Raw genomic sequence first — 144,179 nt, 5'->3', positions numbered from 1 at the left:
TCTTGTAGTCAGTAGAAATACCCTTTTCCAATCTGCGAGATCAGGTACATTTTTTCGTACATTTTGTACATCTGTCATCCCCCATTATTAATAGTTAAACAAGTTGAATCAATGCAGGCTGAAAATCATTGCCCTCACTAGTTGAAAGTGGCAGGAAAAAAAAAGAAAATGTCTCTCTTTACACCTGTAGCTAAAAAAAGGCTTTCAAGGTATAGAGGTGATCTTAGGGGCCTAAAAGTTTGAAAACATCCCTTACCATACTTTGCTTCCAAATTTAACAATGCTCCTCATTACTTTTTCCTGTAGGCCAATGTCTGATTATTTGGTACACTATGGATCTACTCTTCCAAAAGTCCTACCCTCCACTTCAAAATCTTAACAGAGGTTCCTGCCTGTTCCTTATTTCACATGCTGAAATAAGACACTGCAGGCAGACTGTGAGGTATCTTCCAAACACTCCAATCTGAATATCCCATTCCCTGTTATACTAAAAAGAGATCTCACAGTCCACAAAAGGACCAAGTATGCATGCTAAGTATGCCTTGCAAGAAAGCAGAGTCTAAAGCTCAGACCCTGTAAACTAAAACTCAGAGGGATCTTCTTTCAAATAAATGGGAGAGACTGAATCTTTATGGATTAAATGACATACTGTTGGGTTTTCGTTCTCTAGAAAATTCTAATTTCCTCTCAGGCATTGGTTAAACTCTTACAGCAATAGGAAATTCCGACTCAGAGCCAACTCTCCCCTGGATCTACCCTCTCTAAGACATAAGTCTGCATAGTTAGTAATGAACTATCATTGCACAAATCTTTATGCAGTGCTATTTTCCTATTCCAAGCCACAGCACGATCTATAAACACACTGCAAAGTCAAAGCTGCTGCCCAGGGTATATAAGGAACAAATATGTAGCCTTTTCTACCTCAAAGTAAGCTGCTGGGAAAGGCAATTATGCCCTTCTTGTCTGTGATTGGCCAGCTTCCTGTGTATGGATGTGTGAGCTTTCATTTATTACCTCCTGGGTTACCGGCACAAGGCTGCAAAGGAAAAGGGTTTTCTAATGGGATTTTTTTTTTCTGGAAAAGGAATTAAAATAGCAATGAGACAATTTAAATCACAAACAGTGGCACTTCCCAATCTTCCTCTCTATCTAAGACAAAAACTAATACAGCTAAAAGTTCCAGAGGAATAGTCTGGGGTGGATTTCAACCCCTCTCTGTTGTCTACTCCCTTCTAAATAATATGTGCAAAGGGCAGAAGTCTGTGCAATCAAGGCAGAGTAAGACTTTAAGTAACATGATTTTAATATTCATAAGGTTTTAACTTCTTAGACACTACTTATGAAATCTTCTATTACATCATAATAACAGTCTTAAAAGAAAGTCACATAATCTGAAACCTACCATTTTTACACCAGTAGAAATACTTTAGAGCTATATTCAGAACCTCTTTCCATAGCTGGGTCAAAATGACCTGCCAGTCCCTAAAAAGTATCAAAAAAACAATGAAATCCAGAGTTTGTGGAGGACAGTTGCAAAGAGAGTAAATTTGTTGCAGAAATAACAATCATACACTAAAGCTTTAGCCTAAAATGCATTTTTCATCACAATACCTTGCATAGGCCCTTACTAAGTCATATCAGAATTATCAAAAACTCTTACCTATTTCATTGGCCTAAAGACTGCTACACAGGCTTTATATTGTTAGCTCATATGTGAAGAAGTTTATAGCAGGAGAGAAGGAAAAGGGTTACTCCAGTTCTTTCAGACACCACCGCATGTCCCAGATGACCTGATCTCTCCCTTTCTTCTTTACTGGAAAGGAATTTTTTCTTTGTCACACTTTGTTGTACAAGGGAGGGATATTCCCCAAGAAAAGGAACATGACAAACTAATTAAAACAAGGTTATATTGTACAAACAACTATAGATCAGTGTCTGCTGAAGGTATCTCTCAACTGGTTCTTTCTATAAAGAACTTCCAGTTAATTTAACTTGTTTACAATATAAATATATTGGAAAATAAGTGCTCTTGAACATCAATTATAAAACATTTCCTTATTTGGATAAATTAAATTGTACATGATTCTGAACCATTGAGCATGTTGTATTTGAGCCCAATTGGGAAGACAAGAGGGTGTAGGGGCTGCAAGATACTGTCAAGTGCTTGTGTGCACCACTGTCCTCTGCTGGAGGAAGTCAGCCTCACCCACGTGTTTGTGACTGATCAACTCCTGTTGGCAGTAGACGACATAGAGCAAAGATGACATAAGCAACAGCTTATGTTCATTCCCATTTAAGCTCCACAGGCCCGTGTCTTAAGATGGAAGGTCATTAATTTTATTGTCTGTGACACGTAGCTGTGTAAACATTTAAGGTGTTTGCATCTGCCCTGGACAGCGTTCTCTATTACCGTGGACCTGCAGAGACTGGACCTTGCAGTTCACAAGAAGATCCAAGACTTCAACCGTATGGTACCTTATCATTCGATGCCCAAGGATTGCAAACTACCGCCTATAAAACAGCGGCTGGTTTTGTACCAGCGCGAACCCAGAGGAAAACCACACACAGGCATCTGTGAGGACCTGAGCCGCCTAAGACATTTCAAAAAACAGCTACAAGAGAGTCACGAACGCAGCGCCTGCCTCCAGCTTCAGCATTCCCGGGACAGGCGTTCCCAGACGAGGCACACAATCCGCATTCCCAGTTATCTTTGGCGGCGCCAGGGCGAGCGGCCTGATGGGAGTTGTAGTCCGCCCTCTCCGCTCCGCGCCGCCATCCCGGACTGCATTTCCCAGGGGGCGCTGCGGGAGCCTCTGTGCCGTCAGCAGGGCCGTGGCGGCCATGGCGGCGCGGGCTTGCGGCGGGGCCTGGCGCCGGGGCTGGCAGCACGGCGGGGGGGTGCCCGGGCCCGTTCTGAGTCCTTTTCCCCGCGGGCAGCGGGCTGTCGCCTGTAATGCGAGAGTCGGGGCGGTGCCGCCGGGGAAGAGCGGGTACGGTGCCGGGAGAGGGGCGGGTGGAGGTGGATCCCCCCTAGGGCATCCCGCCCTCCGGGTGGAGCCGCAGGGTGGGGGCACGGGAGCGGCGGTGACAGGGACAGGTCCCGGGCTAGGTGCTCTTCTGAGCAGAGTAATGCGTGTACAGCTTGCAGGTGGCTGGCAGCACCTTGTGAACGCGTGTTTGTGTCGCATCCCTCCCCAGAGCCCACACAGTGGTTGCCGCGGCAGCGGGGCCGTGGCTCTTGGCACGTTCGGCTGCGATAAGAGCCCGCGCCTGCGATAAGAGCCCGCGGGAGCACCCGCGTGTGCGGAGTGTGAGCAGCGAGAGCTGCACCAGCGCTCCCGAGCGTGGTTTCAGGGGTCGTGCTGGTCCAGAGGAGGCTGTCTCTCCCAGTGCAGGATTGTGAGACTTTGGGCAGCGTGCCTTTCATTCCTGGTGCAACTGAAAGTTACGGCATGAACAAGTTCTGCTGTTCTTTGGTGAGCCAGAGGTTTTTCTCTGCACAGCTGATCACCTCATGAAAGTTGCGCAGACACCGGCATAAGCGTGCTGCTGATTGTTTACAGACACACAGAAACATAATCCTGGAACAAACATGGGTGAAGCTTCACGCTTCTTATCAGCGTTGTTAGCAGGACTCGAGGGCTGACTGCAGCACCTGCCTTTTCCTCTGAGTGTAAGCCAAGACACTGATTAAGCGAAGCCTGGTGTAATTTTTAATGTCAAGATATGATGGAGATGCATTTCTAAAGAATGCTTGAAACGATAAAATGAATTTGTCTCCAAAATTTGAAAAAACCCTACATTTTTCTCTAGACCTTAAAGCACTTTTATAGATAGTTGAAAACACCAAAGAAAATGCTGTGTTTTGGTGAAAGAAAATGTATTAGCTCCTTTAGGCACCTGAACCTTAATCTTTTATGATAATATTATTATACTTAAAGCAGTGATATAAGTGACACCTGCATCACTAGTTTGGTGTTTGTAGGGATGTCCTCTGCTGTTGAAGGGCAGATGGAGAACTAAAATCCTGGCAACGTATTATGTTCACCTTTGGAAGGAACACTGTACTTGATGTATTCGTTTGATGTTTTTTCATAGCTTGCTTATCTCCTGTAGCTATCTGGGTACTCGTGCTGCTGAAGTATTCTGCCATAGAAATGTGATTTCATCACTGAAATATTATTTGTGCCACTTCATTTGTACAAGGCCAGATAATTACTTAGAAAAACTGTCAAGCAATTCATACTGTAAAGGTGACCTTTTCCTCTTGTCCATATAAAGGTTATGGATGTGAGAATTGCAATTACTTTTTAGATAATATGGAGAAGCTTTATTCTGTGGAATACGCTCAGAGAATAGTAGCTCTCTAGTTGAAATGATGATTTCTCTATTACCAGATTACTAATGTTTATGCTAATATACTGCTAACGCTGCTCTGGAGAGCCACCTTTCCCAGCATGCAAGTGACTAGCTGGCAAAGAATACATAATTTATTATGCCACCTGTCTGTTGGAGATTTATCAAACTACCTGAGAAGTAATTCATATTTATGATGATTTTGTGATTTTCATGAGGCACCAAATTAGGGTTCATCCAGCATGCAAGTGTGCCTCATTAATTTCTCTAAGATTCCTCATGTAAGGAAAAATTAAAAGTTTCAAACCATTACATTTCCTTTTTTTATTACATTCTTTTTTGCGTATAATGAAGACACTTTGCCATATAGTCCCCCCATATATTGTCAAGTAGTCTCTTTTCTGCAGTATTGCAGCACAACTTTTTCCATTACACTGTAGATGTATTTGCAACATCATTTACAATATTTTTACAATTACATTTTAATTTTTGTTAATAAATGAGGAGTTTTTAATTCTTGTATTTCTAGGTGTTTGTGGGTTTTAATGTCATCTATATTTAAACTGGTTTTCCCTCCTTTTCTTTCCTTTTCAGTCTTGCTCCATGGGTACCAGTCGTGGGTCTGGAAATTCATGCACAGATCAGTTCCAACTCAAAACTTTTCTCTGGTTCCCAAGTCCAGTTTGCAGCACCTCCTAACTCTTTGGTGTCTTTCTTTGATGCTTCTTTACCAGGAACTTTACCAGTAAGTTAAGCTACAGTTTAATTTATGTCAGGATTAATGTCAGACAACTTTGCATATGTTTCTAATATTTTATTCTTCCCAAGATTTGACTATGGAGCTGCTTTCACCTAGTTGTCTAATTTCTGGTTGTTTGATAACCTGAGATGCCTAGTAAAGTTTCTTTTCAATTTCCTCATTCCCTGGTTATTGCCCCAGATACTTGATATCCTCTGCAAGGGAAAAAAATTAGGAGTGTCTTCAACATGCTGAATGAATCGCAGTATTTCTCTGAGGCCAGAGGGGGTGTGTTTGGTTAGTATGCCACACAGGAAATTCCTTAAATATGAGAGATGCTTAAAGCCCTATGAGAGAAGAATATCTTAGATTTCTGAGTGGCCATTTGATGTTACTTTGCCATATGTTTGTTTATGTAGCTGTCATTCGCCGTTTGGAATGTCTCACTATGGAGGTACTTTGCTTCCTAAGTAGAAAGTCTCTGACTTAGGAAAGTGTAAACCATTGATATTTCCAGAGCAAAGCAATTATTAAAAAAAAAAGTAATCTCTGTGAGACATTGTGGAATAATAGGTCAGAATAGCTAGCTAGCACTTAGCAATGAGGTTTATTAGTGCAAACATAATAAGTGTTTGAATTCACAGCTTAATTATAACCGTGATGGCTATGACAGTACTGCTCTAGAATTCTCTGAGAATTTAACAAGTTTAATAAAAAATTAATGGTTAAAAAATTATAACATAAGCTCTTGCTATACAGTGAAAATAAATATTGAATAGACTTACTATTGCCACATGCAACAAGCATGCAGAGACTATAATGGGGTCTAATTATTTAATGCAGAAGCATTTCACTGAGTATATGCATTAGAGTGGAGGTGTGAATTCCAGTTGCAGATATGTATTTTTTTAATCCAGTGAAAGCTTTTCATCTGCATAAAACAGCCTTAAATAATATTCTGAAACCAAGGATTAACTTATGGCTGAATTTCTAGGGTCTCAGTATATATCATGTGATCCTTAAAAAGGGAAATTATTTGGTATCTTCATTCCGTATTTGCAAAGGTATTGAAAACTAAGGAAGTGAAGTTTAGATGTCGATAAAATTTAGGCTTCAGTCTGGTCACAGTGGCAATTCAGGGCTGAGTTTCAGACCTAACTATATGAAAATTCTGGAAACTTTGCAGAGATAGTGTGAATCTTACGCAATCATTTGGTTTTAAAAGAATCTAGTTAGACTTAAAGACAGAAAATGAGTTCCTTTCATTTGGGGCAGAGCTAGGTTAGGTAGTCACAAAATATAAAAGAGTTCAAGATTGTGGTTTTAGACCATCTACTTAACCTTCTGTTAATGCACAGAAATCCTCTTAAATTGTCTAATGCTTATCTTTAGTCAAGTAGAAAAGCTGTTCTTGAGTGAAGAAAAATTAGTGTTTATGAAGAGTTTAATTTTTCTGTATGTTACTATTAAGGGTGGTGTGTATGTGTGTGTCTTTTTCCTTTATTAAAGTGCTTTAAAATGAGGCTTGTTATGACCTTTGCGAGAAACCCCCAGTACGTGGGGGCTTCGGTAGAGAATATAACTACACCTGAAAAGCAAAAGGCCAGGACGGTTAGGTTCATTTAAAAGTGGTGATGCTGCGTTTAAGTTCTACCAGCTGCTTTTATCTATACAAAGAGAAGAAATATTTTTATTAGTGTAGTGTTAGTGAACATAGAGTTGAAAGTGAATGTTACGAAATACACGTTCCTGCATGTTGGAATGTGATGCAAAATCCAGTCAGTAGTCGTAGCTTTATTTTCCCATTGTACTTGCACTGGTCAGAGACCAGTGTTTGTTCTGGGATCAGTTGGGCTTGTTTTCCATGTGTAAACTTTTATATGTCAGTAGTATCTAAAGAAGAATTGGATTTTGAGGAATTTTGAGAGATGGAGGGTCATTTTTGAAAATTCGAAGTATTTGTAAAAAAAAAAAGCAAACAAACAAAAATCGTTTTAACAAATGTTACTAGGTTACTGCCTAACAAGACTACTTAGAAGGTAAATATTCGGCCTTTCCTTTGGACTCTGTTTTGTTGAGAAATGGAAAAAATAGGAGGGAAGTTTTTATACAGTAATTGTGCTGTCCCTAGCAGAGAATAATTGCTGTTTTAAACTGAGAACTGTAGGGACAGTTTTCATTGTCACAGGGATTAAATTTACTGTGTGACCACAAGATGGTTTTGATAGACAGTTGTGCTAGTATTTGCCACTTCTCAGTGGCACCAGAAATGATGGTGCTATTAGCACAGGGGAGCTTTTCTGGTTGCCATACATTACTGGGTCACTAATGAGTGTAGGCGTGAGCCTTTGCTGTGCTCTACTCAGGAGGGGTGAAATTAGAAGAATGTATTTAGCTCTCCTCCATCTTTCCTCTTCATATTTTCTTCCCGTAATATTAATACAGCTTATTTTATGCTCCTGCTGCAAGTAGGCCTTAGGAGGACCATCACAGTGTTAGTGTCATGACCATTTCACTGTGCTGTGCTCATGAAGTGCCTCTGAGATACAGCTATAAGCAAGAAAAGCTATGCAGGTGCACTCCTATTTGGCGTGGGACAGAAAATAATTATTATAGAATCACAGAATCATGGAAAGGACCATGATTGAGTGGAAAGAACCTTAAAGATCATCTAGTTCCAGCTCCCCTGCCATGGACAGGGATACCTTTCACTAGACCAGGTTGCTCAAAGCCCCATCCAACGTGGCCTTTAACAATTCCAGGGATGGGGCATCCACAGCTGCTCTGGGTAACCTGTGCCAGTGCCTCAACACCACCCTCACAGTAAAGAATTTCTTCCCAACATCTAATCTAAACCTGCCCTCTATCAGTTTAAAGCCATGCTCTATCATTACAGGGCCTTGTAAAAAGTCCCTCTCCAGCTCTCTTGTAGGCCCCCTTTAGGTACTGGAAGGCTACTGTGAGGTCTCACTGGAGCCTTCTCTTCTCCAGGCTGAACACTCCCAACTCTCTCAGCCTGTCTTCTTAGGAGAGCTGCTCCAGCCCTTTGGTCACCTTCATGGCCCTTCTCTGGACTTGCTCCAGCAGGTCCACATCTTTGTTGTGTTGCAGGCCCTGGAGCCTGACACAGTGCTCCAGGTAGAGTCTCACAAGAGTGGAGTAGTGTGGGAGAATCAACTCTCTTGACCTGCTGGCCACACTGCTTTTGATGGAGCCCAGAACATGGTTGGCTTTCTGGGCTACAGATGAGCATTGCTTGCTCATGTTGAGCTTCATCAGTCAACACCCCCAAGTCCTTCTTCTCCAGGCTGCTCTTAATCCATTCTCGGCCCTCAATCCATTCTCTGCCCAGCCTGTTTTGGTGCTTGGGATTGCCCTGACCCAAGTGCAGGACCTTGCACTTGGCCTTGTTGAACTTCATGAGGTTTGAGCAGCCCCACCTCTCAGGCCTCTGGATGGCATCCCTTCTCTCCAGCCTGTTGACCACACCACACAGCTTGATGTTGTCAGTGAACTTGCTGAGGGAGCACTCGATCCCACTGTCCATGTCACTGACAAAGACTTTAAACAGCACTTGTCCCAGTACCAACCCCTGAAGAACCACCACTCTTTACTGGTCTCCACTTGGACAGCAAACTGTTGACTGCAACTTTTTGAGTGTGACTACCCAGCCAATTCCTTTTACATTGAGTGGTCCATCTGCTGAATCCATGTTTTTCAAGTTTAGAGACTAGATGTCATGTGAGACAGTGTCAGATGCTTTGCACAAGTCCACCAATGCTGTAACCCTTTTGTAGAAGGCCACCAAATTTATCAGGCACAATTTGTCCTTAGTGAAGTCTTGTTGTCTGTCACCAATCACCTCATTATTTTCCATGTGCCTTAGCATCATTTCTGTTGGCTCCATGGTCTTACTGGGCACTAAAGTAAGACTGACCAACTGAAACTGACTGATGTGGCACATCTTTGATTAAAAAAGTAGATTTGGAAGTAGTGAGACTGAATGGCAAATCCCATGCTACTGAGCACACTTTTTGTGCCCTGTGATGATGAAGCCCCTCACCACCAGACCAGACAGCATCTTACTCAAATTACTATAAGGCTGTCCCTTCTTTGGGCCTACATCAGACTACAAACATTACATTTCATGTAATGAAATGTGCAAAGGCCTGGTTTTTTACCTTGTGAATGGACTCGGCAGTGATCTCAGCTTGGTGTCTTCAGAGGAAGTATTATGCTATATGTGGTAGCAAGTAGTGCATCACACCTGCAGACTGAACTAAAATTCTTCTGTGGATCCATGAAGATGGTTGCACTCCCAGTCTGATTCAGCCTTTTTGAAAATTCTAAGGGTCTTTATAAAGGTTTTTAAAACTAAGATTAGGCTCACAGAAAGGGAATCCATGGTTATCTATTGTCATGATTGAGGTAGCTGACTAAAGGTTAATTGTAGCTCAGACACAGAAATAAGGTAGTAGATCTGGTAGCTAAAGGCTGAAACCTTTTTGTCTGCATTTAGTCTTTGTTGCATGTTTTACTTATGTCTCTTGCATGACAGTAGTGAAAGCATGATCCTATTGTAGGCAGTCTTTTGTAGGCAAGTGTACAAAGAAATAATCTAGGATTTACATAACCAAGGTTTAAATTAATAAGATTTGAATGAATATTAGCCGCACAGTCTTAAGTATTTTGAATTTTTTAATACCTTCTCATGCATTTGAATTTCATTTTCTTCACAGTGTGAACAGCATCTGTTTTATCCTTTTTTGCGAGTTTTCAGAAACACCCGGTAATGAACAATCTCTTTTTTTAATGAAGAAAAGATAAATACCCTCTGACCTTGGAAGAAACAGAGTAAGGTCTGTGTTAAACACTCCTGTAGAGTATCATGAGATGCATGGCTTTATCTGAATATATAATTTTTTCCTGTTCCACTGGACATCAAGGGCTTGACAACTCGCTCATTGCTGCTGTCTTGTACTCAGATTTTCATATCTTCTTGTTTTTAACTCGTTTAATTTCCCCTCTGTAAACAGTATAGAGGGACGCATTTTGGCCCTGCTTTGTCTTCTCTCACTTGTATAATGACAGTCAGGCAACTGGATATGCCTTTTCATGGAAGAGAGTGGTGCTAGAGCAGCTTGATATCAGCCCGTGTTCCTTCTGGCATTGCACCACTGGCAACCTAAACTCCAAACTCGGGCTTCTCCAAAGGTGAGGAATGTCAGCGCAGCTCTGCGCAGTAGCTGAGAGCACGCGTGTTTTACTGTTGCCTTCCACACCTTGTGATGCTGTACTGCTGAGATGGCTGCCCAGGGATGGGACAGGGCTAGTACCCAGTTTGGGATTGTAAAGGGTGTTTCCTATAATGACACTGCATCCATCTGTTCTTGTCAGTGGCAGATACCCAGCGTTTTTCCAGATGTTTTGGGTGACAGATTATCAGACTTTAAAAACATGTACAATTCATCACAATATATGGGATTTATCTGATGCATTTGCTTTCAAAAGCACTCAGAGGTTTGTGTGAGATTTTGGTGGATCTGTCAGCTATTCATATGGGAACAGAAACAGCATTTTAGACCAGAATCTATACTTTACAGCTTGAAACTAGATTTTTTTGATATCCTGTGCCTGTTAAATCTGGAGGTTGCAGCAACTACTTTACCAACATGTGCTTGCAGTTTTGTTTTGACATTCCTGCTGGCATGCATGTGAATTTACTCCCTTCTTATACTACTTTGTTTTGAAAAAAACTTTGCTTCTTAGCGTGACTTTTGATGACTAGAGTTTAAATTGTATGCCCTTTTGATGGGGAACTGCCCAATCTTCTGATTGTTGTATGCACGTTGGTTTAGCTTCCGCTATATAAATTTTCTTCTATTCTTTGAAACCACGTGATGCCTGGGTTGTTGCTCTCCTCTAAAAATAAGTTAGTGGCACTGCCTGAAGAGAAAAGTGAATTCATACTTTTTTTAAACCATTTACTTACGTCTAGGTTCACTTAAACTGTTTGTTGTTTATTTCAATAAAACTGCAGTAACTGTATTTAGGGAAAAGGAGATATTTTCTTAGAAATTGATGGTACCTTTCTGTTGCAGTCCTTTCTTTACTGATAATATTTGGGTTTACGATGCATTGTGACTCTTAATCAGCGATTCAGAGTCTTTTGTTGTTCACACAGTTCCGGCTTGCTGGACTTGCAGTTTCAGAAAGCCTCTGTAAAGGAAATCCCACATAATTTAGAAAAAAAACGAGGGAAGTGAAATAGGCTTTCAAGTCGTTGCTCCCTGAGGATGCCTTTGCAGTTCATAGATCCTGAAATTTCTGAGTTCATGATAGATTAAAGCCTACCTACCTGATTTCAAGCTATTAATCAGTTCAAAGCTGTTGTGCTGGTCAGAAGAGGTCTTTGAAAGATTAGGCAGGCTGGCTTCAGGTGCCTTTCAGGATTGCATTATGGTGTGGGTTGTTCCTCATTCTATTTCTTTGCCTTTCATAGGATCATTCACAGCCCCGGGTTTACCTGTGGAACTCACCTCCTTCACTGCCCTCTGAGAAGTGGTTTCCTCAGTCACTGCCGTTGCTTAGCTCAACTTTATTTCGTGCTTAACTGTAGGCCATTTTTCCTGGAGATGTCTCTGCTCTTGTGCTTTGAAGTGTTTGATGACAGTTGTTGCTCTTCTCTCAAGCTTTGAAAGAGTCCCCTGTAACGTTTTCTCTTGCTTTTTGCTGTGTCTCATGTATTCGTGTGTATTTCTGAGACTCATTCTGTGTATTTTAATCTTTACATCAAGGTTTACAATTCATATAGTCCTTTGTCTCCTTAGCACCTTGGTAACTGTTGAGCTCTCTCCCAGTTTCTTATTCTTGTGGGCTCTCCTGTTCACCCTTAACAGGTCCCTCTGGCTGATGTAAACTTGCCAGTTAAAATGGCATTGAGCTGATAAAACATCTTGCTATCACTTATTTCAGTAGATCCTTCAGTGCTGTTATCTATATATTTTCTCTTACCTTGTTTTGTGGGGGTTTTTTGTTGCTTTACCTTTTGCTTTACATAGGTATTTTTCTACTTCGTAGTGGGGAGCAGGAGTTTGCAGTATCTTGTTTTCTTCCTTTCACACAGTTCTGTTACTGCAGTTATTGTGCCATCTTTGATACTTTTGGACAGCACAACCATTACATGACAACTGGACATATCGGTGTCCCCTCCTTCTGAATTCAGTTGGAAATTGCTGCTGAAATGCACACCAGCTTTTTGCAGTAGCTTTTCTCGGTGGGCTGGGAATTTCTCAAAGTTGGACCTGTGAGGGGATTTATTGGTACAAATTTCTGTTGCTTCTGTTATGAGTCACTACACATGCTCTAGCTTCCTTAAATGTTTGATTTTATTTAATTTTTTCACAGTATGTAGACAGTCTAGTTCCAGGTGACCCCCTTTCAGGAAATCCAAGGTGGTATACTGTGTATATGTGTATGTAAGCAGTGCTCTCTTAATCAAAAGTTTCATGATTCCACTAATTTCTTAGCGTCTTAACTTTGCAAACTGACATCTTGCTGCTTCATTCTTCTTCTTAACAATTTTTTTCAAGATTTTTTTCATTGAAAGGTATTTAAGGAAGTGTTGTCCAACAATAATAACAGATAATGGTAGACTGGGTCTTTGTTCTCTTCATGATTAGCTGTCTTGAGTATAATGTTGCATAGCTGTCAGGTTTATGTATTTTCTTTAAAACTTATCTTGGTGCAATTAGGCTGTAATTGGTTCCTGGGGTAAAATTAACTTCTTCGTGTTCTCTCTGATTATCAGTCACCTTGCCACCTTAAACATGACTGTATTTGATTTTGAGAGGATTGTGTAAACTTCTGCAAGTGGTGTTTATTAGTTACATGTGTGGATTTTGCCACTTGGACCATTGTTTTCTATACAGAAACACTAATTTTGCAATTTTGCTGCCAAGTTCAGCCAAATTTGCCTCCAAAAAGATTTAGGCTTGTAGACGTTTTTTGTGAATGTATTAGCAAGCATATGAAGAGGAAATTATTGATTGAATCTCCCCATTGATGTCAGCTTTATTTGGCCTGCTGCTCTTCAGATATTTATGACACATGATACTCATTTTGGGATGTTTGATGAAATGACAAGAAGATGGGGAAATCATGGAGGAGAGAGTTTTGGGGTCACTGCTTATGTAAAACAAACTAGGGATGTTATTCAGAGATTATTCTCTGTTGATTCTGCTGTTCCAGAACAACTTTGTTAATTTGCTTTCTTAATAGCTCTTTGCAAGACTTGTCACATATTGTTTTCCTGAATCAATGAATTCTTGTATCAACGTGTGAAAGACCACTTCTGGTTTACTCCCATTTGTATGTTGTGCTCGCTTAAGAGACCTAAGTCAGCCTGCAGGGAAAGGTGGCTACCTTTCTGAGGAACAAATAAGCATATTTCAGGAGACAGCAGTTGGAGAAAAAAAGGAACGAGGGAGTTGGAGGAAAGGCTGGGAGTTCAGCATGTATCTAGTGTGAGCTCACAGATACACAAAGATTGCAAGAAGGAGCAGTGGGCAGATAGCCAAAACTGAGAAATAATAGAAAATGACAGTTAATGTGTATCAAAGGTCAGAATTTGTTACAACTGGAAAACCAGAGAGCTGACTTCCACCAAGACTACAAGCAAAGGCTCTGCAAGGATAAACAGGGCAGGGTAGGGGTTGGTTTATAACCTGTTCGGTCCTAAATGCTCTGAATTGTCTCCATTTAAGAAGTTAAACATTATCTCTGTTATGTTGAAGAGGGCAGATGTTGTTCTTGTTTAAAAGCCTTTTTTGGCCTTCTTTCGTGGAGCTCAGTGTAGGAAAAAAAAGATCTGAGAAGGTTCACTTCAGGGCTCCTGTTGACTTTGTATTTGATCACGTTCTGTAACTTAGAGTTTAGCCATTGCTCAGTCCACTTCCTCCAGCAGCAGTGAAATGTTTTCACTGGATCTTCCTGTATTTAACTTGTCCTGGATCAGATAGCATTAGTAAAGGTTTAAATTTCAGCTGGCATAAAAGAAGGAGTATCCTTACGGCAGGTCAAAAAAAGCCATGTGGCAGATGCAGAAGACTACTGTCAACAGGGAGGGCTTGGATGTTCAAGAGATACTGGACTTCTTTATGGTAACATCATATAAGCACAATTTTTGGTTATGGATATCATGAACCATTGTATCACCATTGCATTGTCCTGTCTTCCCTGTGGGTTGTCCTGCTTGGAACTGGTCCTGAATGGTAGAACTTTGTTTTTAGCTGCTGCTGCTGGGATCTGACATACAAAGATCAGTGGTTTGGGGCAATGCCACTGGATTGGCTGCTTTCCTATGACCCCAGAGAACAGATTTATTCTATTGAGACCATTGAGCACTTTGCCCACACAGTGGTCTGAATGGATTTTTCCTCTTGTGTTTCTTTTAGCAACTCCCTGTGGGTTGAGAAACCCGTAAGTGTGTCATTATTTAAATAGCTTTGTATCTGGTATTACCTTCCTGTTTTTCTTGCTCCTGGGGGTCAGCATTTCTCCCTACTGCTGCTGAATTTTTCTGGTCATCACTGACACTAGAAGGTGCTTCCTCCAGTTCTAAGCCTTGTGATGCAAGCTTTCAGGCTAGCTCTTCAGCTTTGAGAAAGTGTGCCCTCTTATTCTTTTGAGTACACATGAAGTAATGTGTTTGGGAGCTGGGTACTTCTTAATGTCAGAACTGCCTGGTTTTAAGATATAACTTGAATCAATGCGTGCTGCATCACCACAAGCCAACTTTGCCATCAGAGAAGGTCAGCAATAATAATAATAATGTTTGTATAACAGCATATAGCTTTGGTACCAGACTGGAAAGGTGAAGTAAAAAAAGGTAAAGTTAAAAAATGCATTAAATGCCCCTCCCCCCATCTTCTTTGCTCTTTCAGATTCTCAGTTGCCATTTTGTTCTCTGAAGCTGGAATCTCTTTCTGCTAACCTAAGATCTCAATTTGAAGCGTTTGGTGCTTTGTCCTCTACTGTCTTGCCTTTTTCCTTTGGGGTAAGAACATAGTGTTCATATTGGGACAGGAAACATGCTGTAAAGTAGATGATGGACTGACATGCAGAAGACCCTAAACTGAAGTTGGCCTCTTTAAATTCCACCTGCAGTTTGAGATCTCAGGTTTTGGAACGTGAGTTCTTTGCAGACCTTACAATGACAAGATTTAGTTGGCTTGGTTTTTTTAACTTTTCACTGTATTCTTAGAGGGATGGAGTCTCATTGTAACCTATTGAAATAAATGGCTCATTTGGGAAATGGTCAGGTCTTCATTTATATTATGTACATTCTGTACATGCATATCTACAAGGCAGTCAGTCCCTTCTCTGTGTGTGGGAGGATGCCAAGGCAGAATGCTGCAGTGAAGTACTCATCTACAGTGTCAGACTGAACAGCCACAATTACATTTGGACTAAGTACATATAAGAGTAGCTTATTTTGAAGTTTAACTTATGATTGCACTTCAAAGAACCATGTATTGCAGCAAACTGGTACTTTTAACACAGCAAGAATAGTAAGACTGAATATTTCCATTAGTGGAAGCAAATAAAAATCAGAGTGATATGAAATGGGAGTACTGGGAAATACGATTAGATATATCTGATGAGGTTTCTAAAGATTACTGCCTGGTCTACAGAGAGCTGTCTGAGTACATTGCACTACCTCCTTCTTTCTGCTGTTACTTTGAATGAAAAGGAGCTAAGATTTAAGTGTTTTTTTAGGTAAACAGTCCTGTAGTTAATCTGATTAATGCTGATTTTTTTCATGATTGTAAGTAGGACTGAAGGTCTTAAGATAGTCAATTAATATTAAATCTACTTTATTAAAATGTGTGACCTAGAATCAAAACCTTTAAAAATTTCTGGGGAATTACTTTGATTTTACTGGTTTTAGTACAAGCAGTACTTCGTTCTGTAATATAGGCTACCTGAGTGCAAACATTATTGCAAAAATAATTTTTTTTTGGTAGAAGATAACAAAAATAAACTTTTTCCAGGAGAGACATCTAGATGTTTCTTCTTTTTTTCCTCCCAATTATATATTCTATATAATACTCATTAGCAAAATAAGAAGATGCATACCTACCCTCTTTAAAATGTAAAAATGGTAATTTACTAAATATAGAAATGTATATCTTCACCTAAAAGGATGCCATCTTTCTTTAATGTATTAATATAAGGAGTAAACCTGTTGTTAAAGAAAGAGCTGTTTAGCACTCAGTTACCATGGTGCTCTAGCAGAATAGGTAGCTACAAGGGAAATGGTGCTGCTGTTGTGATGCCATTGGTAAGGTTTTTCATGAGTTTCCAATACAATTTACATTGCTTTTTGTGATAGCTCTCTAGGATTTTTTTAAATATTAGGAGGCATGCTTCCATTTTAGAGGACCAGAAATACTGAAGAAGCCTTTATAGACTCTTGTGTTTTGTCCATAGCTATTGCAGGAAGTACACAGCCTGCTTTCAAGGCCAACACTTTGCTAACATACCAGACATGCAGCTTGTCAGTTCAAGCCAGTAATTTAAATCTTTGGTGCTAGTCAAAGCTGTCAACTTAATAACAGCCTACTGCATAAACAAGCTGGAGGACTTATTCTAGGTCATTAGTATGGGAAATTTCACATACTGAATTGATGTTTATCACCGCAGATTATTTGAAAAGCCAGGCTTGTTTGAAGGAAAAGTAGTAGTTTGCTTAAACAATTCTGCTTTGTTCTCACAGCCTTGATCACTGGGATGGGTAGTAGTAGTCACTTCAGAAATGAAGCAGTATTAAACAGATAAGTTTTCATTTTTGAGGAAGTAGAGAGTCGTCTCGTTGGGGTTTTTTCCCTTTTAAAGTGACACTGGACAGAGGAAGCAGATTGGCATGGTAGACATTTCAGTATGCCATAGTGGGAAAGATCTGCTTTGCAATGCCTTCTATCACCACAGAGATTGATAAAGGAGTAGCATAGGAAGTTGAATGAGTAGTGGTGCATATACAGTGATTTGGCTAGTATTGGCCAGTACGCTGGGGGCACATACACATTAGAGTCATCTAAATGCTTAGTAATACTACATAAAAAATAATCAATACGTCACATTTTCGTGCCTGTTTTTCCCTAGAGCCACCAAAATGATTCATCAGCAGTAGTGCAAAAGGTTCTCTCTGGTATGAGTAGTATGTGTGTGGGAATTATTTCCTTCACCTCACAACAGTGTTATCCCTTATGACAATGAGTAAGATACACTCAACCCTCTCTGAAACAAAAATGGAAGAGCAAGTGGTCAAAGGCAGTATTTGTAGTGTAATCATTAGCTAATCTTGACCTGTGTTTGAACAATGTGCTAAGAAGCTCTGACTGATTATGACTCTTTGGGATTTGTCTTGTTTGCTGATTGCAGTCAGTCATAACCCCTGCACCATCAGGAATTGTAGCAAGATACTGGTTCACTGCTTCGTTGCAGTGGTGTTCTGAGTTTACCAGTTCTTATGGAACCTTAATGGGTTTCCAGTGACCAGTTTTTAAGGGACTGACTGGCATGGTCCTCACTAATTTGTAAAGCTGAGCAGGACTGTGCCATAAGGCTTTAGTAGGAGGAAATTTGCCTGTGTATTTAGAACTATGATGATATTTTAAACGATGATCACTTTGACTAGCATGATTACAGAATTCCTTAAACAATAAAAAAAAAAGAAAAATATCTTTACTGTCTGGAAGCATTTAATTGTTGACAAGAGGAGTGCTTACTATATAATGAGCTGCAGCTATGCTACTAAAATAAATTAATGTTTCGTAGTCACCAATTTTGCTTTAGATTACAAGTCAGGACTAATTGTGTTCATTTTGTCATGGATCAGTATTTCAAAGGGAGATTGTTCTTTTTTTCTCGTTTAGAATTTGCTTTATGTATCTTTTAAATTTTTTAATAAATAAAATATGCCTGAACAGATGATGTATTCTGGTTAGCCATATATAGCTACACTAAAGATCTGAAAGTTCCCTTGTTAAATGTCTTAAATATTTAATTTCTTTTCTGTATAAGCAATTTTTAAGTTTCTGTTACAGTAACAGTTTCCCATATTCTCTCTTATTATTTTGATTTTTTAAATACTAAATGAATAAAGCAAAGAGAGTAATTTTCCAGCTGAAGATGTGGGATCATGGGAAATGTACAGCTGCTTAATATGTTTTCAGAATTCAGGTTGGAGAATTTTAAAAAGTAAATACTGTCAGAAACGTGGAATAAAACATTATTTATTTTATGTTCTGGTCAATGCAGATGAAGTCATGTACATTCTTTTGCATAATGTGCCCCTTTAATGGTCCTGCTGGAAGTAGACTTCTTGGCAGCTGTACAGTGCAGAACAGGATGGATAAAGTTCTGTTCCTGTTTCAAAATGCTGGAAGTGTGAGCATGTCAGAGTTGTACTAAAACAAATTCAGTCTTTTTTTCCTTTTCAGTTTCATCTATTTGATGTTAGTTAAACAAGCTGTTAAATTAATGAGAGCACATCTGAAAACAATGTAACTTGTCAGTACTTTTTGGAGTGAAATTTTCTTTCTCATCTGGATCCTGACCCTGCTGAGGAGGTACAAGGATGTAGTGCTGATAGTGATGGGTCCCTGGTGAGAAACCACATTTAACTCCTTTGTTTCTTGGTGAAGGCCTTTGTGGGTCTTCAGATCACGTGACATTCTGCAAGAACCTTAATCCCATGGATTACCTGGGTACTGGAAACATGTATACTTGCCATGGAATCAATTGATGTCTTTTGGATTCTGTTTAGCAAAGCATGTAAGTGTGCTTCATTTCATCCTAGTCAAGCAAAGTGTTAAAATCTATGGTATATGTAAATACTCATGAATTCACTGTAGTTCTGTGGTTACGGTTTTTCTGAAGTGTTTTACTGAAATGGCACTGCAGTCCCTAGTGCAAATCCCCTGTGTTTCCAATTCCCAGTATGAGCTGACAGCTAGTTACAAGTCAGTTATCATTGACTGTGATTTGTCTCTTGTACCCTCAAAGATTCAAAAGCACTGGAACATTTGCAAAAGTAGCAAGCCAGAACAGTGTACATCTCCTTATGTAGTATGACAAAATGACTGAACAGCTTGTTTTTTCATCTTAAAGCTTTGCAGATTTATAGCTACCACAACTTTAATGATGAGTAAGAACTACCCACACAAGGAAAGAGATCTAATGGTGACTGAAGGCAAGCAAAATTGAATATGTGCTCCTTATAAGGCAGTGTGTGGGAGACACATTTGTTACATACTGAATATCTGAGCAAATCCATGTGTCATGTTTCCTTAGGTTCTCAACAGGAGATGTGTAGAAGCAGCAGTGATGACAGGCCTGGCACTCAAGTGCAGCATAAACAAGAAGTCCTTGTTTGACAGAAAACACTACTTCTATGCAGATCTGCCTGTAAGTATGCATGTAGCTGGTCCCTCTGCAGCTGTAGGAAAGGACAAGTCTGGAGCATGGATGGCAGTGGGGCATGAGTGAAGAGATGCTTTTTCTGTTTTCAGTCAGTGCTCTGCTCACCCCAGATGCTGTGCCCTGATGAAATAGGCAGCTGTACCCTGCTGCTCACTGATTGAATATGATTGCTCTGATTGCTGACTCCTTGCTTAGCTGCACAATTCCAGTAGCTTAATGTAATTGAATTGGGAGCTGGAGCTGCTTTGTCCCTTAAGTTGTCCATTCCTGGTGGTTAGTACTAATTGTCTGTTAGGGTAAAAGCACTCTGATAATAGTCCTTCATTTAAAGTGAATGTATAACAAACACAGGTTCAGTGGGATAAACACAGTAGTCCCTTTTTTGCCCAGGCTTAAGGACCTAAAAATATTTAATTTCCCTTCAAAACTTCCTCAGCCATGGTTCCAATAAATGGAAAAAAAAACAAACCAAAACAAAAAACAACTGAGAAATTAAGTCTTTGCAATATGTTTTATTGGTAGCTTTCGTATTGGGTAGAAGATGTCACTGGAAGTCAAATGTGTTTGCTGCACTTATATGGATGTATTGAAATATTGATATCATTTAAGAACCTGACTTCGGTCATTGCAACAGGATCCAGCAGTGTTTGAGCCTTTTTTTCTATTTTAATGAAATTAAACCTTTCTAATTTTAAACTTTTTTTATCTGTCAGCTTATTTGTACTGAATGTTCAGTTTATCACTCTGTCAAAGGGAGGACACTAGTTTTGCTTTCTCTGTTTTTGGGGTGAAGATCTGATGATTGCAGTAAAAAAAAACAAAATTGGTTTTATTTTATCTGAGAAAAATCAGGCATGTTAGCTGATTCTCTCTTTAGAGGTGTCTTAGACATCCAGAGAAGCAGAGTGGGAGATTTCTCAGGTCCCAAATTAATGTGTAGGGATGCTGTATTATTAACCAAATTACGTTCTTTCCCACTCTTGTTCAGACATTTGAAATATTTTGAAGTTACACAAAATGTTTCCAAATACAATTTCTCCCCACTTTTGAAGGAGAATTATATTATAGTTGTCCAGTGGAGACCTGGATCTAAGATGAGATTTCTGTTCTGTTCTCTTCTACATTGGAAACTTGTGGCTTGTAGTTCTGATTTGGTTTCTTGAGATAAGTTTGCTAATATTTGTGAGCTCTTTGTTGGGGGCTCTGTAGTGATCTGCTCGGACTGTGAAATGCAAACTTAGCAGTTTGAATTGCCAGTACTTTTTTTTTAACTTGTAGAACTATCTTAATGCCCATTTCAAGACCTGAAGGAGAAAAAAGTGAATAGCAGGAAATAAACATGACTTTCAAAATTCCTCTACACATCATAAGGAAACACCAAAACCATAACAGATTTGTTTGCAGGCTACCTTTAGTGCCTGTGCTGTTAAACTGAAAACAATCTCTTATATTCTTGTGATGTCTTCTATCAGTCTGCTGCATAGAAACTATAAGGGATGAATGCTCTCACAGGTGAGAATCCGTGTCCATGTGCTTAAGAGGAGAACAGTGAGGTGGAAGAGGGTGTGAGCACCAAGTGGGCTGCCATTGTCTGCAGACATGAGTTACAGGATCCTCTGGTCATATAAGCATGGAAATTTGGTCAGGGAGATGCTGGCACATTTTATTGTCTTGAAACATATAATTCTGGCTTTCTGCTGGCTGACTTCTGTAGTTTAAGTACTGACAATAAACTGCCAGACCTGCGTTTCATAGTGAACAGTCTAGTCAGGAACCCTTTAATAAGATGCAGAGTTTAGGCTAACGAGCTGTATAGAACAAATAAATCCAGCTCTTAGGGTCATTTGACAATGGGATTATTGTTACTCCTGAAAATGAGGCTTTTGATGGGAAATGGGATTCATGTTATTTGTTGTCACTCACTATTTCAAGCTTTAAAAAATCATTTTAATGAGAAGAGCTGTGTGATTAGCACAGGCTGCATAGAGTCAGTTATTTTATCTTTCTTATAGTCATTATGACCAGAAGGTCATGCACTTTGTTGCATATATAAATTCAGCTGTTCACAGGGCCAGACAATTGTTCTCCATTCCAGTGCCCTGTCACCATCTCTGCATTTCAGAGTAAGTTTGTCATCCCTGCAAAATATGCAGATGCTCCTCCCAGTTCATTTGCGTCCGGCAGACTTTTTTTAATTCTCACCACTAGTGCCGTGAGCAGGTGAGGAGAAGTGATGGGGACCCCACCTCAGCTGTCAGTGATTCACTCCTGTATTTTTACATTGTTGCAGTTAAACCAATACCTTGTCACTGGCAGCCCCTTTTCTGGCCGGCAGCTTCCCCTTTGAGTGGAGTCCCAGGCATGAGCGGGCATTTGTCAGCTGTGTGCCCTATGTGGGGTCGCAGTATCTGTCTTTTAAATTGCTACATTAATGACATTGAGTTTTCTCATTTTCTTGATTTCCATGGCCCCACCCCTTCCCTCTAATGATGCAGTTCAGAACAGAGACGGATATTCAGCCTGTTGGGAGGATGAGTGATAGTCCCAGCTTGGGGATGGAAGTACAGTAACTGGCTTCAAACAAGATTTAACATGGTCACGGAACCACAGGCATGGAAGAACCTCTTCCAGTCCATTTCCTGCTCCAGGGCAGTATCTGAGAAGTTTGTCATCCTTGGCAAGAGATTGTGCAGTTGATTATTTATTATTTCAGTGTTAGTATGGTGTGTATGCTTACCTGAATTGAGGAGTGCTCTTATTTCTTCAGACTTACAGCTTTTTACAGTTATGTTGAATTCTAGACCCATCTTCTAGCTTGCTTCCTTTCCATCTAAGGAAAATAACTTCTGAATTTACATGTGCATGTGTTCTGTCCTGTGGAAGATGTTGCATTTTCAGCTTTGTTCTTAGTCAATAATATCTGCACTTGGCCATGACGCTGCTTTGTGAAAACTGAATGTTTCATTTGAATATAAAGCTAATATTGTTGACAGGCTGGCTATCAAATCACTCAGCAAAGAGTTCCTATTGCGGTGAATGGAAGTCTGTCGTACAGTCTCTGCACAGACAGCAAGATGAGCCAGATGGTGACAAAAACTGTGAGGATTAAACAAATTCAGTTGGAGCAAGACAGTGGAAAAAGTCTCCATGATGACACAAGAAGCCAGACTCTCGTGGACTTGAACAGGGCTGGTAGGCTTGGATTATTTTCCTTTTTTTTCCCCCTTTTGGTGTAAGATGAGTCTTTAAAGGTAAATGGGTAACAGGAAACAGGCAAAAAATAAAAACAGCCTTATGTCTCTCTCTTTTCAAGTAAAAATTCACCAAAATGACTGTTACATTAGAACCAGATGAATACTTGATTTTTTTAATGGCCAGTGGACCTTTCCCATTGCTGTTGGTTGATGGCAACTGGCAATAGCAAGTTGGAAATCTCTTGGCTCCAGTTTGCTCAAAACTATATGTGTCGCTCACATAGATCCACTGAGCTATTTAAGCTCTTGCACTGTATGTCTTGTTTAAAAAAAAGAGTAAAATATCACAGACCTAGGGAATCAAGTTTGTATATAGAAGGAGCAGCTGTGGGAATTTGTCATTGAATGAGTCAGACATTTCTTTTAATTATTAGCTTTGAAAAAAATGTAAATTTTCTCTTTTAACTCGGAAATTGTAAATGAAGAGATACAAATTAGCACACAACATGGGCAGCAACCTGACTGGCCTGGCTAACTGAGACACAGTGCTTGGGTGTCCACTGAAGTTAAGGGCTGTGCCTGCTCATATTCTTTGAAAGCTAGGTTCTGAAGCTAAAAATTAGACTACATCTGTTTACAGCTCTGTCATTTCCAAAATTAGTTTAAGATAAATAAATCTGAATCTGGAATTCGATTGGCTTTAAATGTTCTTCTAGAGAAAGAAGAGGAATGGGTCCTTCTGATCTGCATGTGATCAAAGGATGGAGGATTGTCTATGGTTTGTTACTTTAAAAAAAAGGAGGAAAAGTTTTTATAGTAGTCTGCAGCTAGGCCCATAGTGACAGTTACTAAATAATACATGGGGGTATATGGTTGTTTGGTTGTTTTGAAAAAAGCCCAAGTTCTCTCCCGTGTTTATCCAGTTGCCAAGATCAAAAGCTGTTGTTGAAAATCTCCTGTCTCTTTCCCCGATAGGAGTTGGTCTCATGGAAGTTGTCATGGAGCCTGATATGTGCTGTGGGGAGGAAGCAGCTGCAGCAGTCAGAGAGCTTCAGCTCATTCTTCAAACACTTGGGAGCAGCCAGGCAGTCATGGCAGGTACTGAAGGGGGAAGGGCATGTTTCTTTGTCACCAGTAATTCTCTGCATTTGCAGGAGTTTTGCAGGTTCTGGTTATTTTGCTCTGTGGTTGTTTATAGTGCATAGCCTTTTGTAGCTGTTGTTTTTACAGTCCTCAGAGTCTGTCCTAGTGTCTGCCGTGCTTCAGGTCTCCTTATAGGCCTGCCTTTGTCTGCAGAGCTTTGCTGTGCTAGATGTTATATTTCCTCACACAGTAATTTTACAGAATAAACCTAGGCAGGAAGAAGTGTCTCCAGGGTTCTTGTGGTGCTTCTCCCTGTCTGTCTCCATCTTGATTGCCACAGCACTGCAGCATAGAAGATCCATAGTAGGGATTAATTGTAGAGTATGGAAGTTAAGGGACAAAGTAGTGGGACCATGGATCATCTTCTAAGCTGTCTTTTAGGTCTCAGCTAGTCATAAAATCAGTGTAGAAAGTAAACTTGGGCTGCTGTTGTGGATGGGATGGAATAAATGACAGCATGATGCAGACATGGTGCTGGGGTTAATTTTAGACAAGATTACCTACCTTTCTGAGACCTGCTTCCTCTTGTAGGAACCCCGGTTTCTGGCACCGGCTCTTTCTGAAACTTTAAGGCCCCAATTCTGCTTTTGCAGAAGCACAGCCTGTGTTCAGCCTCCTAGCTGGTGATTCTGTCTCATGTGTTTCTATTAACTGGAAAATTCAGGTCATGCCATTTTTCCTCAGTCCTAATGTTACCAAAATTTACAACCAGCCCATGGTTACAGCTGGCATACAGCAGGCTTCTGCTCGAGAGTCCAAAACTATGGTTTTAGGCATTCATCCTCTCCACACATACACATAATTATCAGCTGCTTATTAGTGTTCACAGTGTAAGCTATATTTTTGCCTGTGACAGTTGGCCTCACTGTCTGGCAACAAATTCAGTCCATTACACAAGTGGATGTCTCCTAGAGAACTGAGTCAGAGTGGCCCATGTATCACCCAATAAATGGGATCCAGTAAATGTTGGCTAGTGATGCAAATTTAATTTAGTGTAGGCGGAAATAATAATTGCTAGACATTATCTGTTTCTCTGAATCTTTTCTCATAGTAGTGTCTCTCATATCAAATGAGGCATGGTTGTCAATATTAAGCAGACAGTTTGCATGCTTCTTCAAGGGCCTTTGTGGGCATAAATATATACCATGATTTATAACTATTGAATTTGGCCCTGAGATTGCCATTGGAAATTGCATGATGATACCTTTTATCACAGAGAGATTTCTGACTTTATAGGAGTATTGGAAATATTTTTCTTCCAGGATAGATGGCTTTAAAAGTATTTGGATTTTTTTTCAAGGTGAAGGTTTTAGGGTCTTTCTGCTGTGGTTTTCCCTCATTGTAATTACTTTTTTTTCAAATAAAGGCTTTACATCCTCATAATTTACCTTCATTCTACTTACATGTACAGGGAAGACAAGTGCCCAGTTTTATCAGTTTTTATTTCATTAAAAACAAGCAGATGAAAAGATTATTTCATTGCAAAGTGAAAGGAAAATAAGCTGGGCTTAAAGGAAAAAAAAGATTATTTTTTTTAAGAACGTTGGCTCTCCTTTTGCTTATGCCTGATAACTTTATTGTCTACAATACATCCAATATACAATCAAATACATTGTCTGCGTACATCCAAGTAGAAACAGGTTGTGTCTCAAAATAAAACAAGGGCAGGACAAGACTGTTCCTCTTTTGGAACAAGTACTTGTTTCACCCCAAAAAGGGAGCACATGCACAACACTTTTCTTGAGAGAGATGTTGGGTCATTCCAACACCTTTGTTCTTCATTTGCATGTCAGGCAAGACTCTATGAAGACAGAGGAAATTAGTGTGCCATCCTCCAGCCTGCTCTTACAAATTGTACCCAGGCCTCTCTAGTCAATTTAAATCTATTGACTGGAATGGATTCTGAAGCCATAGCTGTCTTCACAGGTTTAACTGAGCTATTTTGCACTCTCATTAATAATGCTACTGTATCTACATAGTAGGTGTTTGTTTCTTTTTATCTGTATTTGAAATAAAAAAATAAATTAAAAAAAACCACAGGAAAAGGCTACAGGTGTGTAATGTGGGAAAAATAATGTTTCTTAACATTCCAGAATGTAATACAACCTCCACTGTTTGTTTATTCACAGCAGTTGATAACTGTGGCAAGCCTTTTCTTCTCAGAAGGGATGTTGTTAGAGGGGCAATACTTAGAAAGATAGAATTACAAGTTAGTTGTGGTTGAGTCACTAAAGATCTCTAAGGACATTAGTCCATTTTGGACTAAAACTGCAGGATGCTTTATATAAAACTTTTTATTCAGTTTCAGCTTTTGGCAGCCTGGGGCATTCTGGGGGGTAAGATTGCAGTTTCTTGAAGGAGAAGGAGAAAATTACCAAAAAATCCACTGCTTCTCACATTTTGTCCTTGAGCTGTAAATTTCCAAGAACACCTTAGTAAATATGTTCAACATAACCTTAAGTTCTTGTGTACCATGCCAGCATAGTATATATCCATCAAATTGTAATTCTAAAAGGTATTTTTGTGCTGCTTTGAGAGGAATGGAAGCTCACAATCCACCACTTTGCTTGTCTAATTCTGCCCTTTATTTAAGAGCTGTGATTCAGAAGCTCTTTTCACTGTATGGCTTAGAGGATCTGTGCTGCACTGCACCATGCAGTTTTCTGAGAGGATTTATGAACCATGATTTTAAAAAAAAATTTAAAAAAAGCACAAGCATTATTCTCAGAAATATTTTGAATTATTCAAGGCAATGCCTTGAAGTAGAATCAGAAGCAGAAAGCTATGATGAAATGGTTGTTGCTCCTTTCTGAACATAGAGAAGTCTGCTATTAATACTTTGCACATAACATGCAGTTTTTAATGCCAGTGTACCGGGCAGACGGTTCTGTTGATAAAATTTCCTTTTACAGAGGGTCAGCTGAGAGTGGATGCCAATGTTTCTGTGCATCACCCTGGAGAGCCTTATGGAGTGAGGACTGAAGTGAAGAATATCAATAGCATACGATTTCTGGCAAAAGCAGTAGGTAAATGGTGGTTGCTTAATTACAAGAGCATTGTAGATATTTTATGGGGTCTGAGATGAAATATGTCAGCTCCTGAATGCAGGAATTTGCTTTAAATGCCCTGACTGGCTTCACCTGTGAGTCTGTTCCGTGCACCTTGCCCGTGGGTACAGGAGTCCCATTTAAGCTTAGGCTGTGCCTGAGCTGCCACATCATAGGTGTGCCAGTTTTCAGTCCTGTCTTCTAAAGAACCTTGGACCTATTCTGTAGTCCCGTTCCCAGTCCTGTATCAGGACTTAACTCCTGCTGCTTTTGACTGAACTCCCTGAATGGACCCTGGACAAGGCTCACCCCCTCACCTTGACTGAGACTGTCAGTGGCCCTGTGTTAGTAGGACACACCCCTGCCCACACTGTTCAGATGGGACTGGGACTGTATCAGACCGTGAGGGCGCTGCCTGGGCTCTGGTCACTCTTGACTCCTGGTTTATCCCTCTTTATGGAGCAGCCCCACTCTTGCTGCTCCCTGATAGAACAGATCTTAGTACAGGGTACTCTGGAAATAGCAACCATGTTAGTGTGCAGGTTTTGTGGAGGTAAACTCTCTTCGTAGCATGTTTAGTACCGATATATGGTAACAGTGGTTTCGTGTCCTCCAATGGAGAGAATTGCTTTCCACCGAGGATGGTACATGGTGTGTGTGAAGTTCAGATGCAGCTTGGGTATGAGCAAGAAAAGATGATTGTTACATCTCCAAAAGAAAACTGAACTGAGTGACTGCAAGGTCACTAGGAACGTATGGTTTGGCTGCAAAGCCTGGGAGAAAATGGTTTCCATTTAAAGGAAATGAAAGAAGATGAGGAAAACACACAAAGAAAGAAACAGTGCTGGAGAGAGACAGTGACTGATAATTCTGCCTATAACTACTGCTGTTGATTTCATTGAGGTTAAAACAACAAACTGTTTCATTATTGTGTAGCAGTGAAAAATGAATTAGTGGAGTGCATGAAAGCTATTAGTGTAGTCTAACAAGCTTACTCTTTTTTCTTTTTTTACTGTCAGACTATGAAATACAGAGGCAAATTGAAGAACTTGAAAATGGGGGAACAATTCTGAATGAAACAAGAGCCTTTGATTCCAAGCTTGGGTGAGTTTTTATTTTGGAGGAACATGGGAATAGCCACTTTAGAGTGCCCCAGATACTTAGTGACATGATCAGGAGACGTAATACAGTATTGCTCAGCTTTTGTTTTCTAAAGCTAATGTTCACAAGCATAGTCTCCTCACAGGTAGTAATTTAAAGCTGAGGCTTTTTCACAAAGATTGTGTGCTGCATTACAGCAGTGTCTGTGTGACAGTGACTGCCCTCTTCAATGACTTGCACACATTCTTTGAAGTGGTTTTAAGAGGTTCTCCTGATCTTCATGAGGCAGAGTTTTTGTTTTGTGTTTTTGCCATAAAACTAATCCTGTGGTACCTCTTACCATACCTGTTTTCTTTTTATTTTAGGTGCACGGTACCAATGAGAGACAAAGAAGGAAAACAGGATTATCGGTATTTTTTTTAAATAAAGTTAATATTTCATGAACTGAGAATTCATTAAATTTCTTAAGTGTAGTCATTGTAATAAGGATATGTAAAGTTAGTCAGTATAGTAAGCATGTATTGGAAGTTTACATTCCACTGGAAGGGGCAGAGACCTATCAAAGTAAGTGCTAGTCTGAGCAGTCCAGATCTAGAACTGTGTCTCATCTCTGCTAAAACCCCTAGACATTTCCCAAAGACTAAGTTGGAGTACTTGAGCTCAAAGTAGGTAAATTGAAGGTTTACTTTGTGGACAGTACAAGTATGCTTAAGAATGCCTGACATAAAACATAAGAATATTCTGAGTTCAGCATTGCTCCCGCTTTAAGTAAATACTGAGGGAAATGGTTTTCAGATGGCAGGCCCTGTCTCTCTGTACTTACATTCTGTGATCATAGATCACAATCGCTGCTTGAAAGTCCTAACTGCTACTGAAAGGTGTCAGCATTCATAAGCAGATTTCTACCTTGAAGATCTTTGTAGAGATAATGACGATGTTACCTTGCTAAGTACTTTGCCTTCCACGAGAGTGAGATGGCAGCCATCAAGCCATAAACAGTCACCTAAGAGGGATTTAGCTGTAGGGCAAGGGGGCAAGGCATGAGTCCTGTTGGAAAGCAGTGCTGCTGGGAACAAGTGCTGAGGCAACACTGCAAGGCAGCAGCACACCTGCTTAGGGTCATCTTGGTGTTCATCCTTCTAGTAGTTCCCTAGCTTTGCATCACAGAGTTGGTCTTCCTGTTACTCCCAGAGTTCACTTCCCACATGAGGAGTTGTAGTTCTGCAGGAGAACTTTCAAAGCCTCTTAGCTTTGGCATCTCTGTGTTCCTGTTAGATCCGCGTATATTCTACCACTGGTCTTGCTACAGCAGAGCAATGACTTTGAAGACATCCCACAAACTTTGATTTCAAATCTGCTTTTTAAATGGAGTTTTTGTAGAAATGCAGCAGTGATGATTTTGTGAATTCCTTGTTATGGTAGGGGCTGGCATGAGGCTTATTTAAAAAGACGAATTTGAATAAATGCAAAAGAAAATTCATTAAAACCTAGGCAAAACTGATGAGCCTAAGATATTTCAAATAAAGACCATAAAACTTATTGCTAATGTTATGATCAGTATTAAACTGTAAACTGTGGTTTTCAGGGGTTTTTATGTAACTTACTGCTGCACATTATACATGAAACTTAAAATCTATGTTTAGGCAGATTTAAAATAGAAAATATTATAGTAAATGTAGAGGGTGCCCAATGCCCTTTATTCCGATGGTTTTGAACCTCTCATTTGATCACATAATTGTGAAGTTTCTGCTTCAATCGGAGTTATCTGAGTAGTTTGAATTGGCCTTCTCTTTAAGGGAGCCTTTTGTTCTGTGATGGCACTCTGCTGAGCACAGTGACTTTGCTTTTAGCACAGCATGAGGTTTCATCAAGAGTTTTGAAGTTTGTCTGGAAAAGGTTACAACCTGCCCAGATCACTCCTGGCAGTTGGCTGTCAATCTGAGTTCTTCCTGCCAGTCCACTCCCATTTTTGTCCAGGTCCACAGTTAATACTGGATGCCAAAAGGAGTGTCTTATTTCTATATCTATTATTAGTGGTGTTATTGGCGGTTTTTATTATTTTGGGTGCAGAAGAGTTTTAATTACCCCTTTTCTATTATGAACTCTTTGACAATTGATGGCAAATACTCAAAGAAAGAAAACAGACACTTTGCAGCAGTTCAGGGCCTATTTCCTTTCTACTTACCAGTGATATACCAAGTCATGAATTTTTAATATTTTGTTTAGTTGAAAGAGTGATACAACTTTCAGGAAAGTATAAACTTGTGATGTAAATTTTATTCCTTGTTGTTTAGCTTCTGAGTGAAAATAATTATAAAGGAGTTTTTCTTCATTTTTACTAGGTTCATGCCAGAGCCAAACCTTCCTCCATTGATTCTGTACGATGCAAAATCTTTGCCAGCTAATATGAACCACCAGCAAGTGATAAATATTGATTGGATTCATGAGAGACTTCCTGACCTTCCCAGTGTGAAGAGGGAAAAGCTTGTTGAACAGTATGGGATTCTTCCTGAACACAGCTTTGCCTTATTGGTAGGTCTATTGATCAAGTGCTGAAAGAAGCTTAGAAGCTTCAAAGTTGCACAGTTCTTGAAAAGATTTACAAATGTTGTATTAACCAGCTGTCAGCTCTCGTGGATGTTTTTATTTGGAAGTACGTCTGATGCATACTTTGTACCAAGGAGCCATATACATAGAATGGTGGAGAAATTAAAGCAGACACCACGAGCCTAGAAGTGTTTCTCACGCAAAGTGCAGTCAAATAACTATTATTTAATATTGATCTTGACTGTCTACACATCGACGCACCCGTGACTGACTGCAACAAATGTACAACTTCTGGTTACAGACCCTTGGCTGCAAGTGCCTTCTCCTCGTCTTTGGGCCTGGTACAAGGCTGGGCACATTGACCATATGTAAGGAATACAAACCAAAATCCAAAATCTAAATCTTCCAGCTTCACAGGCCCATTGATCTACCGTTCAGCTTTATTTATTCTTTCTTTATTTATTCTTTGGGAAATACACCAGAGGGTTGCACAGCATCAACTTTGACCTCACAGTGCAGTTTACCAAGGGTAGGTTCAGAAGAGGGGATGAGAAGGAAAAGGATGTGACAAATACAGTTATAAAGACAGAAGTGACAGCAAAATCTCATAACCTCCAAAATTATTGTAAAGGACTTTGAGGTTCTTAAATACAAAACTGTGACATCTCTCTTTGCCAGTGATAACTCTGGGGAGGGGGCTAGTATACTCACCAAAGATTAGACACTTCACATAGCCAGCTAAACTAGGAGAGTGTCCTGCTTTGGTTACCTCCATGATTAGTGGAGACAGAAGGAAAAGGACTTTTTCAGAGTGAGACTCAGAGCAGAACCGTAAGTACTTTAAATTGTCCTCTGGAGGAGTTCCTTTCCTTTGACTGTAAATGGAGGGAGAGCAGTGCACATAACTCCCTCATATCCCTTCTTTGTGTGTCTGTAATTTAACACACTTGTACAGAAGCTGATTCTACAGAAAGAAAATGGTTCTTTATTCTGAAGGAAGCTGTTAAGAAAACTGCCTTTGTGGTGCTGTGCCATTTTAGTGAGTTGCAGATGTTTCACTGTTTGGTGGGCAGGTGAGTCATAAGTCTTATCAGAGTCATGAGACTGCAGTGATAGTATCGAGAGGTGTTAGTAGTTCTTACCTTTCTATTTCATTGTATAAGCTGTAAAATGTGATTCCTGTTCATGTATGCATTTTTTCATGTCAACATATTTCTCACATATTAAAATAGAAATAGGGGTAGACGGGATAGATAGGTCCTGCACCTTTTTTTTCTGATTTCTCCCTTCTGTGGTGAGTTGACCTGTGCCAGCTGCTAAGCACCACAACTGCTTGCTCATTTTCCCTGCCAGTTGGACAGGGAAGAGAGTAGGAAAAGCAAAAGTGAGAAGACTCATTATTTGAGATAAAGACACTTCAGTGAGGGAATGGGTAAGGGAAAAACCCAAAAGTGATGCAAATGCAATCACTTACCACATCCCACAAATGGACTGATGCACAGCCAGTCTGCAGCCAATAACACTGATTACCTCCCCCAGTATCCCCTTCCCTCAGTTTTCCTTGTTGAGCAGGGCATTACATGGCATGGAATATAACCTTGGTCATTTTGGGTTAGCTGGCTAGACTGTGTCCCTGCCTAACTTTGTGCCCATCGTTGGTCCACTCACTGTGGGGAACAGAATGGAAAAAGAAAGTACTGCTCAGCAGTAGCCAAAACACCAGTGTGTTGTCAGCACTGCATTAGTCACAAATCCAAAACGCAGCACTCTCTGTAGAAAATGAACTCCATCCCAACTGGGCCCAGTACACCCACTCCTTTCACTTGGCATCAACCCACTTTTTGTGGGTTTCAGTTTGCTAGTATGGATGGCTTCTGCTGTGTGGCTTCTGTCATCTCTCTCAACTAGCCCTATATATTTGCCTCATCCTGCCCTTTCTTTCAGCTGTTCTCTGAAATCCATTATTGCCTTTGCTTTTTCCCTTTTATCTTTTTTTCCTTTCTGCAACGTGTAAGACAATTAATGAGCTCCAAGCTGAAATTTGGGATTCAGCTTGTAATAAGATAATGCATCCATTTGAATGCATGAAGTGAACGCGTTCTTCGTTGCGGGTCTCCTTTTATTGTGCATTAGAGTGTCAGCACGTATCCTCTCCATAAAAGTTGCTTGCCTGTTCACTGGGAGACTAGTTAACCTTATTCATGGGAAAGCGGTGTGTGCGTTGCTGCGTTCAGCTTGCATCAGAAGTTGCAGGAGATTGCTGATAGGGCCAGATGCACAAATCTAATGAGCATCCGTTCAGGTTAGAGCGCCCAGGAGTGCTCATTAAATAAATGGCTGTTGTGGAGGGATGGCTCTAAAATGCAAAGTCTGTTCTGCACCAACTTGTTAGAGAAAGCGTTATGCGCCAAAGTTACAGTGAAACAACACCCTCCAACAAACTCCAGCGTGCAGGTTGGCTTCCGAGCTTGCTTCCTGAGCTTTGTTCTCGGACACAGTAGCTGCCTGGACATACTGTGGTGTTGAGAAACTGAGACTCCTCCTTTGCCTAATTACACGGTGGAAGGAGTAGCCTATTAATATCTTTATATCTGAAATGTCTTAAGTGTAAACTGCTGAATTTTTGACAGTTTTGTATAAATTGCAAAAATAAATGATGTTTCTGATTTTTCTTCATGCAGAGCTATTCTTATTCATAAGGATACAATTCTTTGAGCCATGTACACTGCATAGTATTTGGGTACTCAATTTCTGCATGCAAGTTCTGCTTTGATGTGTAAACTGGTAAGCTGGCAAATACATCAGTCAAGAAGGATCTTTGACAGCTTTGCCAGTTATGGTATTATAACATTTTTGTCTTGCTTCTTATTGAGTAAAAAATAAGATATATTTGCGTAGACATTACTGTATTAATGTGACATTTTGTTTTCTAAATGCATGCTGAGGTCCAAACAGAAAATAGCTCAGTTGTCACAGTACAGCATGAGAAAAAACCGGTATGATCACTTTCTTTCTCATGTGAATTCCAAGTCTTCCTGTGCATTTACCACTCCTCTGCTCACTCAGATAGAAGTGACTGTTCTGCTTGGGCTAGTTGCTTTGGTGGAACAATTATGTTGGGACTCCTTCAAACAGTCAGAAGTGGGCTGCTGTAGCAGTTGGTTTTGACCATTTTGTTTTATGACATGCCATTCTCATACATGTTGGCATGCAGGTGAACTTTCTTTAACTGCTCTGCTTATCTGCTACGTGTTCTGGTTTGGGTTTTTTTCCCCTGACAATCTTGCACATTTTTGCAGCAGTTATTACCTCACAGTTGTTTATTGTTGGAACTGTGATGGTGAAAATGGGAATAACAAAGCAACAAATGACATTTTATTTGTGAACATTGAGGTAGTTTTCTTTTTCAGTTCTTTGGGAAACACTACTGATCTTTAAAAGCATAAGTTTGCATTACAGTCCCAGTGTCCCCAAAGATTGTACCCATGGTATTTGGTAAAATAAAGTATTATTTCAGGCTGTTTAAAAGGTGTCTGAAATCACTCTACCCACTAGGGGTTTTGACATCTCAGTGCTATGAAATGATCATTTTAAACCATGTTTAAAAACAAATTTGCATCTGGTTGAAATACTGGTATGTCAGATTTCATGCCAGTGAGACTGTTAAGTTACAGCATATTTGGTGTGTAATGGGAGCACTGAGGGGGCCTGGATCACATACATGGTGCTGCTTTTCCAGATTTCTGGTTTTCTTTCTATGAAGATTAAAATAGAGTATTCAGAATTAAGAGAGATCAGGCAGTTAGCGCTCCTGTAATCCAGCATGTTCGAGTGTGCTGCAGTGGTTTTCAGAGCAGATCTACTGCAAGGGACAGGGGTGTCTATGTGTTGGTAGTTGGAGTGAATTTGGCATGAAGAAAGTTGACCAAAATATAAAATTAAAGTTAAGTTCACATAGTACAGTATCTAGAAATGGAAGCTAATCAAGTTATGCCTACATTTTTTCTAATATGACAAGAAAATAAGGAAAATGTTTCATTTCTGTCAGTCATTCTGATGTTTTGACATTCTGCCTTATTCATTTCAGTCTAACACTGCTGGGTTTTCCTACTCCTTGGCTATAGAAAATGACAAGTCACTTTAAAAAACCTAAAACAAAATGCAAGGGAATTTTGGGAAATGTGTCTGGTTTTGTGTGTGCAAGTAGTGAGTATGGGGTTCCTAGACCTGGTAGCATATGTAAGTCTGCCTCTCTTGAGTTTTTCTGGGCTTTTCTGTGCTTGCTGCCTGGAAAACATCTGATTAAAATGCGAAGACTGGGTATGTTTGTCCTCAGTTTTCAAAGGTCTGGCAGCAGGGTCAGAGCTGTAACTCCAGCCAGGCTGTAGGTATCCAGAAATCTGAATGTGCCCACTTGTAGGGATCCGCTCTCTAGCCTGTACATGATGGAAGTGTTGGACATGCTGCATCTGAGCTCCGTAGCTGCATTCAGACATCTGGCAGCTGCAGACATTCTTTGCCTGTGCATAATGTTGTAGCTAGAGTTGCTCTGCCTGGAGTGTTTGTAAAGCCTTCTGCAGCATGTGTAAAGAAACCAGCATTTATACTAGCTAACTTTTTCCTATCTAAATTGGACAGGTGTTTCTGTGTAAGGGAACCCACTGTTTAAATAATCAGTGTTTGTTTGTGCTATTGAATCCTGAGGTGAATTAGAAAGAGTACAGTACTTGGCAATGCATCATTCTAGTAATTCCACTTAACACACTCACAGTTTTTAATCAAGTTTACTGTACTTTGGTAATTCCTTTACTTTTTTTTTTTAAAAGCCAAATTTGTTCCTCTAGTCTGTTTAGCCTTAGTTTTGCGTAATTTGATTACAAAGTAACTGCTAGTTAAATTAGTAAGAGCACTGGAGAAGAGAATTACATCTGTATGTCTTATATAGATATAGGTTTACCTTGGTTCACAAAAGACCTCAGTGGTTTCCTAAGCTGAGAACTTAGTTTCTTTCCTCATGGTCTCAAGGTAAAGGGGGTGGGTCTGATTTTTGTCACACCAGTTTTACAGCATATCAGACATTAATCTAAGTACATTTTGTTCTGTTTCAGAGAACAGAGAGCAGTAGTTTGTAGTCTTCTCAAAAGCCATACATCATTACCAATGAAAAATGTGGTATCCAGAGCTGTTGGAAGTTTGTGTTGTGAAAGTTTGGAGAGGGAAAGTCTAAAATTCTGTATTGTTGTGGCAATAAATGGCCTTTAAAAACAAGGGCATATGAGACTGATGGGATGTGTGTGGATGGAGAACTCAGGCTTTGGTTTAGTGTGTACCCTGCACTCTTTTTGCTCATAACCATTCCAAGATCTGGCTGCAGTCAGTATGTGCTTGGGAAATGTTTTTGCTGTGATGACTATACTTAAAATAGCTCCTTGGCTGTCTCTAAACTGTTACCTCTCAACTTCTGAGAGCTGGCTTGTCCTCCTTTGTGTTTATGCCACACACTGCAGAAGGCCAGTGGCATGCTGGATTTGGATTTCTCCTTGAAAAGGTAGGAGCTGCCACTTCATACTTCTTCAGCCTTCAGTAAACCTAATGAGTTCTGTGCTGCAGTTAAAGATCCATCAATAGCTTGATGACAAACACCACAGCATTCAACAGACTGTGCAGTATCTGCTCTTCTAAAAACAATCTCGGATTTCACTTAGGCTATAAATTGAATCCCCTACTGTCATATCTTCTGAGCATTTAAGGGTGCTGTGGAAAAGCTTACATAGCTTCTCTGAAAAAAAATGGTAGAATAAAACCCTGCTTCTTACAGGATGACCTTTCCATATCATTGAAGGGTAAATGCAAGCTACACTTACTCCTTCCATCCAAAACAAATAGAAGTGATTGCAACATCAAGAGTGAAGTATCTGTAGACAGTTTCAGGAAAAATCTGTTTGTGGTAAAAGGTAGCATGACAGCATGTGAGAAGGCAGCATTGTATTTTCTAGCATTATACATACTTAAAACACAGGAGAAGATGAGAAAGGTTCTCCCCAAATGCTGATTTTAGGGAGGTGTTAAGAGAAAAGTGATCACTCATTTGTTGGAAGTTCCACTGAAGCAGACAGGCTGACAGATAAGCTCTGTGTATCTGTTCTAGGCATAAGATAGTTCATTTGCTGTTATGTTAATAAAATTACTGCAAAGTTTTGTGCCTTTGCAGTGAATTCACAACTGAAGTTTACTTTAGGATTGAGCATTTATACGCCGAGTGTAATTGTATAATTAGTTGTAATCTGTAACCTGTGTCACCTGCTCCAGGTGACCTTGCCCTGGCAGAGGGGTTGGACTGGATGATCTCCAGAGGTCCCTTCCAACCCTAATGATTCTGTGATTCTCTGATTTTGTAATCATGTTTGCACTCTGGTATCTCTCATGCATTTAACTTTTCTTAAACAGAATGAAGATGGATTAGCAGAATTCTATGAAAATGTGGTGAAACAGACCCGAATGAAGCCAAAGAGAGTGATCGGCTGGGTTCTGAATAACCTTCTCAGTTACTTGAAACAACATTCCCTTACAGTAAAGGAAAGGTCAGTCTTTGTGATTCATACACTGGTGAAACAGAAGTGATCCTTTTCTCAAGTGCCATGAATAATACCATGTCACTCCTTTGCCCACTGCTGCTTTAGTTGTTACCTGTGAAGTTTGTTACACCAGGCAATGCTGTGCAGGCCTTGGCACTGCCATCCTGAATGGAGTCAAACAAGTGTGTTGCAGAGAAGAGGACCATGTAGTTAAGAGTTGTAATCAGTCTTCAGTCTTTAGAATATGATGATGGTAAGGCATAGTAGGCCATCTCAAATACCAAACTTGAACATAGAGTAACATGAGGAAAAATACCAGCCTGTATGATTTTTAGGCAAGCAACAGTACCATAGATATATTACATCACCTTATTCTCTGAGGTAACTTCTCCCTTTCTCCCTAGCCCAGTCAGTTCTTTTCTCCTGGCCGACCTTTTGAACCTTCTAGAAAAAAAAGAAATTTCTTCTACAGCAGCAAAGCAAGTAAGTACCTTTTTGATTTTACTGTACTCTGAATCTGTGGCTGCTTACTCCAGTAGTGTAGCAATTTTATAATTAATGTGTACCAGTACAGTGGTTGCTTCAGAAGGAAATTGTTTAGTGGTGATGAAGGATAAATTTTGTATCTATAATATAATAGATGCAAATGCCTTGTGTGTGTTTATAATCTTACAGATACGTTGCATATTCAGTGTTAAAATGGGATAGAAGCCAAATAGTAGACTTAAACAGTGTGAACTGAAGTCAATTAAATAAATCCTCCTTCTGAACAGAGCAGACACTAGATCTCAGTTTCACAGTTCGAGTCAGACCTGAGTGAAAGGTCAGTGGGAGCTAATCCATGGCTTGCAGCTAAGCTGAGAGTACCACTTACTACGTACTAAGGGACAATAAGGTTCCCAAGCATTAGCAGGTGGAAAAGGATATAATTCACCTGAGTGTAGTCACAAAAAGAGTTCTTCTGTGGTGTACCCCTGGGTCAGAAGTGGGAGAGGTCTGGCCTTTCTTTTATCCTTGCCTCTTTGAGCAAGTGCTGTTATGAACCTCTCACACAAGTAAAGCTGGTACAGCTCGTTTTTTTAAAAATATCATGTTGCTTAGGACAGTCTGAAAAATCAGCTCTTGATGATTTATGTCTAAAATTGTGAACTGGTTTTGATGGATACAGTGACTGCTGTGTCTATAGTAAAACTTTGGGGGTTTTTATGATGAGGAATAATTAATCATTCAACTTAAATTATTGCCAGCTCATTTATGTGGAATACATTGTCTTTTCAGACTAATTATTATACTCTAGATAAGTGCAATAAGGACCTGTTTGTGTGTTTATCAGTGAAACTATTAATTAAGACATTTAACTTGCCTTAACTGCTTTCAAACTTTCGACGCCCTGAAAGATACGGAGCAGTTTTCCATCTATCTAACACATATCCATTAAATCCAAGTACAACTTTGGAATAGTACTGAAGTCAGTTCAGGGGTTTTTTGCATTGTTATAAAACAAGTGTAACTGTTGCAAACATGGCTCTTTACCCTACTTGGAGACTTTTAAAATTTCTGGTTTGTTTTCTTTTTTTGGAGATGCTTGTAGTTCTTAATTAAGTTGGTCTCTTTGTTGGTCTGTTTCTGTGGATAGCCAGCTGCATAAGACAGGTGTCATAAATAGCGATATAAGTGCCTGGCTTCAGGCATGTGTGTTTAGAAATTTTGTATTGGAAAAGTAAAAGCTTGAAAAAGGAGATAAAGTATTAATAGGAAAAGCATTGGAATGCAGAGCAGTTCTGTGCCTGAGGGGTTGTGGCACACCCATCAGTTTGGTGTCTGCATTTGAAAGGGAAGCTTCAGAACTCCAGTCCTAAGTCTTTTCCTTGTGGAGGTAGGGATAGGGTACTAATGCTCTTCTGTGGAAGTTTTCTGCCTTGTGATATATTTGTGTGCCAGCACTTCTGACAGGTTATGAAATGTCAAGAATTTCAGAGATGCGTTTCTTGTTTAATTACCAACTCCTTGTAATGTGTGTGTTGTCCTCGGTGCTCTGAAATTGGACACAGAGAAATCACAGCACTGTTTGCCATCACCCAGTGATGATGCTATCAGACTGCAGAAACCTTGCCACATTTAGAAAAGTATTTTGGTTGCCTGGATGTCAGAAGAGTAACAAATGTTTATAACAATTCTCAGCAGTAGGCAGAGATGCTGGTTGGCCCGAGGGCAGAAAAGGCTATATATACACACCAGCAGATGAACTGCAGTACTTGGGGAGGGGGAGCATGATGTGCAGTGGCAGACACAGATCCAACAGGAGAGGATGGAAGGGTTGGATGGGGTGAGTGCACAGACATGTGTACACATACGTGCTCGCTGCAGGAAGCTGTTAAAGGCTTAAATTTTTTAAAAGGTTTTGTGTTCGGTCTCTGCTGTGTAAGGCAGTTAAACACAGGCAGATAAAAGCTGTGAGCACTGACTGTAGACACAGAGCACTGTATGGTGGGATGCATGTGCCAAGCAAAGGGCACTGTGTGCTCACATAATTACCATGTTGGTAATTACACAGCTCACACCCAACTTGCCATCAAATACAGTGTCCTACTCCAGAGGTCTCTGAAGCAGTTCCAGGCTAGTGTGCCTGTGGAAAGGCAGGAGCAGCTTCCAGGTCTGTGGGTGTGCAGGTATGTGGGGGGAGCATGTCCTGGATCGGGGCAGCTGTGGCCCATCACAGAGGCAACATTTTGAAGCTCACAGTGGGAGGTGTTAGTGCTGCTCACCCAGGGCTGAAACCGGTCCAATGGGGAGTGTCTCTGAGATGAGGCCTCACTCCTTATTTGCCTGGATGGCAGCAAGTGCATCTCTGGCATGACAGACCTGCCTCTGAGTTATGGCATTGTGGGAAGAGGCTGGTTCCCGGGCCAGGGAAGCAGAAACTTTCCTCTGCTGCCAAGAGCCATACTGGAGCAATTCCGTGTGAACACCCTTGTCATGAGTTCACTGGGGATCAGTGCCCCAGTAGGCCATGGAACAGAGCAGAGCCCAGGTTTTGCTGGCTTCTGCAGTTGCATAGGTCACCCACATAGGAATAACTTCAAAAGACCCACTGGGCACTCCTGCTTTAAAGTAGATGGCAAGGAAATGAGTACAGTACACAAACCTAAACTGAACCATCTGCTTTGACAATTACTGCTGTACCATCTGGAGGACTGGACCCAGCCTGCCCCTTGCTTCTGTGAGAGGCTGAGGGACAACTGCCAGACATCAAGGCTTCCGTCACTGGAAATGAGAGATGCCCACAGGACTGACTCGAGTGGTGCTGCCTGCTGCTTCCTCCCACCCTTGGCAGCAAATCACTGCAGATAGGGTTTCCAGTTGGAGCGTTCCTAGGCACAGCAGTCAGCTGGCACGTTCACCAGTTGCAAAATGTTTGATATGATGCCCATGGCAGCCAGACATGTAAGTCCTGATTAATTCATCTTGACCAATGCTGCTGTGCCTGCATGGGTAGAAACTGCAGAACATTATTAAAATCTAATCATGCTCAGGCAAGAATCAATAGTAGAAACTGTTGAGATTTCAGTAATGGAAATGAGACCTGAAATTCACATTTTGGCTCTGGAGACTTCATAATTTGATCCTCCTGTGCTGGTGCAGGCAGTTTGTGTAAATGAGTTGAAATCATTTTTTTAAACTGCTTTCTTTAGCTTCATGCTCCTTGCCAAGTGGAGAGACACATTTTTAAAAAGTGCATCTTTGACAGGTCTTGGCCACGTATCTTTCTGCTTTCCTACGTACCTGTAAACAAGCAAGGGCCTTGATAACATTGTTGCTCTACTAGCTAAGTGGAGATGCTTTTACCAAATGGAGTAGTACACATGATGCAGCTGTCACACAGGGAAAATCTGGTGCCTTCAAGGTCTTTAATGGCCAAGCTTTTCTCAGTGCCAGGAAATACTGGCATAGGCATAACAGGGAATCAGAGCTGGATCTCTGACTGTCGAGCTGTCCTGCCCCTGCTCTAAGTCAGCCTGATGTATGAGTTGCTCCTGGATAACTCTGCCATGGTCGGCTGCATAGATTTTGTTTGTTGCAGATTTCCCCCTCCTGCAGCCCATGGCATCCTAAAAATCCCATCTGCCTTTTTCCAGGAGACTGAAAGGGTTTATTCACTGTCCACTCCTGATTTGTGCAGCACTTACACTCTCCAGGGTGTTTGCTATGGGCTGTGCTATGCAATGAGGACAGGGCTCACTCTGAGGATGATGTACAGTATGGGTGCATTGGGAGGCCTAGAGGACAGAAAGCTTCCTGCCTAGTCCCTCGAGGAAGAAGCAGAAGGGCTGCCTGGGGTAGCAATGGAGAGCCACAAAAAAAAATAAAAGCAAGAGGCTCAGACAGGCTGAATCTCTGTTGGATGTAGTGTATTTCTTTCTAGGAGTATTGCAGGTAGCACTGGCATGATGACTTCCAAGTACTGCACTACAAGGAAGATCTTGTAGAAGACATGATATACAGCACTGATTTATTCAGTATAAACATCCGAAAGCTTTACTTACAGCAGTTGTAACTCTGGCTGCTTATCGGTAACTTCAGTATCGTGATCTGCCTTTAACCCTCTTAACAGGGAAAAATTAAGATGGAGCTTCCACAGTGCAGCAGCATATCATTACCCTGTCACAAGGTCTCCAGAAGAGTGATAAGATCCCATAAAAAGCTTTGGGGTACTGCTGGCAAACAAATCACCTCTTGCAGGAATTGTATCAATGCATGGTTCTTAAATACGTGTTGTGGCTACAGAATTCTTTAACTGAAAGTCTTTTGTACCAGAAAATTTGTCAAGCTGAAGAAAATTGCTGGGGTAGTTAAGATACCAACCCACATGCTTCTTTTTTCCCAAGTTCTCTTGCTGCCCTGCAAATTATTTAACATTCAATTTGAATGCTCCTCCCAGACTCTTCTTCATCCTATAGTGAATATTTAATGCTGAAATTTTGACATGGCATCCATTTCCATACTGGGACACAGCAATGGCACTTCAGCTCAGGATGGAGCTCAAGGAGCTGTTTTAATAAAGGTTTTCTTACTCTCCTCCCACAGCCCTGAAATAAGAGCAAAGGGAATACAGAAAATGACTACCCAAGGAAATTGTTTTTTTATAAATGTTCTCTCCTCTCAAGTGTATTCCAGGGCAATAGCCCTGCTGCAGTGTAGGAAAACACACTAGCATTAACAAGTGATTATTCCACAGGCCTGGGTTTGCCCAGCAGTCCGGTACTTGGAGATGATGCATAGGTGGGCTGGAACTGCTGCATTCATTCTGCTTGGCACCATTTTTCTTCTGCTTTGTCATATGTATCCTCATTACAGCTTGCTGGTGAGGACTGGTAATGGGATGAGTTACCTGCGATTGGACTTGGTACAATAGTCAGCTAATCGTCATTCTCGGGTAGAGCCATTGCTCATGGAGGTGCATTTCCTCACTGCTCTCAGGCAGTTCGTGTGAATAATGTGAGATGAGCACGAGCAGCGCTGCTGGAGGAGCAGCCTTGCAGTCCGTGCCAGTCTCTGCTGGGGTGGCCCCTCTCCGTGCAGCGAGGCACACGGGGCTGTGCTCACAAACATCTTTGGAGATGTACTGGCACTGGCAGCAGCAGGCAGGTCCCAGGACTGTGGGAGGCTGCAGAGCACCAGGGGTGAACCATTAACCTGTACTCGTGCAGTAAGTGATGATTCTTTGTCTTATTACAGGATGCAGAAAAGGAGGGGGAGAGTACAAGGGCTCTTTCAGAGAGGCACAGGATTAAATCTTGGGTTTGTTCTTGTTTAGACAATCTGCTCTTGCTTTAACTAAAATCTAGCTTCTTGGATCAGTAACTGAAATACTGCATGTAAACAACGTTGGTAAGTCAAGGCACTGACCTTTGCTGCTTTATTGTGATTTTCAGGTGCTTGCGGAATTGTGGAAGGGAGAAGGGAAGACTCCTCTTGAAATTGTTAAAGAACAGAAACTTCAGCTGTTACAGGATCAAAAAGAGCTCGAACAGATCTGCCAGGCAGTGATTGATAGACAAGAAAATGAGGTGATTATGATGGTGCTAGGAACCTTCTGCACTGTGGCAGTCTGTGGCACTGAAAGGGCGTTAAAATGGCCTCTCTTTTTTCCCTTTTGATGGCATTTGAGCTCTAGAGCCAGAGCAGTAAAGCTGCTGCCAAGATATTATCAGGCTTTTCTTCTCCTTTCTTATTTTACTAAGTGGATTTTTTGAAATTGAAGCTTGCACAAAATGATCAGCAGAAGAAATTATCAGTCTGGCTAATGTGCTAAGTCATTCTGAAAGACCTTAAAACTTTAATGTAGGAAAGCAAAACTACAGGGCCCTGTCCCTCTCTGGCTGTACTGCCATTAACCTGACCCTGCCACCTGACAAAAAACTCTGATTTTTGTGTCATCTGTTGTGATATTGGGGCAACACTGCTAAACTGTTCTGAAGCTGGAGACTGAAGTTACCTGCCAGCAAGGCATATATTAGTTACGGAATTAGAGAATGCATCAGAAACTGGCAATGCAAAAATTTTACTTGCATCTGACTCTTCGCCATGTCCCTGTCCCCATGCACTGCCAAAGAGACAAGTCTAGCTCGCTGTCCTGCCTGACAGTGGCTGTGGGGTGGGGAGGAGCCAGACCCCGTGGCAGCAGCAGCGGTGGCTCCAGAGCTGCTGCCCACTCTGCTGTTCTGCTGGGCTATGGAAGCAACTTAAATGCTGCAGTAGGAAAGATGGGGGGAAGGGAAGGTTGGCTCTTCCCCATCTCCTTGGAAAGACACAGCAGCCAGTGTGGCTCATCGGTCTAACAAGGTCTGAGCTGGAAAAAAGGGAAAAAAGCCCTTGTTGCTCATGAAGGGGAGGAGTTGGAATGGATCTTGACAGAGTCTATATAATCTGCTTTATAAAAAGCAAAATGAAAACAAGTGCTTATATGTTCTCTGGAGCAAAAATGTAAAAGCAGAAGTGAATAGCTTACTTCTAATATAAACAATGTCTAGCTACATTTGCCATTTGGAAAAAAACATTAACATCTTTTGAGAACAATACCACCCACTCCAGATCTCATTGGGGGATGCTAACAGCTCTGCAAGAGCTTTTGATAAAGAAAATGAGCTTGCAGTAGGTCGGTGTGACCTCCATCAGACTGACTCATTTGCAGAGCCTGATAAAACTGCTGCTGTATTTTCAGGCTGGTAGGAAAGCACAGGCGTGGACAGAAGGGGCGTTAGAACCAACTGGGAAGTGCAGGAGCCGCAGATCCATAACCACACTCCTGTTTCAATGCGTTTTGAGAGTAACTTTTTTCAGAATGAACTAATTTAAAAACAGCTGCTCGAGCCAACACTGGGCACTTTATGACAGTGCAGTATCTGGATTGCACTGCGCTCTGCCCCACATAGGTAATTACTTGCAGATCCAGAGTAATGAGTCCTTTCCATAGTGTGACATTACAAAAAAGATTTTAGACTGACAATAATTCAGATACTGTAATGAGTAGCAATATTTGCATTTCAGTTTGGTATTGGCACAGTTGGTGGTTCCTATGTTCACAACCCTTCCCTTAATATCTGCAAATATGACATCCTGTTTAGTTGGCAGTTATTGTGTTCTACTCAGTAACTCCAACAATGTAGAGATTGCCTTCCCTGCCACACAAGCAGTATGAAGGCCAGATGCTTGTCTTTCAGCAGTAGGCTCTCCTTTAGGAATGCCCAGAGGTGACATTTCTGATCCTTTTAGCTTTTAAATATGGCCCTTGCAATTTTGCAAGTGATTGTGCATCAGTCACTTGCTGTCTGACAGGCAGTTGTATTTCTGACCAGTTAATTAATTGTCATGTTGCAAAGAATTCTGTGCTTAAAGGAAGCAACACATTGTTACAAAAACACCTACATCTGTTCTTTAAGGACCTCACAAATATTATCAAATAGGCTATGCTTTGATGCAAATTACTTGTTAGAATATTCAGTAAGAAGGTAGATCCTATTAGCAAGAAAAGTCCATCTTTCTTCTCTGGCTCTTTTCCAGAAAGTTGCTGTTCAAGTTGCAGACACTGTTAAAATCCAAAAGTATTTTCTGACTCTTTCTATAAGAGGAGCTGTTTTTATTAATTGTAAGGCCCTGCTTCTCTGGGGACTTGCTGTTCTCTCATGGGAGCAGAGCAGGAGCTTATTGCAAAGCTGAAGGCAGTAATAACACCTTAGCCCAAAATGCAGTGTTCTCTCACAACAATCCAAAAGACAAAAATATTCATACCCTGTCTGGGAATGAGTGAAGATGTTCAGTATTCCTGTAACATTGTTGCTTTTTTTTCTTTAAGGTTATGGCGATAAAGGCAGGAAATTTAAAAGTTTTAAATAAGTTAATTGGCCTGGTACAAAGAGAAACACAAGGACGGTCGAATCCTGTTCTGGTGAAGCAATTATTAGAGAAGAAGTTAGAAGTAGCCACAAGAGAAAAACCACACAAGTGACTACAGAAACATGTGCTTCGTTCTGTCTGCAAATGCACTTTGGTGTCTCCTCGTGTAGCATTGGCTTGTTGGTTTTACTTCAAGCAGCTCGAAGTCCCAGCCTTCCCTGGATGCATCAGCCAAAGGCAGATGGGCCAAAGAAAAGCAGATGATACAGCCATTTGCATCTCTTTCACTTTGATGTGGCATTTGGAAATGTGATTTCCACACAGCCCTGGGAAGCAGGCTCCCAGGAGTGTCTGTGAGTATGCAGAAAGCTGAAGCTGTATGGGTTAGTTTTCTAATAAAGCGGGTGCAAACTCAGCTTTTCTGGCTGCCTGTTTGTGAGAAGGGAAATTCACAGATCTCAAATACTCAATGTGGTGGTGCACACGAGTAACTCACTGTGAATTAGTGTGAGCACACTCAGAACAATGATTAAAACGCCTAGAAGACCACGTCTGCCTTGATGCCTAACAGAATGGAAAAAAATTTCCCTCCTATCATTCTTCCTGGTTTCTGAGGGATGGGAAGGGATGAAATCACTAGCTGCTTAAGTGTGTGCCTGAGGCTAGTGCCACAGATAGAAGTGCCTGCATCCCAGTGTGTCAGATTGTTTGCTCTCCTCCTCCCAGCTATGTACCCAAACATCTGCTTTGTCTGCTCACAGCTCTCAGTTCTCAGGAGTGCCTGAGGGATGTGCCTGAGCCCTTCTGAGGGTCGCAATCCAGTTTGGCATCAGCAGATGTGCTTCTGCCAGCCCTGCACAACTTAGGGAGGAACAAGTAGAATCACAGACCCACAAGGATCGTGAGAATTCAGCTCCTGGCCCTGCACAGGACAGCCCCAAGAATCACACCATCTGCCTGAGAAAGTGGTGCCTTCCTCTGATGCAGTAGCTCAGTAAAAGGACCACTTGTTCCAGTGTAGTTTTTTTCTCTGCAGTCGAGAACGTGACCCTGTGTTACAAAGGCCCAGTGCCAAGGGCTGCTGTTTCCCTGGCACGTGGTTTTCTGCCATCACCTGGAACTGCACTGCTTTGGGGAAGGAATGGAACATGCAGTTGGCTTACCAAAACTGAGCAGGCTTCAGCTGGGGTCCAAGGCCTGCTCCACTACTTAATCCTAAGGGGTGTGGTATGCTGGTGGGTTTTGTTAGATTTTTTTAATACCTTCTGTTTTTCAGTTCCTAGCTTTAACTACCCACTGAAATGGACCTAGAATTAACTTCCCCATCCCAACCCACTTTAGCTGATCAAACCATTAACAGGAAATGCAACTAGAGGAAGGCTGTCTAATTCATATCTAGTAGGGAGAGAAATCCCATTTAGTACCTGGGGTTTGAAGTTCTTAAATCCCTCCTGGAGACTGCTAAGCTGTACTTTTTAAAGATCACATTTACCTCAGGCCTCAGAGCTACTTCTTCAGAATTGTTCTTTAGGATCTGCCTGCAGGGCAGACATTGTCACAGGAGAGCAGCAGGTGTGGCCCTGGGACTTCAGTCACCTTTTGCAAATGTGGTACTTGCAACACTAGTTCAAAGTAGGTTGATTGCAGTTCATTCTCCTGAGTCACAGCACTAATGTATATCTGGAGGAGGACATTGCTGTACAAATTGGCTCGAGCTTCAAGTGTGAACTCTTTAATTAGAAGGTTTTGATATATTTAATGAATAAAATGTATATGCATTATTCACAAAAAATACCTTTACAATTCAGAAGTCATACAACTGACAAAAAGCAGTAACATGGTTGCCGTCAAAAACTGTGACCCTTCAAAAACCAGTCAACCAAACAGAAAAACTAAACCTGTGAAAACTCCCCAAATCACACCATTCCCATTATTTTCATGTAATTGACCTTCCCAATAAGGCTTTTACTATCATTTTTCACATCATGAGCAAAAAGTACCATTTTTAGTTACAGTGGTGTGAGTTTTCAGGTGGGTGTTCAGGCAATAAAGGTTTAGATTATAAAACAAACTTTAAATATCAGAATTCTGTTCAACTCTTGCCATGACAGCAAGAAACAAGAAGGCACAAGGGTGTCTGCGTGAAATCTTGAATCTTAATTTAAGGGTACTCCCTCAGTTTAGAAAAACAATTGTTTCCCATAGATGGTCCTCCAGGGTTAATGCTTGTTGTTGCACAGCTGTATGCTGCTGTGCTGAGTTTCCTACTGCTGTAGTGGGAAAAAGAGAAATCAAAATAACAGTGTATTTAGAAGAGTAATAATTAAGATGATTTAAAATAAGGAAGGATCTCAACTAATGTAGCAAGGCTACTGCTGATAATTCTCTCTACTGGCTACTTCTTAGCCACTCTTTTACTGTAGAATTATACTTTGCTAATATGGTACAAAACCTCTTAAAAATCATGAACCAGGTTCTCTGTGAATAGAGTCTATATGAGTACATCATCCACCCAGGCTTGGGCAAAGCACTTGACACTGTCCGGCATGACATGCTCGTCTAAACTGGAGAGACATGGATTTGATGGATGGACCACTCGGTGGACAAGGAGTTGGCTGGATGGTCACACACAAGGAGTTGCAGTCAATGGCTGGATGTCCAAGTGGAGATCAGTGATGAGTGGTGCTTCGGGGTTGGTATCGGGAGTGATTCTGTTTAACGTCATTGTTGGTGACATGGACAGTGGGATTGAGTGCTCCCTCATCAGCAAGCTCACTGCTGACACTGAGCTGTGTGGTGTGGTCAACAGGCTGGACGGAAGGGATGGGATGATATCCAGAGGGACCTGGACAGGCTTGAGAGGTGGTCCTGTGCAAAGAAGTGGGACTTGGGGGTACTGGTGGATGATAAACTTGACATGACCTGTCAGTGTGCGCTCGCGGCCCAGAAAGCCAACCGTGTCCTGGGCTGCATCAAAAGAGGAAAGGTCAAGGGAGATGATTTTGCCCCTCTGCTCTGGTGACACCTCGCCTGGAGTACTGCATCCAGGTCTGGGGTCCCCAACATAGGAAGGACATGGACCTGTTGGAGCCAGTCCAGAGGAGGGCCACGAAGGTGATCAGAGGGCTGGAGCAGCTCTCCTGTGAGAACAGGCTGAGAGAGCTGGGGCTGTTCAGCCTGCAGAAGACAAGGCTCTAGAGAGACCTTACAGCACCTTCCAGTACCTAAAGGGGACTGACAAGAAAGCTGGAGAGGGACATTTTACAAAGGCATGTAGGGATAGGACAAGAGGGAATGGCTTTAAGCTGACAGAGGGCAGGTTTAGGTTAGATATTAGGAAAAAAGTCCCTACTGTGAAGCACTGGAACAGGCTGCCCATAGAAGCTGTAGATGCCCCATCCCTGAAAGTGCTCAAGGCCAGGCTGGATGGGGCTTTGAGCAACCTGGTCTAGTGGAATGTGCCCCTGCCCATGGCAGGGGAGTTAGAACTAGATTAAGGTCCCTTCCAACCCAAACCATTCTGTGATTTACTGTAAGTCTCAATTTATTTTCACCCCACCTGCGAGACACAGGGAAGGGAAAGAGCAGCCGTAATCTATACATTTTGCACTATATTATGAAACAGTCACTTCTGAAATTTTTAAAGAACTCTTTTGTAGACACACAAAATGTAAATTTCTTTCTAATAGAAAAAAAAAAGTGGTTTGAGCCAGTTGAGATCAAGATGATGAAGCTTTTAACATTTGTGGAGATATCAGCTACCAACTTCAAAGCAGCAGTAGCTGGCAGTGCTTGGACTTAGCGACAGGAAGGCTCAGCAAGGGCAGCTAACACTGCTCCCAGTATGCCAGCCTGCATTAAGAGGCTCATCAGTCACCTCACACCCTTTTGATTGAATTAATACAACCAAAACATGGGATCCTTTTTGCTGCCAAGGGCCTGATAGAGCAGCCTAAATACAACCACCACCTTCCCATTCCCCTAAATGGAGCTAAAGGCAAATTCTAAATACTCAACAAGTGAACTCTGTACAAAGCAAACCAGCTTTGGTTTATATCTGCATAGCAGTCATTGATGGAGCACATAAGTCAGAAGCAGCAGCCTCAAGGAATTTGGTATCTGCTAAAGACAAAACAACCCCACAGGGCAGGAGGGTCTGCAGGATAGAAGGCAGAGCCTGACAGTGAAGTGTTGATGTCAGAACACTTTGCAGACCAGGAGGCTGTTCTAAGTGTGGTTGTATCAAGGCTAGGAACTCAAGAATTAGGATTGAGGCTTTGACCCCAACCTGCAAGTCTCATTTAGCTACTCCAGTGCTCTCTGATCTAATGATTGCAGATGCCATCTGTGCAACAGCATTAGGCAGGGTGAATTAAGGACAGTTTCATGCAGATTTTCAGCAGTAACCTTCAACAAAGAGAGGGCCAAGGAAAATGCTCACAAATTAAAAGCTGACACCAGACACTGTTGCGACAATCTCATCTACTCATTGCTGGAAGTCTTTTAGGAGGTCAGTCCTGAGGGTGGAGAGCTGATACTTACTATCACATATAGCTGAAGTATCCTGTATCTGAGGTTGCAGAAGAGGAGAAGAAAGTTGTCTAAAAAGATGCTGGCAATGCTGTAAGTAGTGAAGAAAGAATTTCTAGCGCTCAGCCTTGGCTGCAGAATTTAATTTTAACTGTGTTAAAAATAGAAGCATATGATAGGAACCTTAACTAAAAAATTTACAGCTAGAGTATTCATGCTGTGATTTTACTGTGGCCCCTTCCCACTGCACTTGTGTGGTGCGGTGTCAGTGTTCTGTGATGTTCTCATTTCAGTTCTGAGCACCCTTCTACCTACACACTTTCACAACCACTGACCTCAGCAGCACCTTGCCAGTGATTTATGGCCTTGTGTGCATGCTCAACATGGAGAGTGTTTGTTTTTTTACACATAAAGAAAAAGCAATTGAGTTTTCAATCAACTCTCTTTTCTCAGACTGTGTGAGGGAGAAGAGGGAATAGCACGCTGCTGGTCTTTTTGCCCTTGTTGCCTGCATCGTCCTTGCAATGCTGTTTACAAATACTCCAAAGTTCATTGGATTCTGCTTCAGGCAATGGCCACATAAAACCAAGTTACAGCAGACAGGAGGTCAAGATTTATCAACCCAAATGCTTAGAAGCTTACCTGCACTGGGTTGGCTGTTGAGTGCAAGTCATCCCTGTCCCCTCAGAAGCACAAACTTTCAGGTAGTAAATATACAGAGAGAATTCTGCTAAACAGTGTGAGGAATGCAATAAAATACAAATTCCTAAGTTGTCATGACCTGTAATTTGCTGCGCCTTTTTCTGCCCATTGTAATGGCAAATTTAAACTCAGTCTTGAAGAGCCCCATGGCCAAGCCAGATCAATGATTAGGGATGACTGCAGTGGGAACAGAAAACCACCAGGAATGCTGCTTCTCTTCTGACTGTACTCCAACACACATCCCACATCAGACCATACGGTCTGAATTTCAACTGCAATAAAGCAAACTGCAGGAGCGCTCAGGTGCTGCCGTGAGGCAACACAGCTGCAAAAAGAAGGCAGAGTTTACTGAGCAACACAGCTGTGCATGGTCCCAGTGAGAACTAAGCCTTCCTTCTAAGACCATCCTAGTCCCAGACCAAAACTGTGAGATCTTCCATAGGGTGTACATGCATTTCTCAACTGTCTGCAGCATGTACTGTGAAGGACCCTGACCTTCCCTTTATCTGTGTCTGTGGGGTCCAGCTCATGACCCTGCAAATGATTCCATCTCGCCTGCTGGTTTTGACCCAGAAAAAGACTGGTGAAAGCTGTGCCAGACCCCACGTTAACCCAGCACATACACAGGCAGCAAATTACTCCATGCAACATCCACTGCCTTGTCATGGCAGCCGTTGGAGAAAGGCCTGCATCTGAGCTCAGTACCACCATGATGCTCACAAGAGTGCTTGAAGGCCGACAGCTTCACTGTTCCCTCCATGCACAGCCATTTTGTGTAAGCAAAGCAAAAGTTCTCCTGCCATATGGTTGCATCAGCCACAGCTTTAATTATCTAAAGCATTTACACCCACTAAGCAGGCATTGCCATCAATAAGTTATATTTTACCTTCTCACTTCTGAAGCTTAAGAGGCCACATATTCAGGCTGGTCTGAGAGGCTGCCAGATTTTTTTCTCACTGGAGCTCAAACCCCAGTGTTACAACCCTGGAGTTTTACAACAGACATTGGTTAGAGTTTCCTACACCAAGCTGCACTTGGACACCAAGAGACACCAGTTGTTGGCTCAGGCTGCAGCAAGGGATACCGAGACCCAGAGCCGCTCCCTCTCCTTTGAGGTGGAGATGGCATTTTGTCTGAGCTCTGGCCAAACTGACACAGCAGCACTGAACCAGAGAGAGTTTAGTTGTCTTGGACTTGACTCGTCCACAGTATTTTTTTGTCTAAATCTAAGCTAGTTATTTTTAAACTAGACTGCAATAAAACACAGCTACTGTGGAACTGGCTTCATCAGAATTGTAAGTTTGCAGGTATTTAGTCCACAATATGTAATTGCATGCAGGCAGTCTGCCGAAGTGCCAAAGTTATTTGGTTGAGAAATGCAGCCTTTGCACAAAAGTTCCATCAGGGCTTCTAGCCCAGAGACTTCAGTCTTAATTTAATCCAGCTGCCACACAAGAACCATTATAATCAATGAACAAAAAGAAGATTTGCACAGTCAGCAACAAAACGCCACTTTAAGTACCTACATATTTGAGAGTCCAAGTAATGCTCCTATTCATAAATAAGAGGCTTCCAACTGAGCATATAACAAATGAAGTACATTGATGCTGGGCCACAACATGTTTAGAAAAGCTGGAGGCCCCTAAAAAATAAAGTGCATTTAGTCAGAGTTGGACTTTGACCGCCAACAAAGTCACTGAAATAGCATTGCACTCTGTGGCTGTCTGTGGTCAGACAGCTGGCACCACTGTCATATTACCCAAATACTATTTATGCAAGTCTGACACCACCTTCACAAGGAGCAATTTCTACCCTCCTTTGCACAGTTCTCGCCCAAACCATCACATGGCAGTGGTCTCCACTTGGACAGGTACCATAGGACATGGTGATATTAATTTTTCAAGTTTACTATGAGCTTTTTCTTTCTGGTCTCTGGTAAATCAGAGAAAAAAATGTAAATTCTTACTGCATTTCACATAGAGGCAGGTGCCCCCTGCTAATCTGCCGTGTTTTACCTTTGGTTTGCTCATTAATGAGAGTGGCCCAGGTGTCATGTAGACTCTGTGCTGATAATGCTAAAAAGCTGCAAGGAAGAATATACTGTAATTATCTAAATCAGATCTGGACACAGCAGCATCATTACTGTACAGGGCCAGAGCTATCCGAGTTAAAAGAAAAGAAAGGAAAATCCCAGTATTCTACTCCTAACCACAGATGCAATTTAAACGTTACAAATGTAATAGGAGCCGTCATAAAAACTGCAGGCATGACATAGCAATTTCAGTAAACACAGCACAGTAAATTGCTTATTAAATCAAGCTGCCCTCAAACAGGAGCTGTGGCTACAAATTCAGATGATACAATGACATAATTTAACTGCTACAAATCACACCACTCCCATCCTTTTCTTTCCAACCCTGAGACTTTTGTGTGTCTTAGGGGACCTCGAAAACCCTTCCTGAAGCACAAAACCTTCTGTGAGGCTTAAGCAGAGTTCACAAAAGGGTAGGAAGTGCGTACACTCTGTGCTGAGTGGTGAACTTCTCTTAGTAAACAGAACTTAACCTCTTGAACTTAAACCCTTGGACTCTGCGGGATGCCGCAATGTTGTTTGCAAATGTTTTTCTCTGCAGGACTGAACAGACCACTTGGGCATTGTGTGCACAGGCCAAAGAGCAATTGGAATGGCGTTGGTGGCAGAAATGCTATTCAGGCTTAATGTCTGTCCAGTTCTGCTCCCATTCCAAAGCACAGCGCCCCTGCCGATGCCCAAGGTCCACCCCAATCCCGCTGTGTTTTCTCCCATTCTAGGAAGTTTACCCATCTTACTAAAAGGCAAATGCACTAAGTGGGTACTGCAGCAGGACACTGCTGAATTCATCCGACCTTTTACAAAGTGACAAACCCCTCTGAAACCCCAAAGAAAGAGAAAAGAAGTAATTTATGAACTGGATGCTTGGAAGGATGTATCTGGATGTGCTGGTGTGAGGGACAGCCCATGCCTGCTACTGGAAATTTTCTCATCCCCACAGAATACAGCTGAAAACAGTAGTTCTCATTTCTGTTCTTCCAAACTAAGGTCAGAAGTTACTAGGGCAAAGGTACCAGGACAAAAAAGACAGTGCATCTTTCACGCCCAGAACTGCAACACTAACAACTTGATCTCATTCGAAATACTGTAATATTCTTTAGGGCACAAATGGAAAAAATCAAATTTAAGAAAAATACCTAAAAATAAAGATAGTAAGTACAGCACATGAATTGCAGCTGTCCAAAGATCAGCATATGCAAAGGGGATGCTGTTCTGAATGAAAGTTGCTGAGTGCTTTAGTCCAATTAATACAAACCAGGTGTACATGTGCTGAGACTAACCCATGTGGCATCCAAAAATGGCCAAAGGTAAAAGAGAATGACCACAACTGTTTTAAGACAGTGTTCACTTTTTAGGTAGGGTGCCAGTAAGGTTCCTTGCTATAGCAGAGCAGCTTAAAAACACATTCCAAGGCTACATGATTAGAAATGTGGCATTCACAGTATGAAACATCTAGCAGGAGACTGGAAATTAACTTTGGTATCACTGAGCCACCACCTGCAGTCTTTGGAATAGATCTGCCAAGGCCAAGACACTTCATTCGTGACTGATGCTGAGCCAATGTGCCAAAGAGAGACTGCTCTAGTCACACACCCCCTGAGTGTGGGGAAAACCAGACCACAGAGCATTCCTGACTCTTCCAGCATAATGATGTTGCCCTCCAGGGGCCTACAGGCTGGACCACAGGCACAGGGTTTTTTGGGAAAAGAATGTATGACTGGTGAGAGATGGGATCACACATTATCCAACTGGAGGGAAGGAGCTTATTAAACAAGCATTTGGCTGAAGAACTTACACATGCAGATGTGATTAATCTCAAAAGATCAACGTTTTCAAGCTAAATCACAGGTTCTGCATTTTGAAGACAGGAAGAGGCAATTCCTGCCAATAGTTTTTGTGCTGGGTGCCAGACATTATGCTGCTATCACAACTAAGACATAGCTGCAAGTCTGACCCCACTGAGGAACCAAGTGTAGGGTTATATGCAAAGGTACACGCATGATCTCCACTTTTACAGCCCTGAGCCAAGGTCACTGCACTCATCCACCTCTTCCTTTCGGGGAGCTGACAGACAGATTTTCCATTTGCAAGGGGACACTGCACAAACACAGTTCTGATCTTTCAGTAAGAAGTCTTCCACACTACTCCAGATTTCAAAGGCTGACTTTATCCTGCTGGATGTAGAGCATAAGCTCTACTACAGCTTATGAGGCAAATCTTCTCCATCCTCAAATTTACAGATGCTTTTTTGAGCAGTCCACATTTTAAAAGCCCCACGTAGCTTAATAGACTTGCTGGGATAAAACTGCCATGACTTTGTAGATTTGTTGAAAACACCAGTTAAAATTAACAACCTCTAAAGAAATCCCTTCTACTCAGCAAATAAAGATTCTTATTTTAGAATACAAACAAAGGAAGGGAATGTTCATGTAGTAACCTTATTGCCTTGAGCACTGGTCTGCAGAGTTCTTCATTTAAAAAAAAAAGCAAAATAATTCTTTACAATTCCTTTTTTAAAAGTCCTTCAGAAAAAGGATTAGATTGCTTCTGCAATTTAGCACTTGTTTCTGAACCACTAGAAGTCAGCTGATCACACTTTTCTTTCGCTCATGTGGAGTTTCTAGCACAAGAGGTGAGAAGCAGCACTGACCCTACATCAATAATGCTAAAACACTTTCAGCACACATTACTGACCCCCCTGAGGCCAGGCCCATGAGTACAGCATGAAAGGCAACATTGCTGGTAGTAGTGGGGGAAGTGGGGAAAGAACCCACCATGGCCTAGGACAAGTTTTAAAAAAAAATAATAATAAATCAATAAATCTTATTACCCATTTACAACAACAATGCAGGGGTTAAAAAAAGAAAAAGAAAGTGCTCTCTTCATTCTGGACAACTAAGATTTTAAAAAAATCTCACAGCCCTGTCTTCAGCTTCCAAGAAAGCTTGTGAGGTGAAAAAGGGCCATGTGGAGGTCACTAGGTGATTTACAGGATGGATGCAATGGCACCTAAAAAAATAAACAACTTAGAAATGAAAGCAAACCAGAGAGACTCAGCTAGGGAGCAACATGACCCCCAGCCATCGTGGAAGTGAAGAATGTGAAGCAAACAAGTGAAGATGGACCCAGAGAAGTTCTTGAGGTGATTTTGTTAGAGGTAGACTTTGGGATTTTTTTTCCCCTGGGAAGAGCCTACAGCAGTCTGACACAATGAATGCAGACGCTTTAATCTATAGCTTGTAGATTAAAGGCAGAACTTTCTGAACCATCTAAAGGATTTAGAAGCTTAAATTGCACTGCAAATTCCAGAGGAATTTGACCTGTAATTAATTAGACTCTTCTGGAGTTTCTTTGTTTTTTGTTTTAAAAGTGGTTTTTTTCCTTGCAATCTCTGAGAAAGTGTGTTTCAACATCAGGATGTGATTAACTGGAACATCCCCACATTATGGAACTACAATGACCAGGAGAACTAATGTATGCAAGTGTTATTTCTGATTTCTGTTTCTTCACATTTTTTGGAGCCACTGTTAGTTTCTATCCTGGAGATATGGGTTTAAGGCTTTCTTGAACTAAGCCACTTTTTGTGCAGCCAACTACAGCACACTGGAAGCACAATTATGTGACTAAGATAAGACAAAATGCAGTGGTGATGCACCAATTCATCATGTTTGGGTTCTTCTAATGAAGCCCATTACTCACAGCAGAGCATTTTCTCAAGCAGTTAGTCACCAGCAGACAGCTTTCCCCATTACTCCTTCCTTTTCTGCAGCTGGTGAATAGTCTGGTCTTCCCCTCACCATCCCAAAAGTGCAATATTAGGAAAAGTCAACACCTACATTAAAAGTAAACAAACAGTATTTAACTTTCCCTTAAGCAAAAAAAAAATTAACAGTAAAACAGAACACCTTTCAGGAGCAAGCAAACCTTTTTCATTTAATAAAAAAGAAAAAAACAGACAAAAACAGCCTGCTGTCCATTTAACACTACAGAAAGATACTGAATATCTTCCTTTAGCTTATTAAAATAAGCATAAAAATAAACTACATACTAATAACAGCTTGCATAGAAACATTTTGTTTTGTACTTTGTGCAAATCTTACTAAATAAGGCATGCTTGCAGAGATGTAGGTAGCAATGCAGTAGTTACCCAAGAATGCCGAGAAACTGCAAGGAAAATTCCAGGCAGTCTGCAATCCACATCCACTTACACAGTTCATTTGACTTCAAAGCCCAACAGCTGATAGCTGCAGATCTGTCTGCACCATAAGGCAATATGGTATGTGTAGGGTCCAGCACCTGCTTTCAGCTATTCAGGGGTTTAATACACATAAGATCACTTGAATTCAAAAACCTGACCCACTAGTTAAAAAGATGGCTTCAGATGTGGATTGGTAAGAACCTGGTTTCAGGGAAAAGGAAGGGAAGAGGAAAATGACACCAAGAAGCACAGTCCTTCACATAAAGGGGTTTTGTGCAGACTGTGCATGTCTTTTTATACTGTGAACTTGCCCCACGGGGCAATGTTTTTTTCAAACAGTCTCCTAACAAGTTATCCAGAAGTGTATATCTGGAACAGAAAAAGCTAACATGTTTGCCTCTCTTAGCCAGCCTACAAGTGTCTATTGCAGAAATTCAACAGGAATTAGTAACACTAAAGAAGGGTGGCTGTGTAAAGAGGAAGGGATGAAGAAGGAAGCTGCAGTCAGAGCAGTATCAGAAATCTCTCAAATAAGTTATGTAGCACAGAGGGAAATTATAAGGCCTAACTGGAATAATATTTTGCCTCCTTCTTCCCTCTCTAAATCAAGTATTTTCAGGAAATATTAAAGTACAACCTTCTTTTGTAAGCAGCTTTGCATTAAAAATCTGTTTAAATTCCAAAAGCTTTTTTAAAACATGTTTAAAAAACCCACTAATAATAATCTTCAAAATCCCCCAGTACTTTGTAACATAAAATGGAATGTTCTTGGGCTAGAGCTGCCAACTCCTTCAGGAACTCTGGGAAAAGGGCAGCTGCAAGCACGGCGTTCCTCACGTGGGCAGGAAGGCTGGGATGAGCCAGGCCTTTCTTTCCTTTCTGTCCCAGGAAAGGCTGCAGTACAGCTGGGTAAGCTTCAGAGAGGTTCCTTCCTTTCCCCGCCATACTGCTGTGCTGGACATTACCTAAAGCCAGGAGAAGAGGGAGAGGCAAAAGCAGGAAAAAAAAAAAAAAAGACTGTATATTAAGCACACACAGTATATGTACAGTGTCCAAACCTAGTTTACAAGGATTGTGTTCAGAGCTGTAATCTGCAGTACCCAGACTGTGCGGGGATCCAACACTCCAAAGTTCTACGTGGCCTTATTCTATTGTATTTTTTATTATCTATCTTTCCCCAGGTTATATATTATTCAGTTCCAGCTCTGAAGAGAGAAATATGTGGGCAGAAGAGGAGTCAAGGGAAAGAATAATATGGATTTACTTTCTGAAATAGTAGATAATATCTACCCATCTAGACCCAGCATGGTTGTCTCCATTCCAATGATATCGTGCTCTATCCCTCCCCCAGATCAAACTGACATTTTGACTTTACTTCTTCTCCATCCTCTCCCTGTGAATCATCATGTAAATGGGTTTGAGGCTGAGTTCTAAGATCACAGCATGAGTTTGAAGCAAGCGAGAATTTAAGGGGAAAAAAGGTTTAAAAATTTGATTTTTCTGCAGCTTCGGGCCCCACTAACTACACTTACCTTAAACTCTCTGCAAAGCAACTAAACATTAAAAACAGAACAAGCAAAAACCACTGCATGCTCTGCTATAGTGTGTGCTGCTGCCAGAGTTCAGAGGATCAGAGCTCAAGCATCAGAATGCATGGAATTACAGTGACAGCAGCACCTAAATTTCAATCAACTGCTCCTTGTTTCAACCTGAAGCAGAGCTGCCCTTTAATTAGATGATAATTAATTTAGTGAAACTAAAAAGGTGACAAAATTTAACACTGATGGAAAGAAATACTTTACAAAAAAAAAATTAACCTGCAGAACTCACTGCTACAAGATGTCATTGAGGCCAAAAGGATGGGCAGATAAAATCCTGTTTAACTTACAAGTGGATGCTCTCAGAAGCTGTTTAAGTAAATCATTAAAAAAAAATAAAAGTACTTATATTAACTCACATACTGCAGATAAGCCAAACACTACATTTCTGCATTAAGAGGTTTCCCTTAAAATGCAATTTATGTTAAAACAACTCAGTCTCAAGTGACATCAGCCTTGTTCTGAAATCTCTCCAAGTATCAAAGGCGAGGAGCACAGCCATCCCTCTGTTCAACAGCTCTGCACTTTTGTTCCTTGTTTGTCCTTCTCCAAAGGCACTGTGGAACACTTCCAAACACTCAAAAGAAATTTTCATCTTAATCATTTAACAGACTCGTACTTTTCTTGAGTTTAAAACACCTTTCCAACCCCAGACTTATCAATCATTCATGCTGTTATTCTACACATTTCTATCTACTAGAGACAGAGTACAGGAATTTCAATTCTGTGGAAAAATCTGACTGTGGGAGGAAAAACAACTTACATTATGAATTACAATAAAAGGATAAAGTTTTGAGCTTCCCCTGAAGATTTTTTTTCAGATTTTCTAATGTCAAAATGTTTCATAATTAAGATTTTAAATTTTGATTTAGATTTAGCTGCTTATTTGGGGGGAAAAAACCCCAAAACAGCAGAAAAGCACAGAAAGCTGATCTAGGAATCAGAGATTCCAGTTCTTTGGTCAAGATTGTTCACTTCTTTCTAGGATCAGGAGGCAAACTAAATCATACAACTGAAACTTATGAAAATGAGTACTCTGAAAGTGGTTACCAACACACTGAAAGAAAGGCAGCTTTTCCCATGGAATCTACATCATGACAGCTCTGTATATGTAACTAGAATCCAATCTACTGTGTAAGGAAACCACAAGCTACTGCAAGCAGAAAATAGTAAGTTGTCCATTTCTGCTCGAACACCTTCAGAGATCATCCCTGTAAAGAGAAAGGAAACACTCTTGGTTTTACATTTGTGTTTCCCACTGAGTCTGGCTTCACGTTTTCAGATGTGAATTCTGCAGGAAGCCAGTTATGCTCAGACCTGTAGAGAACATTGGGGTTATTCACCACTCCTGTCCAAGGGAAAAAATCCCTCAGAGAGCAGCCAACTTGCATGACACTCAGAGGTGGCATTCAAGCAAATGGAGAGAAGTCCTATAGGAGTTCCTAATTTTTTGTTTGGTTGTGGTTTGGTTTTTTTTATTATTTATCATTATTGTAGCAGTTCCTATTTTGCACTTCTTAATCAATATAATGAGCTACTGGTTGAGGAACTACTGAGCCAACTTTCCCGCAGGATTACAGTTTGATGACTTCCATCACCAGTCCTGTTGGGAACCAAGCCTGCAGTTATCCAGACGTTTGTTTACTCTCCACTCATTTGTCAAGAGAAGCCTTCTTTGCAGGAGTTGCTACTATACAGAAGAAAATGTACCAACAGGGTGACTAAGCAGCCCTGTTTCAAATTCCTAAATAATGATCAGCGTGAGTCAACCTAGCAAATTCTGATGCCCACAGAAGAAAACAGATGTAAAATCGGAAGTATAAATAAATGCCATCAGGAATTCATTATATAAAAGCTCCTGAAAAAAAAGCATCTGAAAAAAAAGGACTCTATATGTTACCTCCTAATCTCATCTCCCACATGCTAGCTACAATACCATCTAATTGTAAAGCTTTCTAATCTCTGGCACCAGAATGCAGAGCCTAAAAACACTACTGACGTTCGCAGTATGCAGCTTCTTTACAACAAGCACCTTCCACAGACCACTTCTTCAAGAAGCAGCCTTAGTAGGATCATAATTTTACAGGCTAGTTGTACTGCAAACCTTAGAAACACACACTATGCTGACCAGAAACTAGGTAGATTACTAGTCAGAGCCTTGAAAAATTAAAATACAATTAAAAGTGGCACATAAAGAGTCCTGCTTTCCACACCTCTGGAAATGGAAGAATAGTTCAACATCTTCACAGAGGTGTAGGCAGAACTGGTGATTATTAAGGACTCCCAAAGATGAGTAAGCACATACCTGTAAATGCTGCTTCTCACAAACCCTTTTGCAGAGTCACCTCTTAATCACTCCCGAATTTGACATATTCCCATCACATGGGTAGTTGGCTTTCAAGGGAAAACTGAACCTAATATTGCTGGTTCAGCAGCAAGCTGAGAACAAGCACATCCTCAGGGCATGGCCCCAACTCCACCCATTGCCTGGCTGTGTCTGGAAGGTTCTTAGTTAGCATGTAAGACTCTTCGCTTTGCTTATTTTCACTAGCATGCCCCACAGAAGTATAAATTAATACTGGTAACTGAAAGACAGGTGCAGTGTGCACTGTGCTGGAGAAGCAGCAGATGTTATGGAAGTCCCTCTAAAGCTGGCTTGTGGGATGATACCTGTTGAAGTCCCCACTGCTCTCAAAGTGTCCTGGCTTTTACACATCTCCCCTTTGTTTTTTCTGTTTGTTTTGCTTGGTTTGTCATCCAAGAAAGCACATTAAAAGTTTTCTGGCTAGTATCTATCTCCTTCATAGCAGCCCTATTCAATTGATATGAAGCCCTATTCAGTTGTTGCAGAAACCAATTCATCGTGGACTTCTGTCCTCCCTAACATTTATCAAAAAAGAACCAGTGACTAGCTGAAGGTCAGGCTAAAAATAAAATGAAATCATGCACATATGCCACCTCACCTCATGCCTCAAAAGTGAGTTTGTTTACGGCCAAACTGACAGCAAGCCAAGAACTGACTTTGTTACTTCTTTAAACAGACATTTTATGTAACAAATAAAAGCTTCTAAAGAGCAAAGAACATCCAAATAGACCCATACACTGTGGCCTACTGAGCATAGTCACTTTAAAGTCAGAAGGATACATCTGGTTAATGATATTCCCACCACACCACACCACACCTTCTTTTAATCATCTGAGAAAAGGAGAGGGGTAACTGGTAAGTCATTCCACCCAGCACTCCTCGAGCATGGTTAACATTTACCTTTGGTTAGCAATTCTTCCGCAGCATCAGACATGTCCACACGAAAAAGCAAGTACTGTTGGGCCTCCAGGAGAAGACCTGGAAAGTCTTTTTCAATGGAAGCAAAATGCTCAATCTTATTTTTCACAGATGCCAGCACCTGTCAAGACAACAGTAACAATTACTTCTTCCTCCTTTGCTCCCAGTGCAGCCACAGACTGAATACTTGGGCTTTCTCTACTTGCATTAAAAGAGAGTTCTGACAAAATCTATGGTCATACAGAGTTTCCAGTTCTTTGCACAAATGTAATTAAAACACGGAAATTAAATAAGAGGCTCTCAGACAGGTGGGAAAGCTACAAGTGAAACTGAAAGGAGCTAATGTAAATTTTAAGGAGACACCAAAAATACTGCTCCAGTGGGCATGGCTAACACCCGTGGTCAAATACCTGATAGAGTGACCGCACGCTAGGCTGAAACACCATGTTGGTGTTGAGCAGAAAGGAGCGAAGAAGTGGCTGTGGGTAACTTGCCAGCTGAGTAATAATCCCAATAAGCAGCAAATTTACATGCAAGGAATTCTCCAGCATGTTCTCCAGCTTCGACAACATTACACTGATGAACGGTCCTGCAAGAAAATAAAAAGGAACCAATGCTTTTGCTTTCACAGAAGAAAAATCCTAAGATCCAGGAAATAGTTATTTAAAAGGAATTTTGATCATCATAACCAACAAAATTAGACCTCCCACACACTAAAAAAAAAAAGCAGGTAGAAAAACCAAACTGTAGCTGAACAGACAAAACAGACTTAACAGAGGTGTTAAAAGCTTTTGTGATTAAAAGCACACTTGCTAGATAGCAAATCAGTTTGCATTAATGGCATATTTAACATGCATAACTATTCTGCTTTACATGTACCAATAAGGATTTAGCCTAGTACATTATGGTCTACCATTCTATTCCCCTTGAAGTTAATCAGAATGGTACTACTAGTTTCAATGCAAACAGAATCTGCTCTTTTTACTCCTGCTGTGCCTTATTTCTACGTAAGGACTGGGCAAAGTAAATTATAGCTAGCTTTCTTGTCTTATCAAAAAACTGGTGTTCTTTAGAACATGAAAATGCTATTCTAAACATAAAAATCAAGAGCTGTGATAGTTCACATCACAAGAAAAGGCATTTGCAGTACTGTAAACAGTCACAGAAAGCAGGGAAGACATTAAAATAGATTTATAAGCAAAATTATTGCTAGACATAGGCTTTAGCATATAAATGTCACCAATAAATAATAGCTTTAGCTTGTGTATTCATGTTGCAGGACAACCACTGAAATACAAAAGCATTTACCATGAAAGTACATAAACCCTTAGTACTCAAGCTTATGAAACCTTTGCAAAGCTGAGAATGACTTCACTACATGTTGCTAGACCACACAGCTGATGAGATGCTTGAGGCAGCCTGTACAAGTGACCTAATCACAAGTCAAGTCTTAGAAACATCCTTTGTCCCACCCCCAGTTCCACCCACTATTCTGGCTGCATAAAAGCTAGGAAAATCAGGCAGAAGAATCCCTCGGTGATGCAGTTGCAGCACTGCTAACTTTGAATATCCCACCCTCAATCTTGGCACAAGATGCATGCCATGGGCACTTCTAGGGTCAAGCAGGTGGCCATAATCCAACCCCATTCCAGCTCCCCTCACCTTGCACATGGCTACTGTCCAGCACAGCTACGCTCACAGGATGAAAGGTGGGAGGGCCAGTGTTGGCAAGGCTTTATAGGCTGCTGCCTTGCAAGCACAATGTCAGCCATCAGAGCTGCAGGAATGCCCCCTGCCCGGGTACCCAGTGGAGCAGCCCCAAACCCCTTCTGTTGAGATACAGTTTCTTCTGTCCCAATATAACTTACTGCTTCCCCTATCATGTTCATGGAGACATTTTCACAGAGCTCCTGAAGACCACAGTGCAGTGGAAACTCTACTCTACCAAAAGGGATAGCGGGAGAAGGTGTCAGTGTTTCTCTCCACTAGGTAACACTTTAAAGCTGAGCAGGTAAAGCTGAATCTAGATACTTGTAACAACTGCTGCTTGCCACTGCAAGAGAGGTTACCAAATACATAAAAAAATTTCTCAGTGATAAGCGTGACTTTTACCACCAAGAATTTATTAGAATGATAATCAGAGGAACGAAGCAGAGTTTGGGAGCCTTGTAAGAAACAGGGTAACTAGATGAAAAGTCAAAAAATTATTCCTTTCATGGCCACGAAGGGAGGGAGCAAAATATAAATTCTTATTCCTGAACAACACATTCTTTCTTGCTCCTGGGATGATAGGGATGATAGTGTTTAATGCTTTTGCACTGGATACAAGACATTTTCTTCATAGGCCTGAAGAAAGCATCTTTGCACTGCTGACACTTACTGGGTGTAGGAAACCTCTGTCAGGTTATTCAATTCTGCAGAGAGAAGCCCCATCCCATGACAGTATCCCAAAACAGTAAAAGCAACCCAAAACTTTATCAAACACATCTACAAACATAATACACTATTCCAAATTAAATACAGAATCGTAGAATGGTTTGGGTTGGCAGAGACCTTAAAGATCACCTAGTTCCAAGCCCCCTGCCAAAAGCAGGAACACCTTCCACTAGACCAGGTTGCTATCTTTGAAAGGCCCTGCAATCTCAAGATTTCCAAGGCAGAGGTACTAGAGGCATGTCAGTCCCGCTTCAGCACCTGGTAAATTATGGAGAAGATTATTCTGGGAAGTATTGAAAAAACACCTGAGACACAACACAGTCATCGGTCACAGCTTCAGCTTCATGAAAGGAAAGTCCTGTTTATCAAACCTGATTTCCTTTTATGACAAGGTAACCCACCTAGTTGATCAAGGGAAAGACAGTTGATGTAATCTTTTTGGATTTCAGTAAAACTTTTCGATACTGTCTCTTACAGCATCCTTCTGGACAAAATGTCCAGCACACCTGGATAAATGCACCATGTGGTGGGTGAGCAATTGGCTCACAGGTCGAGCACAGAGGGTAACAGTGAATGGGGGAACAAGACTGGTGACCTGTCACTAGTGGGGTTCCACAGGGCTCCATCTTAGGCCTTGTGCTCTTCAACATCTTTATAAATGACTTGGATGAAGGACTAGAAGGGACACTGAGTTTGCAGATGACACAAAACTGGGAGGAGCTGTTGATTCCCTCAAAGGCAGGGAGGCCCTGCAGAGAGATCTCAACAAATCAGAGGACTGAGCAGTCAACAACCATACGAAGTTCAACAAGGGGAAGTGCTGGATTCTGCACCTGGGATGAGGCAATCCCAGATGTACAGACTGGGGAATGAGATGCTGGAAAGCAGTGACACGTAAAGGGACCTGGGGGTCCTCGTCAACAGCAAGTTGAATATGAGTCAGCAGTGCCCTGGCAGCCAGGAGGGCCAACCGTCCTGAGAGGCATCAGGCAAAGCATCGCCAGCTGGTCGAGGGAGGGGATTGTCCCACTCTGCTCTGCACTGGTGTGGCCTCACCTTAAATACTGTGGCTGTTTTGGGCACCACAATATAGGAAAGATATTAAGCTCATAGAGAGTGTCCAAAGGAGGGCAACAAAGATGGTGAAGGGCCTTGAGGTGAAGCCATGTGAGGAGTGGCTGAGGGCACTAGGTCTGTTCAGCCTGGAGAAGAGGAGACTGAGGGGAGACCTCATTGCAGTCCACAACTTCCTCGTGAGGGGAAGAGGAAGGGCAGACACTGATCTCTTCTCTCTGGTGACCCAAGGGAACATCCTGAAGTTGTGTCAGGGGAGGTTTAGGCTGGATATTAGGAAAAGGTTCTTCACCCAGAGGGTGATTGGGCACTGGAACAGGCTCCCCAGGGAAGTGGTCACAGCACCAAGCCTGACAGAGTTCAAGAAGTGTTTGGATGATACTATCAGGCACATGGTGTGACTCTTGGGGATGGTTCTATGCAGGGCTAAGGTGATGATCCTTGTGCGTTCCTTCCAACTCAGCGTATTCTGTGATTCTGAGCACCTCCTTACATGCAATCACCAAGATCTGCACTAAGGCAAGTTAAACAGCCTAAGAGTAAGACATACTGTGAATGGGGAGCAAACAGTGAAGCTTATTGTTATTAGCTTTTTATCTTCATTTTCTTCAGTTTTGAGTTTTTCTTGGGTTTGGGCAGGGGGTGATTTTGATGTGGGTTTTTGGAAAGGAACAAATGGAGGGGGGGCCTAGATGAAGAATGAGAGACATAGACAACATTTTCGACTACATTTGACAGCAGATACTGGGAAGCAGATTTGGATGGGATTAGCTTCTGGTACAAGGAAATTGCCACCACAGCAAAAAAACCAAATTGTTTGAAAATCAGGCTGCATTTTTCAATTATGAAACAGTGCCAAGCATTCTGGCCACAGCTGACCAGAAAGGGCTGGTTTTCAATGAATACACGTTTTCCCCCTCCAAATGAACAAGAAGCCATCTTATAGAGGTTTTATTTTGGGTGAGGAAACCTAGATACATTATTATTATTTTTTATTATTTGCATTACTCTGGTATCTAGGAGACATAACTAAAGATTAGGAGCCTGCAGTGCAAGGAACTGTACACATACCGATCAAAAGCCCACTCTGACCTCTGGTAGTACTGTCATTCTTGAGTAGCTTGGACAGTCAGCAGAGACCAAGCTTAAATTGCTGCGTGGCACCAGACAGAAAAGCATGCCAACAGCGAGGGCAGGATGACACTGGAGGAACAGGATGCCAGGGCAGAGCATGGAGACAGGCACATACAGACGTGGCACCAGTGCTGACACCTCGTGCTACAATGTGGAATAGCAGAGAGGGGAAAAACGGCACCATGATACTGCATCCACCACATCAGAGATGAAAGTAACCATAAAATAAGCAAATTACTTACCTGGGCTCTGTATATTAGAACAGCTACTCCAATCCCATTTCAACTGAAAAAGCTTCCTCTAGAGTGATGGAGCTCTCACATACAAACAACATAACCCTGCTCAGTGTTTTAAACAATTGCCAAAAAAAAATAGCACCCAAAGAAGATCCCCTGAGAAACAACCATTTGCTGTCACCACACTGATGACTCTGCTGTATTTTCACATGGGATCTCTCACTCTCCTTTGACTGGTCTCAGCTATTCGGGCTATACCCTCTTTAGTGCCAGAACTGTTCCTTGCTCTATGCTTGTGCTATGTGCCACACAGTGTGATCTCATTTGGCCCCCCCTTAATCACCATGCCATCCTGCATTTGTTATGTATGTAATTAACAGGACATTCCACCTGTAAACGGAGCACTCTGGCTCCTCGAAGCGTGCTTAGGAGAGACATCCTCCTTTGGTCCAAAGGGAGATGATATGCTCTCTGCAGAAGGGGTGTCTGTTGAAAAATTCTCAAAGTCCTCCTCCTCTTCTGCTGGAGAGACAGGGTCAGGAGTATCCAGTTTCTGTTCCTCCAAGCTTGCACTGTTTGGATCCAGTTCCTTAATAATTTTGTCATACTGTGCAATGAAATCCTCACCATCTGTGCTCAGCAGTCTTAAGTTACAATCTGCCTCCTGAGGAGAAATCTTCAACTCTAAGTCTGGCTGTGGATCAATCTCAGTCATTTTCTGGTTTATTTGTTCTTTCATCACATCTTGAGTTGAGCTTGAATTTCTCTTACTGTGCTCATCCAAGCCCATTTCCAGCTGGGTCTTTGCAAGAGGCCCATTGACTACTGTCTGGCTTCGGACCTTACGTTCTCTGGCTGCATTTAAAGTTTTCTCCTTGGAGCTGTCATCATCTTGAGTATCCTTCTGGGCACATAACCTGTAAACCATAACATCATCCTGAAAGTCTGATTCCTCTATGTAAGACCCTTTGATGAGCATAATGGCATTTTTTTTCATTTCTTGTATGTGTTTCGGTGGCTCTGCAGGTGGCTGCATTTCTGTGCTTCCCAGATCATCATATGGTTGTGGTGAGCTCACATTAGAACCAGGAGAAATCCCTGTGTCATAGCTATCATCCCATTCTAGCTCCAACTGCATCTTCTCGCTGAATGGAGTTACTCGAGAGGAGCTGCATGTGCTAGGTGTCCTTTGCTGGAGCTGAAACATGGGATGTTCCACATCTGTACTGTTCTCCTCTGCAAGCGTTTGGATAAAGGTGTCTGGATCAGGGTTTACTCCATCATACAAGGCAGACCAAACTTTACAATCTTTCAAGCACTGGATGATGGCTTCTTGAGCTTCCCCCAGGTACTGCAAGTAGCTGATGTCCACAGCTCTTCCATATTCCACAATGCAAGTAGATTCAGAAGAGCGTCTACCAGAATCTAGAAGTAAAGAAGACGACTCATACCATTAGTAGTATATCAAGTTTTCTCTAGCAAGGGATCCACTAAGACATTGCAGAGTGTTTAACCCCAACCATCCAATAAGGCAGGAAGACAAAAGCATAACAATTAAGAGATTTGCTCATAAACATACATGACTTGTTCCTATTGCAAAGACAGAGCTGTAACTCAAGATTTCTGAGAGAGAAACCTTCATTCAAACCTTAAAGCAGCAACCACTCAGAAGCAGCAAGGGTTGCTGTCATGTATCTGTACATTATTTTCATGAATGTATATTCAAGCTGGATAGCTGTTAAAATAAGGTTTCAATAGACCTGGACACATGGAAGGAATTAAATAAGCTTTCTAGTCCAGGCTTGCCCAGTTTATTGTTACCCACCACATTTCCTTCCCCTCTGATTCTTTCTGACTTCCTCCCATGAGCTGCTACCAAATCCAATGCACTTAATGATCTGGTCTTCCCCTGAGCACCAATTACCTTTAGTTTGTGCTGCTTTTGTCCATAGAATATAATCTTTTCCTTGGCTTTCAAATGTCAAAGTGATTCCAGTGGAGCAGCAGACTGGCGTCAGGGCCAGCAGTTTTGCAGCAGACACAGAATAACAGTCTCTCTCTTTCACAGCTCGTCGCTGGCTCAACATCATGTGGTTGCAAGGAATCAGATACCTGAAACAGCAGTGTTTAGCATTACTTACCATCCTTTGATGTTAGAGAAAGCAGCAACACACAAAACTCCCCTCCTACCTTTCTGCCTTCTCCAAATTAAAAGAAACAGTAATAATATTTACAGCAATTCACTTTCTAAACCTCTCAGGAGCATGAAACCCTGACTCTATATTGTGACACTTGGTTTTATGATGAACTGTAAAGACAAGTAGAGACAGGAGATCAGTTGCATCAGAACAGGGAAGCAAAAAATCCTTTGCAGGTTAGAGCAAACCTGTTGCAAGAAAGTATGGAGCAAGTGTGGGATGGGCAGATGTCAAAGGCCAGAAGAATGGGTTGGTCTGACAATGAATGAGTTTTGTCCCAGAATCCTCAATTTATTTGTTTTCCTGGGAAATCCAGAGAGAGGCAGTTTATGTTTGCCAGGCAAGCAGCCAGAAAAAAAGGAGGGAAGGGTCAACAAAGTGTCTTACTGCAGTAGATCAAGATTGAGCTCTCAGGCAGAGGAGGGAAAAAACTATTGGGAGTACAAGAAACAGAGGAAGCACAGTCTCGTGTTAAACTTCTTTAGAGCGCTTTTGTTTTACTTTTAAAAAGCACTTTAGTAAGACTCTCAGTGTTAACTGGATGTTCTGCCATTTAAAATGCAAACAAATTCTAAAAGATTCCCTAAACAAACAAAAAAATTAATCACAGCACTCTACTGCTAGAGTAGTGACATACTTGTGTTCACAGCATTCCCAGGAACAATAGGAAGAGCTATAGGGAATTTCACCTTAATGCCTGTGTGTGGAGGGACACACAGTATCTGAAACATTTATGTGACTTACAATGCTAAAAGCCCAAGTTAGTTACACCAATATCTCTCATCTAATACACACACCAAAATTATAAGTAAGTATCTTGAAGCAATGTATAGAATCACCACTTAAAACCAAAAATAATCAGTGCATTTAGTACACTACAATCTACCTACAATAGTTCAGGAACCTGAAGTATTTTCACTGAGAGAGGAATCAAAGAGGTGAAAAACAAGAAAGAAGGTGGAAGCTGCAAACAAGTATATAGCTTTGTATCACAGTGCATAATACACTAGAGAAAACATGCACAGGAGAAGAATTACACATTTAGAAGCAGGGAATAAGGAGGTGATAAATATATTCTTAGCTTCTCTCACTTCTATAGAAATAAATCACAAGAAAAATCTCTTGCTCTGAAGATCTCAGGACGTAAATCACACTACATCAGGTCTGGTAGACTTTTGTCACGATCATAAATATTCTTATCTCTGTAGTTGCTTGGATTTCCGCTCTCTTGGAGAACTCTCATCCAGCTCTGCATCCACAGGCAGAGATTATATGTCCCAGAGTCAGGATGAAGAATGGAAACAGGAGTTCGGCCTTTACCTTAAAACTAGCTGTAACATCACATCTTCACAGTGTAAGCCAATGAGCGTTCTGAACAATGCCAAGGAGACCACACAGAGCTGAAAAATAATAAACATGGTCAGTTTTTGATCTGAAAATTGGATCTTTCCAATCTTCCCTGCATACTACATTACAAAATGGCTCCGCCAGAACATCAGGCTTTATAGACACTCTTAGTATAATATTTCATTTTGTCAGCACCCATGGGATTTTTTTAAGTTATCTAGAGCTATGCACATAACGTTTCATCTTAACAAAATGAAATCCAGAGCTTTCCTCCAAATAAGCTATAAAAAAGTCAGTAATTTACCAGTCTTAACTATTATTCAAATTTATTAATTTAATTTAGTGTGAACTGAACCCTATAACTTCCAATACAGTGTGTTAGTTTTTACCTCTGACATGGAATTTGAACCAATTAAAGGTTTTTTCTGAAAGAAAAGTTATAAATCACCCCAAGTTTCTGTTGCTTTAAGTATAAGGAATGATTAGTGTTCTGCACATTAAGAAGCTGACTGGTTCTAGAAATACAGCTTAAGGTACTGGACACAGACCAGGACAAACAAGCCATCTTTTGTCAGAATCTATTCCATATGGAGTGTTCATAATCTCTCTATTACAGGTCAGTTGAACAGCTGGGAGCTACAGCAAAGCACGAAGATCCTTTTTGCAAGACCAGGAGAAAGGATAGCATTCCTCGTGGGAATTGCATGCTTGCCTTTCTGGCAGAGATCTGATTAAATACAGCTGTAACTAGGTATTTCAGTAGTCACACTCAGCAGAGACAAAAACCATACCCATTCTGTGATAGGCAACCCACTTTCACCCTGGCTTTAGGACAGACTAGAAACATGGACTTCTGCAGGCTCTTTTGGTCATTAATTAGACATACAACACTTTCAAAGCTATCATACAGTACATTTCTACCTGCCAGACACTTGCTAGACTGCAGTTGTGCCCAAAATGGTAGAAGCATGAGCTGTATGCTTTCACAGACCACACTGTCTCTGTATCCCTGCCTCTTAACGTGTATTTCTCCTGTGCTGCTCTCTCATGGAAACAGTATCTTATAGTCAGCTTAGGCTCCCAGACCAGGCTGACTCTTGTGAGAATTATTTAGCATAAATTGACCCTTTCCTAAAGTTTCAAATGGGTGTTTAAATCTTGTCTCTCCCTGTATTAATTATGTAAATAATATATGAAATAATAATATATGATAATATATGAAATTAATGGCACTTTTAAATAGCTAACAAAATAAACAGATTAGGACAAAGTGAGGAAAAAGCTACAGATATTTCTCTACCTCATTTTTTCAATCACTGAACATAACCTGTAATTCATTCAGGATTAAATCCAGCATCCTGCCTGGGCATTGCTTCTCTTCCACCTGGCTCCTCTTCCCTGCAGTCACTTCCCTTACTCCCACTGTTAAAATGCTCTGTTCTAGCTCTGCAACAGCACTATGTTCCTCTCTCCAGGCCCTGTTTTCTCAAGAATGTCAACTTAAAGACTTTTTGTTTCACCATTTCTGGTTCTCTCTTTCAGATGAGTGACAATGTGATCAGCTGTCCATGGTGACCAAGACCAAATGAATGCATAGATTTCTTGAAATATATATATACATCCATGTATTTCCCCCAACTTGGTAGGTATCTCTGTGAAACAGTTAAATAACAAAGTTTAAGTGAACCTCACTTGATAGCCTCTGAAAAGAGAAACCTTCTTTGACTGCCTTTCCTAGTTTGGTCATGGAACACCAACAGAAGAACCAAAGAAAGGGAATAAGCAGAGAGAAGAGAAATGGAAAATGCTCATGAACTAGCCTGCTGAAAGGCAAAGCACAGCTCAGACTTGTTGCCTTGTCACTGCTCTTCACTGCCCGTGCTAGGAGTCAACAAATAATCCAAGACTTCATGTCTACAGAAACAGGTGGAGAGAGTAAAGGGACAAGAGAGAGAGAAATATCTGCAACTGGAGTTCTTAACAGGAACATGGGGACAGAGTTGAAGAGCTTCACAACAAGCCTCTGGAAAAAGTCAGATTTTTACACAAAAGGTGTGTTTTAGCCAGGGGAGGGACATCAGAGAAAAACAGGAAATTTCATTTCCTCTGTGAAATTTAGAGAGAGCCAAGTATAACTTTTCTTCATGCCATGAAAGTTCAAAAAAACCTGCTGCTGCCCTAAATTATCCTGTATTTAAGACATTTCAGTTTACAGGGAAATATTATTCATTTGTCTTTGCAACCATATTGCAAAATGGCAATCTTCTGAATAAATAAAATCTATTTTTCAATTTTGTAAAAAGATTTAAAATATGCTCAGGAGACAGGACAGTATTTTTACAAGTCCTGTAAAAAGCACAGTCCTTTTTACAAGTTTCCTGTCTGTACATAAGTTTAACCCTGCAAATTACTAATCAGTATTTTCATCAATAATAATGTACACAGCTTTTGTGCTACAGAAACACACAGAAGGCTGCAGTTCTGGCAGTTCTGCACTTGGCCAGGCTATACTGCAGAAAACTCCTTTAGCATCACAGAATCATTTTGGCTGAGATCCTGAGTTGCTCAGAGATGCAGAATTCTTTACAATTCCCTTTTTGTTTGCCTATGTAACAGTATTAATGATTAGCAGAGACAACAGCATTTGCATTTTTGTTGACAGAAGCCATTTCAGTTCTCATAGGTAATCCATCTTACAGATGCACTAACAGCAGCATATATCGATATTTGCATGCACTCATATTTCAAAACAATTTTCAGATGAAGCTACTGTCCCTAACACAAAAATTTAATGCAAGTGCTGATGTTCTGGCTTCTCTAAAATATTATTGCACATTCTAAACATTCACTTGCACTAAAACATTATTCTTAATTTCATCCATGAAGCTGTGCACCACCCAAGAGTCAGCTAAGGCTGCCAGCCAAGCAAGACTCAGAAGGGCAGTCTGGTGCAACAAGTCATCATTTTCTCAGCCAGAAGGTCCAGCTGTTAGCAAAGGTAACTACTCACTCTGTCAGCTCTCTCTCCAGCTACTGTGGCACACTGTGCCTGGGCTAAGAAGGGGTTCAGTGCAAAGCTGAGATAAACTTTATTGCACAGGGGAGTGAAGGCAAAGAAAAGGAAGCAGCAGCTTAATCACTTGAGTAAGAAAGTGTCACCTTCTAATCAAAGAAAGCTGGTAACGTCACAGTTAAGTAAACATGCTACAGTAATATAGACTAGATTCCTGAGGAATACATCAGTGATACTGCAGCTAACAAATGGGATCAATTTGGAGACATCAGCTGCTTGCCTTACCCGGAATGGCGTGTTGATTCTACTCGTCAGTGTATCTAGGATATGCACATTCTCGTGTCGGTGCAGCAAAATAAAGCGGAGGAAAATCTTGAGGAGGGCTGGTTCTGAAACGCTGCGCAAAAAGAGATCCAGGTATGCAGTAGTAGTCATCACTTCTTCCACAGTCACCTACAAGCAAAAGTAAAGCAAAAGTAATTTAAATGCAAACATAGTGCACTCACAAAATGTCCATCCATCCACCCTTTGCAACTGTATACCTTGTAAACACTCTTAAGTTCTCCACCCATAACACTGCCACAAAACCACTGAGGTCTTCGCTCCTAAATTTTCAAAAATCATGCTTCTGAATGCCTTGCAAGCTTTTTAAACCCATTTCTTATCTGTCTTGCCTCCCCAAGAAAAAGAAGCCTCCCCCAAACTGACACCTCAAATCTCACACATAGAGAAAATCAAAGAACCAAATCATGCTAGATCCCCACCACCTTTCTGGTCATGTCATTTCTTTTATCACACTTCTGTCATCCCTCAGAAGCTTTTTCAGATTTTGTGAAAACCTACATCTAACACAATTAAAAATAAATGTCAGAGCACAAAGCACGGTACAAAGCCATGGTCCTAGAGCTTTAAAGAGAAAATCCCCATAGATGTCCAGAATTTTGTCACAATTTTCCTTTCATTTATTTTGCCACAGCACAATTCTGCACAATTCTTACTCAATTTTTAAAAGGAGTATGTATACACATATAAACACACATAAAGCCAAACCCAAAATCTTCACTACTGACTATTAGTAGATCAAAATAGAATTCAAATATCCATGTGACATTTGCATACCATAATGCACACTGCTCTGCTTACTGCAATCCTTTGGAGATTACCTATTCACAGTATACACTGGCAAAGCACAGAAAATTCCAAAGCCCACCTCTGCACCATGTACTGCTTTTGCAAGTCAGCTTTTTTAAAATAGTTACCCAGGAACCTAATAAGCTTAAGTGCACAAACCCTTAAATACAAGAATCTGTCTATATGAAAGGAAGTATTAAACATCTTTTGTTTACCAAACTTAGCTGGATAAATGAAAAGACTGATTTTATTAAAAAAAAAAAAGCTGTCACTTAAGAGCTAAGAGGATTTAGAAAATATTCAGAAGGGCAACGTTTACGTAACATGCTGTAAATATTCAAATCCCTGTTCCATTATGCTGCATGTTAGCCATGTACACAGTAATGTCATGATGCAAACATTCTCTTTAAAGCATTTAAGATCACAGGCTGCTTCTGGCTGGTTACACAGAACATAGGAATGGGGTATGCAGCCTGCAGACCTTTTGAGACAGAAGCTCTAAAGTGAAGGTCGTTGAATCAGTCTGAGGCTTTATTCTAACACTCAGCTACACCATCCTTAATACAGTGGGTGACCAGCTCATTTTGGCATTAGAAAAAAAGCACCAGTGCAGTAGCAACAGTTGAATTTTTCATCAGGAAACAGAAGCAGCTCAGCTCCAACCAGAAACTCTTTTTTCTTTTTCTTTTTTTTTTTTTGCAATAGCCAAAAGGTCTGGGGACTTGTGGTGTAAAAAAGAACAGCTTTCTGGTGAGAGTTAGTGACTGTTGCCCTGAGAACTGGCTTGCTTACTTTTATTTTCTTTTTTTTTTTTTTTTTTTTTTCTTTTAGCAATGAGCAGTAAAAAGCAAAGCCCAAGAAATCCATCATATGACATCATTATTACAGCACACAGTTCATTGATGAGTTTAAACCTTCTGCCAAGGAAAGGCCAGACAGAAGTAATACATCGTCATGTCTCCATGTCACTTCTTCATCCTTTATGGGGAAAAGAAGCACATTCTTGGCCTGTAGGTTTCACACCTGTTTGCTGACAGAATGTATATGCATAAAATACTGAACCTGTAAATGAAAGGAAGAAAAGCCAGCAGATTCACAAGGGCAGTGACCTTTTTCTGAAACTGATACTCTTTGGACAACTCCTCCTACATTTCTAGCAGTGAGAGAAACCCATATGCTTTTCAAAGCGCATATCATGAATGAAACACAGAGCAGAAGAAAGCCAGCTGGAGACCAGTTTAGAAAAGAAACACTGAATTCTGAGAGCATATTCAGTGCTCCTAACAGCTTGGGGACTAGACAAAAAAAGAAATCATTTTTAATAGCCAACACTTCACTGATACCACTAAACACAGCTAGAAGAACCAAAGATTAATGAAGGCCTAATAGTTCACAAGGGAGTTACTTACAATCTTGTTAAATCTTAATTTTTTTAATTGAGGGGATTTTGTGCAGGGTACCACACTACAATTAATTTTTAGTTCTCCTTGGGAAAGAAGCTGCTGAATCTGCTCAATCATTTTCCAAGAAAGAGATATGATGACTAAGTTTTGTCAACATTTAAATGGATTTGTAAAAATCTTTTTATTTTTCAGTGAAAACACATTGCCTTATCCACAACACTCCTTCAAACTTTCTCAGTAAATGAAGCTAGGGTCTATTTTGCAGCTTACTGTGCAACACTCAAAGCAGGCAAGTCAATGCTGTGCAAGCAATTTTAATGGTATCATGTTCTAGAAGTTCCAGTGCTCTCTCAGTGTGCCTTGTCTGCAACTTAACCATACAAACCAGCAAGGAGACCACCCTTCTGCTTCCCCACAAGAGCAAATCAAACAAAAATATTGCTTTGGGGCATTTAAATGAAAGCCATGTTTGCAGCTTAGGAAAAAGACTGATTAACCTGGCAAGCAGATGCCTTGTGCTTTTACAGTTATATCTTATTTTGCCACCTTGCATTCTGGGTTTGCTTCTCTCTTTCAGCATATCTGACAGTAGATGTAACTTCTGAAGATTTGAGGCACCTAGAGAAGTATTCGAGGAAGCCAATTTTAACTCCATAAGGCTAATTTTTCTTTTACTCTATGGGACACATTAGTCTGCTCTGATTGAGCCTCTAGAGAACTCACTCTTTTTGCAATTAACTAGAGAAGGAAGCTGGAGAAATAAGTTACACTAGGCAAATCCCATCCTTGGCAAAAACCCTTTTAACTCTGCACACCTTCTCTACAGATCACATCATACATAATACATGGAGTGTTGAAAGTGAGACTAGTTCAATTTGTGCAGTTATTATTGAAGATCTTTGTTTTCGAAGATCCTAAAGCCAGGCTATTAAGCTTCATTCAGACTACCTGCTGGTTGTCTCCTCTTACACAAATGTCTCATGAGACAGATTTGAGGAAAGAGGGAAATCATTTCTAATAAATTCAAATCAGTGCTTAGGTAAACAACAAAAGAACAAATGTTCCCAGAGAACTAAACAGGTACTACCCATGTCAAGTATGTCCATTACAGTCAAATACTGAGGCAGCTTTACAAAAACTGTTACTGCAAACATGAGTTATAGTATCATTTGTTCAAGTAAGCTTTCAGCTAGCCCTCAGAATTGAACATCTTTGAAAAGATGATAAAAAGCAAGTCAAAACTTACACAAATCTGATACTTACTTTGAAAATTCTTCACCTCTGATAATTCAGATGTCAAGAAAAATACCACAACAAAGGGAAATTAATAAAATTCCTTCGTTAAGGAAGTAAATTTCAAGCTATGTTTTGATAAAGGTATTTCAGCAATATTAAATCCACTGCTTCCTCAACAACAAAAACAGAAACCCACTAGTAGCATCCCTTGCTTTAGATCCCTTCTGCTAATGGCAGAGACCAGGGATATTGCTGCTTTGAAGATAAAATTATAGGATTGAAAATAAAAAAACAAGAAAAAAAATACATATCCATTGCATTAATCAGACCACTCTATCATTTTTATTTTATTTCATTATTAACAGTTGTAATAACTAAAAGTTGATGGATTTTTTAAAATATATATATAAATTTAAAGTGTCCATCTAAAAATACCATTAAAAAAGCCTAATCCACATGTTTTTCTGCACAACAATCATTTGTCACAGATCTGTTTAAGATCTGTGACAAAGATCTACAAAAGGGACTGCCTGAGACTCTTCATAGCCAGACAGATACTTGACAGGAGATTATTGAAAAGAGAAAGCCACTTTTAGCCGTGTAATACCCTTCTCTAATTATGTAATAATTTTTAGCAAATCTTTTCTCGCCTCCTCTGATGACTGATTAGATGGTGAGGCAGAACACTGTAAAAGAGATCCAGCTTTTACAAGTTACTGTGCCAAGTAATAGCAAAGAGCTAGAAATTACTGTCGTGAGTTCAGTTTAATATATTACACTCACTGTGTTAGACCAATTGCACTGATTCTTTATTACTGGCTATTTTCCTTTGGGAATCACACAATATGTTTTCTAATTTACAGCTTCATGCCCACTTACAGGAATACGGCTACATGATTCCTCCTTTCCATCACAATTTTCCTTCTTACAAGGACTTCATATTGCCCATGAAAAGAACATAAATGTTCTTAATAGAACTTATTCTCTAGATCCATGAGCAGTTTTAATCTGAATAAGCCCACCTCACTGACAAAAAAAAATTACAACCATTTCTACTCCCTCCTATTAATTTTCAACTTCTTGCCCTCTGCTTATATAAGCAAAAGAGTTCCTGTTTCACTTCTCTGCACAGTGAATTGGATGAGGGAATTGATTCAGACTAAAACTATCCAGAAGTAAAGGTGAGTTTTAACCTCAATCAGTTTCAAATATGAACAGTTGTCCTGGCAAAAGAGAGAGGGACAAGCAGGATCAGGGACAGAGGAAGTTTGCTCATTGGGGGAACCAGAAAATGCATACTATTTCAGCTTCCCTCACCTTACGTTTATAAACTGCTTCAGCTTACACCAGATGAAAATTCAACTGCACTCCAGTGTTTGATGCAAAAAGTGCAAGGCACCTTTATGTATACCCACACCACAGCTGCTACAGTTAAGCTTTGTGCTATTACTGGGCTTCTCCAAAGCACAAGACTACTCAAAGTTTTCAGTGACACTTGGTTTGCATGTTTTTACAGCAGCTGTCTGAATGCTTTTCAGTAAGGTGAAAGATGGTATTATTTCTAAATGGGAACTGACAGTCTTGTAGGGTATTTATAAAGATGCTCCTTCTAATCTGTAGAGTATAATTTACAGGTCATTTCTCCCTAGCTGAGCTGTGTAATCATCAAGCAAGTATTACTGAATGATCACAGTAGCATGCCATGTTAGAGGCTTTCTTTTAGATGGGTTAGTGTGCAGTAGATTTGAGACCCATTTGACAGAGTTTATTTGACAGGACCATGCCAGCACTTCCGCAGAGCAATTCTGTTCACTTGGCCAACAGAAATGTTTTACACTAAAAAGCTGGTACAATTTTCCATTATTCAGACTAAACCAAGCCTATTCAGATTAAAACAAGCCTTCCAAGTAGAAAAATAATTATATCACAGTTAGCAATTAAATGCCACATAGTAAAGCAGTAAACGCTGACATTAAAAATTTGCTTATATCATATAATTTGTCAAATTTTAGTGCTTTCTTCAGTAAATTGAAGAACCACAAATTACATAAACATTCAAGATGTTCTGAATAACTGTCTTTGTCACCCAAATTCTCTGAATGCCAAACTAAAATTAAATCCTATGCGCTTACAGTACAAGGATGTATATAATCAATCTGAATTGTATCAAAGATAACATAATATTTACATGTACCACAGTGTGGCTCCTAATTAACTAGCACATGGTTATGACTACAAAATATATATCCATATTAAGAACCTTCAGAAAAGGATTTCACTTATATTTCACTTAATAGTGCTGTAACTACCTAAAAGAACAAGGTAAATAAACACAACCTACTAACAAATGTATGAAAACTAAAATAAGGCAATACGGCCTCTAGCAGAACCAGTAAAAATTACTTCCACGGGGTTATTCTGGATTCACTCTGGGATTTCAATTAGGTTTCAACTGAGGAGAAAATTAGTCTTATTCGATCACTTAGACCCTTGTATAATTTGCCCCCAGAAGATCTTGTATTTTATTGATAGAGCTCAAAGATGTTAGTTTTGAAAGTGCAGCAAGAAATAGCCAGTGAAATATGTCACAGAATTGAATGGTATGGCCCTGTACCTGAGCAGAATTACACCTTCTCACAATTAATTTTTTCCTGAGTACCAAAATGTAGGGAAGAACATACAGAATCACATACTTTAAGTTGTAACTGATAAGCCATCAAAAATTACCAGTCTTAATTTAAGAACTCATTTAGTCAGAAAGTCTCAATTTTCTTAAATCCCAGACACTTACACCAGAAAGAATAAAATATAGTTTGGGCAAAAATTTCAATAATGGATTGTTACTACAAAAAGAAAACTACCAAATTAACATTTGCTTTAGATCTGCATCTTTACAGACAAAACATTTTATTCCTTCTGTTTTTAAATGAATTCGGGACCTTGCACAAAGACACACGCTACCACCACCACCCAAACAATATCATTGAACCACTTTTTTTTGATGTCTCTGAAGAAACTCGTATGTCAGAAGTAAGGAAGTTAACTCTTCCATAAAAAGTACAATAACACCCAGACAACCAAAGGACGAGGCAGGGCTATCCAGCACAGCCAGTTAATGCATATCCTCAGCTACACAATACAAATCTGGGCTGTGACTACCCATTCAGCAATGTGCAGCTTTGGAGATACCAACACACTTGTCAATCGCTCATTACACGTAGGTGGGATAACCCACATAAAGTGACAGGACTAGTACAGACAAGGTATAAATTAGGCTACAAGAATATACTATATTTAGGATACTTATCTTTGAAAAATGAAGCTAGGTAGTCGTAAGCTTGAGAATGTTTGGGTTATTTAAGCACATCACAGTTAATCTGCTACATAAATAACCTTCACAGAGCTCACTGTGAAGAACAGGTTATTTCAAGCTAGCTTGCTTGCCCAATCAATTTGAAACTTCCTTAACTGGAAAAAACCTGAACTAGAGAACTCTTTTTTCAACTCCATACTAGCTTCTTGAGATAAAACCAGAAAAATCACACCAAGCAAAACACACTGGTCTCCCCACCCCCTGACTTTTTCATAGAAGCACATCTCCATCCTCAACAGTCTTGTACTGTTTCATTCACGCAGTGAACGGTGTACACAGTAAGTATTTATAGGGAGATAATCTGCAAAAAAACTAAAAAAGGCAGAGCTTACTACACAGTTCCATAAATGTTACAAACATTTCAAGATCACACATACGCATATCTCAAAGTTTTGGACCACATACTGAAATTCTGAAATACTTTTACTGAAATTCTTATGCTACTTTAACTAAAAGTCTTGTTTGATAGTCAAGTGTTTTAAGATGGAAGAGGGGAAGGAAGTCAAGGAAAGGAGACAAGAGGTCTGCATGGATGAATTAGGAGCTCCTAACAAATCTGAAACATGGAAGAGACATGAGCAGGTAAAGGTGACCCGGAAGGAATATGGAAAAAGTGTCCAAGTGTGCAGGGAAAGGATTAGGAGAGCCAAAGCCCAGCTGGAGTTGAAGAAGAGCTTCAACAGCAAAAGAAAGACTATGAAAAATGCATGGTCACTGCTGACTGGGGACGGGGACCTGGTGACAGAATACATTGAAAAAGTCACAGTATAGCAGAGTAGTTAGGGTTGGAAGGAACCTCTGGAGATCACCTAGTCCAAACTCACTCCTGACTGGAACCATCTTTGGAAAAACAAATGCAAGTCTTGCTCCAGCACAATTTTCTTCCTCAAGACATTACTTCTTGAAGAAAAACTAGAATATAGTACAGAAAGATGAGGTTTGTAGTAGTGTGCCTCCCCAGGTCATTCAAGAGCAGACCCAGAAGCTCATCTCCCTTCCAATTTTTACATTACGGTCGAACCATGGGTGCCAGATTGGATATGGGATGTTAAGGTTGAATGCTGTATGAAGTTTAGACTTTCTTCCTTCTTTCTTTTCTTTCTCCCTCCCTCCCTCACCCCTCGATCACCAAGAATTATCAGAAGCAGCTGTTCTACCCCAGTTAAATTCTAGAAAAAAGATTTATAGAAACACCTTAGGAAGATGTGCCAATAATTATCATCATCTCCTCTTACCACTCTTTAACCTTTCACAGATCTGTCTTCCTAATCGGGTATTTATATGACACTCCATTACACACTGAATTTGAACTCGCAAGCCAGAACGAGTCAGAACAACCCAAACTGAATGACTGAATGAAAACTAAAATCTTCAGCCACAAGCAGACTTTATGATATCAAACCAACTTCAAGAGAGTTTAAAAGAAAAATCAAGATCCATTTAGTATTGTGTTAAATGAAAGAACTTCTGTTTCAAAAACCATCATAATACACTGGCCTTTCTCTCATTTTGGCCCTTTCTAATTTTTTATTAACCTAAAGGTTAATTACAACACAAATCCCCAAAGGGATGATACAGTTTTCAAAGCCCACTCCTCAACTTAGCATGAATGTTTCCAATGGCAACTAGAAATTACTTTGATGTATGGAAGAGCTGTTATAGCATAATTATCTGTCTTAGCACACAGACATCTGTCCCAAAATCTAGTATGTAAAATATTTATTTTCTGTTAAATTAACATGGAGCACAGGAACGAAAGACTGGAGAGGTCAAATGTGCCTCTACTTACTTGATTCCTTTTGCTATGGAGTTTTGGTCTCACAGATGTGAGAGGCTTGTATCAGATCCACTAGATGGTGCAATCCATCTTCTCCATTAAATGCATTTGAAGTTTATACACAAGTAGTTAATTTTTAACAAGTAAAAGGTCAATCTTAAGGCTAATCAAGGAAAGGCTTATTACTGGAAGAACAAGGCACCAAACAGAGTGTTGGGGCTCAAGAAAGATCTAGGCTTAAAACTCTCATGTTAGCAGCCAGTATTCCCATTTTCAAGAGAACTATGATTTCACCCAGTTTCCGAGTATATAAATGAGGTTCAACAAAATTTTAATCACATGAAAAAAAAGTAATCAGAATAGCAATCTTTAAATTAGTTAAGTAACATGAACAGGGAAGTAATCAACCCTATAGGGTATTAGCAGATTTTTCTGACCGATAAGAATGGCTTTTACAGGCATAGTAGTACTCAAAACAATCTAAGATCAGTCTTGAGTACTTCAGAGATAAAAACAGAACTCACTAAGAATCCATTCTGATATCTCCCTTGTTATCCATAACCTTGACCTAAAACTGGTTAGGCTTTTCACTTCTAATTCCCAGTCTTGGTAAGGGATTAAGTCCAGATACAGAAATAGAAAAAATTACTGCCAGGTAAGGAGGTGAACTATTTCAGTGACAGGCTACAGCTTTGATCTGGATCACAGCCAACTTTTACTTGAACCCTCACCAAGTTCCAAAATGTTTGAGGTCTGCTGAATCATTGAAAAAGACTCTGCACTGCTCATGACTTTCTTGGTGACTATTTATCATGAAGAATTGTGTGTGCTACTAAAACAAGTCGTGGACAAGAAGGCAGGGTATGGTGTTTCACTGTCCTCTCAGGAAATGGAACAGCTGCAGTGCTTTCTGCTTGACAGGCTTAGTGAAAATCAGGAGACCTTCAAAAAGTAATTTATTGGTTATCTTCTGGCAGTTTTTCATGGATTTTTACTTTCAGCAGTTCCTCCTTTTTCTCCTCAAACAAGGTGTGCTTTTACAGGGCAATGAAGACTGTTAATTCAAAGAATCATAGAACCATAGAATGGCCTGGGTTGGAAGGGACCTTAAAGATCATCTAGTTTCAACCCCTCTGCAGAGGACAGGGGCACTTTTCACTATACCAGGTCGCTCAGAGCCCCATCCCATTTGGCCTGGAATACTCCCAGGCATGGAGAATTGACATAATTGACATATTATGCAACAGTTAGAAATGTAACTTCTTGCAGCCCAAGAAACGAACAAAAAAATTTAAGCAAATTCACCAACAATGGTGTCATATTTTGCAGAGGATAACCCCTAAAATTCAAAGAAAAGGGGAAAATTTTTTCTTCAATGTAACAAATTGCACACTAACACATTAGAAAATTGACACCAGACTCCACTTCAGGAAAATAGCTCTACCAGCTATGATAAGGAAATACAAAACAATTGCAACTTTGCTAAAATTAGCGTAATAATTATTGACCCTTTCCTTGTGGGCATTTTCCTTTTGGAAAATATCTGGAAAAAAAATGCTCATGGAAACATGTCTGCCATGATGAAATGCCTAAAATGTCACCGCTTTTTTGACAATATGTGAGCCTAGGACAACAAAAATATTTTGGTTCTGAACTGCACTTAAGAATTTTAAAACATTTTCAGATATACCTATATCGTGCTCAATAAAGCATAGAATGAAAAGATGGAAAGTTAGTCTAGAAACTTACTGAATTGTATGGAAGTCACTGCTGACAGTACATTTAATAGGATCTTTACAGAGAGGTCTTCCCTAATACCTTTACGCGCTATTATTTTGTGTCACGCTTGCATACACCACTGACCTTATGGAGCGCAGGAGCCATTACTGGCACCAAAAATCCATTGTAAATGTAATTCACAAGCTGGTTACGTATCAAGGGATGTGCCACCTAGGAGGGTGAGAGAGAGAAAGACACAGAAGAGTTCCAGTGAGATTTAAAACAAGACAGGGAATAGATAACTATTATCCACTACCAAAACGTTTCCCATTTCATCAAACATTTGTCCTTCTCACCAGCATTTGCTACGACTCAGGTTCTTAAAGACTGTTCCCTCTACAAAGAAACTGCTTAATTACAGTAAGTCTGCCAAAGTTAGCGACAGGGCTTTTCAATCTTCCTGCACGCTGACAAGGATGAATGGATGGACAGAAAAGTGTGTGTGCCCATGTATCAAAGGAAGATTTGAGATTCTAAATTTAGCTCCCACAACCTCATCAGGGTCACTTGAAGGTGGATTTGCCATTGTTAACCTGTCTTCCTACAAGAAGAAAAAGCAGAACAGCGGCTTTCCTATGGTTCAAGAGTAGGTAAACCAAAGCACTCGCTATCTATAGGGTAAAAATATACTGTTCACATGCCCTTCTCTCAGCCACTGTAAAACAAACAGAAAATATACCAAAACCTACATTATTCATTCAATAGGATGGTTAGGATCTTTAAAAAAAAAAAAAAGAACTGTTATTAAAAGACAAAAATTCACTTTTATAATGAAGCATTAATTTTGTCTTTGCAATGAAAATAATATTAATTCATGTATAAAAAAGTAAAATAAAATTCCATTCAGAAGCTTTCAAAGTTAATATATTTTGTTTGAAGTTCACAAAGTTCACATAGAGACTGGAATGTCACAGCCTACTTGTGGCCACAAATACATTCTCTCACTAGCAATTCTTACCAGACTTCCTTTAATTTGGAACCCTTAATTTGGAAATGGGAAGAAAAAGGGTGGCCCCCTCCTTTGCTGTGATCCAGGGAAAAAGTAGTAAATGTCCTGGCTACACTGTCCCTTTTTAATCTCTGGTCAAAGTTTTTGGGTCAACACAGAGAAAGCCACATCACAAAGACCACTGCATGCACAGAGCAAAAATTCCTGCAGTAAGCAAGCTTTCAATTTAACTGAAGAAAGACTATACTAGACACAATCAACCAGCAGTCAGAAACTGCTCCTTCTACATGTCAGCTGAAGATCCTCTATGATTTTGAATTTATTTGAACAGTGATTTTAAAAGAATTTGTTCCTCTTTAGTTTTTCTGCAGGACTCTTTATATTACCTTTCAAAATAAAGGTATGACATATGGTCTCCCATAAATGTAGATCTGTGGAATAACTCTGGTTAGACACCAAAATGAATATTGTCTCCTATTCATGTTTAAACATGCATGCTAAAAAATCTTGTATATTGCATTTGAACAATGACAGCTGTTATTTTTGCTTGTTCAATACTTTAACAGTCAATCAGTTCCTTTATTTCGCATACATTGCATTAAGACATGTTTTATTTAACAATAAATGTGACTAAACTTTCAATTCTATTCAGCACATTTCTTCAAATAATACATAAATCTACAGTTTTCGTAGAATTTATATTATGTTTTAATGAAAAACTGGACTAGAGTTCTATAGGGGTTTTTCCTGGCCTTAAAAACAATATGTAAAGACAGAAATCTCATTTTAGATTTAAAACAGAAAAAAAAAAACAGTAAGGAAGCAAAGCAAAAAAAAATTGTTAACAAGAAATATTAAGCACAGAGTGGATTCAAAACAGGCCAATCTAAAATGAATTTATATTTCTAGGAAGATACCTAAATTCTGCTCGGAAGGCTTTCTTTATGTTGTACTCACCAACAGGTAAAACAGACTATTTTCACTATTGTCCTTTGTATGCTATTATGAGAGCTTAGACAAACACAGATACAAAAACATTTTTCCCACGTGTAAAGGCATTCAATTTACTTTTAGTATCAACAGTGGTATTAAAATGCAATAAATATTTGTTTTTTCTTTTAACAGAAAATCCTCCCAATTACATAACGAAATATCAAGCTTTCATTTGAAACACTTGTCACTTGAAAACCAAAAATTTATTAATTCATCCTTATAACCAGGACAGACAGCACAAAACATTTATTTTATAAGCAATTTATTTTAGTGTAACTTTAAAAGTCCATACCATTAAAAAAGTAAATTAACTCTATAATCTACAAACTTCTGCAGAAAATATAAAAGACTACTATTTCAAAAGAACAGGCCAACTCTGCTCAATTACCTGTATCACAGCATTGCAAAATTCAAGGGAATTCATGAATTGCACAAGGGCTGGTGACAAAAGCCAGTCATCTTTCAGCAGACAGTGCCATTCTTCTCCTTTTTCTTCCAGCTTTGTAGGCAAAGATGAATAGAGGCCACTTAGTCCTGTTGCTAGTACCTGTATTTCAAAAATAGAAGAGGAAATAAGCGAACTGTCCATCTGCTTGAATGGCAATGCCACAAGTGGTTTCTCCTAATAGTTTCAGGAATATAAAAGAGTGTTAAGATTAATCTCATTTCCTTTCAAAAAAGTCCTGGGGCAGAAAGACATAAATATTTTAAAGAGCCTTCTATACAATATTCTTCTTTCAAGATCTGGTATTTAGGAGAAAATGATGGAGAAGATCAGATTGTTTTGTCTATTTTTTTATTTTTAATCCTAAATTATAATTTCTTTTTAAATTCTTCTAAAACCATTTGGCACTTTCTTTTGGTCCCTTTTAGAAACAGCCATCACTGCCCTATATTCACAGCTTGTCTTTTGTTGGTGATTCAAATGTTACTGCTTACACATGCCTACGGGTAGTCATTTCACTTGGAAACATGAAACATTAGAAATGAGGGAGAAAGTGCCCCATCAAGAAAAAGCTGATGTTCAGCGTCACTTAGACCACAGATATATGTTGACTTTCATTCCCAGGCAATTGAACTCAGCTGAATCCACTTAAAAAACCAAAACAAAACAACAAAAAAAGAACCACAACAACAACAACAAAACACACACACAAAACCAACACAAAACAAAACAAAACGAAAAACCAATCCAAAAAGCACAACTGTTCAGAACTTCTCTTTTTCCTTTCTTATTTATTTGGAAGGGGGAAGAAGAAATAAGAAAGCCTGAAATAAGTTACTGTTTAAACATTTTTTCCAGTACCATTAAGGCTTACAGGTGATTTATGTAGAAGGTATCGCTGAAGCATAAGATCACACTCTTAATTACAATTTAAAAAGCATATTTCCAAAAAGTGTTTTTAAGTTTTGTTTAATATATCTAGAGTATGGTAGCTTCAGATGAAGGTTTTAATTATTAAAGTTATTTGAAGCCAGAAACTTTCTAAATATTATTCAGTACTCTTATCTTTCTGACATGATTTTATACAACTTCAGGATAATTTTTATGATGATTCTCATTTTTATGGGAACATTAGAACTCAGTCTGATGGAAATCTTTTTAATTTTCATTCAACAGACTCCTCTAAGAATTTTTTCTCTTACAAAGGGCTACTTTGCATCTACAGGAATAGACTGTCAAAGCTCAGATGAAACACAATTCTCTTATCTCTTAGAAAACAAACAGTTGACAATGTGCAGGTCAAAGACCAAGGGTTGACAGAAGGGGATTCAGGTTCTGATCAAATGCAAGTGCGAGTGACTGTAATTGTTAACCCATCCAGTCAGACAAAGGCTGTCTTTCTGTATACTTTACATTCCTAATTCACATAATTTTTAAGATGCATTTATTCTGGCATATATAATTAAGCCAAATATTAAGGGGGAGGAGGGAATACTGTGGAAAATTCACTGCTTTAGCACAGTGACATATACACAGTTTTATACACATATATATGCAGATAGACGAAGGATAGGTAAAAGACAATGCTGGAGGCACATTAAAAAACTAAGAAGCTAAAGCTATTGAGCAAAGTTTTATTTGTATGACCACATTCTTTTATAACCAGAATCTTTTTTATTGGTTTTTTTTCCTCTTTCTCACAGTAGAAGAGCTCAGAAAAAAGTTATGAAAATCCTACTTGGCCCATAGAACTACTTGCATGTAACCCACACAAACAGTTCCACTCACAAACACAGGCTTCAGACGAGAGAACTTGAGATTCTTTTGTGTTACAAGCTGTTAATTAATGCATACTTGATTTTCTATTGTCTGCTTAAAATTTAATTGCTATTCATAAACACATCCTACCATCTCGGTAAGCAATCTGATTTTCAAAGCAGTGTACTATCCACATTTCTCCCTCATATGGATATTAGTCCCTAAGCATAAGAAACTGACCTTGGACAAAACATGCTACTCTCCACTAAAAGGAGCAGTGAACTCACAATCAGTCTATGTCTTGAATTCTTTAGTTTGTCAGACCTACTGAAGTAAGAAGTGTCAGATGTAGCTGCTAAAATCTGTAAAGTTTAGAAAGCTCTTATTTTTGCTGTGAAGTACAGCTAAAACGGCTCTACGAAAGTGTTTCTTAAGCACTAAGAGAGTAGCCATTGCAAGCAATTCCATCTCTTTAGATAAAAAATATTTGAAAACATTCACAGCAGTATATGGTATGAACAGGATTACCATTTGAAATTACCAACAGAACATTCTATAAGCAGATCTATAAAATACTGCAGATATACAGGCTACATTACAGAGTTTTAATCAGTAACAAAACATCAATAAAAAAAAATCTGAGAAGTAAGGAAATGAATGAGTTCACATCCTGAAAGGGCAAGATTGGTTTTATTTTTTGTTTTATGCAAAGCAGTGTCCTTTTAAACTTTTCCTGACATTTGTCATGTCAACCCTACATGCTCATCTACTTTCAGAAGCATCTCCAGCAGGTTCCTTCTCACCATCAACCAGTTTAATTTTTACTTTCTCTTGACTCACAGAACACACTGACTGACTACGTGATTTGTAATCACAGACACATTATGTGATTATAATATGTTGTTAATGAATGATCAATTGCTACCTGGACAATTCCTTCCCTTTAATAATTCCCTTTCCTCTCACATCCATAGTCTTTCTAATCTCTATGCAGTTTCAACATTTCAAGGACACTGCAGAGTCATTCCTCCTCCTGCTTTAATACTTGCTTTCCTAAGCTCTGAGGTATTTACAAATACAAGGTTTTATGGAGAGACTTTGAGATGTTATCCAGCTCAAAATTTTTAAGGAGCATTATTTTCTTACTATAATGCTGAACAGATAGTGTCTTCAGTCAGATTCAGAAAACTTTCAGATCGAAACATGATAAAAATTATATGGTGCGACATCAGAAAACTTTATCCAGTAGTTTGCCTACACATTGTGTCTTCAAAACATTTGTTAGTGATGTACCTTACTGCAGCCTCTCTCCTTCCTCCTTTTTAGTTTATTCACCTACAGTTCTGAATACTATGGAACTACGGACAATCCAGTTTTTAAAAAGCTGCTAACCAAAGTTATGTCAAAAAACAGTATCAAGAAAGCCTTAAGGTTCACTTTGGCACAGATCTAACACTGATCTGGATATATGAAGCAGCATAGATCTATGGCCAGACTCCATCACAGGGGTTGCCTATACTATGCAATAAGGCACAGCAAAGAAAACCCTATATGCCAACCCAGCCCTAGAACCAGGGATAACATCACAGTGCCCCCCAAACACGGCTCCTATCAGCATAGGACTGTGATAACTGGTTTGCAGAGCACCTGAGGCAACATTTGTACTGATTTGAGTGACATACAGCAATGTCACTGACACCTACAGATTCTTCCACCAGAAGAAAATCTGTTCTTCAGCTCATCACAACTCAAATTTGAGAAAGATAGTGAGCTAGTTAGCTGAATCTATGGCATTACATTAAAGTCTTACTATAGACTTAGGCCAGTCTCATTACTGTTCAGAAAAATCTGATTTTAGCACATTTTGACAAGAAGCTTTCCTAATTGGAATGATTGTCAATCATGGCTCCCTGATGTTGGAAGCTGGCTTTTATCTTCAGTATAATAAGGGGTTTTTTCCTTGTTTTGCTTCTTTCTTTTTTTTTTCATTAATTGGAAGATGTAATTTTGGAAGTTATAGCATGGATCCAATAATGGTATCTGTCTCTGGGACAGTTTGAGGACCAATATCATATTCTTTAGCAGCATCTATTAAACAAGGTCAACTGGAATCTCTCATTAGAAAAAAAAAAAAAAAAGATGCGATATTTACAACTGACCAAAAGAAACTGCTCAGAAGTTTTGTTTTGCAATTTGTAGGCCTCCCCTAGCCTGCAAACCTTGCTCTGCCTTATGGCTTAAAGCAATCTTGGAATACATGGAAAACTACGGCTGGAGCAGCTGTCAGGCAGTGATGTTTAAGTCAGGGATTCTAGTTTTCTCTGCTCTAGAGCTCTCTGCTTTAGTAGCTATGTGAGGCTCTGGCATTTACTAAATTAAAATGCAAGCCATGAAGAAGATAAAAGAATCAGTCCAAAAACTGACACACAAGAGCAACTTTTGTAGAGAATGATACTAAGGTTTGAACACAGCCATTGCAAATCTCTGTGATACGGCATGAAGAAGCAGGTGGTGTTATTCCACTCTGCTTTAGCTGTAAAACTGCAGTAGGCAGCTTTGTTAGTTAAATTAGATTAATTACTTAACAGCAAAGCCTTGCTATTCATGTAGTAAGATCGATTTGCCAGATGTAACAATGGAACAGTACTACCAAGTTTTGTAACAGAGCAAAACACAGCAAGATGGTTCTTTGCCTGAAACTGCCATAGAAACATCCCATTCTGTGACAATGAGCAAATCTTCCTTTTATCTTGCAAAAAATATTACAGTTTTATAACACTCTCACTATTTTCACACTTGTTTTTTGAACTGATGTCAGTGTGGCAAGCGCAGCCTGCTTAAGCCAGCGCTGCCACCAGAAACAACCTCCTCAGAACACCTCACTCCCATTTCTCAGACACTTTAGCCCCAGAATCTCAAAGGGGCCTCACAGTGAGACAGAACAGGTTTCCCTCCGACTGAATTCTGTTATAACTTCCATCAATTTCCCAATTTAATTCACTGTGTGACTGCAAAAACACTTGTGCTGGCCCAAAAGCACAAGCCACTGATATGGAAACAAGAAGCAAGACTGTGTTTGACATTGGAGCTGGTTTATACAGCGTTATCATTTGCAAAATAGCTGTTAGCAGAAATAAAGGTTCTACAACACATCTTTATCAAAAAAGACAGGAAAGGATGAAAAGAATGCAGGAGAGACAGTTAGCTTAGCACTGAAGACTATGCAAAAGAAGAACAACTTACTGGGCAAAAATAGGTGTTTTCTGCTATGTGGTTTGCAACAAGGCTGTTTTCTGCAGACAAAGACATTATGAAAAGCAGCGCATCACGGGCCTGTTGGCCTACTGTTCCTTCTCGATGGATGAAGGGAATCAGCAGGGAAAATATGAGGAAATTGGCAGCTCCTTGGTCCTCGCTAGTGTGGAAAAACAGTTCTAAAATGGAGGGATCTTTGGCGATAATAGAGCAGAGCTGGTTCAAGAGGACGACCAACTCTGTTTCCACTGTTGGAGTGGCTGTTCCTGAGCAGGAACTCAGCAACATCATCAAAGGCTTCAAAATGGGCTTGTGATGCAGCAAAGGCTGATGAGACTGGGTTACTAGCATTTCGTACATTTTGAGTTGCTCAATTTTTGTCTCATCGGTGAACTCTCGCCGTAGGCTCCAAAGGAAAAGCTTCTCCATGATGTTTTCTGAGACCACAAACTCCAGAATAGGCCCCATTGAGGCATCCTTTGCTTGCTCCTCAATTAATAAGAAAAGCATGTGCTCCACATAATTCTGAACAGTGCTGGCCTCATCAGGTGAGATTGCCCCATACTTTGCCTGAGTGTTTTTCAAAGGATCATGCTTCTCTAAGATTTTCAGAACCTAAAGAGAAACAAAGGCAGATCAGTTTGAGTGCATTTTAAAAAATATGCACTTGCCACTGCAAGGAAAAAAATAATCAAAATTCTTAACAGAAAAAGCGCAGAGTCTTTTTATGCTTTCAAATTTAAAAAGTTTGACAGACAGAAACTAAATTTGCCACTTGTCCTATTGCTGAAAGTCAGGGGTTCTCTGAAATAGGGATAAGCTAGGTTTCCTCAGTGTTCGGAAATTGAGTTTCAATGATGTTTGAAATAAGTTTCTTTGTCACAGAGGACTGAAATCAAAGGACCTGCTCTTCAGCCAGAGTAACTGTGCTCAGCAGTACCAGCATCACGGGATGATTTGCAGTAGTAAAAGTAGCAGCAGCAGCACAGCACTGCTCTTTCTTTGCCACATCTCATATGATACTGAATGGCCACCGATGCCCACATACTCATACAACTTTCAATATAGTTTTAGGATTGAGTAATAATTGTCATCCCAGCACTTATACCCCTGGATTAAATTCTGTTGGGCACACAAACGATGAAGCTCATTGTTTGTGAAACAACCATTGTCTTTAGCCCTTTAGGGGAGGATAATTGCCGCAAAACCACAGGAACAGTGGCTCCCCTAACATGACAACATCACTAGAGTTAAGTGAGATTGACACTGGGAACATCTCAGAAACACTACCATTTGTCTGGCTTGCTTCTTGGGATAGCCAAAGGACAACAAAAGCAGCAGCACAGAAATCAATTTTACATAAACTGTTATTCATGTTACTGCAGCAGATAAGGCCTAAAAGTATGGTGCTCAGAGCAAAACATCTTCGCCTAAAAGCAATTATAATCCTGATGACATGCAAACAATTTTTAGAATATGCTGAAGTGTATAATCTACATCTGTGCATAACAAACAACAGTGCATACAGCTTTGCACTATGCATCTAATATACTTCACAAAAGATAGGCAAGCCTTACCCAGCACAAGGAAAGGAAGCATAGAAGTTTGCAGCAGGGTACAAGTCACAGTGAATCAACAGGAAAGCCAGTAAGAAGATCTACGCCTTCAGTAAGATATTACAATGTCCTACCACTTCCATTTAGATGCAAATCTGCAGTTCAAAGTGTGATTAGTAAAGGCTAACCATACCTTGGAAGGTCAATTCCTTTGCATTTTAAAAATAATTAATTGCCATCTACTACATTTTGCATGAAAGACATTTGTTCCTGAGCAATTTAGGATTATCCCAAAAGAAAGAATGAAGTAAATTCCTATTAATGCAGTTTACTTCAAATCAATAAAACTAATTAACATTACCTGTGCCCAGTGTGTTCTAAACACTATCATGCATGTTTCTGGGTCAACACCCTGCAGGCGGGGAGCCTGCCGATTTTTGCTGATACTGGTTCCAGAGGACATTATAAATTTTCCAAAGGTCAAGTCAACTAGGCCATGCTGAATTCTTTTAAATCCGCCAGTGAGCTACAGATGTTCGAGCGTCATGATGAGATTGATATTGTGTCCTGAGCTTTATATCCACAGAAATCTGTTAAAAAGAAAACAAAACCAAACTGAAGCGCACGTATACCTATGCACATCAAATTATAGCGCGTAACAAAAAAGAACATAATTAGAGAACATTAAAACATTTTTTCTTTTAATTCTGTTTGAGGTTAGAATTTTTTTAAGTATGTTATATGGGACCAATCTCAAACTTTCGCTCATGATAACAGCATACAAATCTCAAATTTTTGAGATCAGTGACTGAAATAAGGTGCTACTGAAATAAACAAGTACAACAGAAGCTTATGCAGTAAACATCTTATGCAAGTCACTACATTTTCAGTATTTTGTTATGATACTTTTGCCATCCGAACATATTTCTTCAGTCACTTAGTAACTAATGTTGCATAGAATTACACAGGTAAAAAAAAAGTACAGATTATTTCTCTATTTTTTTAAAAAAATAATATTTCCAATAACAGATGTAATTATAAATACTTAGAAGTTTTCTGCCAGAAACCATATCATAAGCAGTTGAAAACATCTGTAGAGCACCATATTCACATAAAAGGGTGCATCTGTATCAATACCAAAGTAAACAAAACCAAACAACATAAAAGATAAAACCTTTATGTGTCCAAAGCCAAATAAATTGAGATGTCATATTAAAGGACTATGAGAATAGGATGAAACATTGAAACATTCCTTTCATCCATTATTTAATATCCTAGATATCTGAGTATCAAAGTAGTTGCACACCTGCAGGGGAAAGTTAAAATGAAACAAAGACTGGTATCTTCCAGATATTTGAGAGGCTTAAGAGAACATATTATTCCCTCAAGCACCAATATCGTAGTCACACAGTCCCCCGCTTTCCTTCTTACCCTCCATAAGGTTTACATTTTTATTCTCCTTTTTGCAAACCAAGTAGGCATTTAATTTATTTCAGTTTGGGACCATAGGGGGGGAAAAAAAGGCATCCAACAACAACCAGAATTTTTTTGTACCATAAGCTGCCAAAGCCCATACAGCAATACTTTGCCAGTACAGAAGGGACTTCCCTGCACATATCTTAAAAGATGAAAATCTCTCTCTAGTGGACATCTCTGTTAGCACAGGAAAATATACAGCCTGCCTCACAAGTAACAGCAACTTTTGCCATTTTCAAAGAGTCCAAAAACATACAGGGTACAACTTTTAAGATTTCTGAGGCAAGCAAAAATGAAAAAATGGTTATGCATTTCCCCCTGTGTGTGTATACATATTTATATATGTACACATATGCCTAACTCTTCCATGCTTATACAGGCCTTACACTTTCAAGCATTCTCCTTCCCAACAGCTTGTTTCGTGTGCTCATTTACCTGAAGGCATCTACCTGTATACTGCAACTTCTTTAACAGTCCTGAAAAATGAATTGTACCTTTTCTCCATTACTGATGTTCCTGTGTCGGGGGGGGGGGGGGGGGGGGGGGGGGGGGGGGGAAGTAACATACAAACAAATAAACCCCAAAACAAAAAAAATCCCACACCAAAATAATCAGAGATTTGAGAACCCAGCTTCAGACCTGGGATCGGGGAGGTCTTATCGACTTAAGCAGGTACGACCATAAATTATATACACAACTTCTGCCAACGTGCTTGCAAGCTCTGTGAGTTCATCATTCCTACCAAAAACCTCTCAGGAACCAAGATGCATGCTTAGACACCATTCAGAAAAAGCCTGCTCTAAGTAGCTTGCCTAATACCATATCTAATAATCCAAGGAATATTTAATTGACATATTCTTCAGATCACCTGCCCACTTCCTGCCAATTTCCTTTTTGTTAGCACTCTCCTTCAATCAGAAATCCTTCCATTGCTGTAGAAGTCCAGCAGACTCCTCCAGGCAAAAGTGTCCTTCACTGCACAGCCCTGATTCACCCTTTTAGCAGATCTGTCCCATGCACGAAGCAAGCAGCTTTGGAAAAACTAATGTGATTGTGTAATTAAAGATGGTATCAGAAGGTGTAGCAAGAGAACTTAATTAACAAAGCAGAGGCAAGCTCAGTTCTGGAATTCATGAGTTGCTTGACAGGGCAACTTAGAGGTTGTTTCAATGCAGCCTTTGTGTGTTGTTTAAGAATTTAAATAAAAGAAAATGATATTACACATTTAGCTATCACATGACAAATTCTGTCAGCAGCACAGCAGTATGACACCAAGAGTAGAATCGGAAACTTCAGATCAGCTTGCACTATTTCAGTTAAGGGACATTATGGCTTTCTTCGAGAATTCTGATAAAAATCAAAGATCAGTGATGTAAGACTCTCCAGATGCATGCAAAGCTCTAGGATGTTACCACACATGGGCAACCCAAAGCTATTTAAACTGTTACCCTCTTTTTTCCTGTAATCTGTTCTGTGTCCTCCTTAGCCTTCACTATTTTCTTTATGCATCTTTTTTCTTTATGCATCTTTCCTATCCCAGCCTCAGACATTACTTCTCAAACAGCAAGACAGTACTCGTTCCCTCACCATAAGACAGACCCTCCTTTAAATAACTACCCTATCTTGCAGCTCTCTAAACAGACTTTTTTGTGGTAAAGGTTCCATACTGGTGCTTCAGCTTCCTGAAATATTGCCTACACTCTGCAGCCATGAGAAGACCTCAAGTGAACAGAAATGGTACATATCTCGCCACACATTCAAAATACACCAAGATGCCAAGAGGTCCAGTGACAGAGCCACTGTTATGTCTCTGTGTCCAGTAGGAAAGCTCACTTTCCACAACAGAGCTATTTAGTTACTGATGTTTGTGTTAAGAGTTTATAACCACCACTATGTTACTGAACACTCAAGTCCTGTCTTTGTTAACAGCTTACTGCCCAGGCAGATGACTGCTACAGTCTGCACTTGTAGTACAGACATCTCTTCCTACACAAGGATATCCTAAGTCTAGTCAACATATATAAAGAACAGATACAGCTCTGGCGAAATAAGTCTTCAAGACAAGCAGGTACCCCCTCATCTCCTCCATATCATCCCCTAAGGTCTTATTTATCCAAGATATTTAAGAACTTCTTGCTATTTCCAAGTCCCAATTTGGGCACACTCAAATGACAACACAGGGAGTTCTCAGATACACAGGCCATTAACAGCTGCCAGCATATCGATTCAAATTGCATCTTTGTCAGAGTTAGATCAGAACAGCAAGGGCTTTCAGTGTTGCTAACTCGAGAAATGTCAAGAAACTTTTTAGGAAGGTCTCCTCAAGCTGATGTTTCATGCGCCATCTGGTCCATTAACTGTATTTGTTATTACAGGCACAAACACTATCCCACTGCTTGGCACAGATCTTTGGGAGTATGTGACTGACAAACTGTAAAATGGCAAATTCATCTCCAGTATTTATGTACTATAAATAAAACCTCCACCTAACAGTATACTGCACATACATACAATCACAGTGTTAAAGCCACTTACTGCTTTATTAACAAATAATCACAAAAAGATCATTTGTCCTGTGGTGACAAACAGTAACATCTCTAATAGTTCATTCTGATTGTTTACTCCTACTGCACAAAGTCATCATAAACAGCCCGTACAAAGCATCAAATGTAAGAACAAAAATAGCAAATTTAAATTATTGGCAGAAAACAACTTGCCTGCAGCAAACATTGTTGACGAGGGCTAGGTTCGCTTGCATCTAGCCCAGCTATTGGATCAGAAATCTGACAGTAGTCGAAGAACACAGACATTACCCTCACAGCCACCAATTCTATGGTTTTTAATCATCTCTATTCTAAAAGTAACAAGACAGCAACAAGCAGACTACAATGTGCAATAGTATTTCTAAGTTCAAATCAATTCCTTTAAGGAAGCAAATATTTCCAGTTTCAAAAGCATCTTGGGATGCTGGGATTTCCTCAGTAATACAAAACACTGTTAGATTGTGCAGGCTTCAAACACTCCAAACTCAGTGTTTCAAAAAGCTTTTGACAACTTAAGTGGTCACAAAGTAGATTCTAAAAACAGCGTCCCTACTTAAAAAAGGAAACTAAATGAATTGGAAGAGATGCTATCTTTTAAGATACATATCAATCTAAAGTTACTATGCTCTAGTTATAGCAGCAGAAGCAGATAGAATATATTAATTGCAAGCAGATTTTGTTACTAGACCAGACAGTAGGTTTACTTGATCATTTTGCAAAATGCAATGTGCACAGTAACTGCACCATCACATTATTCTCTGTGAAGTAAAAAACTAACTCCAATTAAACAGGGCAAATAACCTGATCACAATGAGTCCAAAGGTGAGAAAATAAATTAATTTATAAAACATGGATTCATGGAGGAAAAGGTAGGAGTGAACTTGGGGGCCACTAAGAACAATAGTACCCATTTATTTTAATCAGTTCATGGTTAACATCTTACAAAAATTTAGCCTTTTGTCTCTGCTAAATCCTGATTAAGTTATTAATCTACCAAGTGTGAACACACCTCTCATGAAGGCCATTCAAAATTCTACTTCCAAAAGCCACTGTTCAGTTTAATAACTTTACTCTGCCACACAATAACAGAACCTTCTTAAGCAGGTAAATCTTTCGTATCTTATCTATCAGTTGTTTAACTGTATCACAAGGTCAAGTCCACTTACATATGCCTTCTAGAGCTATTTCAATTACCTGTACTGACAACACTCTAATTCCTTTTCTCCTACATGAGGTACCTGCCCCTACCACCAATGTTTTATGTATCTAACAATCCCCATGTGGAACAAGAAGCACTAGTGTACATTTCACATACATGAGGAACTGAGGTTCAAAGAGAAAAGTCACTATTTCTCCTAAGATCTTCCTATATTCTCTTTGTAACTGGACAAGAGCTTTTGAAATTAGGCAGCTAATTTCCACTTTCATAAACTTTGTTGGTTTCATATTAAATACCTTTCAATGTAGACTCAGTTGGTTGGGGTTTTTTTCTTGCAAATCAGGTCAAGCGTTGCATATACAAACATACTAGGAAGCACCTGTCTCTCCTCAAGCAGCAGCAAAGTTGTACAGTCACATACATAGGTCTATAACCACATCTGTGCAGTCTCTGGTAAGTGAAGAGGATGGAAGACAGAGAGCAGAAAACTTCAGTACAACTCAGCCTATTCCAGTTCAAAAAAAAGCAGCAGTCCATAACTGTGCTGGGCAGCTTTACATTAATGAGACTGAGACCCGGTCACTGGACTCATGGAGGATATCTGCTTGCAGTTCTCCTCCAGAAGTCTGTAAGTCCTCAAGCCTTTTACACAGCTGATTACAGGGCTGAACTCCCTGGTCAACAAAAGTACTTATTTTACTGCAATGTACACTGGAAGAACAGCCTAGCAAGAATCCCTTGTGAAGTCTGCTTCCTTCCACTGGAGTGTCTCTTCTCAAAAGTCTCACCTTTGAATTAAAAAAAAAAACAGCACAGAAGTTTGCAAGATTGGGGTTTCCAGGGCAATGCATAACAAAACATACACAGCCTAATACAGTAAGGTAGGCACAAAATATGCTGCAAGGCTCTTAGATTTAATTATCACGGTGGTCTTCTGTTGAGAGGTTAAGATGCCATGTTCTCCAACAGTTCAGGAACACGAGTGTACTTCTTGCAATAAGACATTGCACACTTTTGCTGTACTGGCCAAAGCTCTGCACCCTGTCAGCCCAGGTAAACAAGAGCAAACAGAGAAACCTTGACAGCAGTGAAAGAAACAGGATATATCAAAGTGTTTTCATGGATTAGTGTAGCATAAAAGGGGCTTGAAATTAGACCACTTCAAAGAAGTAGGGGGAAATTATATGATCTTACGCACAGGTATTCAATCACACCTCTGCAGTCTCTGATAAGTGGATGAGGGAAGGTAGGAGAAAAGTGAGTGGCAAATTTTCGCAAGCCTCAACTTAGTTCCAGCTTAAAAGGGACCTTGTTCAGGGTTTGTTTACTTTTGATTGAAAAGAAAGCCTTCTGCACAAATTTGTTAGCTTTTCTTTAGGGACTGTGATTAGGGAGAGGGTTTAAATTTTATTAACATTAGTGTTTCAAAGGAGGACATCAATCCTTTCAAAGGAAAGGATTCATAGTTCTTGTGCAAAGTTTCACTGCAAAAGCAAAACCTATGAAGAACAGTCACATCCCCACCCTAAATCTCCTATACAATCTCCACCAGAGTACAAAAGGATTACAGGATGCTCACTGGAGATCAGTAGGTCTGTGGTAGGCAAGCAAAACCATCAGTGGTTAAAAGTCACTGCATCAAAGTATCCTCATTTTCATTGTCCTACTCACCTTCAGAAGCTCTACTACCAAGAAAGCTGAAGCAGATTACTAGAGGAACAGTTTAAACTACATGAACAATTATTTTCCCTCTTCATTTGTTCTTTTGTGTTTCAGTGCTTCAGTCCAACAATTATCCTGTCCTTTGTATGCCTCAAGCAAACATTTCACATTTAGTCAGCTTTATTCAATCTAGCTTTTCTACCCAGTATTTCAAAGACACTATGCTTTTTCATGTGTAGGTGTGAGAAGAGATAAAGCTACCTGTTAAAATCCTAACAGAGCACAAGTCACCACAAATTGTAAAACAATGTAGTTAATCAAAGTATCAATCTGTTCTCATCAAGCACAATTTAACCCCACCTGTTAACATGAACATCTTGCGACTTGTCCCCAAAGAGACTGCCTAACGATTTATCTCATGAGAGACACCACACACAGTATGGTTTATAATGAGCCAAAAATATTACTGTCCCATCTACAGTCAGCCTGCTGCAGTTAAAAACCACAATTCATCTTTTATCAAATGTCTGAGGAGCTACACGACACACAGACTGTGTAGATTTATTGTAGATTCACATTAGCTCAACTGGGGTACCATTAAGCTCTTCATGTGATCTCTATAATCCTGTGGTATTATACATTAGGAGGTCCAGGTTAGAGCACTAAATAAGTACATGGTTCTCTAGACACATGAACAGGCAGTTCCCCCACAGTAAACAAGCAGCAGTGACAGCAAAGAGGCCCAGCTGACCGCCCCAGTTCAGGAGCGCTACAATGGCATAAACGGGCTTGATTCCCGGGCAAGCAATGGGATCAACTCTTGCTGGCAAGCCTATGCACTGGGACACAGGCTAAGCCAAATCCCAAGCCCTCAGAGACTACTACTGCATGGGTCAGCCAAAATGAAAGAACAGAGATGATGGTTAGGTAGTGTGGTCCAAAAGGTATTGATGGGTTAAGCTAAAACTACACAGAGTGGGTCCAGGAAGGTATGCAGCTAACCAGCAAAGACAGTTCACCAAAGAGCACATTACCAAAGCTAGAGAGATGGCGGCGATTGCTCAAGAAAACAGTAATTAAACAACACAAAATACTTGACAGAGACCTTGACCTCCTCAGGGAGGGTCCCATTTACCTGTTACACCACAGGGCATGTTCATCTATCACAGGAATTTGCACACAGGCAATTTCACTGGATCTCGAGAGCACAGAATCACTGAAGTTGCTCTTGCAAAGTCCCAGGAGAAATGAACTACACATTCATATCCCTGGGTCATAAATCTGAAGCAAGGGAGAGAAAAAAAATTAGGTTGCTATTCAAGTGGCACAATTTGTTCCTTTTATATAAGGAACATAACAAACCTGTTTCTCTGTTGTATTTGATCTCCTCACATTTGGCCTACTACAGAAAGGCAACAATTCAGTAACAATTAGAGGCTCAAATACAGATTACATTGGTTGAAAACTTAAGAATAAACTAGCAGCTAGGGTTCTTAAAATCTAAAATAGATCTCTCTCTATTTTTAGTAGAGCTCTGGCACAGTATGACTGAGGTATCTTGTCTGCTACTAGCAGACAGCTGCTACAAAAGGGATATTAAAACCTTAAACTAAACTTGGGAAAAAAAAACCTTAAAAATAGCAGTTCAGAAAAGTTCACTTCTACCTACATACTAAAGAAGGCAGATGTCATTGAACTGAAATCAATTCAAAGGCTTTAACTTTGCTGGCTCATTCCCACATCACTACCAGAACTGATGACCCCAGAAAAGCCTGTTTCTATAGAAAACCAAGTAATTAAAATGTTGTACTGTGTGAGACAGGCATTACAAATCTCAGTTTAAAACTTTGTACAGTGAGTGTGCTTTCATACCAAGCTTCAAAGAGAAACAAAAACAACTCCAAAGGGCATAGCACACGTCACTCAATGGAAGGTACCTTCCATTCCTTGATTTATAGGTAAACTACAAATATCAGCTGCTATGTCTACACTAGTAATTTTGTTTTGTCATAATTGAAATTAATTACTGGTAAAAAATAGTTGTTGTCAACTTTCCCATCTCTACTGAGAATTTGTACAGGGTTTATTTCAAAATTCATCACTATCCAGGAGTAGGAGGGAGCAATGCATCAGAAAGCAGATATTTAACAAAACCCACTTTCTGTTCTGGCTACGCTAGTGGAAGAAGGAAATCAAAATGATCAATACACTCTGCAGCATCAATTTTGCTTTTCAAGATAATTCTGACATCTGTGTGGCATACAAACCTGGCCCCAGTCTCCTCATAATTTAGGAAACCCAGATGCTTCTTGAAGTTGTGATGCTGAATTGAAAGGAACATCTTTTTTTTTTTTTTTTTACATTTTTTTTAAAAAGGTAAAACAGTGTCCATAGCCAAAAGTATAAAATAAATTCATAGGAAATTATTAAGTTGCCTTTCTACAAAACCTTCTTGACAGGAAGATGAATGAGAGCAGTAAAGCAGTAGACTCCATACTCTGAAGATTTAAAGCTATTTTCAGAACACTGGTGTACAGAATAGGAAATACTACCTTCCCAAGAGAAAGATGGTCTGGAGAAATGTTATCAATATACCTGTAATTATCATATGTAGATTACAGAAAACAAGATTAAGGTATGTATTTTATGGCTACAGCAATAATACGTAAGACGATTTTTCAAGTGATTTGTAGAACATGTCAAATTACTCATTATAATAAACATAAGAAGTCCAAGAATAATGTTCTCAAGTCTACAAAGTGACATTAAAGAAGATGTGTACGCTTCCAGCACTAATCCACAATAAAATGGAAATACACATATATTCTAAACATTCTGTGTTTCATGATAAAGAAGCCACAAACTTTTGTTTATAATTTCCAAACTCTGAAATGATTCTGCAGGTTCTAAATATAGTTCAAGCACAAGAATCAGCAGTAAAACACCATTATGACTATCCTGATTATTTGATCAATAAACCAACAAACCAAACAACAAGCTTTCCAAGTGGATTGTTGCCAAGTTTTCACTGAGAAAAGAACTTCTACTTCGCAGATGGAATTGCTCTCCTGTTCACATGCACATGATACTTCTCTTTTTCCCTCTTTCAAACTAAAAACATCAGAAAAGGACAGAATATGCCATAAAATCAAAGCTGTTAGGTGTAGAACGGATATTGCATAGTTGTTAACATAATACTCACTCTAGAAGCATGTTTATTTCCCCAAAACTTAATGCGCAATACAAAGTTCTCTTTCTCCTGGAAAAAATGGGTTTATAACTCTGTCTAAATTTAGGTAGCTATCTATCACACAAAAAACTCTTTTATACTTCTCGGTATGTTCATTATAGTACACAGACTGTAGTAATTGGCCAGATAACTGGAATTTGTCATGTATCTTTCTGTGCATGATTAACTGAAACTACTCACTTTAGAGAGAATTACCACCCCAAGATACTTATCCACCAAGTCAACATGATTTCCTACACTCTGAAGTGATAACATGTTAGTGACATGATGAACTAATGAATGAAGGGAATGAGCAAAAGTATATCACTACAGAGCTTCAGAACAACTGTTTCAGCGCACTGTAGGATGACAGAAGCTCATCACAAATTACTCCTTAAACCTAGTCAACTTAACAAGCTACTGAAATCTGAAAGGTCATTTTCATACCTCACCCTATGTACATGTATTGCCTCATAGCAGACAGGGCCTCATGATTAAGTGCTATATTTAGTGGATTGATACTTTTGAATGTACATGTCCTTCTCTGGTCTTTTTTTCCTTCTTCAAAAAAATAAAAAGGAGAATAGAAAGAACAGAACACTGTGTGAACCAACATTGTTTGCTTCAGATATCTATCTGCAATTTAGCTTGGAGAAAGCTCCAGAAGCTAGTGAACTTCCTTTGCCCTAAATTATGTTCAAGACTTGGCAAAGAGAAAAACACTTGCAAAATTATTTTTATGATTATCAATTCCCAAATCTGGGGAAAACCACTGACTAAATATTACTGTTTAAGATGAGACCAACAAATCACTATAGCACACTGTTCGCTGAAGAACAAGGATGAGGAATAATCAAATTCTGTGATTAACGAAGATGAAAACAAAAGGGGAAAAAAAAGGCAAAATGAGCACTCCTTACAAAATCCAATCATGTCCTTCCAGTTTCCTGTTCCCATAATGCACAAAACCCCAGGTATTAGGTCTCATAGAAAACTGCATAAGAACACTGTTTTTCTTCTCCCTTTTTATTCTAACTCAGAGCAGACAAGCAGAACTTGAAGATTCATTTTATATTAATTCCTACAGCAAAGTCAAGAACCTCAATAAAATAACACTTCCCTATCTGTGAGCATAGATCCATGAAAAATCAACCTCTCCTCCTGCAGTGACACCCTTATTTAAAAATATTAGTACAGATTTGCAAGTTGGGTGGACTTTGACAGATTATGGCTTTCTCTCTGTACATTAAAGTTTTTGCTTTTAATACATATGGTAGTAAACAACAAAATCCGAAGTGGATTGTTGGCATTTTTATGATGTTTAGTGCATAAAAAGCCAGATCAAAGAAAAATTTACATGTTATTTATATTTCCATTTCTGTTTAGTTTCATTGCATTTTCTACAGGTGGTAGATATTTTTCCCTTGAAGCTTCTCCAGCTTTCCTAGGAATAAAATTATTTGTGTCGTGTAAACAGTGTTAAGTTGGCCATTATGCAGAGTAAAAATTAATGATTCATCTCTGATACCCTAAGACAAGTCTGCTCTTCTATGAAAATACTTTACATTCTTACACCACCCAGTCTTGTGCAAATGGAAACTGAGTGACATTACAGCATCTTCTGTTCTCGTAACTACCTTTCCTGGTTAATGAGACATATGAATGCACTGGCAAGAAAAGTAATACATATAGTCTATACAACACCTGTCTTAGACATGTTGCCAGCATGCAAAAAAAAAAGAAACTGATAAACAATCAAAGGAACAATTGGGGGGGGAGGGGAATGACTGAGGGTAATCTGACACTTTCATAACAATTCTTACAAATTTTTTCAGTCTTGCCTTTGAACCTTTGAGAAAACATGAACAGAAATATAGGTGTCTTTCTAGTCCAGCAAGGAATGAAGATAAACCAGTAACTTGAACACCCTGGAGGGTAAATGAAGGCAAATAACCTAACAAATTGCAAAGAAGACTATTCATCTCATAAAGTGCTCTGGAAAACACTGAACCTAACAAACATACCTACTAAAAAGTGGAGTAAGTATCAGAATAAAGTAAAAATAAAATTTAATTACTATTTGAACCTTTTAAAACTTGGAATGATCAATATTTAAGGCCTACTAAATAAGGGAGCTGGATATCAGCCCTGGCAGGAATGCTTCTCAGTATAGATAACCAAAAGCCAAACCACAGCCTCTCCCATCTAATTTTGTAACACCTATGGAGACAGGCGTGGGAATGCACAGGTTCCACCCATCAACAGGTTGTTCTTCTTCCTGCCTGCACAGCTCTGAAAGTAGGGAGTGTCTGTGTATGTCTTTGGGAACCCTGCTTCTTCTCACCTCTACTTCTGCCCTTCCGCCTGAGGCTGTTGGAGCTGCAGAAGCTACAGTACACCAAGGTTTGGGGGTTTTTTCAAAGTAGTTGAAGTGTTCTCTTATCCCCTAGGCCTGAAGTCAAGTACCTCTCCTCTGCCATTTCGTCTCCTTAATTTTTCAGTTCACCTTTACAATTTCCTTGAAAACTGGTAATAGATGTGCTATCCGAATTTGCAAACTGAGCCTTATGCAAAGTCAGATCTGACACACAAGTCCTCAGAGAGCTCCAAAGGAGAACCACAAGCTAGAGGCAGAAGCAGTTCAGAGGGGCATGAGAAAGTCTGTCTGTATGCACAGGCCTTGAGTGTTAGTCAGCTGTAACCACTGAATGTTTGGAAGTGAGATCTCAAACTTTACTCCTGAGGATATGGTTCTTCCCACTGAATTACAAATTTATGATTATTTTTTCAACCTCTCAATTGAAAGGCGAAAAAGACTATGAGAGTTAGAAAGCCTATGTCAAACCAATTTGTTGTTTTCATGGACCAGTTACAAAGTACTTTACTACATGCAAAACTGTTACATCATTCACCAGTTATCCCTCTGCTGAAACAAAACTGTCATCACATATATTTCCATCTCTGTTCTGTCTTCAAGTCCTCCTTGCCTCATAGACACCATTCTACTTGCACTGTAATTCATGACATGGCCACTCCAATAATAAGGCCCTTCACCATTGTTTCAGAATGTCATCTCTCCATTAGGCAGTGTTGTGAGATCCCTGCTGTTCTCAAGTATACCTGTACTCTGAAGGACATGAACCTTCAGCCCTGAGAGTCACAGAATGTCTCAGGAGCCCTTCAGTGACATTATGAGAGCATCTGCACACAATCAAGCGTCCGTGATGAAAAACTAAATGAAAATAAATGGTGCTGTAAGTCAGCACTAAACCAAATACATGCAACTAATGACAAATTCATGAAGGACAGAAGAAAACCCTGCCCTTGTGAGACCCCACCCGGAGTACTGTGTCCAGCTCTGCAGTCCTCAGAACACGAAAGTGGGTCCAGAGGAGGATCACAAAGATGACCTGAAGGCTGAAGCACCTCTCCTACAAGGACAGGCGGAGAGAGTTGGGGTTCTTCAGTATGAAGAAGGCTCCAGGGAGACCGCATTGTGGCCTTTAACGGGGCTTACAAAACAGAGGGAGAGCAGATAGTCATAGAACAAGGGGGAACGTTTTTAAACTAAAAGGGGAGAGGTTTAGATTAGATGTTGGAAAAAATTCTTTACTCAGAGCGGGGTGAGGCACTGGTTGCCCAGAGAGGTTGTGGATGTCCCATCCCTGGAAGTGTTCAAGGCCAAGTTAGATGGGGCCCTGAGCAATCTGGTTTAGTGAAAGGTGTTCCTGACCATGGTGGCAGGATTGAAACTGGATAATCTTTAAGGTTCCTTCCAACCCAAGCCATTCTATGATTCTATGAAAACTTCTCTTCAGGAGTACTGATACCAAAAGTGCAAATGTCTACAATTATGGATACCACAATGATCAACCTAACTGGAAAGAAGCGGTCCCCGAAGTTGCCAACACTTGAAAATTCAAGCCCTCTAGATTCCAAGCGGTGGTGTGGCAATGTCCCTCCATCCTCCAAATCAGCAGGACTGGGAGCCAAGATCCATGGCTTTCTCTGACAAAGGAAAAAGTGAGTTTTCCCTGTGACAATGTATCTATCTACCAACTCAACCATCAACAAGATCAACAGAAAAAATGAAATACAGTACTGTGACGGATGACTACTAGCATAGTAGATGTACCACCTCTGGTAGCACTCAGTCAACAGACTCTGTGTATCCATGAGGGTAGTAGCTACTGCTATTACAAAACAGTGCTACAGAGCTGTCCCATCTCACACCCTTCAGCTACAAAGGGGTTTAAATCTTAATTTAACACAGTATGGTAAGAAAAGAGATTCAACTTGCACCTCTGGCAACCATTTAAACAAATTCTCTTATGCTAGAGCATATATATCTGAAGTACCATTATATCATAGAATATGCTGCGTTGGAAGGGACCCATCAGGATCCTCAAGTCCAACTCCTCACCACACATAGGAATGTTGCTCTAGAAAGAGGTGCAATCATTAAAGAACTCAATCCGAGAAGGCTAGTATACATTTTTCAAAATAAAGACCACATGGAAGCAAACCTGAACCAAATCAGCTTACAAGTGGAATAACCGAGTTTTGTTGCCTCAGACACCAGAACCAACCCTTCTCACTCCCAGTCACTGCATCTTATAAACATTTACTAGGAAACCTTCAAAGCCTGAAAGTGTCTAGATGGATTGAACAAGTTTCTTTGGACTCAGACAAGATTGTATGAGCAATTTGCTGGGAGAAAGTATCAAAACTGGACTTAGCAGAATAATTACTTCAAATGTGTTTAACTTCCTCTTACTTGCTGTGAATAGCATGCAGGGCACACACAACGATCATCACGAGCGGCAATGGTAACTGCCTGCATGCAAGAGCTCAAGCCAGGAGACTTAACAGTCTCCTCCAGTTCTCTTCCATTTTACATGAGCCTAAGGCAAATCACTGAGCCCAGTTTCTCCCTTAATATATGAGCCACAGAGTACTGGAGTCCTCTGATTATTATTCGAGCAGTAAGTCATCATTATTCAGTTGACAGTCTAGCTGTTTACCTGCCCCGAAAAATCTCAGAATCCCTATGCACCACACTCAGACTACACACTTAAGACTTACAGCCCCTATCGGAAACTTCTATTTGGCAAAACACTTCTAAACCCATGGCCTAGAAGTAATGAATTCTCATCTTACCTTCATTTCTATATTTTGGCACTGTGCAGAAGAGATAAGACACAATCAAGGCCCTCTAAATGAAAAAAATAAATAAATAAAACACATGAAGTGTTTCAGAACACCAGTGAGAAGATTTCATGCAATGTATGGCTATTATTAGATTGCTATTTTGCTTAGTAGATCAGAGGATATAATCAGCAGATGATGCAGCCATGATTTGCGAAGCACAGCCTTATTAAAAGCTAATGAGATAAACGAGTTAAAATTTACATTTTGCTCCACTGATAAGGTTCATTGGCACACTTAACTCCAACACCATGGTTTGAATATTAAACCCACTTATTAATGTCTAGTAAAGCTAATTATAATGCTGAGTGGCATTAAACTATAATAACCAAGCAGGATGTTAGAATCACATCTTTCAGTATTACTGTAGCTCTGAAGTTAAGTGTTCTGCACGTGGAAATAAATGCCTTTTGAGTTCATGCTGTAAGAAAGTACCAGCCTTCTGTGACTTTTTCCTGACCCTGCTGAGAGCCCAAAGCCATGTTCTTCTAACAATGCAAAAGGCAGGTAAACATCGCTTATTACTATGATTTCAACACCGTCTGTCTGTCTTATTGCAGTAACAGTAAGGATTAAAAGTATTTTTTTATCTACAATATATGACATTTACACTTGTCGTATACTCTCTAAACTGTTTAAATTAACAACAAAAGCCTGGAAACCATATCTGTTTGATTTAACTCTCCTTTTTCACCATCTTCTGTCAAAACTAGAAATATCACTATAAAAACACCACCATTTACTGAAAAGAATACTGAAAATACAATTTAGGCCTTACACTACCCTATATCCTCTGATGTTGCATCTATGTGAGCACCTTAAGTGGACAACAATCATTTTTAAGGATAACATAAGAGGACACAGGCCATAATATTCTTTCCATTTTAATCTCCACAACGTATCTGCCCTGTGACAGCAATGGAAAGAAGGCAAGACAGGGGATAATTAAGTGCCAGATATCCATGGATCAACAGTACCCAGTGTGAGGACTCACATGTGTCAGTCCAAAAACAATCTCGCGTAAGCACAAGCTTGAGATGCACAGTTCCTCTGGGGTCTCCCCATCTCAAGACAAGAGTGGCGTCAGCTCTCCTTCCATGAAGAGAGTCATGGAAGGTACAGGACTGCTTGACAGCCATCATTACCTTTCAGAAGTAGAATATACAAAATGAATTACAACAAAAAGCATAAAACCAGTACAGATAAAACCTCCGCTTTTTATTTGTAAGGTAATACTCAAAAGCAGACATTCATTATGCACATAAAAAAGGCATTGCAGAACTCCTAGATTTTTTTCTTCTGTGAGGCAAAGCGAAAAGGTACTTGCAGTGTGACAATAAAAGAAACTAGCAGAGCAAATCATGTGTAAAACATTAAATGCAACTGCTTTTTGGCACACGTTTTTGTTCCTTTCAATTTATCACCCAATTTAAACATTCAGCTTGTAATGCACTCCATTCCACTTTCTTCAGCCCAGCTTTAAAATACAGGCATGCCATGTTTCAGCAGCAGAAGCAAAGAAATGCAGTGCAGCTCAGAACAAAAAGATTCAGTATGTGCCTTGCTGTGAAGCATTCCCCTGCATCCCTGGTTGTAGGAATCCAAAGGTATTCACTGGAACCCCTGAGTCCATGCTGCACAACACAAAAAAAGAAAAGGAGAGAGGCAAAGAGAGAGCAGTCTACTTCAGTGGTAGATTCTAGCACCACAAACTCACTGCCAGATGAGCCTCCACCAGACCCTTTTACCTACTGAGAGCACGAGTTATGTCAAAGGAACACACACCCACCATTCCCTCTGCCATACTCTTCCTATGGTTCCTATGGCACACATCAGCCAAACCTGGAACGGAGTGGGTTTTGAGTGCTCAAATTTATCCCTCCCAAAAATCTGTCTTGAAAATAGATACTTGTGACTTTGGAAAAGCAGAACCATCAAACCTCTTTGCCTGAGGGAAAATCCTGCCAGTCTGATTTCACAGGAGCAACTCTCTCTACACAGGTTCTTCCCACAGGGTGTAAAGTGCCCTCTGCAGTCTTTTTCCTCCAATACATTGCACTAGATGTGGCTTTTCCCAAGCCATTTTATGAGTATGGTTTGTTTACTAAAAGCATCATCAGAGAAGCTCCTCCAATTACTCTTTCAACTATGCTAATACTTGGTAGGTTATTCTGAATCTAAATGTTTCAATACTTCCCTGCATCTGTAATCAACAGATGCACCTAAAGCATATTATATTTTTAAAAAAGAGACAGCTAGCAGCACAGTATTCCCCCAGGTAGCCTTGCCAGGAAAAGATATGTGGTAAATAATTAATTTTCCTAGGTTAACTTGAATTCCAGACTAGCATTTGTGAGCATCAGTGCCATGGAAAGGCAACTAACAACTCTAGTTTGTATTCTTGTCCAGTAAAAGCTTTGCCTTACATGCAAGCACTGATAGCAAAAGTTTTATCATCTCAGAGACAGGAAAAGTAAAGAACACTTACAGAAGCCCAACAAAGTCTATTCTGTAAAATGCAAAGAACTCGGAACTCTGTGCTTGGTTACTACTGGGGATTTTTAATTATTTCTTTCTTTGACTGTTGATGTGCCAAACACAGAAAGGTGCTGAGCACCGATGTCAGACTGCAGCACACAGAAGCCTCCAGTATAATCTACCCTAGAAATAATTAAAGACTTCATTCACCGCTTACTATGATTTCTTTTCCTACCTTGCAGATGTTTGGCAGGAAGGTTGGGGACAATTCCAAACACAGGGGGAGGGTGGCACATTCCAGACAAATCTTCTTTCCAAAACTGATCTTAAGCTTAGCAGTTAAACACAGAAAGGTTTTAAATAGCACATAAAATGTTACAAATAGTACCAGTGTACATTCAGTATTCGTGGCTTGAAGTGACTGAACATTCATACAGACTATCAGCTGTGATGCCATTTCATACTTCAAAAAGGTAACTGATTTAATTCTTTTACCACTTCTATTTGTTGCCTCAAAGGTGCTGGCAGATCATAACAGACAAAGAATAGTTCATACAATCAGGTACAAGCTGGCATTTGAGAAAAGGCTTTGCAGAAGGTAGTTTATTTTCCCTGGAAATGGTCCATGAAAATGGGCTGAAAAAATATCTAAATAAATATTTAAGAAACAAACTTCATTAACATATTGCTTATGCATTGATTTATGACAAATCAGGTGTTTCTTAAGTAATTCTATACCTGCTGGTACCCATAAAGGGAATGGAAAAGCCTCTCACATTTAGTTTCCCTTCCAAGTCATGGAACTTAGTCTAATACCCCTGGAATTTTTCTTCCAAGTTTGATTTTTTATTTGACTCTTTGACCGAGAGCAAAGTTGATGGACCTCAAGATCCTACTTCCTTTCATTTCAGTCAGCTGAATTTTTAGAGGATTAGAATAGAGTTATATATTTCTTTATAATGGAGCTGCATTACAACCATGATAAAGAAATGGGAGAAATGTTCTGCTCTGTTCATTACAATCAATAGATTATGTAGCTCAGTCATAAAGCAGAAGGAATTATGAAAAAAGAAAGTAATCTTTAAACTATTAATATTTCCAGAACAACTTTTCTTTTAGATACACACATTCCCACCTCCCAAACACAGCTAATAATGTCAGAAGCCCTGAGATTCATATGGTCAGAATGACTAATATTTACATTAAGCAAATGTATTGCCATAGTAACACAGACACCACAGAGTTATCTACCTGCCACAGCTCACTAAATTATTTAGCATGCCAATACTACAGTGACACTGTGTAAATGATCACATTCATTAAGAGCAGAGTATGTGCTGAAAAACTGAACGTTAGACAGCTATATTTATTGCTATGAAAAAAACAACAGCACCAGTATTGAAAAAAATAAGCAGAGAGGCACAGAGGGAGGCTCTAGCCTGTAGCAGAACAACACACCTTGAAAATTTTCATCTAAAACAAATGTCCACATCCCTGTGCAAAGCAGCACAAACAAGAATCTCACTTATGGGACATAAGGCCTATCCGCTGTGGCCAGAACAAACTGAGACATCAGTTGCTTCCCAAATTACATTTTTGGATAGTCACTAAATTTATTTAATTTGCATCTTATATTGCCAAAATATTATTCTACATTGTGGGATTACAAGAGCTAGTGCACATAAAATATTCAGAAATAACTATGGCACACCCTGAGAAAGTTGTTGTTCTTCAACAGTCAACAGATTTCTAGTTAGAAGAGAGGTGCAATACTTTGGGTGTTGGTCTGCCACGTCCTCCAAGCAGCAGCAGATGATGGCAGGGATCTAAGTGGTTTGTGTAACCCACTATCTTCAACCTAAGTTAAAGCTTTTGGAAACCTCAAGCACTTCCTGCACTATGGATATTTTCCCCTCATCATATGGAATGGCAGAATCAATGACAGGTCAAGAAAACAAAGGGACAGCTCAGGTCAACTCTTGTGACCAGATGGATTTCTTCCTAATTTTTATCAGCTATCATGGTACTAGCAACAATCGAATCCAGCCTCAAACCAATAGATTACCATAACAGATACTCATGTGGAATTTGATCTTGAGAGATACAATTTTCAAAATATTGAAGTGTTTGGGCTGTTCTCCAGAGAGAATACTGCTTAAATAACAAGAGTCTGCTTGTCTTTAGCAAGTTATTTTAATTAAGAATTATTTAAGAACTGAGTTGGTCCTCCAAAAAGTTTAATTCCTCCAAAAAGTTTAATACCGAAAAGTTTACTGCCTACAAAAGTCAGGTCATCTCCCAAAAGTATTTAGGTTGTGAACCTCTATATGGAGTCTCCACTCAGTATGCCACTTGAGATTGTGAGTTTAACAGAATGTCTGCTGTTTGTGGAGAAATATCTGTATAAGATGAATACTGCTCTTAGGATTGTCAATATATAAAGGATTGTATGAGAAGCAAGTGCCTAGCAGACTAATTAGCAGCAAGGAATGGAATTATGCAAAGCCTCCAGATTCCAGCCAGAGCTATCAATTACATTTACATGTTACAAATCACCTTGTCGATGAAGTGCAAGCTGGAAATAGGAAGTCACCTTCAAGTATTCAGCACCTTAAAGCACATTTGCAATGGAGTTAGTGGGGCTATCTGCCCGGTTTGTTGGAATAATTTAAAATGTGCACTAATACTTGAAATGTTTCTATGACAATTGAGCACCCAGATAAAGTGGCTGAGATAAGCCTTTACAATTATAGATAAGAAAGACTAAGCAAATAATAGAGGTATCCAAACACTAACCTTAAAATCCACTTAGGTTCAATTTTCTCTCACAACTCCCATCCTTCCAAGCTTATAACTAAGAGCACTAAAAAAGTCAGTCCTGCTACATAAACCACAATTAATTCTAGACACAAAACCTGTGTTCTGTTTTCAAGCCAACAGTGAGTAGATGAACCCCAAAAGTAATGGCAATCCACAGAAATACTGGCTGAATTTCATTAGGTTTGGCTCAGCACCACTACCACTGAATCCAAACTGTCTTCTACAGAACAATTCAAGTAGCAGCAACACAAACCACTTGGGGCTCCAACAGGAATCCTTTACCTATCAGATGTTTCTGCATGTGCTATGCATGGTGCTACAGTATGCTAAAATAAATCTTTTCAAAACCTAATATTAAGGAAGTTTAATGTGACATCAGCTTACACACAGCAGAACAAGAGCTAATAATGACTGCAGATGAAGCTGAACTGAATTCAGGTAGAATGGGCACCTCTGTGCTGAGCCTCTCAGTGCTTCCCATTCCAGGAACCCATCTCCAAGATGGTTCTATACAGCAACTGTTTCTTAAGTTTAGTTCTTATCAGGCGAAACTGGTTGCTGTTAGTTGCAGTGAGACACAGTGACTTGTGAAACATTAAAGACAGATTTTATGTAGTGCTGTGCCATGTCATGCCAACTCCCAACACACCTGAACTATTTTCAGATCTGCAGCATGGTTAGTTCACAGTTCAGATAATCTGACAACATACAACTGTGAGCTGACATTACACATGTATGGTCAATATGGATTATGAACATTTTGCACATCATAAATTACGAAATTATATAATCTGACATAAAGCATACTGCACAACAAACAAGATTTCTTTTAGGTTTTCCCAGTGATCAAATGTAACTGCTATTTGAATTCTCTTAACCAGTACACAGAGTAGCAGGTTCAGAAGAAATGCAAAGTATGACATTTCAGTATCACTTATCTTTAAAATATGACTTTACAGCAAAATGTTTTTATTGAATGAAAGATAAGTATATACAACAAAATCTCACTCCCTATAAGGCTTTTGCATGACTGTTGTAAATAGACCTATCACACACATAAACAAGTGAATTAAGCTCTACCTGAGCCCAAACCAGCACAGTACCAAAATCCCAGATCTGTGGAGCACCTTGCCAAAAAACCAAACAACTTCATACAAAGAGAGTTAAGAGCCGATACTGAGGTTTTGTTTGTTTTCAAGGTGTTACAGTATCTGCTAAATACAACTAGCAAGAACATCCTAAGTGTTCAGATGACTCATCAAAATCCATGGGAAACAACCACAGCAAAGACTCTGTAGCTATAGCTGGAGAGTGAGAGCTGCTTTTATTTTTACTAACCCAGAAAGACGATTTCCACATTCTACTCTCCTTCTCAGCCAGAATGGGAATGGAGCCCTTTGTTAGGGTTAGCTCTCACACTGACAACTGCTTTTATACATAGCAGGGAGACTGAAGAGGTAGAGTAAAGCTCAGGACTTTAAAAGGAGTACAGTCTTTTCCCACTTTGCATACCACAACAACTCAAACAACTCCCTAGAGTAACAAACTCTGCCCTTTTCCCCTTCCCTCATGCCCCCACAATGAAAAAGTATCATTGCCATGTTCTTTGACAGAAACTTCCAGTCCAGACACACCAAACAGGATTAAGGAAGGCATACTCTGCCCATCACTGAGATCCTATCTTTTAAGCCATGATTTACTTGTAGCTCTGAATTTCTCCCACACTTTCAAAACTACTTATAACAATCAAAAAGACCTCCGAGATCATCAAGTTCAACCTTTGACCAAACGCCATCGTGTCAAATAAAACATAACACCAAGTGCCACATCCAGTCATTTCTTGAATACTCCTAGGGGTGGTGACTCCACCACCTCCCTGGGCAGCTTGTTCCAATGCTTAACCGCCTTTTTAGTAAAGAAATTCTTCCTGATGTCCATCCTAAACTTTCCCTGGCACAGCCTGAGGCCATTTCCTCTTGTCCTGTCACTAACTGCCTGGGAGAAGAGGCTGACTCCACCTGGCTACAACCTCCTTTCAGCAAGTTGTAGAGAGTGATAAGGTCACCCCTGAGCCTCCTTTTCTCCAGGCTAAACACTCCTGGCTCCCTCAGCTGTGGCTCACAGGACTTACTCTCAAGACCCTTCACAAGTTCTTTTGCCCTTTTCTAGACACGCTCCACCACCTCAATGTCCTTCTTGCAATGAGGGGCCCAAAATCGAACACAGTTCTTGAGGTGCAGCCTCACTGGTGCCGAGTACAGGGAGAATCATTGCCTTGGTCCTGCTGGCCACGCTATTTCTGATTCAAGCCAAAATGCCATTGGCCTTCTTGGCTACCTGGGCACACTGCTGGCTCATGTTAAATGGCTGCTGACCAGCATCCCCAGATTCTTTTCTGCTGGGCCACTTTCCAGCTGCTCTTCCCAAGCCTGTAGCAATATGCCTGGGGTTGTTGTGACCCAAGGGCAGTACCCAGCTCTTGGCCTTGTTGAACCTCATACTGCTGGTCCATGGAGTCACAGCTCATCCAGATCCCTCTATAGAGACTTCCTACCCTCCAGCAAATTAACACTCCTGCCCGACTTAGTGTCGTCTGCAAACCGACTGAGGGTGCACTCAATTCCCTCATTCAGATCATCAATAAAGCTATTAAACAGGGCTGGCCCTAATACTGAACCCTGGGGAACCCCACTAGTGACCAGCTACCAACTGGATGTAACACCATTCACCACCACTCCTGGGTCCAGCCCAATGATCAGGGCAATTTTCTTACAATAATTCCTGCATATCTAGAATAATGCTTTCAATTATTCAGTCATTTGGTGTCAGCTGATCTCCCACAGACAACCTGCCAAATTGCTGAAGGTATTGTATGAATGATAAAAATAAAGTTGGTAAAATCAAAAGAAGTGAGTAAAGAAACAGATCAGACAGAACTAATCAATTTTTCCCCCTCCTCCCTGCACACAAACACACATGCCTCAAAACCCCACTCACAATTGGCACCAGGGGCACTGGAATAGGATAATACCAGAAGCTCAGTAAAGTAAGGCAGCAGCTATCTAAAGTTTTTTAGCTAAGATAAGAGAGGCCCCCTCATGATGGATGCCCATGAACCCAAAAGTCTTAAATGAATTCAATAAATGCAGAATTTGTAAAAGTTTTGATATGACAGAATTCAACCAACAGAAGAACCATGTCTCTGATTCAACAAAGGCAAGCAGAAATTGAGTGGACAAATCCATGAGGACCTGAACAGACTGCCTAACAAATATAACCTTTACCTAGACTCTACCTCCTAATTCTGTTCATAAGAAGAAAAAATAAAAATCTGTGCTGTTCACTCCAAATTCCCTTTCACTTAATCTACTTAACCTGAGGCAAGACTGGAACAAGCATTCCAAGCAGGAAGGTAGAAGAACAAAAGGTTCCTCTTCACTCCAAAATTAGATTATTAACACTATTTTAAACACAATTTTACCAAGCTTACTACACCATTTTATCATAGTAAGTACTTACATAATGCAAAACTCCTATCAGCTTTCTTTGTTCCAGTAAAACAGTTTTCAAACAAACTTAAATATCCAAAGAACTGCAAGGTCCTGCACCTGGTTTGGGGCAATCTCAAGCACAAGTACATTGTTTTTGCACAAAAACATACTTTTGTGTCAAACTGCTCAATTTGAATGCCTGTTGTGTGTGCTCATGGACACTTTTACTGCAGGAGCTCCAAGCAGTGCAGAATTAAGGTAGGGAAGTAACTGCTACCATCCCTTAGTGATTGTCACTGCCTAGTTCAGAAGAACTAGAACTACAACCCATGATCTTCAAGGGCTGGTAGAGGAAGAAGAGCTACAGAAATATATGAGACAACAAAGCAAGAGAGAAGAAAAATTAGAGGGAAGTGCAGAGGAAAAGGATAGATGCAGGTAAGCAAGGGTCACTTAACAGACCAGTGTCTGTCATCTCTCCCTCCACTTGCAGCATCATTCCTGTGGCACAGCATTTGGTTTATCAGAACAGAGTAAACGGAGCGAGATGGGAATAGCAGAACTGAAGGAAACAAAACCAAGCTTTTTTGTTTTCCAGGCAAAAAGTGATGGAAAGAAATAAAGAAAAACAAGAACGGAAACCAAAAGATACATATACAAGCACAAAATACACACATGGCAATACATATACAAGTCAATATATGTTGCCGTTAGGAGTCGAGCTGCTGCATATTTCATACAGAGGCAGATTTACTCATAAGGTATTTCTAAATTCATGTTCAAACCCCACAGGTGCCTTACCTAAAGCATATCAAGTCCTCAATATCTACACCTTGAACATAAAAATTACAGTTTCAGATGCAGAATCTTGCCATTAAAAAAATGAACGATTACATATGCATTAAATAAACCTTATGCCATTTATGTCCTCGATTCTTTATGTGTCAAAACACACACAAAAAACCCCCCCAACTTCCAACAGAATAGAAAGCAAATAAACAAACAAAACCCCCAGACATAGGTCCAGCTTACCATGCATTATTAAAATGCCAAGCACAGTAGGTTGTTAATTTTTCACTTGAAGTAACCACATAACTTGGTTGGGGAATTATTCAGTTCTAAAAACTCTGTAGCCATTTCATTTCACCTTTCATTTTCTATCATCCGTAAGTCAAAATCATGTATGCAGTTTAATGAAAAGTAAAGTGCGTAAGTCCTTGAATCCCAGATACAGATGGGATGAGCTGTGAGTGATTTTCTCGCCAAGACTAATAAGCAAGAAACCAAAATAAAAATTGAAATACACAGAGATCTTAGTAAAAGCATAGTAAGTCAGAGGCATTTTTATCACACTGGAAAAAAAATGTCTTCTTTCTATAAACCCAAGATATATTTTCAATCTTTTTGCCATCTATCCATGCTATGCATCATGAAGATAGATGGTGATAAATGAATGGAAATAGAATGGTGATAGATGAATGGAAAGAGAATGGTGATAGATAAAAAATAGTGACACTCAAGAGTACAAGCAGCTTAAACAGCACTTTGAGTATAAAGATAAGCACATGAGCAAGAAAATAATTTTCTATATTCCACAAACAAACACAGCACATCCCCAGGGACAGATTCCTCTTCTGGGAATACCCTCCTGCTATTAACTGAGCAGGAGTCAGGGTCAGGGAATGATGCAGAGTCAAACTTGTGGCAAATAAAAAATTTAACCACAACAGATGTGCGTTTACCTAACAGCTGCTCTCCTGACTCAAACAAAAAGAAGTCTTTAAAAACTTCTTAACACTTAAGCCTCTAACGGATGCTTGCTTAAACAGTCTAGGAGATGGGAAATGTACACACTGATCCCTTTCAAAAGGGTGATTGGAAGATCACAGACTGGGTGACTCTTTGTATAAAATGCTTAATATCCACCTGGGCTCCAATTTGGAGGTGCAGAAGCTGTCACCTGGTCACTTGCACAAATAACTGTTCAGGCTGTGAGCATGCTGAGGGGAGGGCAGCTTGTGGCATCATCTCACTCATCTCTTAGGTAAGTGGGAATCCCATTTGCAGGGATCGTTTGTTCCAACCACTCCCCTACAGATAATTTAAAGACAATTATTCTCCATCATGAGATGTTTGCTTCTTTTGTATGCACATTTTATTAAGAGGCTCAACTAAGATGGCATACCATACAGGTTTAAAAAGAAAGATGTAAAAAAAATATCACTCAGCACAAATTCTCTGATTTGATAGGAGAAGAGCGTTGGGGGCCTATGTCCTCCTCCAGAAGTATCCAGCACCAGGCTTGTCGCAATTAGATTCAAAGCCCATAATGTTTTAGAACACTTAAGAACTTTTTGGAAGTCAGTAGTGACATGGTAAATGAAACATGCTGACAGAGTACACTGTCCTATTATTAGTAACATGCTAGTCAATACAAAAAGAAGAACAAATACTTTTAAAAACACAGATGCACCTACACGATCTCCCCACTTTGCATTTCAGAAGACACAGATGTAAGATACACTGCCCCATACCAGTTCAAATGTTTTTCTGGAGTACGTATTTATAAGATAATCATGCAGAAAACCAAAAAATTTCCATTAAAAAAGAAAAAAACAAAGTGGTCATAAAAGATAATCAGTGACTCTGCTCGGGGTTTGTTGGTTTCAGTATACTTTTGGGTTTTGTTGAGGTTTGTTTGTTTGAGGTGGTTTTTCAGTTGTTTGGTTGAGGGTTTTTTGTTCTGTTTTGGTTCCCCCCCCTCCTCCAGTTTCAGGAAAAGCAACAATTTCTGAACAGGGTCATTCATGATACTGATTCAGGTGCTGCCCTGCCTTTCAAAAGTGCCAGACCAGTTCTTCTCGTTTCTTTTAAGAAAGCAGTGCAATGGGACAATAGCTTCATCTCCCAGATTAACTACTGTTGGGTACCCAGCTCTAGGCAATTGGCTTGCTCTGTGCAAGCACTTTATTACCACCCTCCTACTTGTTTATATTTCTCAAAATGCAGCATATTATTCTCTTTGACGGCAGTTGCTTCCCACGTGTTCATTCATCTTAGTTTGTCTCACTGGATTTCTTCAACAGTGCCTCATTAAACAGCCTGAATTTTTCTCTCCAGCTGCCTGCTAGGTTGACTTTCAGTGAAATTAAGGTAGATTTACCAATGAAAGGAAAACAGAATCCAGTCACAGTCTTAAATTTTAAGAGACAACAAAGCTTTCTAGGCTATGAATTTTAATACTCAGAGATTAGCAATTCATCTTAATTTTAGTTCTATCCTTCTAGGACAAAACAGTTGCCTAGAGAGCTCCTGGTAAGTTTTTTACTAAAAGCGTTGCTCCAAAAGATGTGGTGAACCAGCAGAACAGTTCCCAGTTCCCAAGAGAACGATGCCCTATCCCTTGTTCCACATCCCTAGCACATTTATTCTGTACTTTCTGTTCAGTTCACAAATCAAATCAGTTTAACAACGGCTCTAGCAAGACTAAAACAGAAGGTAGAAAGCCCCCAACACTGCAACATGGGAACAGAGGCTGAGGGTGCTGTGCAGCTTCCATCTTGTACGGGGACTATCAGCCCCGCTGCTCCTAGAATTATTCCCCAATTTTTATTACCATAACTGCTTATTTAGAGCCAGCAAGTCAAATTCTGAAGATTAACAGCCAGTAATTGATGATATATTAGTTCTTCCGTAATAATATCAGAACAATTCAAACTCACTAGCAGCAAACATGTTCAAAATGTCAGGAAACACCAGATTCCAGGTCTCATTCTGAACTGATCGAATGCAAGAAAAATATTCCCTGGCCTGGTAGCGACTGTGCCCCTGGTAAGGGACACAAACTGACAAAGGAGATGCAAGGAAATATAACACGAAATGCTTGCAGAACTGGACAAAAAGCTCTCCTGAACATGATCACAACTCAAAACATTCCCAAAAATGAATCTCTTTTTGCAAACAAATTAATAAAAATTCCTGATTTTCTTAAAGTAAACTTTTCACATCCTTTTCTCTGGAACCGAAAGAATTCTGTTTCTCAAAGATTGCCTTCCTGTTTTATTCTTCCAAAATTAAGCCTTCAACTCTGCATTTAGCAAATTCCAAGCTGAATATGACCCTTGGAGGCCAGCAGATTTGTTTGCATCTCACCCATCCCGGCAGCTAAAAGTAAGACTGTGCCTGGCTCTACTTGCCCACGAAGAAAAGTAACAGCAGATATAGCAACTTCTCATCTATTCTATCCCACCCTCAAAGATCCTTGGTATGGAGGGAACCGATTCCAAAATGCATCTACCGTGGCACAAGTAAAAAGATGTTAGTTCCCTCCTTAAAAGGTACTTTGCTGTACAGCTGACAGTTTGGAAAACAGAGATAATGTTACAGCCTTAAAATAAGGAGAGAAGCAGGAAAGCAAGTTGTTCCTCTCAGGCATAATACTTTTTGACTTCCTCTAGGATGAAACCTACCATTACTTCCTTAACAGCAAAATAAAGTTTCTGTCTTGCCATTCATAAATAGCAAAAAGTTATGCAGAAGTTTCTAAGCTGTTTTCAGAAGAGAAATATTCCAATTACTTTGGCTTTTATAAGTTTTTTTCTCTGTGTCATGACTTACATTAGGAGTTGGAATTTCCTTGGTTATCAAGTCCCCCTCATCTGTGATCATAATTTATAATCCTTCATAAATTGATGAGGCTCCAGCTTTTTAATGTACTCTTACATTCACTGAAGATACTATGACATTTCCAAAGCAGTGAAATATCAGTCCACACATTTTTGCCCAGTATTATATGGTAGCCTACTTACTCACTAGAATCACCCATAGAATGAGATTACTGTCAGAATGTTTTATGAGTCTGTTTTTTAAATTAGAAGATAAGTAATTAGATCTTTATAGACTGTACTGCAAGTTAAATGTTAAAACTACTGAACTCACATGTAAAAGCTTCATTACCTGTGTCTTCAAATGCACCTGGTTGCTCACGGGTATACCTGAACAGTTATGTTATGAGGCTGAAAGGAAGGCTCCTCTCCAGCACATCCTACAACAGTAATACTCTGTTCCTGGTGTGTAGAAAGTGTATTTTGCACAAGCCCCTTGAGAATCTGCAACATTTTAGAGATCTGCAAAGTAATTTCAGCACAAGGAGAACAAACTCTCAACCCAAGCAAAGCTCATTAGGACATAAAAATAAGCAGCAAAACTAGGAATGATTAAATATCAACATCCTGATATAGAGCTGTGGGGTGGAGTTTTTCTAATGATGTTGTTACATGTCTTCTCAGTGTAACTGGGTAGCCATTAAGTGTGAACAACAGCTTTGAAGTGAGAGAAATGCTGCTGAAGAAAATCAATATTAAGTGGTACTTAGACCAAGTTATTTTCTAGTATCCCTTTTTATATCTGAAGGATCCCAAACTGCTTCAGAAAGCAATCAGATTTTAATTGTTACAGTGATTAAACTGACAAACACCAACAGCTCTTCACTGAAACAAAATATTGAAGCTAGTAAAGTAAATCTCAGAGTAATGCCAATCAGTAATTTTATCTAGAACACTGACTTTGGGTCAAGGTTGCAGTATGGTTTCAGATTAGCCTCCTTCTGTGGTAGGGCAGTCACCAAAGATTTTCCCTTCAGCAAGAGATTCAACCAAAAGACATTCACATATTGTCACACACCCAGGGAAAGATTTTCCCTTCCTCTTGAATATAAGGTTCCTACTAGAAGAGAAGCAAAACCCCCCATGTGTTTCATAAAGCAGTTTCTGTGCAAGCTTAAAAAAAAAAATTTTTTTCAAAACCTGAGACTTAGTCAGCTGCACACCTTTGCAATGCATGGAAAGAGCCTACAACAAAACAGCCTGTGTATTACAATACACTGTAGGACTTCACTAGAAGAAAGGGGAAACTTTTAAATTCAATGGACAGAAAAAGAATACTACAATAAATCATTTTGCAAACTACATGTTAGTTTCGGTAACCAGTGCCTTTCAGGAAAGCATTATATTAATGTAATCACTTCCACCTTTTCTTGGTTCAGGCACAGTTTATTTTAGTTAAGAGAGCCACAAAGTAGGACAAAACAAGTATTCTGCTTAGCTTGCATTTCACAGACTTGAGCATGCACATGGCAATGGGATCAGTTACTTTACTACCCAGCCAATTTCCTCACTTTAAACCCCAAGCACTGCTAGAAAAATCCCATTAATCTAATCTGGGTAGCAGAAAAGTTTATCTAAAATTCCTTCTCAATAATGTGATACTTACAGGGTACAAATCTTTGTTTTAAAAAACTTACATCAGAAATATTCAATTTACATTTTACAACACTGAACTTAACATGAAACAAAGTCCACAAGCACTGCTTTAAAAATCCCAACAGTACCCTTGAAGTAGTTGACAGATTACCTTTTCATTGTAATTCAATTCTATCTGTAGCAAATCAGAGTTTTAAAAAATTCTCAGGAAACCAGAGAGATGAATGACAATGTACATTCATAGCTCTGAAACATTCAATAAACACAGAGAGAGTCTTTAAAAAAAATTAACATTAGTATATGATAGATGACTTAGACATCCAGAACTTGGATCCTGCATTCTCCTCCCTCTGGATAACTCTTCTTCCCCTCTCTGTTCCTGTACATGTGTTAATTTGTGACAAATTATAGAATTCATTGTTACAGGCCATGACAGTTACCAAAGGCATACATGATTTTAAAAACTATTTTAAAAGAAAAAGACAAACCCCACTGAATTGACAGAATGGAAAGACTATTAAATAAGCCCATGGACTGCCCATGGCCAGAGACACCACCACACGCTTGGACTATGCACATATTCTCCTGCCTCCTTCTCTTCCATCAAATCCTATTGTGAGGACAGCTCAGCTTGAAAACCCTCAGCAATCACCACTGCTCCATATACAACAAATGCATTGAACTTCATTATTTCCACTGCTTGTCTGATGAACAAGAAGCTTGTTTGACAACAGCTACATAGAGGTTTCTATGACATATTTCTGTTCAGCCCAACAGATTTTAGCACTGCAAAAACAAAAATCCAATGAAAATTCAGCACTCCAATTCAATCAGTTCTTGCAGGTCTATATATTAACAGTATATCTTACTCTTCTTCTCTTCCATTTATTCCAAGTTTATATTTTGAAAATTATAATAAACAATTTAATTAATCCACACTAGCTTTACCCTAAAATGCTTTTTGTTTTAAAAAACGTTGGGATGTAAAGAACAATGATGCACAGCAAAACATGTCAACTGAGAATTTGATCCTTCGAGACTTTGTTCTACAATTTTATTTTGTATTAACAGGATTTTTTCCTTCTAAGTTAACTGCCATCACAATGGTGGTTTTTTCCTCCAAAGTAAACATAAAACTGTTATGTTGATAATGTTCAGTTTTAGTATGAAAAACATAATCACCTTTTTTCTGGTTTGCTTTTTGTGGTTTCTTTAAGTCTATCATAAAATCTCTTAATTTCTAACACCAAACTTACCAAATTGCCTTCATTAAGAATGGTTACAAATTCCCTTAGGTTTTATATGTCTACTAGCAAGTACAATTTACACTGATTCAGTACTAAGGTGTAGCCAATTTTAGAACAACAGCTACTTGCTATTTTTATTTCAATAAGACCAAAGTTTAGAAAAACAGTTGTCACTATTACCAGAGAACCTGTCATATTTTTCTATATCCTCATGCCAGTGGCCTCTACCTGCCATTAGACACTTCCTTGCACTGTGCTTCATTCTTCAGGGCAAAATATGCATTTACCTAATTGAACTCAAGACACAAGCAATGACAAGTAAGTCAAGATGTTGGACTAAACATTCTTTATGACATACCCTGAAACTTTGCAATGAATACATCACATGATGTGATACACACAAAAGCTTTTTCCTTGTTTATCTTGAGCTGAGAAAGAGCAAGAGTCTTATGCATATGAAAGCAAAGTATACATCTTTATACTTCTGCAAACAGCCAGGCAGATGTGTCCCTTACAGACCTCTCCCACAGCATCATAGTGAGAGCAAATTTGTATGCTAGTATATAGTGATGAAAGATTAGAAATAAGAACTGTTTAAATTATTTACAGAACATCACTGACTCCTAAAGAAGGCCATGAGAAGTAGCCTGCAATCGGCCCGAGGAACCCTATGAAAGAGTAAAATATTAATAGAAAATAGCTATTACATGATTTATATTAATATTTTGTGAAGCTCAGGGCAGTTTAAAAATTACCTACATCAGTAGAGCAGTATCTTCCTCTATAATATTCATTTCAGATAACTGATGGTAACCAAGTTTTTACTGGATGACTCCTAAGATCAAACTCACTGCTGAATGGAAAAGAGACTTTCCTCCCCACAAGTCTGAGTCTTCACAATTTTTCTACTTTTTTTTTTTTTTAATCAGAACAAATTCAAAACCCTACAAACTGCCACCAGAAAAAAAAAGAAAACAAAAAACAACAAACCAAAAAACCCCCACATCACAACACAGGAAGAATACAGTTGAAAGGAAGCACAATCCTAAGATAGTGCATATAACTAATGCAATTTTATCCACTTACTGTCTTCTTTCATTTTGAAATTCCATCCTGAATCTATGAAAGCTTTACTTAGAAAAGTTTAATTGAAAACAAAAATTTATTAGAACACACTTGTTTCAGATGCATTAATATTTTCTGATAAAAAATGTTAAGGCTTTAATACCAGTTGGGACTAGAGTTGAAAATCACAGATACTTAACAATCTTAGACTAGATACTAAAGCTCTTACATTAAGAAAGTAGAACTTGTTCTTCATTATTACTGTTAGCTAAACTAAGGGGAACTCAAACGTACTAGTACAGTTGACGAGTTAAACTAACATGGAATAGGAACAAATGAGAACTAGAGAAAGACTTCACATCACTGTGTTGGTTCAGGTCACTTCCTCCATCAGTGACTGTATTGCTTTTCCAGCAGCATAGCTAGATTTTAAGTCAAGGAAAGAAGAAACAGCTAACTGAAAGCTGTACACTGCTATAAATGAAGTTATAGAATGAGACTGGACTCTGGTTTAAACCAATACCTGTTGTTCTTTTGTTTTCTCACAGGAGAAAGAAACAGACTTGTCTTTATTGTGCAAGATATTAAGTTCTAATGCTACAAATCATCTGAAGAACTCTCACCTACAGCAACTGATTGAGAAATAGTCACTTTGGCAACCTAAGCTGTTTCCACACAGCCAGAGAACCACGGAGTAGCTCTAGCTCAATACAAGTAAAAGGTGATACTCATAAAATTTTGGATATGGTGCCATTAGTCTTGGGAATATGTAGTTCTTCTGGACAAACACCCTGCTAACAGAGCTTTTAAGAGAAGGTTTGACAGTCAGAAGCATTTTAATATTTGTATTTAATAAAACAGGTTTACAAAACTGTCAGAGCTGGCAATTAATTCCTTCAGAGTGTGGAAAGAATAACATACTAAATACTTAACTTGCCAAGCATCAGCGTGTCTAGAGCCCCTCAGTTTCCTGAAGATACTTTGATATGATACTTTGGGAACTTGTACAAGCTGTTAAAGAGAAACCAGATGCTTCCCTAATCGTTACAGAGCAGCACAGGTTAGGATGAGAAGAATAATATCCTCACTCCAACTTGACAAAAGCCTCCCATCAGCTTCAGGAATTGCAACAAACTGCATCAAAAAAAGAGGTGGAAGCATGAGTATGTATCATTTCAGGGGAGGATAAGACCAGACACATGATACATGAAAGGCTTCTGAAAAATGGGGTTCATTTTCATAAAGTGTTTGGCATTTTAAAAATAACAAACAAAGCACAAGAGTTTACCAGATAGTTAGTATTTAGTTAATATCTACCAGCTATTCATATTTTTTCTAATCAATTTCAAAGAAAACCTGGACATATAAAAACCAGGAAATAGTGGTTATTGTAAAGTCTCATTTCATATTTGTTCCCCTTTCTAATGTTGTTTGACTGGTATGAATGCTTTACCTGATACAACAAACACAACTCTGGAAACTGAACACACTGTCAGATTTTCTGTGATTTCAAGCTTGTCTGTACTAATCCCAGCCTCATTTCACACCCACACATCAGGCTCCCTCCCTAGCTAGCTTGGGCTTCTCTTCTGCACAGAACTTCCTTATGACAATCTTGCAATTAACACCCACATCTCCTCCCCAAATGATGCCAAGTCAGGCTACAAAGACCACACCCCCCTGCATGCCATTTCATCAGCCCCTCATAAGTGACTCATAAGTATTCGGCCCTTTTCACCTTGTAAAACAGCTTATCTAATAAAAACAAAGCACATGTACAATGTTGCATCAAATGATACTCATGCTTGTAGATCAGGTCAGGAAAAACACCTGAATTTTCATCTGTCAGCTGACTAGTTTCACTGTAGAGTAACAAGAAGTAAGATGATCCAATGACAAAATAAAGTCTAGCAACCTCTATCCCTTCTTCAGTTTTTGTTGAAAAAGGTTTTCTAAAGTTTTCGTGCTCAGTTTTTAAACTCAGATGGAGAAGACAAGTGTTTCCTCTTTCAACTCTTTTTGTATTTTACATTGTGACTGTTAAGAGTCATAATTAAAATAGAAAACATCCATTCTTCATCTGACAGGCATTTCAACTATTTCATACCCCATACTCCAAACATGGAAACATTCGGAACAAAAAAAAAATATAAAAAACAAAACAAAACAAAAAACCCCAAACAAACAAACACCAACCAGAGAGTCCTGCCAACTCAAGAAAATCCTGCTATACAGGCTGTCAGGTTCTCATCAGTATGCCACTGGTGATCTGTCACTGACTTACAGGGTATACAGGTCACATAAGATTGTTCTCCAGAAGTCACAGGGCACTAAGGGACAGTGAAGTGCATTTGATAATTGCTGTATATTCATTTCCCATGTAAGCAATTACCATGGTTGTCACAGGAATATTACACAGTCGTCCAACTGTATAGGCGGGAACACGACCAGAACTGAAACACCAAACACTGACAGGATGCTCCAGAGTCCACGTTGTCTAAATGCAACTCAGTGCTACTGGAGACTCTATTTGACATTTTAAATAAGACTGAAGTCTCAAGCCCACTTTTCGGAAGACAGGTGTCCATAACACAAAAACTGACCTGACACCCAGCATTGCAAATAGAAAGCTCATGGTTCAGCAGACAGACTTCTGTTCTGAACTAACACACATACACACACTTCTCTTACCTGCAATTAAAGCATGTCAACAGGTCAGCAAGGAAAAACTTGCTCTGGCAGCTCTTCCATTTGCAAACAATCTAGAACTAAAGTTTCTTCAGCTGACACCTTTCAGCAGCATTCAGCTTTCCACTACAGACAAGAAAAGGCAGAGAAAGTAGAAAAGTAAAAATTATCATTCTCTATTATTAGAAAGTAACTGCCCAACACCTAAACGAAATTGGGGGGGGGAGGGGAGAAGATGACCCAAAACCATCTTAGAACAAGATGATAAAATCTCTAATACAAAAGAAAAGCAGTTACAGAGTGTATTTCACAGCACCAGACAGGTCCACACAGACAAGGTCAGGGCTTTCAGGCCTTTCACCAATACCTTAGTGAGAAGCCCTTGGAAACACCAAGGACATCATCAGCTATGAGCCCACACCACTGCAGAAGCAACCCACACTTTCCTTCCTTACTGCCTTCTGTTCACTGCTGCAACTCAAAAACATTTGCATCCATGCAAACATTTGCATCCCATGCACCTCAAAAACGTTCGTGCATCACACACTGAACACGTTTGGGGCAGTTAAGAAACTGTTCTGGCTAAAAAGTAACCACTGGGGGGAAAAAATAAATAATAAAACGCAAAAGTAAAAAAAAAAAAAAGTGGTATTACACTGAATACTAAACCTGCCTACACCGCCAAAAAGCTGATCACAAAACTCACTTTTCAGACAAGAAATGCATCATAACAACATCTTGTTAAACAAGCTAAACACATGCAAAGGAGGAGGAGGAATCCACACCTTTCTGTCAACACTGAAGTGATTCATATTAAATCTACATTTGACATGCAACAAGACTGCCCACATACAGAAAAATGCAAGTATGAAAAGGGTGTCTGTTCACTTACACAGTGCTTAGCATTCAAAATTGATTTTACAGACATCCTGCTAACCTGTCTGACAGAAATTCCTCCAGACTACACAAATTCAAAATAGGGAGGCTGTCAGTTTTTCTCTCTTATAAGCAAGGAAGTAAAATTCTGAAAGTTTTCAGTATGCTGAAAAGAATCATGCAAAAGTTAAAGTATATACATCAAGGGACAAAATAATTTTTTTATACATACTAATTTTTGGCCAAGAACTCATCATTTAAAGCAGGTTCTTAAACAGCTTTCTCATCAAAGTAGCATGAACAAAACACCCGAAAATTAAGATCTTATGGGAAGACACTATGAGTTTACAGGTCACAAATATAACATGGTTTCAGTACAGGCTAGGGTAGATGATCCTTGTCATTTTATGTTCCTGAATTGTAGGGACAATTACATCAGATATCTCCACAGAGACAACTAGAAATCTCATAACATCCTGTCTTTTAACATCATTTTCTGCCTCTATTAAAACAAAGAGGTAGTCCTAAAAACTAGCCAATTTCCAAGTGAAATCTCTAAAATATTTCCTGCCCTTAATACAATTGTACTCCAGCCTGTGACTCTAAATAACAAAAGAAAATAAATACCTAACACTAACATGGAACCAGACAAACCCAGAAAATGTTATGAGCTAAGGGTTAGGATTTTTTTGTTAAAGTATCCTTTAAATAGTATGTGGGGATTTGGGATTTTTTTTTTTTTAATTCCACGAGGAAAAAAGTTTGTTGGTCTTTTCCTACTTTGATCCCAGTTCAGAAAGGTATCACATTGCACAGTTCTCTAGAGATAAAAATCCTTAAGAGATTTGCAAAAACTCCTCCATATGCTTTCATCTGCTGCCATTCCATATGGCCTTTGTTACTGCTAGCTGGCTTCCACAGCCTGAGGATGTGTGTAGCATCACTGAAGTAGTAAAATACTGTTCACAAAACACTAGCTCACTAAACCAGGATATTTTTAATATAGTTTCTTATTATTCAAAATAATTCTGAGTGGGGACTCTAAGGGGAGGAGATTACTCCATAATTTGTAATTAATACCTACACCTCTCCTGTCTGCTTCCTACATCCATTGCACCTGGTCATAAAAATAACATTCCAAGTTTGATTTGGAATTAGTTTGATTTAAATACAGTCTTTCCATTTTTGCTTTGCTCTATCACTTAACTGTGTAAATTTTTAAGTGGAGCCTATAATTGTGTTCTTGACCAAGCTGTCCCTTAGCTTAAATAATAATTTTCTCCCTTGGATTTATCTTCTTTAATTTGAAGCATAGCTTAAAAACTGCTGTCATACACATAATGAAATAGGTATAGTCTAAATGACAATCTCATAATTGAGATTTACAAGTTGATCAACCCAGAATTTTTCTTTCCTTTTAGCTACATAAGAAATAGTCCATCACAGGGAACATAAAAGAGGAAGAGGGAAAAAAAAAAAAAAAGGAGAAACAGCCCCTACCCAGAGTCAAAGTCTACACATATTTAAGAGTGGGGCCATATTATCCTAACATATTCAGTGTTTCAGCTTCAAAGTACTGCAAGACTGACTCACTGAATCTTTGTTACTGCTACTGAGGCAGTATAGAAAATCACAAAGGTCTGTTCTTCTGTAGTCTACAAAAGTTCTTTTGTATTTTACAAAAGATTTCTCTATGATATGCAATTAGTGTGCAGGTTTTAAAGAGAAAGCACTTGGAACATGGAACAATTCTCTGGTCACACATACGTAAAAAAATCTGGATCTGAAACCTTAGCACCAAGCTCTGATAAATTTCCTGTCCTTATGCCTTTAGCTTCCCAAATCACCTGGAAAAAGAAAAACAAACCAAAAAAACCCCATAAAACCAAAAAAACACCAGCAGGCATCTTAGGTTAGATGGCAAAAGAAGACTCAGTCTAGTATATGAAATAACAAGAGTCTGAATAATTTAACACATTCCAATTTTGAATCAAGTTTTTTTAATTAAAAAAAAGCTGTAATTAAATTAAAGAAGCATAGTTATAATTAAACAGAGAGCTTCTGTACTTGTGGCCCAGGAGAATCATATTCATCACACAGTATCACCAGTTCAGTACTGCCAGGTAGAAAATAATACATTGTTATCTCCAGAGAACACTGACACTGGGATCTCTTTCTAGGCACTGAAAAACCATTACTGCCAAGCACAGCCTTGCCTTACGTAACACATTTTTGGAAGAGCAAATATTTTGCTTTTGCATCAAATACACAGCTTTCTAAAAGAAAGCAGGCAACACAACACACCACGTAAAAAAACCCACACATCTGCATTCTGTATCCTGGACAGGGAGGAGGGAACAGAGGGAGAGAGAGAAAACACAAAAAGGTTCTGCCTTCTGATTTCTGAAAACTGAGACAGATGAGGAAAACATGAAATGGTGGAGCAGCTGCTCAAAAACTTTGAACCAGATATAAAAATGTTATATTTTATGTAATATTTTCTGATTCATATGATTGATATTAGTTCTTATATAATATTTTCTGGCTTATTCATATTAATAATATTATTCATAATGACAGGAATATCAGAAAAAAATATATCTCAGCTTACATTACTTGAATAGCCTGAAATTCTGTCCTAAAATGAGCGTGATAAGGTGTGTATATTAAAAAGCTTTAGAACATAAAAATAATCAATTAATGAATTCATTAATTAAGATGCTCTACTTTATACCTTGCTATCATCAAATCCTAACAGACAGGCATTTTCAACATCTCTTCAGCCCACAGCAAAGCAGAATGTCAAACTTTCTTTTAACAAGCAGGCTGCCAGGACCATCCTAAGAATGGCAAAAGCCTTTTCAAGGGCTTGTAAATTTTCTCTCTTTTTTTTTTTCTAAAATACAATTAATTTTGAGCTCAAGATTATACTGCATTTTATTTGAGATGAAAGTTGTCCTTGGAGACTGTATTACATCCCATGCATCTTAACCAACACCATTACCCAGGCTAGACATTATGAAAGATGCATAGTTTTGTGGTTTGGGAAATTCAAATTGCTTTCCTTATCTTTCCACTTCATGTGAAAGCCCAAGAAAATAATCCCAGTAACCACGGTCCACAGATATATGAATCAATACAAACACTCCCAGTAGCAATATATGGCATTCAAAAACAACAGATGGACTGTAAAATATTAAGAGGGAAGTATGTCCCTGTTTCATACATGCATGAATTAAGAGAAAGAATGCCCTAGAAGTGATACATCCCAGGAAATTTCCCTCTGTGAATAACAAACCAAAAGTCTCCTAAACTGTTAATTTTACATAAAAATGTGCCTATTTATTTTTTATTTAAAGACCAGTTGACTGCAGGACTTCCTCAAATCTTTGGTTTCCTTCTGCTATTCACAGCTTTGCCCAATAGCATGCAACTGAAATTAAAACCATTGTTTAATGTCACTGTTGTTATCCCTGTCATTTGAACAAGAAATCTCACACAGCAAAGAGCTACCTCTGATTTGGGCTGGTACTGGACAATTAATTAAAGGAATAGAATTAGTGTACTCAAATAAACACAGGCTACAAGGGCAGCACAACAGAGGGTTGTTTACAACATACAGCGGATTACATGAAAGAGTTTTCCAAATTTTCACTAACACAAGCTGATTAAGTCTGCATGGCAGAGAGCAGACTAGCACAGGCCTGGGAGCAGTAAAACCACAGTGGCTTGGATGCAATGCCACACAAATATGACAAAACTGTTTTTGAAGCTAATCTAGGCAACTTCACACCACATTTCCTAGCACTCCCTGTTCTAGGATTTGCTCTTGCAGAGCCAGGGTGGGTATAGGCATGCCCACAGTCATTTTTTCATATTATTACCTTCTAACAGAGTTCTAGCTACTTTTCAACAGCCACAGCATTGTGAAGCTACAAGTCTCGCTCATCTACTCCATGCAGGTGAAAAAGGGAAAAAAACAGAGAGAGAGGCATAATGTTTTGATATCTTCTGGATCCTTCTTGTCAATGAGAAGTAAGTGTAGAGGTAGTAAGAAAATGAATTCTCGGTCCCGCTTTCTCCCTGGATTTTACACATCGTGTTGCATCACAGTAACCATCTCCTATAGCCAGTCAAAGGCTAAAAAAATCACTTCAAAGCCACCTTCATCATCATCACCCCTTTGCCATGTTAATACCCATCACATTTCTGTCACAGCTGCTTTCATTACCTGTTCTTAAAATCATACACAACTTTTCCAGATAACGTATTCCAATGCAACAGCACCTTACCAACCAAGCAAAGAAATTGTGGAAAACACATGTATCTCATACACACAGACTAACCCTCATTTTCTCATGTCTCCACTACCTCTTTCTCTTCTTTGAAGGCAAAATAACAGCACCTAGCTTATTCAGTCAGTCCTCCAGACACCCAGGTATTCTTACTGCTCTCCTCCTCCAGACTCCCTCCAGTGGGTTCATGTTACCTTCTTTTTTCCTTTTTTTTTTTTTTTAAATTAATTCCATCTTCAAAACTGGACTCTACATCAACATTGGCTGGAAAGATTACTTCGTTTAACTTGCAGAGATGACTTCTCACATATGTGATGCAGTCACACAGCCCCATACCAAGAACTACAAAGCTCTTTAAGGTTTACTGAATCAATCCTCAGGGAGAAGCATTTGGTCCTTCTGGCCTTCTCCAATTGCTCCCATAAGCCAGGAGGCAGAAATTACTTTAAAGAAGCCTTGCTATGTTTGAAGCAAGGAACTGTGTTGTGGGGCTCTTTTGCCACACAAACCTCAGCCCCAATCCGAAAACTGGCTCCATTTAAAAAAAACCCAACTTTTCTAAGAGCAGAATTCAATCATTCTATGACAGTTTCTTAGTATGATATTCTCTAATTTTACAATTTTATAACAACATTGATTCTTGTCATCCATTAAAATACAGAAATCCTTCACATATATACAAAAAAACCCCATGCCCCTACACCAGAACACTATCTCATGAGTCCATTCCTAGAGAAAACAATGTTTCTGAAGAAGTTTAGCACTAACCCACAGTAAATTCCTCCAGAAATTCTTTAACAAGAATGAAGTTTTGACAGTTTCTATCACAGAGTCAAGCTATCAGAGACCAGCTGCTCCTCTTCTGTTAGCATTCTGGAGACAGAAATTGCATTAGTCTAACATGGTCTAATCTCAAAAATAAACTCATATGGGCTACTGCTTATTTCTTTGTCATCCTCTACTGCTTTAGGAGGGTTTAATTCCCAGGAAAAATACTTGAACAAATAATCAAAGATAAATGAGTCTACAACAGTTCATTTCCACTTCTCCCTCACCCTTGATGCCTGTACAGACAGACACTACAATTACTCTTCTCAGTGGAACAGTATTACACATATCCTCCATGAGTTAAGTAACTGCAGCAGCTCAGGGATTACATCAGCCAGCTCTTACCCTTTCAGTAGTGTTTTTCAAACACTTTAAACTTAAACTTATCTAAATGCTCCCAAACTCACACTTTCCTCACACCAGCTTGGGGTTTTAGCAGTGGCCTTGGACACAGTTTCACCTCCCACTCTCAGTATCTCTTATTAAAGGTGAGGTGAACCAAACCAAACCAAACAACAGACCTCAATCTGCTTTGAATTATCTGCCCACAGCTCCACTTGTCAAACAGAAGCAAACTTCCCCTGGCTTTCTTTTCACTAACTTTATACTTCTATAACGATTTCTCCTTACTCTTTTTGAGTTGGCCATTCCGAATGTTGCATTTGAACTATATGTGCTTATGCTTTATTTTTACACTTGTCCTTGGCAATCCAGCTGGGATTTCCTTTCCCTCCTTGTTGTATTTGACGCTGAAGAGCTCACTCTTAGCCAAGACAGCCTCTCACTACTTTTCATATTTTCCTCTGTGAAAGAATATTTTCAATTTCTGCCACTAGCATAATTTCCTGAAGGAACAATATTCCCCTACTATTTTTTTCTCTTAAAACACAGAACTACTTGGTAAGAATCATGTTGCCAGACTTATCCAAAGTCTGCCTTTCTAAAAATCCGGTTGTTTTATTTTAGCACGAGTCCTCCTTCTCAGACTCTCATTTGCTCAGTCTCACACAAGTTACTTATCTTCTAGTTTTAACAAAGCTTGGAAGTGCCTATCTTCTGGTTGCTTTTTTCATATTTAGCACCAGGAAAGCTTTACTTAGGTCCTCCAACAACTTACTAGGAACCTGCGTCCCATCATACCTCCTAACCAACACTCCTAGATAATTAAAATCCTGGATCTGGATGATTTCTGGTGTCCCAAACATATTCAGAATATTTCCCAGATTTGCTAGCCTTCAGTCACCTCTACCAAGGCAGTATCAATATTCTTTACCTTTTGATTTGCACAGACTTTTAGTAGGATTATTTAGAATGGAAAATTTAATTTATTCTGCCATTAACGGTTTTCTCAACGCCCTTATGCCACAGACTCCAATACTCCTGGTCTTAAATAAATATTTTTATCTCAGAATATCTGAATGTATTTTGAAATGATAACTGCTCAGATCACATTATCTCCTGACATCATGCCCAATGCTGAGTCCTCTTGAAATGTTGCTGAGTTGATGCCTCTTTTAAATCTAAACTGTTGTTACTCTAAATGTTTGCCAAAACTCTGTACAAATGTACAGTACAAATCTACACTAGTAACAGAATATGCCTTGCTGCCAACACAACAAAATTTTAGCCCCCACACTTGCTGCTACTTTAAAATTTAAACAGTAACATTTCACCTATTGAATCATGGCACATGTACCTGCTATGGTAATGATGCAATGCACAGCAAGTACTGAATTTAAGCTATGCATACTTTATCACTTCCTAAACTAATACAACATCTGTGAAATGAGAGGCATTGCTATCATGTTAGAATTTTAAATTGTCAAGAGGAAGAATCAGGTAACGTCATTCATCTTTAATTCATTTAACTTTTTAAGATGTATCTGCACACAAAGTAATTCAAATGCTGTTGAATTTCACAGAAGGCTAATGGGAAAAGTTCATGCAAATAAAAGCCACAAATTCTGCTATCATTTTTTTCTTATAAGCAAAGACTAAAAGAAACATTAATACCTGAAAAAGTGTTCAGATAGCTTCTATAGACACCGAAACTCAAATAATTCAGCTGATTCAAATGATTCAAACTGAGCTAGTTTGAATGTCAGCAGAACCACGGTCTGTGTGCCCAGAATTTTATCTGCTCCCTCAGCTACAGAAGTAGATCTAACACAGAGTATTATCACTTCCTTCCGTAGGGACCCTTGCCCTCCGTCCTTAATGTTGGGTTAATGTTTCTGATTTACTCATTTCACTAACATGCAGGTTGCTAAAAACACCACTAGAAAAAGATGTAACTTGCAAATAGCATGTATTATAAATGCAGTCTTTGCTAAACTGCCTTAGCTGTTGCTCTCTGAATATTTAATTTTATTTTTTTCCAACAATAAAGGTTTTTGTGAGAAGAAAAAAAGTTCTTCAAGTCCAAGCATTCCACTGGCATCCAAGCAAAATAAACCTAGCTCTATCTAGCCAAAAGGAATCCTGCAAAAACATTTCAGTACTACTACTGTGTGTTCTGCTGTATCAACATTAGCAAGTCAGGAACCCATAAGCACTGTGCTGCTGCTGGCAAATATCACCACATGAAAATCATGGCAGCAAAATATGCTGAAAGCAGATGCAACCACTGACAGACATAAAAACCTATGTGTTATCTGGCAGCCAGTTCACAGTAATGACTCCCGGTGTTGTTCACACTGCTGGGACCAAAACATTAAGAACAGAATAATTGTGGGGGCAAATCAGTTTCTGCCCTCCATGTTTTTCCTCCATTCAACACTTCACAGGCTCCTCATCCCATGAATATGTTTCAAGAAGCTGATAAAGAACTTTCTAATTGTTTACCTGAAACCACTCCAAGCAGGCAAGCATAATTAATCTTAATGCAAGTCAGCAATTCAGAAAGAAAATTATCCTGTGACACCTACTGCTGACTATGTTCTATGCTTCCCTGTACTGAATGGCAAAATGGGCAATTAAAAGCAAAAAAAAAAAAAAAAAAGGAAAACCACCTCAAAGTAATGAAGTAGCTAACCCCACTGCTTCCTTGAAACTCAGAGTCTCAGCATGACTGATATTCCCAATCCACACCAAAAGCATTCCAAGGACATTTGAGTAGTTTGAGAACAACATCGGAGTAGGAAAAAAAAAAGGGAGCAACACACACTTTTCTGAAGATGTTAATGGTTTGCAGTAAAATTCTTGGCTGTTTAGCACCTTGGCTGTACCTTGATCAGGCACACAAGGGAGACAACCCAGAATTCAGATGATTCTATATCACTCACAGAGACAACAGAGCCCTCACTTCCAAAATGAATCCACGTCTTGCTCGTGGTTGGGAGAATGCACTTCCTGCAAAGTTTAGCACTGAAAATCAAGGGAGTTCCTCAAAAGGAGAGAGAAACTTTCATCTTCCATAGGTTTTCTTACAGAAATACTGCATTTACAACACTGAACTAAACCATATTTATGGCACAAGCAAAGCGTAAAAGCATTGCAAGTGTGCAAGAGCAAACAGCACAGTTCTGTTAATAAAGCCCATGAGTCCAACGTAACAAGCCACAGATGTCTCACCTTCAACTTGTAATTATAAAAGGCACACCTCTCTACTCAGGCTCCCTTCTTCCCTTATATGTTTAAGATATACATGCTTACAGAAATACTGCTCTTAATGTAATGCCAATACAGTGATGAAGCAGCAAGCCAAGTTATCTCTCTCTCAGGTTTGCAGCATTAGGGTAGGAGCCTACCACAACAAGATGAGTTAACACAACTCAGTAAAAACCCACACTCCTCTTTGGACTGGCTGCAACTTTTCATTCATAGCTCTTTGACTTGTGTGTCAAAAACCCCAAATATCTGAAATTAGTTTATTTATTACCATTTATTTATTACCATACCATTAATGATTACTGTTAATCATTAATAAAACTAACTCAAAAATACAAAATTTGCTTCCCTCTTACTCAGAAGTATCTGAGGTTTTACAAAAGATTTTGTGAATGGAAGTGGAATTGTTTCTTCAGGAGTCCAACTCTTCAACTGGCTGCACAGTGCAAAAAAACCAGCCAACAGTTAAATTTAAGTTACATTGCAGAAGTTTACTGGTATATCGGTCTTGCCAATATTTTGAAGGCTTAATTTTTTTCACATTCATTAGGAAATCCTTCTAACTGTGAGCTCTTTCCCTGGCATCCATCACTCGATCAGTTCCTCAGGCAAACTAAACTATTGCTGGAGAAGTCTTTTTATATAAAAATTTTCACAGAAATAAATCCTGCCCCCCACCAATATACAGTACAGGCAACTTGTAAAAACTATCTAGAATTAGAAGGATAATGGGCACAATTGTCTTTCAGTAACAGTTACTAATGCAAAGAACCTAGCACATGTTTTTAGTATCACACAGCTTTCTGTCTGTTTTTTTTTTTTTAAACAAAATGGACAAGTTCTTCTAAGGCATGCAATGTTTGAATAAATAAAACTGTCTGTCATACTGTTTGGAGACTACAGTAGAGATACAAGGGAAGAAGACAGCATTTGACTGTGCTTCTACAGTTAAATGGCAAAAACTACATAGTGAGAATTTGCCTAATACTTTTAGCACTAATCTAGCTATATATGTCCCCACACAAAAGCAGATAACATGTCCACTACCATGCTAATCATGATTAGACCAGAATTAGCTGTCATGGTCTAACATTACTGTATGTGTAGGCAATTCAGTATTACATCATAATTTGACCTCTTTTTTTTTACAGGAAAAAAAAAAGAAAAAGAAGTAATTGATTTCCCAAAAACTCGCTACCCATGGGAAGCCAGCACAGTTTGGAACAGAATAAATTTCAGGGCAAATTTTCCAACTGCTAGGAGAAGGTGCTACATTTAGTTCAGGGGTAACACGAGTCAAAGACCCAACTACATCTTGGGTCTCCTGCTTGCCAATAGCTGTACTTGTGTCATGTTTCCAAACTTTCCTCTTTAAAAGCAATCCCACCAAATATCAGAGGTAACACATTCTTAGATAGTGTCTTCACGTGCCTTGAGCTTTTATCACGACTGTCACCAGCTCTTACCTTACCTGTTCTGTTTCCATTCCACATGGAATTGCTTCACCTGGACATGCCCTTCAGGATCACCTTTGACAAGAAGTTTTTGGCCACGTGGGTTAACACGGAAAGCATTCTCACCTTACTATCAGTAAGTCATTGATTGAAAGATACCTATCCAAAATAAGAGGAAGTCTCACAGTCAATGACTAAGAGAGAAAGTAAGGCAAGATGAGTTTGCAAAAGCTCCTCAGTCTTCATAACAATAACTTTAACTGGTGAATGCTTTGCTATCATCACAGCACTTCCACAGTTAAGCTGGCACTTTAAAATGTAGTGGTGTGTGTATACATATATTACACTAGAGCACTATGTGCCAGATCCAGTCGTTTCTTGAACATTCCACCACCTCCCTAGGCAGTCCATTCCAATGTTTAATCACCCTTGCAGTTAAGAAATTCTTCCTGATGCCCAACCTGAACCTCCCCTTGGAGCTTAAGGCTATGTCCTCTTGTCCTGCCACTAGTTGGGAGAAGAAGCTGATCCGCGTCTGGCTACGACCTCCTTTGAGGTAGTTGTAGAAAAAATAAGGTCACCCCTGAGCCTGCTCTTCTCCAGGCTAAACAATCCCAGCTCCCTTTGGAGCTCCCTGTAGTCCTCATAGGACTTACACTCACCCTTCACTAGCTTTGTTGCCCTTCTCTGGACTTGCTCCAGCACCTCAATGTCTTTCTTGTAGTGAGAGTCCCAGAACTGGACACAGTTCTTGAGGTGCAGCCTCACCAACTTGATCCAGGTCTAACTGACCTGCTACCTGTGACACACTGAAGTTCTACCTCTACTTTCCAAATAAATTAATCACATCAGGAAAAGGCACTGCTTCTTGGAAGCTGTTTTTGTGAGTTTTTAAAGGTACAGAAATTCTTACTGAACAGCCAGGATTGCAAAAAGGACTGAAAAAAATGTCAGAATCTCCAGATCACTCGTGCCCCAACTTCTGACCAGTGCAGGCCTTTGCAGGCTTTTCTGGAAGCACCCCAAGGTTGCTTGTCTTTTCTCAAGACTATCACAGGATACCTAAAGTATGCTAAACCATATAACATACCTGAAGTATAGGCATCTGCTGTTGTGTTGGCATCACATCCAAAGCAGGACAAAAAGCACTATTTGCCAACAGCCTTCCTTCATGCTCTCTTTCCTGGGGCTTATTCTAATAGGGATAAAGTATATGATTTTTTTGGGGGGGGGAGGGTGTTTGCAGTTATTTAGTGTAAGACCGACCTATCCCATTAGGCTGAGAAGAGACCACAAGTAAGGTAACAATGCCAAGTCAGCATGTTTGAGAAGAGTCTTGCAGTTCAAGTGTCTGTAGCCCAAAATATAGTTATGAAACTGTTACCAAAAATGATGACTGGAGTAAGAGGTCACAAAAGCTTTGCTCTCAGCAGCACATAAACACCACAAACATACCAATGACTCTAAATATGCCCCAGAGAACAGAAAGAGAGAGAGAGAGAGAGAAAATGTCTCTCTCATGTTTGAGGGAAACTAGTAGTCACAATAACATCAGATCAGGATGTGGAAACCTGCATTTTTAAGAAGTCAAGTATGCAACTCAAGCATTAAAGAACTAAACGAGACTTCCATGAGACTAATTAAAATTTGAAAATGCTTTGCAATGAAACCTTCTGCAAGCATCAAAAAGAAGCATTTGTATACTACTAAATAAAGATGTGCGAAGGAGGAACAGCAGCATTTGTAAGTTCTTTAAAAAAAACCCTCTTAAAATTATGTATATCAAAGTAATCTTGATAACTCTTCAAGAACAGTTTAACAGAGAAACTGATGCTTCAGATAGTACTGAGATTCTGTAAATCTGAATTCTTAAGCTTAACAGGTATCAAGCATTAGCATAATCTTTTGAAGACAAAATATATCTATAATAATTTCTAAAACAGTTTCATATAAGGATCAAATAAGACCACATGAGCAGCAGTTTCTCCAATTTTGGTTCTCTTGGTTTCAGATTCTGTGAAGATTTGTATACTACTTAGGTGAAAAAAAATAAAACAAAAAACCCAACCCAAAACAACCCTTATAGAACACAATTCAATTTTTACCATCACCACCATATAATTAGACACATTAAAAAAAAAAAAAAAAAAGTTAAGTTTCTTCCATGGGCTTTGGCCACACATTTTTCATCATTCTAATAGGATTCACTTCTTTCTCAAAGCACATGTAGTCAATCACCATGGGTCAATAAATAAGACTAAAACAGCTGTTAGCAAAGTCAATTGTAAACATTTGTCTTGATTGAGACAGCTAAGAGAAAAAGGCATCTGGATTTTCCATGAGCTTTACAACTGTGGTCGTCACACCAGTATCTCACTGGTACAATCTTGCCCTTTGCAACTGTTTATACTTTACAAAGTAGATTGTAAGCTTTTCTGTCTTTCCCTTCTCCCTTTGACTTTCCATGTTCATTAAAGCAGAGCCAGAGAGGAAGAAACGAATTACAGCATTAGGTCCTAATTCTTAGATTAGTTTCAGGTCAGGCGGACTCTTATGCACAGCCCAGAAGTAAGGCAGCACAAATAATGTGAAAACCCTAATACTCCTTCAGATATTACAAACCCTTCCAAACAACAATTTCTCTAAACGGTTTACTTCTGGAAATTACAACATAAAATCAGCACAGACCAGAAACGTAGGTCTGTACTGCATGACCTAGCATTGCTACCTTATTGGGGTGTGAGAGATGTCTTTGAATGGACAGTTTATTATCAGTCCCTCTTTTCTCTGAAAATGAAAACAAAATAAAAACCATCATGTTTCCCAACTAACAAGATGAGCCTCTGAATCCTTACTGCGATGCAGAAGAATAAAAACTGTTGTACAGAAGGAAAATTCAACTATAAACTCTTGCACAGCATCAGAGTTTCACACTGATCAACAGAAATCACCTAGGCAGAGAGAGAGGGCACTGGCACATTCTGAAGTCTCTTTCAATTCAATCAGTAGTAGTAAGGTGGCATATAAAATAATACAATCATTTTCATGCATTTTTTCTTCTTATCATCATCGTATGAGTTGTGTTAATGCTAACTAGAAAACCAACCATACACCCCAGGGAAGAGGAGAAAATCAGACTGAAATAAAAATCTCCAAAGACTATCAAGTGTGCCTGAGCATTTCTCAGTTACAAGGAACCATATGCCCCAACCTGGCAAACTCCTGTACTGGCAGGCTGGCCCCAGGCACAGCCTCCGAGCAGGCAGCGGGCACCTGTCGGCACCTACGGATTTGTCCACATGGAGCAACTCAAAACCGTGCCGAGTTACTACCAACCACCCCAGGCGACAGAACAGGTTCACGTGACCTTGCTAATAGTTCCTCAAAGACCAGAGAAAGCAACACAGCAATCATTTTACCAGGGCACGCTGCCTTCTCCAGTTACCAGGGCCCTCAAGTTGCCGAGACCTCGGATTTTTGGCATCCAAAGCAAATATCAAAACAGCCTTCGGTGAACGAGAAAGAAGTAATCAATGTTATTCCCCTGTTAAATCAGCAGCCCGAACCCGAACTGACCACCCAAGCACAGGGTCACGGGGGTGGCAGACCCACGCAGGAATACCTGGCACTCTGAAAGGCGTCACACTGCTGAGAAAAGAGCCGCCCTGGAGATAAAAGCACGCATCCCACGCTCTCACCTCGGCACTCACAGCCCTGCGCGAAGCCTGGGTCCTCTCCCAGAAGTTTGCGACCAACGCTGCCCAGGGTCGCCCCACAAACCAGCAGCGGAAAAGCCGAGCCAAAAAGATAAAGGGGATTAGGCGGGCATTACTTCCAGTGACCTATATACTGCCCTCAGCCCGCGGCGGCCCTGCGGCAGACGGCAGCTGCTCGGCTGCGGGGGACACCGGCCCGACACCCCGCCCCGCCGGCGAGGCCAAGCGGTGGCGCGACACCTCCGAAACTCAGTCCAGGGCCCGTCCCCGCCGCCACCGCCCCCTCACGGCTCCCGCCCCGCGGGGACCTGCCCCTACCTGGCGCGGGAGGCGGCTACGGAAAGTTTCCCCGGGGAGGGGCGAGGCGGGCTCCACTCCCTCTCCGCCGAAACGACCGGCTCCGGGAAGGAGGGAAGGAAGGAAGGAGGGAGGCGGTCACCCAGGTAAATCGCCGTCCGCTACGGGACAGCGAGGCCGCCGTTAATCCCTCGGGCGGGAGCGCCCTCACGCCCGCCCGCCCCGGAGGCTCCGTCCCCTCAGGGCGGGCATCCTGCCCCGCGCCCCCCCGCGCCCTCACAGCGGGCGGCCCCCGCTCGGCACCGGCCGCAGACTTTGTGCGAGCGGGGACGGGCCGTGACTCAGAGCGCCGGGGAGGAGCCGCGACCTGCCGGGGAGGCCCGGCCCGCCGCGGCCCCTGCCGGGCGGCTGTTCTTGCCTCGGCGGGCACCCTCCAAGAGAGTTTAGGAGGCCCCGACTTTAGAAGAGGTGCCCCTGTAACTAGCAAAGCCTCCTACCATATATTTCTCCCTGCATGGAAAACCCGCAGGCTAGAAGTACCGTTTTAAATCCAGCCCGACCTTACAAATGAGAATTACAGGTAATTCCCCAATGATACAAGCTACAAGGTGATCAGTGGGCTGGAGCACCTCTCCTCTGAAGACAGGCTGAGAGAGCTGAGGTTGTTCAGCTTGGAGAGCAGAAGGCTCTGGGGAGCCC

The 144,179-nt window shown here is 39.8% G+C and overlaps 2 protein-coding genes across 10 annotated transcripts; one reads left to right on the top strand and one right to left on the bottom strand.

Annotated features, from left to right (window-relative positions):
• Positions 1–2,721: 2,721 nt before the first annotated feature.
• GATB (glutamyl-tRNA amidotransferase subunit B) lies at positions 2,722–45,998 on the top strand. 4 transcript variants are annotated; one of them, XM_064652227.1, is made up of 13 exons: positions 2,722–2,990; positions 4,951–5,101; positions 19,454–19,567; positions 22,576–22,774; positions 23,752–23,874; positions 26,832–26,945; positions 27,986–28,070; positions 28,433–28,477; positions 30,410–30,599; positions 37,062–37,195; positions 37,594–37,672; positions 43,123–43,257; positions 45,543–45,998. In XM_064652227.1, the coding sequence occupies exons 1-13, from the start codon at positions 2,737–2,739 to the stop codon at positions 45,693–45,695; spliced, it is 1,776 nt and encodes a 591-aa protein (XP_064508297.1). In that variant the 5' UTR covers positions 2,722–2,736; the 3' UTR covers positions 45,696–45,998. The 4 variants fall into 4 exon arrangements, with proteins under 4 accessions (XP_064508297.1, XP_064508299.1, XP_064508298.1 ...); XM_064652229.1 differs by lacking the exon at positions 26,832–26,945; XM_064652228.1 differs by lacking the exon at positions 28,433–28,477.
• Positions 45,999–47,293: 1,295 nt separating this feature from the next.
• FHIP1A (FHF complex subunit HOOK interacting protein 1A) lies at positions 47,294–143,615 on the bottom strand. 6 transcript variants are annotated; one of them, XM_064652222.1, is made up of 14 exons: positions 143,502–143,615; positions 128,409–128,531; positions 101,055–101,200; positions 93,441–93,669; positions 91,512–92,138; positions 86,454–86,612; positions 84,208–84,294; positions 73,710–73,877; positions 70,385–70,464; positions 68,791–68,978; positions 67,257–68,291; positions 62,397–62,575; positions 61,969–62,107; positions 47,294–58,070 (listed from the first exon to the last, which is right to left on the bottom strand). In XM_064652222.1, the coding sequence occupies exons 4-14, from the start codon at positions 93,540–93,542 to the stop codon at positions 57,820–57,822; spliced, it is 3,015 nt and encodes a 1,004-aa protein (XP_064508292.1). In that variant the 5' UTR covers positions 93,543–93,669; positions 101,055–101,200; positions 128,409–128,531; positions 143,502–143,615; the 3' UTR covers positions 47,294–57,819. The 6 variants fall into 6 exon arrangements, with proteins under 6 accessions (XP_064508292.1, XP_064508293.1, XP_064508291.1 ...); XM_064652223.1 differs by lacking the exon at positions 101,055–101,200 and having other exon boundaries at positions 93,441–93,651; positions 128,390–128,531; XM_064652221.1 differs by lacking the exon at positions 101,055–101,200.
• Between the last annotated feature and the right edge of the window lie 564 nt (positions 143,616–144,179).

This window comes from Pseudopipra pipra, chromosome 4 (assembly GCF_036250125.1).
Source record: "Pseudopipra pipra isolate bDixPip1 chromosome 4, bDixPip1.hap1, whole genome shotgun sequence".
NCBI classification, from domain to species: Eukaryota; Metazoa; Chordata; class Aves; order Passeriformes; family Pipridae; genus Pseudopipra; species Pseudopipra pipra.
This window is presented reverse-complemented; position numbering and strand designations above follow the sequence as displayed.

Bases quoted from the DNA above. Each gene is read 5' to 3' on its own strand.
- GATB (XM_064652227.1), top strand. From the start codon at position 2,737: ATGGGAGTTGTAGTCCGCCCTCTCCGCTCCGCGCCGCCATCCCGGACT. The intron at 2,991-4,950 runs GTACGGTGCCGG...TTTCCTTTTCAG, and splicing joins GTGCCGCCGGGGAAGAGCGG to TCTTGCTCCATGGGTACCAG. The intron at 28,071-28,432 runs GTGAGTTTTTAT...TTTTTATTTTAG, and splicing joins GCCTTTGATTCCAAGCTTGG to GTGCACGGTACCAATGAGAG.
- FHIP1A (XM_064652223.1), bottom strand. From the start codon at position 93,542: ATGTCCTCTGGAACCAGTATCAGCAAAAATCGGCAGGCTCCCCGCCTG. The intron at 84,295-86,453 runs GTAATTGAGCAG...TCACCCTCCTAG, and splicing joins TTTGCAATGCTGTGATACAG to GTGGCACATCCCTTGATACG. The intron at 70,465-73,709 runs GTAAGGCAAGCA...ATTATTTTTCAG, and splicing joins GAATCAACACGCCATTCCGG to CTCTGTGTGGTCTCCTTGGC.